The sequence below is a fragment of the Hippopotamus amphibius genome, chromosome 8 (assembly GCF_030028045.1).
Source record: "Hippopotamus amphibius kiboko isolate mHipAmp2 chromosome 8, mHipAmp2.hap2, whole genome shotgun sequence".
Taxonomy (NCBI): domain Eukaryota; kingdom Metazoa; phylum Chordata; class Mammalia; order Artiodactyla; family Hippopotamidae; genus Hippopotamus; species Hippopotamus amphibius.
Window position 1 is genome coordinate 144110556 of NC_080193.1, and position 138493 is coordinate 144249048.

Below are 138493 nucleotides of genomic sequence, written 5' to 3' on the forward strand. Positions count from 1 at the left end.
CGTTCTACGGAGGAGGAGACCGAGGCCGGGGTCTGTCCCAGACCACACCGCTGTGCAGGGGAGCTGGGCTCCGGGCCCACGCTGCCTGCTGCACGGCCGTGTCTGGGCCCCTCCACGCTGCCCGTGGGCACGGAAGGTGCTCAGGGGGAAATGAGCCCGTGGACGGTGCTCGTGCTGTCACCCGCCCGCGGCTCGGGGTCGGGGCCCTTCACCCATCTCCCATCTGGCTGAGGTGGGCCCCGACTCAGGGGCCAAGAGGCCCGTCGGGGTCGGTGGGACCAGCTGCAGGGTCAGGGTGAGCACCGGCCCCTGGAGCCTGGGCCACGTCTACGCACAGCCTGGGCGCAATCACGTGTCCCGTCTGGGCACCAGGCGCCTCCAGGGACCACCTTGAACCCCACCCCACTGGGTGCCCTCCCCCACCTCTACGCCGGGCTGAGTCCTGCCCCCTGCCCTCCCAACCGGTGAGGGGACGTTTCTGCACCCCTCAAGCCGGCAGGGGCGGCCCCCACAGGGAGCCCAGCCACCCTGACCCCCCCCACCCTCTGTCTTCCTGCCAGAGAGGTGGATGGCGCTCCCCGACTTCCCGGACTACCACAAGTGGGGCTTCTCCCTGGCCGCGCTGAACAACGACGTCTACGTGACAGGTGGGCAGGCGGGCTCCCGGCAGCTTAGTGCACGTAGCAGACCTGACCCGTGGACACAATGCCCCTGAGAACCAGCCCTCGCCCTCCACTCAGACGCTCGCAGATCTTTCCATCACGGGAAAACAAGGATATGTAAAATCCACCGGTCCACACGAGGGTGCGGGGAACCGTTCTGTGTTCTGTCCTGCAGCCGGGGCCTCCCCAGAAGGACCTGTGGGGTGGAAGGCGCCGCTGTCCGTCTGCTCTTTTATGTCTCAGACGTTGTCGGGGGCGGGGGAATCCTCTTAAGGTCTGGTTGAGAAAAAAGCTTCCACGGATGGAGGTTTGAAACCACTGATCTCGTGCCACTTGTTTTTTGGGTGCGGAGAGGCCCGTCCACGTCACGCAGCTAACCTGTGCCCCCATGGTCACCCCTCCCCCCCCCCCACCAGCCTCCCAGTGTCCAGCAGGACGGAGGCCTGGCGTGGAGAGAAGGGGGCAGGACCCTGGGTGCTCAGCCCCACCGGCCCGGAGACCCCAGGCTGGGGGGCGCCCGCGCGGACAGAGCCTCTCCCGGCAGGGGGCTCTCGGGGCACCAAGACGGACACCTGGTCCACAACGCAGGCCTGGCGCTTCCGCCTGAAGGAGGCGGCCTGGAGGCCCGTGGCGCCCATGCTGAAGGCCCGCACCAACCACGCCAGCGCCGCGCTCAACGGGGAGATCTACGCCATTGGCGGTAAGGCTCCCTCCCCACCCTCTGCCGCCTGGGGCCTCTCCACCCCACACCCGGGCCGCCTGCTCCCTGGGCGTCCAGGGTGAGGCTCAGGCACAAGCCTCGGTCGCCCGCTCCAGGGGGATTCGATGCCCTCCGGGGCCGCAAGAGCAGGACGAGGAGTCAGTCCCCGAGAGAGACCCATGAGGAGTGGGACCTCCAGCTGCCACGGGGATGACCGCTCCCGACCCGGAGCTTGGGCTCGGCCCTCAGCTCGGGGTCACCTCCCTGGTGACGTCCCTGGGGTGATGGGACCCACAGGGCCTCCTTTTGCTTCGCCTTTGACCCCTACAGGGCCCACCTGGTCCCCCTACCCCCAGAGCTGCGGCAAGGAGTCGCCCGCGGGAGCTACCGGTCAGATAAATACTGAGAGAGGGGAAAGGCGGGAGCCTGAGCCCGCGTGTCCCAAGGCCTCGGAGGGGACGAGCGGGCCCTGAGGCCACCCGAGGTGCCCCCCCTGTCCTGGCCAGCCGCCTTTCCCCCCACGGCGACCATACCCCCGACCTGAGAGCGGAGGGCACGCAACAGGGCCCAAGGCAGCTCAGGGTCCCCGGCTCCGAGGGCCCAAGGTGGGCTCCCGAGAGGGCAGGCGGCCCTCCCACCCACGGCCGGTCTGCGTCATCGCCACGTGCAGGGCGGGGGGCTGCCTAAAGCTCCCCCCGGGACTGAATTCCTCCACCGCAGGGAAGGACTCCACCCTGTGAGGGGCCTGGGGGGCGGCGGCCTCCAGGGCGCCCCTCTCCGGGCACCTCTCCAAGCGCCCTGGGCTCTGACGTGTTCAGAGAGGCTGGCCTTCTCTGTGAGGCCCCACTGCCCACTCTGGGGTCAGGCAATCCTGGGTCCAGGTGCCCGCCCCAAAGCCACTTCTTGGGCAAACTCCCTCAGCTCCCCGAGCCCCAGCTTCCCTCTCTGTAAAGCGCGAGAAGTCACCTGCCTCTAGAGGCCGTGCCCTTCTTCTCCTGCCCTTCCCCTCCTGGGGCACCCAGGGTGGTCCCTGCGGCGTCTGCAGCGCCTCAGACCCTGCATTTCCAGGAACCTTGCCTTGCCCCAGCCCCCTGCAGCCCTGACCCCCCCCCACCCCTTTCCCCTGCAGGCACCACGCTGGACGTGGTGGAGGTGGAGAGCTATGACCCGTACACAGACACCTGGACGCCTGTCAGCCCAGCCCTCAAGTACGTCAGCAACTTCTCGGCTGCCGGCTGCCGGGGCAGGCTCTACCTCGTGGGCTCCAGCGCCTGCAAGTACAACGCGCTGGCCCTGCAGTGCTACAACCCCGCCACAGGTGCAGGGCTGGGGACGGGGCGCGAGGAGGGGCGGGGCCAGGCCACCCGTCTCTCCCAGCGTGGCTGGCGGCAGTCGGGACCCGGGGGCAGGGCCCAGTGGCCACAGGCCCGTCCGCAAGGCCACGATCCCACCCCAGGGATAGGTGGGGCCGAGGTGGGCGGGAGCGGGCAGCTACAGGCCCATCAGTGGTGACGGGACCGTGGAGGAAGGCAGGGGACCAAGGCGGTCACCGGCCCAGACCACAGCCCCATCCCTGCCTAGCGGTGCAGGGGGCTGGGGGCTGGGGGCAGAGGGCCCGGGGTGGGGGACGGGGAAGCCCCGCCCCAGGGCCTGAAAGCTGTCTGGCTGCTGTATCTGTCTGGAACTGGCCTCGTGGGGAGGAACAGTGGCCCAGACCCCCAAGGCCCAGTGGGCGCCAGCTTGGGCTCTAGACTCTGTGCCAGGGTTTGGGGCCCAGCCGGGCTCTCTGGCTGGGGAGCCCCCCGGGCCCGTCTCTCACCCTCACCCTCTGGCCCAGCCTCCGGACAGTGGAGATGACAACAGGACCCATTCTGCGTGCGGGTTCTGCAGGAATCTAGACCCGGGGTCAGGTGGGGGCCCCAGGTTACTACGGGGAGATGAGCAGGACGGACGCTGAGGTCCAGGGGCGCCCAATCCGGGCCGGGCGGGCAGGGTGACAGCCAAGCCAGGGCCTCTGGGTGCCCCACGGCCCCTCCCGAGGGCCTGAGGACGAGGCTCCCGGGGAGCCCCGCCCCCCAGAGGGGAGTGAGGCTCAGGGGGGCGCCCCACCCTCTGCAGGGGCCCCCTCCCCAGGCTCAGGGACGGCCCTCCCTCGGGCGCCGCGGCCGCGGGCCGCCTGGTGCCACCGGGTGACGCGGGCTGGCGGGTGTCCCCGCAGACACGTGGAGCGTGATCGCCTCGCCCTTCCTCCCCAAGTACCTGTCCTCGCCGCGCTGCGCCGCGCTGCGTGGAGCGCTCTACCTGGTAGGGGACAACACCAAGAAGGTCTACGTGTATGACCCCGGGGCCAACCTGTGGCAGAAGGTGAGCCAGCCTTGCTCCCAGGGCCACCCCCCCCCCGGACCCCCGACCTCCGGGGAGCAGGCCTGGGGAGGCGGGGCCTGGGGGTGTCGCCACCGCTGGGGTGGGGGACAGTGAATGGAGACATGAGGGTCCAGAGCCCCCCGAGGATGGGCGAGCCGGGGACCTCGAGCTGCTGGTCCCCACGGCTGCTCTGTCCCAAGCACACGGCGGCCCGTCCTCCTCCTCAGGGGGCAAGTCTGGGCTCAGCGGGGGTGCTCGGGGACTTGTGGACTCAGAGTGCTTCCCTCCTGGTGTCGGCTAGGCCGAGAGGGAGGGAGCCTCCTGTCCCTGGGGGTGATCCACCCAGGGAGGGGATTCCTGAGCTGGGGAGGGGTTGGTGCGCAGCCAGTCCTTGGCAGCCCATTCCCCCCCGACCCTATTCCTGCTTCTCCCCCCCATCCTCTATCAGGCCCAGGGGAAGGGGTGCGGGTGGGCCCGTGGGGGCAATGGTGCCCTTTCTCTGTGTTTCTTCCCAAGAAGGAGGCGGGACAGTGCCCAGAGCCCGTGGCGGCCTCAGCACTAGCTGGGCCAGCCAGGCAACAGCGGGACCTCTGTGGTCCCGCGGACCGCAGCTGTCCCCTGGCGTCAGCGCTCAGCTGACCGGAGGCCCCCATTACAGCAGCAGAACAGGTGCAGGGCAGACCCCGCCAGGCTGGCGCTGTCTTCCTGGGCCCCACCAGCCAGGCCTGTCCTGGCCCTCCGTGCGGCTCTGGCTGGATCCCCGCCACGCGGGGCTGCGCCCGGTCCTCCCCGGGCCTGCGGTTTGCTGCCGTCACCGCCTTCACGTGGGGACCTCTCCCTCCCTACCCTCCCGACTCTTCCAGAAGGGCCCACATCTCTCTCTGGCCCTTGGAAAGCTGTCAGCCCTCACCCCGCGGCCCCCATCCAGGGCACCCCTGAGGCCATGGGCGAGGCGAGGGGGGCAGGGGCAGAGCAATGGGTCCCCTGGGGCATCAGTCAGCGCTGAGGCCACCTCTGTCTCCTCTGAGCCCAGCCCAGCCCTCACCCTGGGAGGGAGCCCCAGGCTCAGGCGTCCACGTCCTCCACCCCCTCTAATCCCCCAGATATGAGCAAATTCGGGCCTGGGAGAGCAAGAGGGGGCCAGGGACACCATCCTGGAAGAGCCGGGGTGTGGAGGGGAGCAGTGGGGTCTCCCCACTGGAGGGAGAGTCTGAGAGGTCCTGGGGGCAGTCGGGGGTGAGGCCCCAGGCAGCAGGTGCACCGGGACCCTGGGTGGGGTGGAGGGGGGGGTGCGGGCCGTCCTTGCTGCACGTCCCCCGCCCCACCCGAGGGCACCGTCGCCACCACCCTGCAGCCGCCCGCTGGACACGGACTGGGGACCGCCCACAGGTGCAGTCCCTGCACAGCCTGCATGAGAACGGAGCGCTGGTGCCCCTGGGGGACACGCTGTACGTGACAGGTGGCCGCTGGCAGGGCATGGACGGCGACTACCACGTGGAGATGGAGGCCTACGACCCCGGGCGCGACGCCTGGGTCCGCCACGGCGCCCTGCCCCGCCTCTGGCTCTACCACGGGGCCTCCACCATCTTCCTGGACATCTCCAAGTGGACCCAGCCCTTCGGGCCCGCCCAGCAGCCCTGAGCCGCCCCTCCAGGCGCACCTGGAGCAGGCCCAGCTGAGTCCCCGCCCCGGGGCACGGCCCCCTTCCACGTGGGTTTCTTTGTTGGCTCAGCGCCACCCTCCCCTGCAGGGCTCGGGCCACCAGGGACACCAGAGGACACAGCCTTGGTCTCTGCAGCCACCACAGCAAACTCTGAGCTGACCAGCAGCGAGGGCTGGGCCTCTGGACGCCTGGATGGACGGGAGACGTAGCTCTCCTGCCCACGAGGTGTCTGAGCCTCAGAGGAAGGAGCCGGGCCCGGGGCAGCGTTGCGAGAACTCTCGTGCTCTCTGCATGCTGGCTGCTCCCGGCTGAGTGTCCCGCTGGTGGCTTTCAGGGGACTGGCTCAGATGAGGGTGACACGGAGGCCCGGGAAGCTGAGGCTGTTGCAGAGGGTGGACAGCACAGAGCAAAGGGCCCTGAGGTGGGGTCAGCGCCCGGCTCTGGTGGGCCTGCTTCTGCCTGGCCACAGCTGTGTGACCACGGCCGGCAGCGGGCCCTCTCTGGGCCTCAGGCACACGGGGCTGCCTCGGGTGGGCTGTCCCTCTCCCTGCCCCCAGCCTTACGCTGGCACCTGGTTTCCAAAGACTGTTTCTGGGGACAAAGGAGGCCCAGCTCCTCCTGCATCAGCCCCCCAGGAGGGCAGCACCCACAGAGGCACTGAGGGAAGGAGGTGGGGCCTGGGTCCTTCCACCTGCTTGGGGGCTGCGGGGACAGAGGGCAGCAGGGCTTCCCCAGGAGGTGAGCAGGAAGAGCCAGGATTCCCTGTTTCTTGGGGTGTTTTGCTTCAAAACAAAGGCTCTTCATCAGAATGAAGGTTCTCAGAGTGGGACCCACAGGGGCGGGGGGCTCCTGCAGGGATTTCTGGGGCTGGCTCTTGGGTGGCTTGCCCCCAGGCGGCCTCCTGAGCGAGGAGGACCGGCACGTGGAGTGACTCAGGTGGCTTGGGCCTGCCCAGAGCCCCCCAGCTTGCACTGGGGCCCCTTGCGGGGCTGGCTGGGCCTCCCTGCTCTTCCTCACACATCCTGAACGGGAACCCAGTTTGTAGCCAAGGAGATGAGGAAGGACCCTAACTGGGTGCTCTGTGGCCTTCCCCCGTGAACACAGGATCCGTCAGGGGACACAGGGCTGCAGATGGGGTGTCCTCGGTCCAGCCTGGCTCCAGCCCTACCACCGACCAGCTGAGGCCTCGGAGACCTCCCGTCCCCTTCTGGACCTGGGTTTCCTCTCCAGGGCCAGGCCACGGGCTCCTCCGTGAATCCATCAGGGACCAGAGGGGCCCCTGACAGCCCTGGTTCTGAGGAAGGAATCCCTGGTCCCTCCAGCTTCCATGGACCCAGACCTGACCCCTTACGCCCATTTCTTAGGGGAAAATTGAGTTGTTCCCCAGGGCCCAGACAGAGCGGGGCCTGCCGAGTGCCTGCTCCTGGGGCCTGAGGACCCCTGGTCGGTGGGTGGACTGGGTGAGAACGAGGATGAAGGCTTCTGGGATCTTTCTGTAAGAAAATCTTCTGAAATGTTTTCTAGACAGTGATTGAAGGTGCTGTTTCCAAGACTCAACATGTCAAAATGGACTTATTTTGATCACAAATGGGTGGTTGAGAAGGTGGTGGTGTTCTAGGTGCTTTCTTCTCCGCCCTCCCTCACGGCAATGGCGGGCACTGCTGGGGGTAGGAGAGCACAGCCCCCTCCAGGGCCTCATCCTCAGCGCGGGGCTCCCCTTGAGTTGAATGATGGAGAGTTTAATGAGGGGCTGTTTCCGAGCGGTGGGCAGGCTGAGGGGGGCTCTGCAAGGGCTCACAGGGCTCCCAGGGCTACCAAGGGTGGGGAGCTGTGGCCACGCCTCTGCCTCCAAGGCCAAGCACAGCAGATGCAGACCCCAAAACGGGAGCTGGAGGGAGAGGGCTGCCGAGGAGCTGGGGCCTTTGCTCGAGGAACACAGCCACTGCCCCTGCCCCCGGGGAGAGGAAGTGGTGGAATAGATCCTCCAATCTCAATCATTTTCCTGCCCCCCAGGCTCTGCCGGTGCCTCCCACTGGCCAAACCCAACCAGAATCAGAGGGAAGACAGGTCACTGACACAGTCCATACTGGCCGGCCCACAGGGGCAGAGAGCAGGGGGAGAGGGCTGGACAGGACACCAGGATGAGCAAACAAAAGATCTCCAGCACACAAATCAAACACAAGAAATTCTCATGTAACATGGACACGCGTACTAATTCAATCAGGGTGGTCATGGAGAATCCAGACCTCCTCATCCCCTTTCAAAGCTTCCAGAAAACAAGGCTCATCAGAAGGTTTGGGGCTACTGCAGAATCTAGAAAGGGGAACAGGTAACCTTGGAACGTGTGGAAAAGCCCACCGCACGCTCAGGCCCGTGGCAGGTGAAGCCACCCCGCCCCACACCCCAGAGCACTCGTGTGTGCCCGGCGGGTGCACGCCCTCTTTCCCTCAGACAATGTTGGGTACACCCCCAGCGGACCCCACCTGCAGTGACCGCAGTGCTCTCAGCAGCAGACTCAGCACAGCCAACCTGGTGCAGCTCCCTTTGGTACCTGGATGAGCCAGCGTTTGGGGTGCTTCTAGCCACTTCCCTTGGACTTGGATTTTCCAGTACCTCCTAGACAAGACCCTTTTATTATTGAGCATCTTTCCTGTACCAGGCAGGGACAATGATTGCCGGAATTGGCCAGCTGTCCCAAGTAAATGGTTTGTAATTAAGTGGACTGGTCAAATAGCTCACTGCAGTCAATTTAGACCACTACACTAGTTAGCTGGTTGACCAGTTGGCCCAGTGGAAAGTATGCTTATTGACCTGGATCTTGGTAGTGACTGAAGAACAGGGTGGTCTCAGCCACATATGAGGGTACAGGATGTCCACTCCTCCAGGGCTGTGTCATTCGTCTTTGATTCCCATTGCCCGGCACAGTGCCGGACACTCAGGCTGACGTGTAGCTGCCTTTGCTGTGAGGAGGACAGCCAGGCGTGAAGCTGATTAACGGAAGAATGGAATGGACTCTGATGAGACTCTTCATGGAGGAAGTAATTCCCTGTCTGCATGAACGCTCTGTGAGGGGGAGCAACGTGACATCCTCAAAGCTAATAGACCGTCCTAGAAGTCATCTTGGTCACGGTCACATTTAAGAACGTGCTGCTTCCCAAAATGGCAGATGGAGCTATCTTGCATTAAGCTAATTTTTATTTTTATTTTTTTTAATATTTATTTATTTATTTATTTTGGCTGCACTTGGTCTTAGTTGTGGCATGCGGGATCTTTTAGTTGCGGCCTGTGAACTCGTAGCTACGGCATGAAAACGGGATCTAGTTCCCTGACGAGGGATCGAACCTGGGCCCCCTGCATTGGGAGCCTGGAGTCTTACCCAATGGACTGCCAGGGAAGTCCCGCTAAGGCCTAACTCTTAAAATTAATCTCTTGAAGACATGGAAACAATTTGCAGAAAATAACCCAAGAGACCTTCTGGGTAGAAGTGAGAAGGAACGCTCCCCCCGTTAGACCTGAGGTTGCCCACAGTCCCGTCCAGGAAGCACATGCTGGCTCCCAGCACCTGTCCCTGTGCCTGGCACGCAGCAGGAGCTGAGTCGACGTTCATTGAATCGAATTGGATCTGTGGGCTTCAGAGCTACCGACCTCCGGTTATGGGGGCCGGATCTGGACGAGGTTTCCCTTGGTGGCTCTGTGACCTCGGGCCAATCCCAAGACCTAGCCTCAGTTTCCTCCTCTGTGCAATGGGGGCAATCATGTGATTTGAGAATTAGATGATGTCATGCTGGGAAGGCTCTGACAGACAGCAAAGGTTGCCCGCCTGTACGCCAGGAGGCCACACAACAAGCTGCTCCAGGCTCTCACTGTTTTGGGGGGCAGAGGGAGCTGTGATTCCCATGACCTCATCGGCAAAGGTCCCTCCTTTGGAGGAAGAGAGAAGAGTGGGAACAGCTTGACTGCATCGGGCCTCTGGGAAGCCAGGGCTGAGGCTGTGACATGAGGGCCCAAGAATGAGGATTAGATTTCAGCCGGGCATGAAGGCCTGTGGGGGAGGCCCCTCGCGCCCCGCCTGCCCCTTCCTGCGGCCGCTCCAGCCCCTCCACCCCGGGATCCGTGAGCTCGCCCTCGGATGCCGCTCCCACCTCTGAGCCTGGGGGGATGCTGCTGCAGGGGAAGGGGCACCCGGGGCCATCGGAGCCCTGACTGTGGTGGTCCTTGACCGGTGTGATGCTTTGCTAACCTCCCCCCTCCTCCGAGTGGAGGCCGTTTTGGGAATGCAACCCCAGAAACATGCAGGGAGCCCCCTCTGAAGGCCCCAGCCCTCTGGCTCTCCTGCCCTGGGGCCAGGCTGTGTCATCACCTCCGGAGAGTGTTACGGGAGGCTGCACAGCAGCAGAACCGATTTGATTTGGGCCCTCCGGCAGGCCTATGACATCATGAGGATTGCTCACTGTTTGGGAAAGTAACTGTTTTTCACAGGGCAACGGTTCGTGTCCTTACTGCTGGCCTCGTGAGGACTGGGGCTCCCTACTGTGAGTTGGAAAAGATATCACAAGAATATCTTAAGGATCACGTGACCCAAGTCTGGTCCTTCCCTCTCCACATGTCCCCTGTGTTGCCAAAGGTGACAGAGCCTGAGCCTCACCTTCCCAGGGTGTGCCAAGTTGGGACTAACAGCATCTGGCCCTGACAGCAGCCTGCCTCACCTGCTGTGGACGGAATACGCCAGTGACCCAGAAGCGAAGTCCCAGGCAGCCGGCCTCCATGCTAGAGGTGACCATCACCGGCCACCTTACACCTCACTAACGAGGTCTGGGATCCCAGACCTGGGATCAGGGCCAACAGCGGTTATCGTGCCCATTGTACAGAGCAGCAAACTGAGGCTCCGAGGGATGAGTGCCTAAAGGCCCCGAGATGTGCCCCCTCCAAAGCCACAGAGGGCTGTGTGAGGACCAGGCTGGCTGAGCAGACCCGCGGCTGGGCTCCACCCGGGCTCTGACCACGCTCTGCCGCGGCGTCCACGGCCCAGGGCCTCTGTCTTCGGGTAGGTCTGAGGGCACCACCCCCCGCATGATGTGATGTGATGACCCTCACCGCTCAGGCAGCCTGGGAGGCAAGCAGGCCTCGCTCACGGTGCCACACAGCACCCACTGTGGACTCAGCTGGTCCTAGAGCAGGCCCTGAGCACACGGGCATTAACCCCAGCTCTCAGGCAAGGAAACTGAGACTCCAAGATGCTGCAGGACAGGCTGGCCACCCTCGGGTGGGGGGCAGAGCCCAGGTGTAGCCCCTTTCCCACCACGTCAGGCTGGGCTGCCCCCCCCATGGTATTCCACCCCCACCCCCGGAAGGGAAAGCTCTGTGATGAGCCCCCTGGTCCAAGCGTGGCAGCCGCATGCATCTCCCTGGGCTCCCGTCACAGCCAGACCCCCACAGGAAACCCCACACCTAAGGGGTTCCCGTCTCAGGGAAAAGACGGAGCTGTATTTTCAGTAAGTTTCAAGCTCATCATCAAGAACAGGAGGGACCCTGATGGGCAAAACGTGAAGATGTGAGCATCCCCCGGGGGCAAGAGGGCCCGGCCACCAGCCCAGGCTGTGAGTCCCTGGCGAGTCCCCACCTTGCTGGGCTGACCTTGCTGGAGCTGGACAAGCTTTTTCAGAAACATGAAGGTACCGTTCACACAGCTGCATCTCCTGAGGACAGAGGCCCCCTCTGCCAGCGGACTGCGGGTTTCAGCCACAAACACGCCCCACACTCGGCATCCCATGGTCCTAGATAAAGAACCTCCCAAAACGAAACTGAACACAATTTTAATACCTAACGCTGAAGTACACACCCCGCACATACACACGTCATTACACAGTTTCATCGCCTGGCTTCCTAACAGATGATCCTTGTGGGACCAGAAATGAAAAGCCACCCAAGAAATCCTGAATTGAGGGTCTTCCAGCGACACCATCTACAAATTTTGGAGTGAGTGGCCTTATTTGTCACAAAACTGCTGAATGGTTGCCGATGGAATAAGTTCATACATTTTACTGAGTGTGTATTACATAAGCCAGTATTTCTCAAATGTCTTCCCGGAGAGCTGCAATTTCTATAGGAATTTCAGTTTTTTCATTCTATTGATAATTTTTCCAAAAAAACTGTATCATGACAGAAGTCCTCTGCAGTTCTAATTTGCCTTCAAGTCTCACAGAGTAAGTCTATAGGACACACTGACCCCTGGCGGGGGGGACACATTCTCAGGGTGGTAAGGGTATTTTTTTTTCTTTAAAAATAAAACCCCAAATGACTACAATCCCCCCGCTACAGGAAAAGAGGCAGCATCACAGGGGAAAATCAACATCTAATACCAGGCTTTTTCTAAAGCATCAAGTGTTTCCTGTCCCCTGGAAACAGGGCAGGGGTGGCGGAGACCGGGGGTGGCGTGGTCAGGCCCTGACTGCGGCGGACCCGCAGCCCCTCCCCGACGGCTGCCCTGGCTGAGGCTGGTGGAGCCGCGCTCTGAAACAGCGCGGGGTGGGGGGGGGGTCTCCTCCCTTCTCGGAAGAGGTGAAAATCCTCCCTGGTGAGGGTGGGGGGCCCCTGTAAGGCGCGTTCCTCAGCTGTGCCCTTCGCCTGAACCCCCCCGAATACCCCCTGTTCACCAGCTGAGGGAGGGAGACGGGGAAGCCGGATGCCAGCCTCCTCGGCACTGGGGGGTGAGGGTGGGGGCGCAGTGGGGGTAGGTGAGAGAGGCGACGTGCGGGCCAGGGAACAAGGCCGGGGAGGGGGAGGGGCTGGCTCTTCTCGGGGCGGGGCCTGGAGGTCAGGCCGGCGGGGTCGGGCCCACCCGTGCGCTGGTTCCCGGTGGGATACCCGCGCCCCCCAACCCAGGTCGAGATAGGGTCCTCCCGGTCCGGGCCTCAAGGGTTAGGGTTAGGGACCGGTGCAGGGCGCCTGCCCCCGCGGGAGCGTTGCTCGTGCCCTGCGCCGCCCCCCACCCCGCGCCCGAGGCCCCCGCAGGGGCGCCCCGGTGGGAGGAACGGCGCACCCCCGAGCTCGGGGCGCCCCAGCCGCGCGGAGAAGGCTGCCCGGAAGGGCCGCGGGGCCGCCTGGGCACGGGGCTCCGAGGAGGGCCCCGACGGCCCTCGCGCTGGCGCGCGCTCCAGCGGACGCGCAGGGCCAGGGGGGCGGCCCGGAGGCGTCCCTAGGTCCGCGCAGGAGACGCGCGGAGTGCAGAGGCGAGCGGGGATGCCGCCGGGCCGGGAGACGGCGCGCCCGGGCTCCCGCCCAGCAGAGGCGCTGGACAGCGCGCGGGGGGCCGGAGCCGGAGCCGAACCGCGCCCGACGGGCCGGGGCGCTCCCGGAGCCCCCGCCCCGCCCCGCCCGGCCCGCGCCCCCGCCCCCGCCCCCGCCCCGCACAGCCCGCCGCGGCGGCCGCCCCTCCCGCCCCGCTCCCGGGCACCGCGGCCGCGCGCGCGGGGGCCGGCAGGGGGCGCCGCGGGGCGGGCGGGGCGGCGAGCGCGTTATAAGGCGCGGGGCCGCGGGGCGCGCCGCAGACGCCGCCCGCGGAGCGCAGAGCCGCCCGCCGCCCGCCGCCCGCCGCCCGCATGGCCCCCGCGCGCTGCCCCGCCCGAGCCCTGATGCTCGCCTACGCGGGCCTGCTGACCGCCGCCGCGGGCCTCGGCTCCCCGGAGCCCGGCGCGCCCTCGGGGAGCCGCGCGCGCGAGGAGCCGCCGCCCGGCAACGAGCTGCCCGCGGAGCCGGCCGCCCGCCCGCCGGTAAGACGCCGCCCGCCCCGCCCCGGCCCCGGCGCCCCGGGCACCCCCGGGCCTCGGCTCCCCCACCGGAGCCCGCGCCTCCGGAGCGCCCGGGCGCCCCGACGGCGGAGGGCGCCGGCCCCCGGGGCGCTGGGGACCTGGGCTGGCCTGGGGGTCCTCCCCTGTGAAGTGGACGTGAAAGCGCTCAGCTCGCGGGGGAGGCCCAGCCGGGGATGCCGCGGCCACCGCACAGCCCGGCGCCTTAAGGGCCGGCCTTGACCGTCCTTGGCTCTGGGGGCAGTTCTTTGGCATTAAAGCACAGTGCTGCTCGACCAGGGGAAATGCATCTTCTCTGGGGACTTCCACGTTAGGAAGTGAGTAAAGAGCGAAGAGTCTCATTCTCCTGAAATTCGGAGGAATGTATTTGTAAAAGTGTGAGCAGGTTACTGGCCGCCACCCCACCGCACCCCTTGTCCCAATCTATTTGGCGCAGTTCTCTCTGAAAAACAAGAACTGCCTTCCTGCCGGTTGGGGAGGGTGCGGGGGAGAAAGGGGTGGGGTGCCGGGCCCCCAGTGACGTGTGATTTCTGGCTGTGGACGATGATGTTCATCTCTGCCCTGCTCCCTCCTTCCCCTGCTACACAGGAGGGTGGTCAGGCCGGGAGAGGCTGGGGGACTGCGGCCTTCAGAGGAGCCCTTAGTGTGGGTGGGGTCTTTCAGACAGGGAGGGGAGGGCTTCGAGTTTCTGTTTTCTGGAGATGCCTGTGGGCCGTGCAAAGGGCAGGGCGTTCCTGGGGCCTCAGGCCTCCACTTGTGCTCTCAGCATCACTCTTGGAACCATGATGCCCCCACTAAAGGACACCCCCCACTACAGACAGGCGAAGGTGGCAGCCAGCCGTGCCCGCTCCCTGGGAGGGGCCTCCCCAGAGTCCTTGCTCGCATCGCCCCCAGCCACTTCCCGTGGACTGAAGGCAAACCCTACCCAGACAACCAACCACAACCCCTGGGGGACAGGGTTGCCAGATGTTGGGCTCCAGGTGGGGTTCTGGCCTTGGACCCTCCTTGGGTCAAAGCAGGCTCCTTTCTGAGGGCCCCTGGAGGCTAGAGACCTCGACTGGCCAGGGCAGTTGCCAGACACCCACCCACACTGCCGCAGGCCCATCTCCCAGGCCCCCAGACCAACGTGGTCCCACCTGTTTCTGTGCCCCAAACCAAAGCAGGGTCTGAGTCCTTCCACAGGCTACCGGTCCAGCTGGGAGGGCCAGCTCGGCACACCATTCCGCCTCGTGTTTCCACTGAGGGCAGCGTGAGGCCGTGAAATGGGGCCACAGGTCCTGGTGTCCATGGAGAGGAACCAGTGGGGCGGAGGCTCGCAGGGCCCAGCACCCAGGGACAGGTGGGGAAGCCCCAGGCACTCTGCGACCTTTCTGAGGTCTCCCCTGTCAACCCAGGTTCCCCCATCGCAGAAGCCCCACCCTCATCTCAGCACACTGGCTCCTGATAGGAGGCCCCGGACCTCTGAAGAGTGGTGGCGAGACCACTGGGTCTGTCTCTGACGGAGAGGCCTGGCGGCTCCAAGATGCCAGGGTCCTTCCATCAGCCACCGGAGCCGGTGCCCATGACCTCATCTAAGTTCTCTTGAGCCAGTTTCCTTCCCAGCTGGCAGCCTTGCCTAGAGTCCAGACTGTCCGAGGTCTGCTGCCCAGATGGCCAGAGGCCTCTCCCTGGAAGGTACCTTCTGGAACTCTCCATGTCAGGACTAGTCAGCATGCAGCATGCATGGGAATGGACATTTCTGGCGCCATCACTGTCCTTGCTTGGTCACCCTTCTCAAAAGTCCTGAGCCAGATAAGTGAGGTCACACACCGTGCAGGGGCCTGGAGTCATGACATCTCAGGCCTGGACTGCCCCTCCCCCCCCCGCCCCCAGTCCCCCTAACCACCTTGGACTGTAGGCCTTGGCAGCCCTGAGGGCCGGAGTTGGCATCCCTGGAACTTCGGACCATCAGGGTTGGTCGGGGGGTCCCTTCCTGAGCACCACAGATGCTGGTGGTCTGATCCTCCGACTCCCAGGAAGGGGCATTCACTGCAGCTCCTGTGGAGGGAGGCTGGGAGAGGCCTGGTGGCCCCACAGGGCCACATTCCCACCAGCTCTGAAGCTCTGCACCCTGTCTTCCTCCACTCATGCCCAGGTTCCTCTTCTCCTACAAGTCCAGGCTGTGGAGTGGCCGGTGCCCCAGAGGTCATCCTCCATGTGCCAGGAGGAAGGGGTTGGGGGCCGAGGCTGTGTGGTCTTGGAGGGCGCTGCTGTTGACAGTGCCCAGGGCCCGAGGGTGCTGGAGGCCAGTCCTGCACAGTGACCTCCTGCAAAGCCTTCAGTTTGCTTGGCCAGCGCCTCCGGGGAGGCGCCCCAACCTGAGGCGGCTGTGTTGCAGGAGCCCACCCTGGAGCGAGCGCACGGCATCGACCCCCGAGATGCCTGGATGCTCTTCGTCAGGCAGAGTGACAAGGGCGTGAACAGCAAGAGGGGGAGCAGAGGCAAAGCCAAGAGGCTGAAGGTGAGCACTGGGGCCCGCGTGCGCGTGTGTGTACGTGTGTCTGTCTGTCCGTCCGTCCTGGGGCGCGGGCGGGTGTGTGAGCCTCCACCCACGGGCCTTCCCCCAAACCCCCAGCCCACCACCATCACCCCACAGCCCCCGCTGGCTCCTGCTGGTCACCCTGAGCACTTCCAACAAGCACAGACCTTCACCCTCGGCCCCCAGAGCACAGACGTGTCACGCCGGGGCCCCGGTGACCCTGAGTTTGGGGCCTGTTCCAGCCATTCACCCTACACCCCTAGAATGCCAGGCAGCCTCACTGGCTCCCCGCTTTCTCCTCCCCCTGCATCCTGGCACGGGAGGCCTGGGCTGGCCTGGTGGGGCAGTCGGACACCAAGCTGGAGGGGCCTACAGGTGGGCTGCAGTGACACAGGCTGGGTCCTGGTGGCCGGGGGACACGGGCCCCTGGCAGCTGCTGGTCCCCACTCTCCTTCAGCCTGGCCAGGGCCTGGCAGCTGGTCCTGAAGGGCTGACTCTTGCCTTGAGCCCCAAAGAGGGCTGCATCCCCTGCAGTGGGGAGCTCTGCTCAGGGCTGTGCTGGCGTCCCCTGCCCCAGATCTGACCCAACGACCGAGTGCCAGGCTCTGAGCCTGAGGCAGCTAGGCTGCAGGGCTGTCACCAGACCTGACCCGTCACCCCCAAGCTGAGCTGGGGGCTCCCTCAGGCTCCTCCCTGCAGGGGGCTTCCTTGGATTGGGTCGCAGCCCAGCCCAGTGAGAGCTCCTTGAGTACCCCAGGTCCCAGTGCCGCTCCAGGCATGAGGGGAACTTGCCGACGGTGCAGTAACACACCTTGAGACTCGAAAGCAGCCTGGCGTGTCCCTCCCTCCCCTTTCCCTCTGTCAGGAAGCCCAGCCCCAGGGATGGGCTGTGGCCCCCTGCCTCCCCGTTTGTGCCTTTTCCTGCCCTCAGGGACCCCACCAGCCCTGTGCCTGAAGCTTTCACTGCCTCCTCAGGGGAACTGGAGGCCCCGGAGGCTGACCTCCACCTCAGGGGCCAAAGCAGCCTTGGTGGCGAAAGCTTGCAGAGGGGGTGTCCACGGTCCCCAGCCGGCCTGTTCAGATGTCCTCACGGTCAGGCTTCTCTTTCAGCTCGGCCTGCCAGGGCCCCCGGGACCCCCTGGCCCCCAGGGCCCCCCCGGCCCCATCACCCCACCTGAGGTCCTGCTGAAGGAGTTCCAGGTGCTGCTGAAAAGTAGGAAGTGGGCACCCACCCCACCAAGCGGGGCCAGGGGGGCATCCCCGAAGAGTCGAGGTGGGCTAGACCTTGGTCTGTCGACCAGTATCCAAGGAGGCCCTTGCTCTGGTGCTGGCCTGGGTCAGGGCTGTGGGGGTGGGGGAGGAGTGTGGTGAGGAGGCAGCTTCACAGAGGAAGGTGGACTTGGCCACTCGGTGTTCAGTAGGTGCCTGGGGACCAGCATCCACGGCCTCCCCCCCGCCCCAGCCCGGGGAGTCAGGTGAGTCTAGCAAAGGCTGAGAAATCTAAGCCTGTGTCCCCCAAGTGGGGACCATCAGGGAGGGGTCAGAGCTCCTTAAGCTTGCAGAGTGCTCCTCTGATCCCTGCAGTGACACCTGGGAGATTGGAGGCTCACCCCGGTAACACAGGCCCCCTCCTTCCCCTCCGCCCCCCGCCTCTTCCCCTGACAGATCTCTGCTGCTGGCCACAGAGCCCCACGGGAGGGCGCGAGGAGGCCGCCCTCACGGGGCAGGGAGGATGGTGTCGGGGCAGCGCCAGGAGGAGCAGGCTGGGGCAGCTGAGCCGGAGGCTGCAGAGGGAGCGAGCAGAGCGGGGTGCAGCTCCAGCACCCGGGGCGACGTCCCTGCCCTGTGGCCTGCTGCTGAGCCGGGGCTCGCGTTATGTACTAGTTAGTTCTATCGTGAAGCGCTGTTGAGAGGGGCTTTCCCCCTTCAGCTTAATGTCCTGTTCATTTAAATAGATCAGCTTCAGCGGCTGAAGAACCTCCACGTTATGTGCCGCACAGCTGCAATAAATATTTACTTATACCCAGCTCCTTTCCAAAATGACCAGGCTGGCTTAAACTGTTGCATTCCCTGATACAATAAAAATGTAAGCAGAGAAGAAACAGCAGCGGGAAGAGGGGAGAAGCGGTAGGATACACAGGTGAGGCAGGAGAACAGGGGTCCTGGGGGAATCAGCCCTGAGCTTCCTGGTAGCCAAAGCGTGAAAGGAAACAGGAGCAGCTGCAGGATCAGGAGGCAGTTTCCGAAGACCCTGCGGGCCAGAGCGGGTCTCCCGCGGATTCCCGAGCGCGCGCGGCTCCGGGGTGATCGGTAACGGCCCCCCGCGCTCTCAGCAGCGCCCGGGTTCGGGGAGCGGGTCCCGGCGGGACGCGGAAGCGCGGGCGCGGGCGCGGTGATCCCGGCGCGGCCACCGCTCGCTCTGTGGCAGGCGCGGTGCGCACGCGGGAGTGCGCGGAGACCGAGCCCCGCCCGCGCGGCCCCGCCGCGGAGCCGGCCGCGCCCCCGGAGGAGGAGGAGGAGGAGGAGGAGGAGGCGGCGGCGGGGCGCGTGCTGGCGCTGCTGGCTGCGCCCCTGGCCCCAGGGCCGTGGGCGCCGCGCGTCGAGGCCGCCTTCCACTGCCGCCTGCGCCGGGACGCGCCTGTGGGGCGGCGCGCGCTGCACGAGCTCGGCCCCTGCTACGTGGTGAGTCCGCGCCGGGCGGCCGGGGCGGCGGGGCCGGGGGGGGGGGGGGGGGCCGGGGCGGGCCCCAGGTGACCGTCCGCGCGCCCGCAGCCCGACGCCCAGGGCGCCTTCCGCCGCGGCCCGGGCCTGAACCTGACCAGCGGCCAGTACACGGCGCCCGTGGCCGGCCTCTACGCGCTCGCCGCCACGCTGCACGTGGGTGAGGCCCGGCCCGGGGGCGGGGGCGGGGGCGCCCCGCCGCGCTGGGTCCCCGCCGCCCGTGACCGCCCCGCGCCTCCCCCGCAGCGCTGAGCGCACAGCCGGCGCGGGGCCCGCCGCGCCCCCGGGACCGTCTGCGCCTGCTCATCTGCATCCAGTCCCGCTGCCAGCACCACGTGTGAGTGAGCCCGCCTCCGGGCTCCCCGCCCCGCCCCTCCCCAGGACGTGGGGGTCCGAACCGCCCAGACCCCGCTCTGCCCGCCGCGTCGCGTCCCCAGAGGCCTTTCCCGAGCAGTCCGTGCGGGCCCTCCCCAGGCACTCTGCCGCCCCACCCGTGAAGGTGTCCATCTTCCCCTTGCCTGTTGGTCTGGGAGCGCAGGGCTGCTCCTTCTGCGCCCCCAGCACCCGGAACAGCGCGGGCGGAGCAGGTGCTGGGCAGTGGCTGCAGAGGCGTGCGTGAGGGAAGCTCTCCAATTCTCACTCTGGTGTGGAAAGCCCTCCATCGATGGGCCCGAACCCGGCCTCGCCGCTGCCAGCCCCGCACCTCCAGCTGCACCAACCCGTGTCTTGTTTCCCATCAGAGCCCGGCCTTCAGGGCGCACCTTCAGCCCTGTAGAGGCTGTCCTTACTCCTCTTGGGGACCCAGTTCAGATACCACCTCTGCCAGAAGCCCGGGCCACGACAGCCATTCCTGTGGCACTTTGCTGGGTGTCGGCTGCTGGGGTGATTGTGAGCACGTTGTGGGTGAAGTTGGTGGGTTTGGGGCAGGGGTCTCAGGCCCATCCTCTTTCTGTTTTGGCCACAGCTCCCTGGAGGCTGTTACAGGGCTGGAGAGCAGCGGTGAACTGTTCACCATCTCGGTCAGTGGCGTGCTGTATCTGCAGGTGTGTGGGGCAAGGCTCAGCTGTGGGGGACCGCCGCCGGCTAGGGAGGGGTGCTGATGGGTGCTCAGGAGCTCTGGGTGCAGCGCCCTCAGCCTCCAGGCCCGGGCGAGGGTCAGGGCGGCACAGAGCACTCGCTCTATCCCAGGCAGAGCCACACCATGACCAGGTCTCCTTTCCCAGACCTGGCCCTGCCCCACAGACACCTGTCCTCGGCAGCTGCCCTGCTCCCCAGTCTCCTGTTTTCTGACCTCCCAGGCGTCCCATGTTGGGGACTGGTGCCCCTGGCCGTAATGGGCCCTGCAGAGGGACCCAGTGGGCAGGGGAGGGGTGGGGGGGTCAGCCACAGAGGTCAGCTCTTTGCCTGGGATGACATCGCGACCTCTGGCCCATTGAGACTGTGGGAAACAGATGCAGTTATTTCCCACACAAAACCCCAAATGACAGTCTTTCTAGGCATGTGGGGATTTGGGCAAATGCTCGAAGTTGATAAAATGGGATTTGCTAAAAAGAAAAAAAAAAGTTAGGTGCAGATGTGTGAAATAAAGCTCACATGTAAGTAGCACTAATTAGGCCAGGCCCATTCTGAGCACGTCACATAAATTACCCATTACAGCCCTCAGAGGTAGAAACTGTTATTGTTCCCTTGTTTACAAATAAGGGAACTGAGACACAGAAGGGTTAAGTAATTTGTCCAAGCTCACACAGCAAAGCCAGGATTGGAGGCCAGGCTGTGGCTACAGGTGGCAGTGGGGGCCGAAAGGCGTTTAGAGGTCTGGTCCCGGGCACTGCTGTGTGAACTTAAATGCACACAGCACGCCTGGGGTCTTAGATGTGAATCCCTGGGTTCTGCATTTCGGGGAGTTCCCAGTTCACATCTGGGGGTGCAGGCCTGCTGGTGCCTGGAACACATTTGGAGTAGCCAGGCCAGTCCCACGATGGCTCTACCAAATGGGTCAGTGGCCAGGCCTGTGGGGGAAGAGGCACCCTCACACCCGGGTTTAGAACCCTTTCAGGCTGCGAGTGTAGCAAAGAAAGCTGTGTGGCTCTTGAACCCCACTCTGGCCCTGAGCAGAGGCTCACTCCCATGCACATGAACTACAGGGAGCCCACTGGCACAGGGGGCTGATGGAGCTGGCGAGAAAGCACCAGAATAGGGGTCAGAGGTGCTGGTTTCAGGACAAGGCCTGCCAGCCCTCGCTGCCGTCCTCGGGCGGGCCAGGTGGGCATGGGGTGTGGTGGGCGCCCTGCAGGCCGGCAGCATCCAGGCTGACTCTGACTTCACCGCAGGCAGGGCAGTACACCTCCGTCTTCCTGGACAACGCCAGCGGCTCCTCCCTCACGGTGCGCAGCGGCTCCCACTTCAGCGCCGTCCTCCTTGGCGTGTGACTGCCACCCCAGCCCTTCCTCTTGTCAGGCAAGTGTAGCAGGACTGCGAACCATCTGGAGGCAGTGTTGGAGTGGCGGAGCCACGTGAGGAGAGAGTCGGCTGAACTGCCCGCACTGGCCACCGCGGTTCAGCCCAGAGATGCCCCTACAGGCAGCCCGGGGAGGTGACACGCAAGCCGGCAATCCCAGAACTGGGAGTGACTTCAGGGTGCCATCTTTTAAAGGGGAGGCGTTTCGGGTGCCCGGGAGCACGTGCTTTGTCCATCCCCGGCTGCAGGCCCTGGGCCCCTCCTGGCCCCACTGGCAGCTTGCCCAGGCAGCCTCAGCTCCGTGGCTGTGTCCCAGCCCCACCAGAACTTTCCACCTTTCTTCGTGTTCTCATGGGCTGCCTGCTGGGAGTGCCAGCGCAGAGGGGAGAGGCATGCCAGGCGCCTTGGGTGGAGGAGGGGCAGCATGTGCAGGGCTGAGGGGCCTGGCCTGCTGGGGCAGCAGCCTTCCCACGGCTCCTTGACTCCTCCTGGGGCTCCCCTGTCCCCACCTGCCCCTCTCCCAGCTACGCCTTTAGCCTGCCAAGGACCTCAGGGCACTGCTTGGCCTGCAGGGACCACAGGATGCAAGCCTCTCCTTGTGGTCCCTGGTCACAGCAGCCTCAGGCACCAGAGAGACACTGGTTTGGGGCTGTTGGGGGGACAGTGACAGTCCGGAGCTGTTTTCACTTGTTCTGCGTGCACGTTCACTCACAAGCTCACCCCGGCTTCCCACACAGGAGCTGTCCCTCCGCCTCCGTCGCAAACCCTCTCCTGGACCAGGTCCCCTTGCCCATCCCCTTGAGGCCCTGCTGGCTGCGAGGGTCCACCCACCCGCTCAGAGAGCTAGAACATCCTTGCGGAAGAGGGGCGGCCAGGCCCTGCCTGCCCCGCCCAGTGGATGAAGCAGAGGCTTCCCCCCAGCCAACAGCTCTCAGTGCCCGACCAAGGCCCAGCCTAGCTGGGTCTGTCCAGCTCTGGGGTTCTCCAAAGCATCTTCCCCATGTGGGCAGAAGCGTGGCTCTAAGCTCAGATGGGTGTCTTGGGAAGGCTGGGTCCCAAGTCCTCCGTGCTGCTGCGGCAGCGATGGGACGGGGGTGGGGGTGGGGGTCTGGTCCTGTGAAGAGACGAGGGTGTCTGGGAGTTTCTGCAGTTTCTTTCAAGATGTAGGGCCCCACTGCCTGCTGAGGAGGTTACACCAAGCCCTGTCCCTCCACACGAAACAGGCTACAGGAATGTGGTGCCGCAGGCTGTCCTGGGTGCCGAGCTGGTCTGGCAAGGGTGCCTTCAGGCTTGGGCGAGACGGGGCATGGCCGCAGTCACCTCTCACCGTAACCTCTTAGCTGGCCTTGGGATGTGCAGGCGGCTGCGGCCAGGCTGACTGACCCCCAGGAACCCTGAGCTTCCAGTCCCACAGTCAGACTCCAACATCTCCCTCCCAGCCAAGGGACCCCAGACGCGATGTGCACGGACCCACCACTCTGCGCCCTTGGGCAGGCCTGGCACAGTTCTCAGTAGGACGCGCACCCGCCCTACCAGGAAGTGCCAGCTGGCCGGTGTCCTGCCTGCCCACGCTCTCTGATAAGGGGTGGTGTGGCCACACCCTTTTCTGGATTTCACTTTGTATCCAGTGGGCACAGATATTTTAGAGAAGCTATCTTTTACCCTTGAAAAACCCAAAGATGTCTTTCATTTTCTCAATGTAAGTGTGTTTGTTACACAGCAATTTATTGAAGTATTTATTGTATAATATTGTCAGGTGGAATATATTTATATATATAAAAAACTGACCTTATGAGGATTATTTTATGTGATTATACAAAATTGCAGAAACAAAGGGCAGGCCTTAAAGCAGAGCATCTTAGTCATTTAGGCCAGGCTCGCCGAGGACAGGAGTGGGCTCTGGGAGGGGAGGTGGAAGGGCAGTTCCAACCTGTGGGGGCCCTCAGACCCCATGGAGAAGGTGGTGGGGGAGGGCCCAGCCAGGGAAGCCCAGCGCCCAGCCTCTCCCAGCTCTAGGACAGTAGCGCTCTAGGAATTAGGGACACGTGTTCACAGACTGGTGCCTTGTTTGCTGTAAGAAAATGTTTATTGAATAAATTGTTTTACTTCCCACTTCTGAGCTGCCGGGGTTCTTTCCTTCCATGACGCCACACTGCAGCATCCCGGTCCTCAGCAGGAAAGGAACCTGCTCCCGACGCTCTGGGAAAGGGTGTGCTGGAGGCGTTCCCGAGGCACTTGCAGCGGGGAGGCCAGACCCGCTGACAGCTGACGAGGTGATAAGGCCATGTGTGCAAGCCAGGCGGGGCCAGCAAACATGACAAAACAGCTTCAAAAGCAAATTTTCAGAATCTTACATCATCCTGAGGCAAGCATTTAAAGAGAAAGACCTAAGAGCTGCTTTACCGAGAATTTCAGCAGTACCAATGGCCTGCTTTCTATATAAATAAGGGCTTGAAAAGAATTTTAAAGTTTTTTTTCTAAGTAGGCTCATTATGCATTTTTAAAAATTTATTTATATTTTATTGGCTGTGTTCGGTCTTTTTTTTGCTGAGCGCGGGCTTTTAGTTGCAGTGAGTGGGGGCTATTCTTCATTGTGGTGCGTGGGCTCCTCATTGCTGTGTCTTCTCTTGTTGCGGAGAACGGGCTCTAGGCGCGAGGGCTTCAGTAGTTGCAGCACGTGGGCTCAATAGTTGTGGCTCACGGGCTCTAAAGCACAGGCTCAATAGTTGTGGCGCACGGGCTTAGCTGCTCCGCGGCATGTGGGATCTTCCTGGAGCAGGGATTGAACCCGTGTCCCCTGCATTGGCAGGCGGATTCTTAACCACTGCGCCACCTAGGAAGCCCTCATCATGCATTTTTAACATCTCTAACACGAGTGTTATTATGAAGATCAACTTCAGCCCAGCACAGAACCAACTGAACGCACATCCCTAAGATGGGAGGCTGGACTTGGCCACAGGGAAGAGCAGCTTGACTGCTCAAACCTAGAAAAGTAGGCATTTTACACCCAGGGGACCCAGATGTGAGACTCAGTAAATCCAGCCCTTCACAGAGTCCCTCAGCCAGACTGCACCTGTCATCAACAGAACCGGAAATAAGCTGAATCCCGCGGTGTTTTCGGAGGGCCTGTCGGGCACAGTGCTCTACAGAGGAACGGCCTCATTCTGTTCCCCAGGCTCAGCCTAGGATCATGCTGCATAACGTTTTGTAACCTTATCTTTATAGAAAGCTGAAAGCAGCCAGAGCGCTCCGGTAGCACTGGGTTCTGATCCTGGCCTGCCTAAGCCAGTCATCACCTCGAACTCCTCACTATAAAATGCCACTTCCCCAACCAGTGATCACAAGGGTGACACAGCACAGTTAAGATGCCCGTAAACTACAACGCACCGCACAGTGAGCAGCTTCCGGGCCATTATTACTGGCCAATCCAAGATGCCTGTAATGGTTTTAACAAGGAAAGTCCCAAAGCATATTCAAAAGCAAACACAACCTCTGAAAAGTCAAGAGCTGCTCAAAGTCTAGAAAAAAAAAAGAAACCTTTATTTACAGCCATGGGAATCCCACAGGAGTACACAGAACACATAATGTGCACAACACACAAAACGAAGCTGGGAAGCCGACAGCGCGCGGCGCCCGGCCCGCGGCGCCTCAGCGCCCTATCCGCACCACCATCACGGTGACGTTGTCCGCCGAGCCCCGCTGCACGGCCTTGTTGGCCAGCCTGTTGCAGGCAGCTTCGTAGCGGGCGTCCATGGCAGACTTCCCTTCCCGGCTCTGGATCTTCTCATCCTACCGGACAGGAAAGGGGCGCCGGTGAGCGGGGATCCTGCAGCCCGCCACCCTCCTGAGACACCACTGCCACGAGGAACAGCTGCTCCCCGGTCCTCACTGGGCCGGGTGGGACACACTGACCAGTGAGCCCCCTGGGTGGAGTTCCCACTCCCAACAATGAGGACACGGGAGGAGGGGCCTCGGGACTCGTCCTAAAGCCCAAGTGCGCTGGGACAGCTGGCACCCACTCCCTGATGAGACTTCTTACCTCAAGGCAGGACAAGATGAAGTTCACGGCTTCTTCTGGGGTAAAGACCTTGAAGAGGCCATCACAGGCCAGCAAAATAAACCTACAACGCCGAAAAAAAACATAAATGGGTTTTAGCAGCAAACTTTATAAAATGGCCTGGCAATGGAGGTAAAAAGTATTTGTCCAACTACTCAAAGGCTAAGCATTTTTAAAAACCAATTTAACTTCTACAGAACAAAGGTTAAAACTACTTAAAAACACCTGGAGGTGAATTGTTATACATCAACATTGGGGCTACACTGTGTTCACCAACGATTATGGGTTAACCCAAACCCACTTCCTAGACAAACTCTAGGAACATCACCAAATAAAACCCACCCGGTGTTATGGTAAAGACATGCTAAATTTCTACCACCACATGCCTCGAGCTATTTCCCAAACATAAAACTGACCTTTGGACTTAAGGACTGTTCTTACGCACTTACGTGAAGGGAGGACACCCACCCACATTCACCATTTGAGAACAGGACTACCTCCCTTTCCAAGCCCCCTCTAGACGTCCCAAGGAAAGTCCTTCTGAACCATGGTGGGTGCGGTGTGACGGTTCTGGTTCTCCTAGTGCAGTTTCCCCTCAGCTCTAACACCCAGGTCCTGGTTTTCCTCTTTCAAGTGGGCATTCATTCAACAAGTATTTACCAGGCACATGGTTCATGCCTGGGACCTAGTGGCGGCACAGGTCCAAGCAGGTGCCGGCCCCTTCCAGTGAGGTGACAGCCCTGAGTGACGGGACAGACACAACCGTGACCCACAGAAGAGGGGACGCGCACAGCACACACTACAGGAGGCAGACGAGCCTCTGCGGAGGCACCATCGAGAAAACAGGAGGCGCTGGCGGAAACGTGGCCCGAGACGCTGAGGCAGGTGGGGGCGGGGACGCCCCGCAGGCAGGGCCGCGGCGAGGCTCTCCTCCGCAGCACTGGCCTCCCGTCTCCCGTCCGCGGCGCTGAGCCCACCCCCACCCACCTCCTAACAGGGCCAGGGCCAGTGCGCCGCTCCTAACAGCCTCTGGGCTCCGTCCCACTCCAACCTCCAAGCTTGCCTGCTGAGGGCTCCCGTCACCAGGCATGGTGCCTCATCCTCAAGCAGCTGAGAATTAGGGGCTGGACCATGAAACAAGCGGGGGCCCTTCTCAACCTAGCTCGGCTCCGCTTAAAAACCTCCCACGATTCTCCACCAGTGACGAGCTACACTTCAAACTCCTCGGCCGAGAGTCCAGGGCCAAGCACCCTGCCATCACTATGAGGACTCCCCACTGTGGCATGTGCCTGGACACATTTCATCCCGTCCCACTTCAGTGCCCTCGTGCGGGTGTCCCCTCTGCCAGAAACCCCTGCTCCTGCCTCCAACAGGGGCGTCCCTTCCCCCACAGCCAGCGTCCCCCAGAGGGCCCCACAGCCCTGGGACACGCTGGACCAGGATGCCCGTTCACGCGTGCTCCCCACCCAGACTGTGCACCCCGCAGGAGCAGCGATGGTATTTATCTATCCCTGCACCTCCCGGGCCTGGCGCAGGGCCCGAGGCGTGGCCGTCCACTCACCACTCAGGTTCACCACGCACGCTGGAAGAAATCAGAAGAGAGGCAAGACCGTGTGTGTGCACACCCGTGCCTCTGGGAGCTTTTACCTGTCGTTGGGGGTCAGCTGGCAGCGTCTGATATCTGGCACAGAAGTAACCCCACAGCGCTTATACTGCCCATCCCCGATGGAGCGGGACACCTCCAGCACGCCCAAGACACGCCCGTCCCTAAAAGGAGGGGAGAACATACTCAGACTCCACGTGACAGACGATGGGTCACAATACTCAGAGTCTGATCTTAAAAGCAGAAAAAAGGGATGGCGTGAAAGACGTTAACCTGTGGAATCCACATCTCTCAGCCTCCCATAATACACAGCAGCATCTAACTACTTTTGTGCTCAGTCTTCATGGTTCTGGGTCACCAACACCCCTGCTGCCCCGGCACCTCAGCCCAGCGGCACACCGGTGGGAGCAGCACCCCCTCCAGCTGGCACGTGGCCGCACTGGGCCTAATCCATTGATCTGCCCACAGCCCAGAGTCACACTGGACTGGGTGGGCACCAGGCTTTGTTGTTCTGTTTTGTTTTTATCTTAAAGCTTCTCGCGTGATTCAGCCATACCACCAGGGTTACAAATAGCTGGAACAGAGGGATATTTTGCATTTCACTCTAATCAGATTTGGAAAATACCTGAGAGTGACTATTTCCAGATTTGAAAGCAAGTTTTCTTTACCTCGGGGTGAATATGATTTGATGTGACTTAAATGCAGGCGGTGGTGTCTGCACAGCACCACACTCCCCCATTCTACTCGAGGTGAGGACAGCAGATGAGAAGGTGGCCCGGGAAGACTCCACGTCGTGAGACAGAGTTTTGGCAGCAGGGTGACCGTCCCTAGCCCGACGCGACAGTTCTGGTGGTGTCCTTGCTCTGTGACCTCCGGCAGCTGCAACCTCCCTAGCACCAGACCCTCATGGGTAAAACCAGGAGAGAACCCACCCTTGACAAGGTGAGTCTGAGAGCTCAGCAAACAGCAAAGCTGTGGGTGGAGGTGCAGTGTCACCATGGGGCTCCCGAACAATGGAACAAGCTCTGGAGATGCTATGTGATGGACACATGCGGCCGGCAGTTGCTCGTGGGTCTGGGTCTGGCCTGCTGTCTCGGAGTCAGAATTCAGCCTGACTCCTGGTCCTTCGCTGTGCCCACAAAGTCACCCTCCCAGTGGTCACAGCTGAATCACCAGCAACGAAGACCTGCTGGTATCTGTGAAGAGCTGAGCAGTCTTCTCAAGCACAAACAGTAAAATGTACAGCAAGAGGGACTGAAGTGCAAGAAGCAGAGCTGAAGTGTGACACGGGTGGCGTGTGTGTGGGTTCCTCCAGCCTTAAGAGCGCCACTGAGGAAACAACTCAAAGCATGAGCACCATGAGAAGCCAACAAAGTGCTTCCTCAGGCCCAAGGGCCCAGGCGCCTGGTGTGCATCCACCCCCACCCCGTCCTACACACAGCTCGTCTCAACAAGGCTACGCACAATGGCAGGTCCTGAAGACCCCGTTACTACCAGCACAACTCGGCACAGAAAACGTGGACCAACTCCTGAGTCCGATGAAGAAAAACGTGTGCACCGTGACACAGAAGCTGCCATGTGCATCCTTGTTTACTGAGCGCAGTTCTACACAGAGTGGAAATCTTACACGCACTCAACTACTGGAGCGACGGGAGAAAGCAGCAACAGACAGAATCACAGACCCAGGAAAAGCCACACACACTTCTGAACCACACAGCAAGCTGGCTGTCACTCTGCCTGCATCTCGTGTGACAGGTGATGTAAGACGTGCATGTGCAAACGCCAGTCAGCTCCAGAGGCCAGTGCCAACTCGAAGGCTGTGTCACAGAAGCACGAAGCCATGCCACCTACCTGCATGGTCAGTGACAACTGAACAGGACCACACCGGACCAGGCCCGTCCGGAACCACCACGTGGGTGCGCAGGCTCACACTTCCCCGCCCGCCCCAACCCTCAAGAGAGCGCCTCCACACGCACCCGACACGCAGCCAGCTTCCTGAACGCGCACGACAGGAAGCCGCGTGCTCTGCGGCGGGTGCTCCCCAACAAACTGCTGAAACTCCACTCTCTTCCCGCTGCCCTCAAACTTCTCCCCCAAGACCACCATGCTGAGGAGGGAGGGAGTTTTCAAGTCCCCACCCACCAGCCATCTGCCTTCCCTCCTAGCCGTCCACAGGCCTGGCCTCCCGCCCTCGAGCACTTGCAGCTTTTGCTCCACGCGGCTTTGTGCCTCATCTCCCTCCCACCTGCCCAGCAATCGGAGCTGTGCCGTCCTGTTGGTGGCAAAGTTGTCCCACAGAGTCCCCTGACCGTAGCTCTTTCTGCTGCTATTTTCTGTCCCGCTTCTTCCCTCAATCAGAGAGGGAGGCACTGAGATGGCCCACCTGGCTGCGAGGACAAGCCAGACCCTGCTCTGATTTCAGCTCCTTTAGCAGGCGAGCAAAAGCAGGGACACTGTAGTCTCTACAGGCTCGCAAACCTAAGGCTGGGATGTGGAAGCTCCATCTTCTCCTGACCATCCCAAGACTGCAGACGCCAAGATGTGCAACGTATTAACACGATGGGTGCTGCAGAGGAGACTGCAGGTGTGATTCCGGAATGAAGAGTTCCTTCTGTCATCAGAGACCTGTACCAGCACACAGGCACTGCATATCTGACACTAAATGCTACATGTGCAAGCTTCCCTTCAGATGTTCAGTTGCCTTCCTTATAAAATAAACATACAACTGTCTTCACCTTCTCTGAAGAATTCACCTGAAGGAGTGTAACGCGCTGCTGCATACAGTATACTACCGTCAGTGTAAGAAAGTAGGAAAATAAAAATATATACATGGGTATGCTTATTTTTGTAAGAGGAATCACGAAAGAATCAGGAAAGAAGGCTGAAGGGAACAGACGAAAACATGCCTCTTTACGTATGCCTTTTATTTAATTTACATAATTAACCATGTAAAGGTGGGGTCTTTTTCATTTTTAAAATCATGGTAAAATATATATAACAGAAAATTTACCATCGTAACTACTTTTAAATGTAAAGTTGAGTGGCGTTAAGCACATTCACTCCCAAACTGAACTGTGCGACCATTAAACACCACCTCCCCAGCCCGCCCCCCGCCTCCTGCCCCCAACAACCCCCATCCTACTTTCTGTCCCGATGATCCTGACCACTCAGGGACCTCATTTGTAAGTGAAATCACACAGCATTCGCTCGTCTGTGACTGGCTTATTCCACTTAGCAAAATGTCTTCAAGGTTCACTCATGTGACAGGGCTTCCTGCCTTGTTAAGGCTGAATGGTCTTTCCACTGCATGGAGAGACCATGTTTTGTTCCTCACGTCATCTACAGATGAACACGGGGGCTGCTTCCACCTTTTGGTTACTGTGAAAAACGCTGCTAGGAACATGGGTGCACACATATCTGTTCAAACCCACTGCTTGAATTTTTTGGGTGTATACTCTGGAGTGGAATGGCTGGATCATATGGTAGATCTATTTACTTGTTATTGAAGCACAGCTGACTTGCAATGTGGTGATGGTAGGTCTATGTCTAATCTGTAAGGAAGCGCCATGCTGTTGTCCACAGAGGCGGCACCATTTTACATTCCTACCCACGGTGCACAAGGGCCCCAATCTCACCATGTAAATGCTTTATAACACAGGGAAGAAAGCCCTGAAGTTGAAAGCAAAATGAAACTAATGATCATAATTAACCAGAGTGTAACAAAACCTCAGTGAAAATACTTATTCCATGTTTACACACAATACTCTGTGTATCCTCAGGGAGGCACACACTATGGATAAGAGAACCACAAGGAACTCACAGTCATTCAGTGATACTTCTGATGCTGATTTTCAAGCTATTTTGGCAAATAAACATACGAATGTTATTAGGAACCAAGATTTTCAGTATAAAAGACACTACAACTACTGAGTCAAAGAAGTTAAGAGAAAGCCCTGTAAGTGCTCAATTTGAATGAGAAATAGCAATCTAAGCTCACAGTCTAAAGTGTGTGTGTTTCCTGCCTCTGTCCTAGAAGAGACGCAGAACTGATGACACTGCAGTTGAAACATAAGTCCGCAGCACATGGAGCTCAGTTTTAAGACAGAGGCATATGTGTCTGCCGCAAGCCCCAGGAGCTCCCTCCCACCGGCCACATGTGAGCAGCAAGAGTGCCCTGCCTCTGCGGCTTGCATCAGCACCCCAAGGCCATAAACCCACCCACAGTGGAGCAAGAAAAAGGGGATAGGGAGAGGCAGGCAAGGGGGAAAAAAACACTAGTTTCCACAACTGTGGGCGGCTCTCACTCTGCAACACTTACCCTGCTTTCAGGGAGAAACGACGGTTCATCCCCTACTGATGAAGGAAAACCTTTCTGTAGGATGTCTGCTAATATGTGTAGCAGGAACCCCTGTGAAATAACTGGCTCCTGCAAGGATCACTAAGGGATGCTAAAACCATCAGCCTAAAGGCTGGTGGGAAACAATGTTCACAAGGTGCCAGAGTGCATCCCGGGGAGCACTGGCTGATCACACGTGGAAACGTGCCTTTCCCACTGGAGCCATCTGCTGTCACCACGTGGCAGCCAGCATGGACTCAGTATCAGCACCAGTGACCTTACACAGGCCTGAAGCGAAGGACTACCAAAAGTACACAGCCCCCCCCATCAAATGCTTTTGCTGAAAATGTTTGATCTGAATTTAAAGAAGCTTCTAGACCTAACTTCTAGTCTACAAGAAATACATGCAAGCAACTTAAAGGATACCACGAAAAAACAGTGCTGGTGACCCTCTACAAGTGCCAACTAGTGATACGATCCAAGCCTAGTAAAAGTGGAGACCATTCTACACTGAAAGATCTGTGTCCAAGGTAGATGCAAAAGCAGACCAGACCCTGGTTTCAAACACAGACACTCTGGAGACAACTGGGGAAACATGAGTACAGACAGGATAGTAGGTAACCTAACACAACCCAAGGAATTATTATTTGCTTAGGTGTTATGTCTGTAACTAACTTTTAAATAGCTCAGCCAAACTACACACATAAACAGACAAAGCAAATATGGCAAAATGTTAACTAGTGCATCTACGTGGTAGATATTGAAATGTTTACTATATTTTCTGCATGTTTCAAAATTTCAATAATAAAAGTGGGAACGGGTGGAGGAAAAGAAAAAGCTTGCCAACCCCGGCCTCAGGCAGGAGATGGGCCACAGCCTGGCCCTGCTGCTCAGGAACAAAGCCCCTGCTGTCTCTGAGCTTCCCACCCCTCTTCTCTAAATTGAGGGGCTCACCCTAAGCCCACACTGTTCTCAGTAAGCAGGGACTGGGAAACAGCAAGTAAATGCAATGCAGCTGACCTTACTTTCAGCTACAGGACTGCCAACGTCAAAATCTTTTTCCAAGGAGTTCAGGCAAAAGCAGAATTTTAAAGTCATAAGAAAGGGCAGAAAAGGTGATGCTGGCGCTAATGTGGGGGCAGCGCTCTCAGGCGTTAAAGTCCCCAGCGGTCACGGGGGAGGGGCAGGCGTGGCACCGCCAAGGTCTGCACCAGCCTACAGTTCCACCGATGCTCATGTCAACAGCCACACCAAGACCAAAATCACCTTCTACTAACCCAGGAGCTTTTAAACCAACCCTAAGAATTCTGACTCCTCTCCAGAGAGCTCCCTGCACCAATGGCTAGAATCAGCCTGGAGCAGTAACAAAGACTGCCCCAAATAAACAGAAGAGAACTACACTTCCAAGGACAAATAACCGCAGTCTACACTGGTATATTACTTCTCCCTTACCTCCAATAGGAAATAAAATGCTAATGGAATCAAACTGTAAGATGAACTAGAAAACCCCTCTGGTCAAATCCATTGCAGTGTCCTTGAAGTGTAATTCTCCTACCATGCAGAAAAGTCTTAACCCTCCTTTAACTGCCTGAGATGGCAGGTGATAAACTAGAGCCGGCACACAGTCTTCACAGGTGTAAAGAGAGATGAAACAGAATTGCTGGGGACACGGCCAGGGAAGCGCAGTCTCTGGGCTAGACTAGTTTTTCCCCAGGAAGCCCAGAGGTGATCAGCACGCACTACTGTCCTACGTTTACTGTCTTAACTACTTTAGATTTTCTCTCTGGAGAATCTGCCTAAAACTGTAGCATAACCAGCTGTGACAAATGACAGTTTTATGAAAGTTCCTAGGACCAGAGAAAATGGTGCAAACAGTGACCTTGAATTTGAGGCAGGTCTCCTCCTTTGCAAATGTAGGCAGGCATGTTTCTTGCACACATTTTTTGCTCCCACCTGGACACATGTGAAATCCTACAACTCTCGTTCACCTACTTCACCTTCACCAGACTGGACCTCAGACAGTCTCATCACGCTGAAGACCGCATGACACAGAATGCTCCACCCCGGAGGTCTCCCGGTGAACCCTCCTTCCCGGAGCTCCCGGCACTCCCTGATTACCTGACATTCCCTCCAGCCTTCTGTATTCTCATTCGTTCCTCATACTGGGTTGGATTATGCTCCTTGCTGAGGCTTAAGGCTGCATGTTTTTGACTCTCCTCGTTATAACGACACAGGATTGCCTGGGGAGATGGAGAGTATGACACTTGTGAAAGTCCACGAGCGCAGCGCCTGATGTTGCCAGGTAAAGAGAAAGGTTAACAACAGGGTTTCAGAGTCAGCCTCCTGTTGACAAACTTGTGTTCAGAGAATCAAGCATCTAAAGTATCAGGCAGCAAAGTGGTGCCACAGAAAATTCAGGGAGCAAAGCCCTGGGCTTGGGTCTCACCTCTGGTGGAATGACCACTGCCCACCCTCACCAGGCCGTTACCTTCTCATCTGTGACGTGAAAGGGAGGCACCTAACAAGCACCAAGGCCCCTTTAGGAGTTACCATTCAAGAGTCTACACAGGCAAAGACGAGGACAGTTTGGTGGGCTGACCAAGTACACCTCCACGTGTTCCCGCCACTGTGTGTACTGTGTGGTAACTTATGGACAAACCTCTTACTCTACAGAAGAGGAAGCCTGAGGCCCCGTGGATAAGCATCGTGCCTAGAATCACAGAGCATGGCCCCGGACTCAAACTTGGGTCTGACTCCAATCTCTTTTTTGGCCAATCTTACTCATGCTGTTTTTTTTTAAGTCCTTTGATCTAAACACCTATGTACTAGAGACAGTCCACTAGATAGATCCACTAGAGGATCACCAGAATAAACTCACTAGGGCAGGGCTACCACCTGCGATGCTCAGGACTGTACTCCTAGTGCCCCATATTTATAAATCACCCTAAAAGCAAAAGGGTTGGGGAGCAGCTACTTCCAGGTCTGAAGATGCTATTAAGAGCAGGAAGGTCACTTTGTCCAGTGACTGCTGAACAAGCATGGAGGCTGGCTGAAAAGCAAGCAGGAATGGAGGTGAACACCCGCTTCTGGCAGGGGAGGGGGGAGGGCCTGCAGAGGCCCTACGGAGCACCACCCTCCAGCTCTAAGTCATTCCCCACAACTGGGACTGGGACACAGGATGTCATCAGTGGGAAATAACTGGGTTTTCTCCCTCAGCCATGTGTACTGGACTCAACGGATATATGTTGCATCACTTAGCACTTTTCTAGTTACAGCTTTTGAGCTATTCTAAATCACGTGATTTGGAGAGGCAGGGGTTAATACGTTTCATTCATTACTGTCTGAGATCAGAGAAATGAAGATGAATATTTAAGCTACTTGCAGACCAATCAAATTCCAACTCACAGCTCCGTATCTGTCTGACAGCCAAGGTATAAGTCTTCCCAGAGAACAAACCGCCTCAAGCTTAGCTGCTGTTTCCTGACCCAGAACCTAAACTCTGCAACAGAACCCCTTGCAGCAACCCCACAAGAAGAAAGATTTCAACCCAGCCATCACCACTGCAATCTCATTCAGCAAGTGCTTGCCACAGTTCCTCCCCCAAGTGACATGCTGTTCCATACCCGACTATCTCCGAGGTTGGCGATATAAAGAATGTTGTCTACAGCCAGAACACACGTGGCAGTGGACCCATCTTTCCAGGCAGGCTTCCTGGGGGGAAACACATCGAAATACAGTCACCACCAACATGCTAGCACTTTGAGACTAATTTCCAGAGTTGACTGGCAAGTGTCTTATACTTTTAAAATGGATGGTTTCTTTGATATGTGCTTTTTTCTGTTTCAGATTTCCTTAAGTTATAAGAGCTTACGTGGTGCTAGGAACTTTTCAGACAGTGGGCATTAGCATTAAACTGTATCAGAAGGCCTGAAATGTGTTTAGGAAAACAACATACACACAACTCCTCTCACAAGTCTTCATGTGGTTACACTTACTGGCTTGAAGCCTGCTTAAGGAACTCTTCATCAGTATGCTTAAAAGTGTCCAAAAGGCATCTTTTCACGGTTTTCTCTACACTGATTACATCTCCTATTACAGAAGGAACAAAAGAAAACAAACTCTTAAGGAGGGAAGGTTATCCTCCCACCGCTGTCATTCTGTTTCTGTATTATGACCAAGAACAACCTGTACTTCCTCACCTATAAGTGCATCTGCATTTGGTTTTAGTGGTCTCCCAAGTACAAAGGCAAGACACTCACTCACACCCAAAGACATTCCACGAGAGGTGCCCATCACTCAGAGACATGAGAAGTTCCACACTAGGCACACCTGCACGGCCACTGCACCTGCTCTCCTAGAGCTGCCACCTCTCAGCCCTGCTCTTTTAGAGTCACCAGGGACTCTCTGCTAACGCCAGTGATATCTCACTGGTCAGCGCAAACAGCCAACACCAAGATGAACCTGGGCCGATTCAGGTTTCAGCCTCACCTTTAGGAAATTTCCTGATTAAGTTCTGATGCAAATTCTGTGCAGCGAATTTTGAGGCTCGAATTCCTCCATGTCCATCAAAAACAGCAAAATATGAAACCCGGGTACTGCAACAATGAACTGAGAGTCAGCGAGATTCTCATGGCAAAGATTACTCCTCTCCATTAAAGCTTTCAACTCTTACACAGCAAACATTAACATTACCTGAGACAAATATGTAAGTAACTTTCATGACATTTTAAAATCAAGCATTAAAAACACTTGTTTCAAAAATCATGATCTATTAACTGATTTTTCACTAAACTAAACTTCAGAACTTTTTTCTATTTAAAGCAGATTTAGTTTTAAACACTAACATACAGATAAAGTTACTGATCCAAGACAGTCAAAACTGTACGAGAGTAAGCAGTTTCAGAACTCTTGCTCAAACGCTGACTGATATCGAACTCTTAAAGCCTATGTTACCAGTCTTACTCCTATGCCCCTTTGAAGTTTTGCCAGAAAACTCACATACATAGAATAAATGGTATTAAAAAAATGTTTCAAGAAGGAAAGAACAAAAATGCCTATGAGAAATGACATTTTTTCTGCAGAGCTGCTCTTTTTTTGAATATTTTTGGAATTCCTTTTCAATCTGGGACATCGCGAGCCATGAAAAAGTAAACTTCCTGTGGCTGATAACTCAGAACCCCAGAGCGCAGCACTTGCTGGCTGCGGCCTAGGGCTCCCAAGCCAAATTCCCCGCCCCCGGGCCCCCAGAAGCCCCTCTGGCTTCAAGAGCAACTCCAAAGCACACTCCTGCTCTTGGCAAGCCATGGCTTCTCCTCCAGGCCTTTCCCTTCATTTCAGTTTGTGTGGCTGCAGGAAACTTTTCACTGTCTGTTGTCTTCTGGTGCCATTTCTGCCTTTCTGTTCTCTTTCTGGGCCCTCACGATCTGCACTAGCTCACGCTGATTGCCATTCAGTGCTGTTATTAGCAGCTTCTACCACGATCTCCTGGGTCACAGAATAAGAATACTACCTGCCAGAAGCTTTTCAGACACTGGTGGAAAGCAACACACCTCAAAGATAACTCCCCCAAAATAGGGAGAGTCATTTCCCAGTTAGCAGGGTTTCTCAAGTTCAACAGGACTCACACCTGGGGCTGGACAATCACAGGGCTAATCCGTGCACTGTAGGATAACATCCTGGCCTCTGCCCACCAGATGCCAGTAGTACATCCCCCTGTTGTGACAACCAAAAATGTCCCTGGGGGGCAAAACCAACCCCAGCTGAGAACTACTGATGTTGAATCAAGCAGCTCAAGTAATATGTCTTTCTAATAAATACAAACTGGATACAGTCCAGGTTCCCATCAGAACAGAGACTTTTACTGCATCGGGGCTGCTGGAGCGAGGACACTCACATGAGGGAGGAGGGGGGCCTACACTCCTCGGTGATGTCGTTGAGGATGACGTGGGCATCCTGCATCTCCTCCCGCTCGCCCTTCCGCTCAGCCACGTAGCCTTTCAAACTGAAGATCACCGAGGAGGCTAAGGAGAAGAGAACAAAAAGCCAATACAAAACTGTGCCCATCTCTCCAGAAGCCCTAGTCCCAGAGCAAATGAGAGGGAACTATGGCTGTCCTACTCAGCAGTGCCCCAATGCTGCAAACAAATAAGCTATACCCCTCAAGGCATCTTCCAGGCGGCAAGGCTGTTACAAAAATCAGACCACTGTTGGTCGGGTCCAGTCTCTGCAAGGCTGAGCAGTGGAGAGGAAACAGCAGACAACGGCAAGTTAGTACAGAATGGCTCCTCTTAAGAGGGCATTAAGTCAAAGCACCAGAGCAAAGAATGTGCTGTCTTCCCACAGAAGTGGGATTTGAACTGGAGCAAGGAATTCTGTGCAAATCTAGTCTGTCAATAAGTTAATGAGGGCAGAAAAATTCCTAGCTCAGAGAAACGCAAGTAAGTAGAGTTTATCCCAAATGCCCTGTTGGATACACTGGAAATATATTTCCATGCTTGAGGCTGGAAGAATTTGAACAAATGGTAAGATCAGTTGCTTTTACTTTGACGAAGGAAACGAAAAAGGAGTTCACTGGAAGTGCAGAAATTTCTCTCTAACGGCTCGTTTAAGCTTCTTTTCTGACACCCAGAGCCACGTAAGTGACAGAGGAAGCGCTTTTTGAAGAGCGGCTGCCAGCAGGCAGAGTGCTCTCCAGGCTCCAGGAAGCGACAAGCTGAGCCGAAGCCCATGTCTTCACAGCAGCGCTGGAGCAGGTCCTCTCACACCTCCACGTGCAGCCTTGCAGCCTCCACCCGCCTGAGAACATGTATGGCACAAGACAAAGTGGTCGGTGCAGTAAGTGAAAACCCACAGCTTTTTCACTTTAGCTGAAACTTTTAATTTCTTCCCCACTCACTGTGACATGTTACAAAGCTGACTACAAATTTCAATTGCTTTTTCCAGCCACAGGCTCTCTCTTGGGACGCTGCCTCCCAAGCCATTCACAGAATTCCAAGTGCTAACCAACAGGTTGGGGACAAGGACAGGTGGCCAATAAGCTAACCAACCACTCACTGCAGAAGGCTAAGCAAAAACTACCTGTGGTTTTTAACCCTTGAAGGACAAATGCAGGTTTCCTGTCTGACCAAAGGTGAGTAAGAGATGTACATGGAGAACAAAGCCAGCAGGGAAGCAAAAGCAAGCTTGGAAATCCATTTGCAAAAAGGGAACCCTATCTACTTCTTAAACACAGACATAAAAAGGAAGCAATGGGTTGGCCAGAAAGGTCATTTAGTTAATGAATACACTGTTCAATAAAGTTCTTGGTGAAAATAAAAAAGTCTTTCATGTTTACGTTAAACCAAACAAACTTTTTGGCCAACCCAGTATTATCGTTGGAAAGCTGAGCTTGTTTTTGCTCTGGGTTGTTTTACAATATGAAGTCTAATACATTTGTTTTCAAACTGTCTGAAAACCTTTACAAACTTTCTTTTCCACAAGCTCTTCACTGCCATTCTTCTCCTCTTCAGAGGTTTTTCTCTTTGCTCCTTTCCCTTCATTCTTTACCACCTGGGATATCGAAGTGTCAAGAGAACCTGGAAATATAAAGTAAAAGCCAGACAGAAACACAGCTGTAGACTGTTCGCGTCCCTAGCAGACCAGGCTCCCTGCCCCCCGCCCCTGGAGACAAAATTACATTCAAGCAAGACCTGGCAGAGAGGGAGGCACCGCAGTCACGGCTATGACTCTGAGGGATGGGGCAGTGGCTCAGACACCTACAGTGGGAGACCACAAATTAAGATCCAGGCCCTGCTCAGACTGACCATGAGAGGACATGCACAAGAGGCTTCCGGCTGGTAAAAACACACATTCATATCTTGGGGCTACGGCACAAACATGATGTTTTACATCCACAAGCCCTCATTCATAAATAAGTTTCCAAAATCTGCAAAGTGAAATATCCTAAACCAGTTCTAAAAAGTAACACATGCCCCAAAAAGGCTTAAAATGAGATAAATATCAGGTTTTAAGAACTGCAGGTATCCTGAAAAGCAAAACAGGACTGCTGAAGCCATTCCCACTTGCAAAGGGACAAACGTGTATTCAAAACCAGAGCTAAGAGCACCTGCAGTGTGTATGCATTTTGGAACAACAAAAGTCTAGTTTCAATTCTCAGTTCTGCACTTACAAGGGGGTGCCCTTAAGGCAAGTTACTTAACCTTCCAGCCTCAGTTTCTTCATCTGTAACAGGGAGAATACTGTCCTCTCAGAGGGCTGTTCTGAAAACTGATGCAGAGAAGGTATGTAAAGCATTCATCACACTGCCTGGTCCATCAAGTATCCAATAAATGGCCCTAAATATTCTCTGCATTTAGGTATAAAAGCATGCAACATTTATTATTCATTCAACTACTCGTTGCCAGACATTTCTGAGCAATGAGGAAATAAAGGAAGGAAACGTCCCTGCCCTCAAGAAGGGTCAATTACTTGCAAAGGACAGATTTCTGCAACTGTGTAACACGCACATCCCAACGCCACACAGTAAGGCAAATTAACTGGGACAATGTCACGCTCTCCTGATGGTCTCTTCATCAGCCTCCTGTCACTTACTGTTTGTGTTCCAGTTTTCCCAATGTGTATGTAAAAGAATCTTCCTTTCTTTTAAAGTGCAAAACAGAGAAATTTTTTAAACTGTTATTGACTTCTAAGTGAATCATGTGGTAATTAGAGAATGTGGTCTATATATGAAACTGATTCTTTACTGTGACTTGCTTTTTGGCCTAGAATGTAGTCAATTTTTGTAAATGGCTCTTGCCTGCTTGAGAAGAAAAATATGTCTTCTCAAGAAATCCTAAATATCGGATACAAGATTGGATTCTATATTAAAAAAAAATCAAGCTTGTTAATAATGGTGTTGAAGTCTTCTAAGTTGCTACTAGTTTACTGCCTTTTGCCCTGTGGATAATTAAGATGTAACTATGAATCTTCCTTTCTTTAATTAAATCTGTTAAGAGCCCTAGTTGCACACAACTTTCACTATAACTAAGAATACTGTCTTTATCAGGATGGTTTCAGGGTAAACTGTATGAGAATGCTGTAATTTTTGGTATGGATACATAGCCTGAAAACCTGAGAATTCTTATGTAAGACTGTGATACTTTTTCTAAATATACGAATGATACTAATTTAATCCATACTTTCTAGACTAATTCCAATGATTTTATGGTAATGAATTAATGATACAAAAATATACTTGAAAAGCAGCAAGTGTTCTATTTGACAACGTAAGGAAGGTTTTTTACACTAGAGGAAAACTGCACTTGAGAAAGGACAGCCTGCATCCCCGCTGTCCCGCACCACTGCCCTACCTGCCCCCTCCCTTTGGGGGAATTCCATGTGAGAATTCTCAGTTAGATGGAATAACAGATTCGTCATATATGACAACCTACAGGAATTGGCTCTATTTTCCCCTTCTGTGTAACTGGGGCATAAAAGGAAAAGTTAAACATTTACAGGAACAGGTAGAGCCAATGTTAATAGGCTTGACAGAAATCAAATCAAATCAACAAGAATCTTGAGAACATAAAAGGATTGACTGGAAAATAATTAAGTAAGGTCTTGAATTTCAAGAATTCAAATTCCTGCACATGGTCTGTACCAGTCCGTAGTGTCATTCCGACTTCATTTTCTTAAAATCAAAATTCTTTCTAATGTAAGTGGCATAAAACAGATGACTTATTTATCAGGAATACTGAAAATATTTTAACTGTACTTCATATATTCAGACATTTCTGCTGGATACATGGGGATCTGTCAAGAATATAACAAGGCAGACCCAGAATGACAGACTGAGGTTTTCTTTTAAACATTGATAACAAAGATCAAAGTAAATTACTGGACTCTCACTTCTTAAAGTCAGTTACAAGAGGTTCAACCCCAAGAAGTAAAAAAAATAATCACCAAAAAGTGATGCAATATTTAAGTATCTTTTTGCTCCCACCTGATGGTTATCTATTTAGGGTTTTTTTTGTTGGTTTTTTTTTTGTTTTTGCGGGAACTTAGTTCCATCACCAGGGATCAAACCCAGCCCCAGCAGTGAAAACGCTGAGTCCTAACCACTGGACTGCCAGGAAATTCCTGGTATCTGTCTAGTTTTAATAAACTTTACGTTGTATTATGATTTAATGTCACCCTAAGGCTTGTTACAAGCTATAAATAAACAGATTTTACATAAGAGTAACATACTACGTATTATTTCCATCAGCACATAGGACTTCTTTCCCTACCACTTACCTGAATCACCACTGCTGGCTGGTGGGAGATCATCAAAAAGCAAAGGTCCCCCTGACCCTGAAACACAGCAGAACACCGAGTGAACCCACAGATCCAGGACGAGGCTTCAGTGTCAGAATCCATCCCACCAGGACACCTACACAGGTCCTTGAAACAAACTCAAAACTCTGCGTCAATCCAGTGGCAACATACACTGTGCTACATACTGTCTGGAGCCTATTTTAAGTCCTATCATTTCAAAGGAAACAAAATCTGCCTTAAAGAGTTAAATCTTATTCCAGCTAGTAAAATAAACACTCAAATGAACCAGAGAAAACTGCTCAACATTTTTATGCAGTTTCTCGGGGCTAGCGACTAGTGGATTTTTCTGCCTTACCTGACGCCATGGATTCAAAACTTAAGACAGTCCAACACCTAAAACATCTGTGTGTTGAAAATGGGGGAAAGGGAAAAAGATTGAGACAACTACAATCCCAGGATGACACGTTGACACACACCTGGGAGAGCCTGAAGACTGTACCTGAGTCAGTACTGCTGGCCGGAGGGAGATCATCAAAGAGCAGAGATCCCTTCTGAGCTTCTTTCCCTAGAACACAGAACACCCGCTTAGAGAGCATTCGGTCACTGGCCAGATGCGATTCAAAGGGGGAGATCTTTTGAGATAAGTTTGCTATTAAATTCAAATCTTCTCCCCTCTACTGGACAAAGTTTATTTTTTAAAAATATTGTCTTGACAGTCATTTAATATGGACCTTTGTTTCCAACAGTTACAATCAGCATATTGTACTAGCAATCAAAGATGACCCAACAGGCATTTTATGGGCTATTGGGTGTTTTGAGGGAAACAAGTATTTTTTTTGATAATTTCATTATTGAAAGGAAGAAATATTTTTAAGCCTTTCTTTAAAAGTGAATCCTGGGAAGAAAAAACTAACTCTAGAGCAAAATAATAATTCTATCTTGGTACCTCAAGATAGAACTTCAGAGATAAAAGGACTCTTCAAAGATCTACAGGTCTTAAAAAATCTTATTTCAATACCATTCTGAATTAACCACCAAGTAGAATCTTTGACACACAAGAACAGAGATGCTGAGAGGCCTGACGAAAGCCAATCTGTCTTAACCTGGCATCCCCAGAACAGTGCCCAATTTAATAAATATCTATGAAGAAAATGAGGAATTTCAGATACTCCAAGATAAACTCAGGTGAAAGCCAGGAATTTTTCTATCTAAAAACCTAAAGATTTACCTGCCAAAAGTACTTGTCTTAAATGTTTTATACTCAATTATCCCTTTCCAGATAAAATTTAACCATTATTCCTCTTCCATTATTCCCCAAAATTTCTATTGAAGCCATGAAGTATATGAACTGGCCCACAGGAAAGTGGGGGAAACAAAGGGCTACAGATGAAGGTGTGGACATTCATGTCCTATGAAGTTCAACACACTGATCTTGTTCCTCAGAGTTCAAGTAGAGAAATGTATTCATTTAAAAACCAATTCAGTGTGTATGCTGCAAAAGTATCATCCATATTGTCTTTCTGTCTAGAAATGAGCTGGGTATCAATTCTACTTTTTAAAAAAAATAAAAATTTTACTAAAATGTATAAACTCCAAGGAAGGAAATTTCTTTAGGAGTCTTTAGGTCAGAAGTACATTAAATACCTGATAAATTCCTAATTTAACAAAAAGGAACTCTTCTGCTTTATATCCCTAATGCAAATGGGAAATGTCTACTCCATAAATTACATTTTTATCTCTTAGGACTGCCTTAAAGACATTAAGTAATTACAAGTACTTTCATTTTTCTCACACGTGACATAAAGACTCGACGGGAAGTATTCAAAAAACAGCATTAGGAGGACATGAAAAGGCATTTAGGATCATCATTTACTCACTGTAAAATCCTCCTGCAAGAACTGCTAATATTCTAGCAAGCCACTTCCAAGGAAAACTCAAACTGTACTGATCTAAGCATCAACACGCCCATGCTAACAGACTCAGAACTGAACAGGATGACCCAGGACAATCACACTGCATTCAGTGGGGCCAGGGCACCAAGGCATCTTGGGAGAGGGGGACGTTACAGTGAGGAGGCCAACCTGAAGAATAACCAACCCTTCCACTTATACAGGGTCAGATTCTAATTTTTGAATTAAACTACCCATCTAAATCAGGTCTTTCCAAATCCAATGTCCAATGGGGGAAGTCCTTTTTTACCCAAGCAATACATTTTCAGTCCTGGCAATCATTCCTCACAATAGTTTCCAACTTAGCACTAGCCTGGCCTCTCTCCTTTGGTGACAGCTCAGTCTAAGATAGTTCCCCAAACCTACCACCAGGCCCAGAGAATGCTGTGTCTTCCCATGCTGAATAGAATGAGCATCTCCTCTCCTCTGACACTCTGGAATACTGTGTGTGGTATTTCAATTAAACACAATGAGATCATCTCATATTTCTGTTGGCCACAACTGAGAATGGCTTATACAAATGATAATTAACATTCGCTGCCTGCCAGGAACTATTCTAGTGCTCTACAAATTTTAATGGATTTAATCCTTACAATAATCTTATGAGGTGGGTACTATTATTGTTGCTTACTGATGAGGAAACTGAGGCACTTAGGTTAAATAACTGTCAAGAGAGAGCAGGTGAGGAGTGGAGAACCAAACCCAGGCAGCCTCCTTTCCCAGCCCATGCTCTTGGCGAGGTGCTACACTGCCCCCACACTGTTCTAGAAACTTCACAAGGATCATCTCATTTAACCCTTATACAATCCCACAAAGAGAACCCCGAGGAGGCTCTATAAGATCTCTGGCATACCTTTTTGCATCATCAAAAAGATCAAAGTTAGAACAGCTTGCATCTAGATTCTTTAAAAACAATCTACAGGTCATAAATGCTATAAAGGGAACTTCTGGTTAGCCAGAACCTTACATTCTGTTTTGGATAAATAGTATTTCAAAGTATTTGGGGCTGCAGTCATTGGACCAAGTGTGACCTGACCCTAAACTTTGGAAGAGGCCCCTGACCTCAAGAACTCTCATAAAGAAAGAAATAAGACAGAAAACAAGTTTTTCATTACAGTTAATCTCATCTAGGTTTTTTTTTTTTAAGTTATCTGCATTCTGAAGCTAAGTCTACTGAAAGTTACACACTACGCTGAGAACAATACCCTTGGGCTGATCATGTTCATATTGCTAAAAGCTGCTACGTGCAATAAAGCAACAAAAAGCTTTCAAATATTTTGCCTAAATTGCTTCTTATACCTGAATTTTCTTTTCAACTATAAATGGGATACAGTCGACCTCCTCATCCCAGGACGTGGAACCTGTGGATACAGAGGGCCACTGTACTGCGCCGTTTTATTGATACATGAGGGACTTGAGCACCCTCTGATTTTGGCATCCAACGGGGATTCTGGAACCTACCCCCCCAAAGATACTGAGGGACGACTGTACATGTTTTCCAAATACCATGGAGGTATTAGAAAAAGGTCCCGCCTCCCCACCACTCTCCCCACCAGAGTAACAGTTTATTGTACTTTCCACTTCCCTTTATGCTCATGAACTTGTATATGCGCATTTTAACTTTTAACAGGTAGAAATATACTATATACAATACTCTAAACATACCATTCTTCATGTAAGCCATCAGGGCGTGCTCCAGACCGGCACACTGGGTCTAATGATTCTCTTCAACAGCCGCAGGCTACTCTACTGGGGAAGCACTGCCACTCACTTGTCTGGTTCCCTTACTCACGGGCAGGCAGGACGATTCTAGTTTTCTACATGACAAATAACACCACAATAAACAACCCTAGGCTTATGTCCTCATTTTATCTGCCAACTGCTTGTCAAAGAGTAAATAAATAAGTTGACAAATGCCAAAATTTGTTCCCCCAAAAGTTGTGGTAACTTTCACTCCCAACACACTTTATGAGAATGTCCTCTACACCCTCATTACCATCTTGCCAATTTTTAAATCCGATGGGTGAAAAATACGGCACATCAGAGATTTGCTAGGCCTTTCCCGTGACTGAGGAAGCTGCACATCAGTTCTGGCTGATGGGTCACTTGCACTTCTTCCTCTACCAACTGTCAGGACACATCCTTTGACCGTTTTTCTAATAGTTATCTCTTTTTCTTAATAATTTATCGGAGCCTTTCCCTTCCTAGGGATAATAACCTTTAGTAACAACTGTAACTACTTTCTCTCAGTTTATCTTTTACCTTGTGCTATTTTGCCTGTGGAAACTTATTTTTACATAGTTAAGTTCATTTTAATTTTTTATGACTTGAGTTTTTTCTTATTAACCCTGAAGTTTTACAATTAGTCCAATTTTTTCTAATATCTTAGCCTTTATTTTATATTTAGATGTCCAATTTTCTAAAAAGAAATATTTTGAAGATGGCCTGCCAAGCAAATATTTATTTAGTCCTTGACAGCTGACCATGAGTTTTAACGTATACTGGTGTAGTGAGAGAACCACCAGGACACCTTTAACTTGTTTGGATTGCCAAATATAAGCTGTCAATCTTTAAAAACATCAAGTAACACTTTTATGAGTATGATGTACCAGAGAAATTCCATTTCTATCTGATATTAACAAACATACTTCCTCTTTTAGGTAAGCTAGGTATACTGTATGTAAAAAACTTGATTTCACTCAGCAATCAAAACATGTTAGGGGTTGGGATGAAAACTCCGAATTTAGCAGAAATTTTGCAAACATTTAATGTGTTCTTTCCATATTTTTCTCCAGACCATAAAAATTAAGAGGCTTGGCATAGAAACATTAGATGTGTAAAACAAAAATCAAAGAACTAAATAAAATACACCTGATGTGACCTGAGCAGTGTGATATTTCCTCCCTGTGGACAGTTAGTGTTTTCATAAAATCCATTTAAGAGTGCATTTTTTCCCCTTATGAACAGCTGTGAAAGTTAACTCATAGAGTAACATCTACAAAGCAGCAGCATCTGCTAAGCACAGACCACGGGCCCTTTCTGTGCTAAGTCCTGCACACACAGCAATCTCTGTAATCTATGGGTTTACAGTAGGAGGCAACACTCATGTTTCACAGAAGCAGGAAAAGCCACAGAAGACAGTAAGAGCAGAGCTGCGATGGGAAACCCAACAGTCTGATATGTCCCAAACAATTCTTTTTGGGGACTGTGAAATGGCTGTCTTTTATTGTTCGCTGGAATAGCTCAGAAATGTGTGGCACCTACACATTCTTTGTGAGGGTCACGATGGTGCGACTTAGCCCCATTTCTCCATCCACTTCATGAAACCAACTTTACTTTCTTTTCATTCACTCTACATTCAATTTTATCAATCAACATGATCCACTTCTCGGTGAGAAAAAGTATGACATTTGAATTAAGTTTTCAAAAATCAAAGTATTTCCACAAAATTGTGAAATCAGATTCTGTTCTTGTTCAAATTTTTTTTTTTAATCTGTTATGATTCATCTCGTTGGTTTGAACTAAATGCCTGTCAAGATACCTTTGGGTCCTGATTTTGTCACTCACTTTAGTACTTCTCCCTCTCAGCTTTCTGCCATCTACAAATTCAGAAAGCATGCCTTCTTTGTTTTTAAAGCTATTTAAAAAAATACACTCAGGCTTCCTAAGTGGCGCAGTGCTTAAGAATCCGCCTGCCAATGCAGGGGACACGGGTTCGATCCCTGCTCCAGGAAGATCCCACATGCCTCGGAACAACTAAGCCCGTGTGCCAAAAAAAAAAAAAAAAAAACACTCAGCCAAGCAGGACCTGTGACAGTGTCAGTGCCCTACCCACAGGCAGGGAGTCGTTCACTAACCTACTCTTCAGGGAAGGGGAGTTTAAACGTCATACAGCACCTGTGCCACCCTGTCATCTCGACGAGGGTTGAACACGCCCTCCCAAGCACCAACTTATAAGAGTTATTAGGTTTTGTATCATTTCAAGGCTCCCTTTGCAATTAAGGAAAATGACAGGCTTATAGGCACATCTGCAAATTCAAACTCTGCCCCAAACATATTCAGATAGAAGTTATACTCCATCAACAGAGTAAGAAAGATGGCATACACAAGCCAGAGTTTTTACCCACAGCTAGAACAATCTAGAAAACAAATCTAAAAATCTACAAAATGAATGTTCGGTAGGGAAAAGTAACTGGCACCATTACTGTGAATACTGTGACTGTGAAGACTAGCCGGCCTGGCGGTCCACAGGTGACAAGCCAGCATCCAGGCACAGCGGCGGGCAGAACAACCCCTTCTTTGCGGACCTTTTTTAGGGTCCCATGTCACAGTACCCCTCCACGCTGGTATGGTCAAGCAAACTGGAGAACTAAACGTTCCCCAAAGAGCACACTGTTCCCTCTGCCTAGAATCAGAATCTCTGCAAATCACAAGTCTACCCATCTTCAGAGGCCCGAGTCCAGCACCTCCTCCTTCCCCACTCCGCGTCCATGAACTACAAACATCGCGTCTCTGGACACTCGGCATTTCCCACAGGCATGAACTTTAGCCATTTTCAATTTCAACCCCTTGCATTCGGAATTAGGCTCTTTTGAGTCACCTTCGTATTCCTTACGAACCAGGCTCTCCAAACCCCTGCTGGGCTGTCCAAAACCCGCCGCGGATTTCGGGACACAGATGCAGGGCCCCGCCCCCAGGCTTTCAGACTGAGGGGGGAGGAGGCGAGCCTGGAATCTGAATTGGTTTTTAGAGTTTTCCAAGTCCTCCGCCACCGAGTTCGGCCTGTAAATAAAGCCCTAGAGCACAGCATCCAGCTGAACATCGTGCACACGAAAACGGGAACGGGTCTCGCCAAACGCTGCCTGGCGCGGCTGTGACCCGCTGGACACCCGCGACCAGCCGCCCGGTCCTCGCGCCGCTGCGCCGCGCAGCTCCGAGCCCAGCCTCCGGGAGCCCGCGCCGCGGCCGGGGGCCGGCAGGGAGGCGGGCCCGGGCCACCGCGCTCCACGTCGGGGAGGGGGGGCTTCCCGGCGCCCCGGGAACAACCGAACACTGCTCGGAGGCGGCAGCTACGGCCAGAGGAGCAGAGACAGGGATCCCGTCTTCCGGGCCTCGCAACCTCAGGCACCGACTCGGCGACCACCTCACCTCCGGCGCGAGCACGGAACACCAAGCCGAACAGGACGCGGCCCGGGGCGCGCGCCCGGAACCACGCGTCCACAGGGTCGGGCGCTTCGCACGCAGGCGGACCCGGCGCGCGGCTCCCGTGAGGGGAGGGCGGCGGCCACCCGTGCGGGCCGCACACAAAGGGCCCCGCGCCGCGGCCCCTGCTCCCGCGCAGCGAACATGGCGGAGGCCGCGCGCCGCCCGCGCCGGTGCAGGCCGCGCTCGCCCTCAGGCGCCGCGGCCTCCAGGCCGCCGCCAGCTGCCCGCCCGCGCGCCCCGCGCCGGCCGCGCGGCCACCCGCTTACCGGCAGCCGGGCGCGGCGAGCGCTCGGGCTCCGGCAGGTCCCCGAACAGGTCCATGGCGGAGGCTGGGCGGAGGCTGGAAGGCGGCGGCGGCGGCAGACGCGCAGCCCGCGAGCGGCGGAGGGCTCCACACCCTGCAGCGGCGGAGGCGGCGGCGGGGCGGCGGCGGCCCGGGAGCCGTCAATCACCCGAAGGCGGGCCCGCAACGCCACCAATCGGCGAGCGGCGTGGCCCGGCCGCCCCAGAGGCCTGCGCGCGGGCGGAGCGGGGCGGGGCGCTGAGGGGGCGGGGCGGCGGCGCGCACGCGCAGAGATCTCTCCGCCGGCCCCCGGAAGCTGGTACCGTGGCCTCAGTGGCTGACGCGCTGCGGACGGCGCCATGCTCCCCCCGGGCGTCCGGCTCGGGCTCCCCCAGTTTGCTCCGGGCACGGGCGTCAGATGCCGAGAAGGCCCTTCCAGAGAGACCTGTCTGCGCTCCAGGGCAGCTTGCCGTGAGCCCTGGCGGCCCGGAAGGCGTCATGGGGTTTTGACGCGGGCTCTGTGCCTTCGCCCTCGCACCGCCGCGGCTGGCGCCCGTCCCTGGCGCGCTGGGGGCGGAGGCGCCGAGGGCCGGTGGAGCGGCCCCTTAGGATGCGGGGCGGAGGGGAGGCGCCTCTCGACTCGTCCGCCCGCAGCGGGCACGCGGCGCGGGAAGGGCGCGTCGGTGTCGGGCTCCCGAGGAGCGGGCCTGGCGCCCCGCCGGCCTCGGCGCTGGGCTGGACGTGCGCACGCTCGTGAGACAGCGAAGGGAGGCGCTCATTAGATGAAGGCACAGACGGGGCCCCGCTGCTCGGGTCTGAACACAGACAGCAGGTGCACGTGGTCCAAGCCCCCAGGGTGACCAGAGGTCCCTATGTCTTGGCCAGTAAGAGTGGCTGCTGCTGCTCCACCGATGACAAGTGTAGCCTTTCTCTCGTCCTCCTGCCGCTGAGATTCGATCTATCAACACACCCGGCCAAGGAATTGCCTTCTTTTCCTGACACTGCGCAACCCAGAGCAAGGTCCCGCTTCTCTAAACGTTTCCCGTGCCAACCGGCACACACCCAGGTGCTGTCAGCCCCTGCGCGGCCCTCTCCGGAGCCTCCTGTGGCGACGGTCCCCCCGGCCGCGCCGCTGCCCGCTGCTGGTGGGTTGGCGGTGACCCTGGCTGAGCTCGCTGCTGCTGGGCCTGGCCAGCCTTCGTGCGGCTCGCCCGCCGCCCTCACTCACCGCGCCGCCGTGTGCAGCCCTCCCTGCCCTCCCCTCTCCCTTTAACAGGTGCCCTGCCTCCTCCTGCAGAAGTGCTCCGAAGGAACAGTCCCGTCCCCTCTCCTCACCCCCCATCCACCTCTCAGCCCACCCCACCCTAGCTGCACCCCATCGCCTCTCCAGAACAGCTGCTGAGCTCACCGGCGACGTCCCCCTGTGAGGTGCTGGTCCTGGCCGTCATCGCAGCAGAATCCCAGCAGCACCGACAGGGTCAGCGTCTCTTTCCCTTTGTCTATGGGACACATCACTCTCCTGGTTTGACTCCTCTTCGTCTGCTGCGCAGGCCCACTTCCTCTGCGCGGCTGTGAATTGACCGACTTCCTGAACACTCGCTCCAGGGTCCTCCTCATCCCACGCTCCCTCCTTCAGCAAGTCTCATCCACCCTTGGCTTGAATGACCACGGCTCTAAACGTGATTCTTTAATTTAGGTTTTCTCCCAGCTCGGATCCACGTGTTCAGATATCACTTGAGTGATATCTCCTGGATGCCTCAAGAGGACCTCAAACTCAGCGTGTTCCAACCAAAATCATTTTCTCGACTCCACACCACATGCCCTTTGATGAGCTCTCCTTCCAGAGCTCATCCTACCCCAGAGTCCATCTAGCCTCCCGGGTGGCTCCACGATTCCCGTCTCCTAGTATTCAGCTCTTGTGTGGTCACCTTCTTTTGAATGTGGCCAGTGTGACTTGCTCTGGTCGACAGTGGACAGCGAAAGTATCAGGATGTATGTGATTACGTGGATATAATTCCTTCACACAGGATTGTGACACCCATTCTGCTAGTGGAACCGAGCAAGACCCTACGAGGCCTTCCCACAATAGACCCCCACCCATGGCCTCTGTGGTGTGCTCTGAGGACCCAAGAACAAGATAGACTCAAAGGGCCAATACTGCTGGAACAAAGAGCTACAGGACTGCTATCACTCTGTACTATGCAACAATTGCAATGTCCCAAAATTTTCCCCAGCGGTATGCCATGTCCCTTGACCATCCCATATAAGGAAAGGTATTTGCCCCATTTTTCTCCCGCTCAGCACACTAAAAGTATACGTACTCTGCCCAGTCAGCAGAGGACTGCAGGTTCCCTGGCTATAAAAACAGGCAAGCAACCCATGCTCAGGGTTGACGTTCCCTGGCTACCAGGAAGTCGTCCTGCTGTTCTTGCAGCGACCCTTCTCTCTAATAAACTCAGTCTTCCTTGCATTCTGCCTTGTGTCTGGAAATTCTTTTCCAACCTGTGCTTGGACCACAGCATCCTCTCCCTGCCTTTTGTTTGTACAAAAACTTCATTCAAAGAATAAATTTAACCAGAGCAGTGAGAACATGCAGAAAGAAAGAAAGACAGTCAAACAAGACAATAATATTTTAGCCATTAAACAAAGTCAAGGACCTTCAGTTCTTCCCCAAGGAGTGTAGATAATGTTCTGAGCCACGTCCTCCGAGCCGTTGTGCAGATACTAAACCCTCACCAGGTGGAAGAAGCTGTCTGTGTGCTGCCCACGAGCACGCAGACCCCAGACAGTCTGGAACCAGGTTGACGATGCTGCCTCCCAAGTACCCGCCACCAACCCATCAGAAGCACGTCCGTGAGCTGACCACGCCCTGGTCCTTGAACACTGTGAGACTCCTCTCCACCCCTCCAGGCCAGGACACACTGTCTCCAGGGCATCAGCCTGCTGTGGCCCCTTTGCCTGGCAAAGCAATTTCTTTCTGCTTCACCCAGAACTCTGTCTCCGAGATTTAATCCAGCGGCAGCGAACAGAGGCCAAATTTTGGCAATGTCAGGAGACTCTTGCTGCCTTTGAAGACGCAAGACGCCGTGTTGTGAGCTGCAGTAAGGAGAGGGCCGTGGCGAGGAACGGAGGGAGGCTTCCAGCTGAAGGAACAGGCCTGCAGTCCAGGAGTGCAGAAGGAAATGAGTGCTGCAACAGCATGTGAGCTTGGAAGCAGGTTCTTCCTAGTCAAGCCTCAGATGACTCCAGTCCAGGCCCACAGCTGGCTGCAGCCTTGCAGAGGGCTCTGCTGTGCTGGACTCCTGACCCATGGAAACTGCGGTAACGGATGCGGTTTTAAGCTGCTGAAGTGGTGGTAATTTGTTATGCGGCAGTAGATTGCAGATACACCCTCCAACGCCAAGTCCTATCAGTTTTATCCCCTGCCTGCCTTTTGAATCCACCCCCTGACCCTCTCACCCACTGAGTCTCTGTCACCAAATCACAGCCTCCTTTCAGGCTTCTCCTCAAGGACTTTTCTCAATCCTCATAACTTGCCTTTCTCGCTCTGGTCCCAGATATTTTCTCATGTGGGTCCCTTGGCTCAGAATGCTCTTTTAGGCCCTCTGCTCCAGGGAGATTCCATTTATTCCTCCAATTTCAGTCATCAGTTCCTCAAGAAAACCTTTCTTGAGTGTCCTAAGTACAATTCCCCTTTACGCCTCTCCATTATGGTTTTGTCATAGTTGCAGTTTTACAGTTATTTATGGATTATGTCATTAGCAACAGGATCTCCTATCAGAGTGTGAGCTGTAGGAGGTCAGGAGCTATGTTTGGTTTTGCTCCTTACTGCATTTGGCACACAGCAGATGCTCACATACATTGGCTAGATGGATGGACAAATGGAAAAGTGAACGAGTGGATGAATATGTCCATTTTTGATGCTCAAATGTGGCAGACGGTATTTTCCAAAGTTTGCTGCAACAATGTCTCCCATCCCCTGTGCTCTTCTGAGTGGTCCTTGCCACTCCTCCCATCAACAGGTAGGTTCTGAGCCTCTTCCCCTTCAGCCTGGGTGAGCTGGAAGACGTGCCGTAATAAGATTTCCAAGGCTAGGCCTGCGTCTCTGGAGATGCTTCCTCTCAGGGAAATCAGTCACCAAGTAAGAAGTCCAACTACTCTGAGGCTGCTGTGTTGGAAAAGGCACACAGAGGCACTGTATTCAACAAACCCTGCTGAGCTGCCCGCCAACAGCCAGCAGTGACTGCCAGCCAAGCTGAATGAGTCATCTTGGACACCCATTCTGGGGGAACCCTCAGGCCAGGGTTCTGAGCCCCAGCCAGCATCTGACTACCACCTCATGAGAGACCCCAAGCAAGAACTGCCCAGCTAAGCCCTTTATGAATTCTGACCCACAAAACCATGAGCAAAATAAAATAAGGTTTCTTTTTTTTTACATGGAAGTATAGTTGATTGACAATATTGTGTTAGTTTCAGGTGTACAGCAGTGATTCAATTATATATATATTTTTTCAGATTATTTTCCCTTATAGGTTATTACAAGATATTGAATATAGTTTGCTGTGTTACACAGTAAACCCTTGTTGCGTGTCTAGCTTATGTATAGTAGTGTGTATCTGTTCATCCCATACTCCTAATTTATCTCTCCCCTCCCTTTCCCCTGTGATAACCACAAGTTTGTTTTCTATGTCTGGGAGTCTGTTTCTGTTTTGTATATAGAGTCACTTGTATTATTTTTTAGGTTCCACATCTAAGTGCTATCATATAATATTTGTCTTTGTCTGACTTCACTAATTATAACATTCTCTAGGTCCATCCGTGTTGCTGCAAATGGCAGTATTTCATTCTTTTTGATTGCCGAGTAATATTCCATTGTGTGTATATATCACATCTTCTTAAGCCAACCATCTGTTGATGGGCACTTGGGTTGTTTCCATGTCTTGGCTATTATAAATAGTGCTGCTGTGAACATCGGGGTACAAGTATCTTTTTGAATTAGAGGTTTCATCTTTTCCAGATATATGCCCAGAAGTGGGATTGCTGGGTCACATGGTAGCTTTATTTTTAGTTTTTTAAGGAATCTCCATACTGGTTTCCATAGTGGCTGCACCCATTTACATTCCCATCAACAGTGGAGGAGGGTTCCCTTTCTCCACACCTTCTCCAGAAAAATAAGTTTCTCTTAGCTGCTAAGTTTGGGGGTGATTTGTTACACAACAGTAGTAATAGGAAGAGAAATTTGGCGCCCAGAGTGGGGTACTGATACACCAAAACCTCCAAATGTACAGCACCATCCTTGTGACTGGGCAGCAGGCCAGCAGAGGGGCCTTGAGAAGACTCCTGGTGGAAACCTGATGGGCCCTGTGGATGAGGGCTTAAAGAAAAGTGAGGAAAAGGCGTTGCAAGATGGAGAAAAGAACATCGTTACTTACTGATGGAAAGTTTAGCAAAACTATTGCCTGCAGCAATGTGGGAAAGAGAAAATGTGCCCAGTGAACTGATAAATCTAAGAAGATTTCCAGGAAAAATATTGGAAGTTCCAAGTGCAACTGAGTGAAAGGTCTGAAGCAAGAAGCACCAGGCCAAGCACAAATGAAGGGGTTGTCATAAACTGCCAAGTTTTGGGGTCCGTAGAATGCAGCAATAAAAATTGAACAACCTGTTATTCAGGCATGTTTTGTGCATGGTGCAGAAGAACAGAAAAAAGAAGAAAATGACAAATAACTGTTCCGTTTTCCGTGGCAACGGGGAAAGGAATTTTATAGCAACTCTGCTTTGGGGACGTTTAAGTAAATGTAAGAAAATCTCTCTCACGGTGCAAAATTAATTGGCGGTGGTATTTTTATTGTGAAACATGTCTTTTAAGAAAGGGACAGAGAGCTGAGACTACTGCATGCCTCTTTGGGACCAGGCACTAGTCTCTCAACCTGTGAGGAAAGTAATATTGCCTTTTGATAGGCTGCAGAGGGTGGGAATCTATTAGCACTTGCAGGAGAAGTCTCCCTAAGGCGGAGGAAAGAACAACCAGGAAGGGACAGGGACAGTAATTCTTGCAGTTCACACAAGGCCAGGAGTAGTTCCCATATCCACTACCCAGAGTGGAAAATCATCCTTGAAAGTTGGGTGTGATGGTAAGATACCAAAGTAAGAGATTCAATGTGGGCAGAGGACAGAGCCAGAAGGCATGGGTGTGGGGCTGCCAGGCCTCCATGAGGGGTGGATAGAGAGCACTTGGGTTGGCAGGTGGGACAGTTAACTCGTGGCCACGTCCCAAGGAGCCTAAATGCCCAGAGGGTGAGTGACGCTCAGTGGGGGAGCCGTGGACATTTTTACAATTAGAAAAATCCCAGTGTTCCCAAGAGGTGACAGGTGGGTGCACCCGCTCCTACCTCTACCTTCTGTCTGCAATCTAGCCATTTCACAGAATTATAGACTCAGGGCAGAAGGAGCCCCGGGAGATCTTTTAACCCCACCCGCTTCCCATTAGAGGGGAAATGTGGCCCACTCTTAGCCCCTTTATACAGATTCAGTTTGTTGGCTTCTCTTCGTCTAAATGCTGGTGTGCCCCAGGGAATGGTCTTGAGTTTCTTCTTTTGTCTTCAGTTTACTCTCCTCTAAAGTCACCTTTATTCGTTCTTTGGCTTTAAAGACGCCCGTATTCTCATGACACCTCCATGCACGACTCTTGCCCTGACCTTTTCTCGGAACTCTGCATACATGCATCTCCACCTGTCTGCTCACGTCCCCACTTGGATGGTTCATAGGCATCTCAGATTAAACATATGCCAAATACAACTCCTGTCGTCTCCCCCAAAAGCTGTTTTCCCCAATCTTTCTCAACTCACCGTCCATCCAGTGGCTCCCGCCAAAACCTTGGCGTCATCCTTGATTCCTACCTTCCTTCACCCTGACGTCCAACTCAGGTGGTGGGTCTTTCCTGTCCTGCTTCCAAAGCTCTTCAACATCCCATTTCTGCCACCGTGATCACACACCAAGCCCTAGTATTTCTTTCCTAGACAAAGATTGCCCTCGCTCTGTTAGACTCCTTGCCCTCCTGATTTTCCAGCAAAGGAGAGAGATCTTTGAAGATATAACTCAGCCATTGCCCTCCTGGCTTTAAGTCTTCCAATTGGAAGACCCCACCTCAGGCATGTAGGTGAGCAGTACAATTTTTTTTTTTTTAATTTTTTGGCTGTGTTGGGTCTTCATTGCTGTGTGTGGGATTTCTCTAGTTGTGGTGAGCAGGGGCTACTCTTCGTTGCGGTGCGCGGGCTTCCCATTGTGGTGGCCTCTCTTGTTGCGGAGCACAGGCTCTAGGCGCGTGGGCTCAGTAGTTGTGGCACATGGGCTCAGTAGTCGTGGCTCTCACTAGGGCTTAGTTGCTCCGCGGCATGTGGGATCTTCCTGGAGCAGGGATCGAACCCGTGTCCCCTACATTGGCAGGTGGATTCTTAACCACTGCGCCACTAGGGAAGTCCACAAATTTTATTTATGAATATAATTTGACTCCCCATAAGTGAGACTTGATCAAACATTTTCTCAAAAGAGAGTTATTAACCAGAAAAATAAATTTACCAGGAAACTTTCATACTCTATTCACTTAAGACTGTGAGAAATAGTTCATCATTATTTACTTTTTATATAAAAAAGTTCTTTAGTACTTTATCTCCACTGGGTACATAATTTTCTGCTATTTGTAATAACTGATTTCTGTGGGGTTTTTTTCTTTTTTTTAAGAACTTTTATTGAGATACAATTGACATACAATAAACTGCATATATTTAAAGTGTAAAATTTGATATTTTTTCTTATTAGTAATGTATATATGGCAATCCCAATCTCCCAATTCATCCCCCCCAACCTCCCCCCCACCCCCCACTTTCCCTACTTGGTGTCCATATGTTTGTTCTCTACATCTTCTGTGGGTTTTTTTTTAAGTAAACTTTTTTTTATTGAAATAAAACCATACTTAAAGTACACAAATCATAAGCGTACAGCTTGATGAATTCTTTTTTTATTTATTTATTTTTATGTGTTGGCTGTGTTGGGTCTTTGTTGCTGAGCGTGGGCTTTTTCTAGTTGTGGAGATCAGGAAGTACTCTTCGCTGTGGTATGCAAGCTTCTCATTGCAGTGGTGTCTCTTGTTGCAGAGCCTGAGCTCTAGGCACGTAGGCTTCCGTAGTTGCAGAGCATGGGCTCAGTAGTTGTGGCTCGAGGCTCTAGAGCGCAGGCTCCGTAGTTGTGGTGCACGGGCTGAGCTGCTCCACGGCATGTGGGATCTTCCTGGAGCATGGATCGAACCCGTGTCCCCTGCATTGGCAGGCGGATTCTCAACCACTGTGCTACCTGGGAAGCCCTTGATGAATTTTCACAAAGTAAATACTCCCATTAACTGGGGCCCAGATCAAAACCCAGAACGTTCCAGGCACTCTAGAAGCCACTTGCAGTCATGACCCCCCAGGATTAGGCTCTGCCGCAGGTTTGTCTCACCTGGGCTTGGACTTTAGCGTGTAAGCAGCATCGTACTGGCTGTGCTCCTCCGCCTCTGACTTCTCTTGCTCGGCTTTGTGCTGGCGAGACCCATCTGCGCTGTTCCCAGTCCTGGTTCGGCGCTGCTCATCACCGTATAGCCCTCCTTTGTCCGGCTGCCCCACCACGTGCCTGTGCCGCCTCACGCTGGTGAAGAGCTGGGCCGTATCCAGTCTAGGGCTATTGCAAATAGTGCTGCTGTGAGCATCCCTGTTCACGCCTTTTGGTGAACATGGTACTCGTTTCCTTTGGGATACGCCCGGAGGTGGAATTGCTGGGTCATAGGGTACGTTTATGTTCAGCTTCGTTGATCCACTCTTATTTTCTTATTGTAGTAAAATATACATAACAGAAAATTTACCATTTGCGCCATTTTTAAGTGTACAATTCACTGGCATATAGTACATTCACAGTGTTGTGCAACCATCTTTATTATCTATTTCCAGAACTTTTTTGCTATCCCAAACAGAAACCCTGCACCCGTTAAATGACATCTCCTTAACCCTCCCTTCTCCCGACCCCTGGTAACCCCAGTTCTACTCTGTTTCTATGAATTTGCCTAGTCTAGGTACCTCGTATAAGTGGAAGCATACATTATTTGTCCTTTTGTGTTTGGCTTATTTCACCTAGCAGTTGTCGTCAGGATTCAGCCATGTTGTAGCATATGTTAGAACTCCATGCCTTTTTTTTTTTTTTTTTTGCCTAAATAATACTCTATTGTAGAAATAGGCCACATTTTGTTCAAACATTCATCTGCTGAAGGACACTTGAGTTGTTTCCACTCTTCGCTATGGTGACTAGTACTGCTGTGAACACTGATGTGCAACTATGGGTTTGAATCCTTGTTTTTAATTCTTTTGGGTTTTTGCCTAGGAGTGGAGGTGCCAGGTCATAAAGTCGTTCTATGAGTAACTTTTTGAAAAACCATCCACTTTTCCACAGTGACTATACAATTTTACATTCAAAACAGCAATTGATTTCTGTTTTTGACACAAAATTTTATGCATACCTACTTGTTGAATATTATAATTCATCTTAAGTTAATATAATTTAAATATATTTGCTATAATTCATTAATAAATATATTTTAAATGTATACTAAATTGTTTTAGACAAATATGGTATCTACAAAGCCAAGTGGTGCAATATTCAGGAAAATAAGAACAATATATGCAGAAATGGATCAAAATTGTAGGGAACAATTACAAGTTTGACTAGAAGAACAGTATTCCACGTACTACAAATGAGGGTCCCTTAACACTGACATTTCTAGAACAGAGTTATGATCAAATTCAGAGTTAAAGATTCTTATTCAGAAAATAAAGAGAAATATTAGAAATTCCAGCAACTAGTGACTATGAGTGGGAGCAAAAGTAAGAAGATGCCATTTGAAATACATTTTAATAGTTCTCCTTTGCTGCTGCTACCTTGTGATAAAATAAAAATGATTTTAATAGAACACAGACCCAGCAAGGGTTTAGATTTTGTGTGTGAACTTTTAAAAATGGATGAGCAGATGGGATATTCTTATGTCTGTTCTAAAACCTACATTAAAAACACATCCAGATACCCCCTGAGGAACAAGATTAAATGCAATCAAGGAACTTCACACACAAAGGCATTTATAAATATTGAAACATATATATATATATCTCGAATGAAAAGTACTGACACGTTATGCTGACATCAAAAGCACCTTGGCGTAAATAGTTGCATAATTGTATGCAGTCTGTGTGGGATGATATTCTAGACCAAGTGGAAGAGTTAATAAGGCCGCACAATAAAAAGGTTGCGTGCCTAACAGAAGGCCTGCCCCTTTGCTTACAACAAATAACAGCAACTTTGAAAGAATGTTTGATGAATGTAAAATTTTAGCGAAAGATATGGGTATACTGCTTGAATTTTATGGGAGGCAGTTACGCTCACCACTATACCACCAACGCTGCACTTGAACTTTAAAAGTATAGAAATTGGAAATGAACCACTGGATGTGTCCATTATTATAAGAAAACTGTATATCGAATGGAAATTAAGGAGATTATAGATGCCTTAATTTCACATTTGACATGAAGATATGAAATATTAAAGTGTCTTTACACTTAGAATTGTTAACTGGAGAACAGTTATTTTCTATGGATACATCTGATTTACACAGCCACTTATCTGACTCAAATATTCTGATTTAAGTCCTATAGGAATTTCATCTGATACAGTTTTAAGCAGCATGCAATATCAGTGATTTATAATATAAAATTAACACTGTGTTTGGATCTTCTAAGACTGATTCACAAATTTGCTTAGTGTAACCCTTTCCAATTTGGACCTGGCCTTGAGAAGGTTAGCACACCCAGTCACCACGGCATCCTGTAAGACATTTCAGTAAGCTGCAGTTAATGAAAAATTAAGATCACTTGGTCAAAGGAAATTAGCATGGCAATTCTCTCCATTAAAAACAAGGCAAGTAGGGACCTCCCTGGCAGCCAGTGGTTAAGACTCTGCACTTCCAGTGCTGGAGGCATGGGTTTGATCCCTGGTCGGGGAACTAGGATCCCGCATGCTATGCAGCGTGGCCAAAAATTTTTTTAAAAAAGATAAGCAGATGACTTTGGAAATATTGATGAGTTTGTTCCCACTAAAACCAGGAAAGCAAAATTATCAGTTGGTTTTTGTATAAATAAAATATTTAAACTTAAAATATTTTGAGTTTTAATATATCTACTTTTATTTTTCAATGCGTTTTCACCTACTTCAGTGTTCTGGAAAAAAAATATATTAGTCATTAAAAATCTTTTTTTTCCTTTTACTTTAGGCTCCAGTACCACTACGCAGAGTGCTGAGTGCTTGCCTCTGAGCGGGACGGGGGTCGACCAGGAGGAGCATGAGGAAACTGTCTGGGGTGATAGGAATGCTCGGTATCTTGCTCAGGGTCTGAGTTACAAAAATGTGTACATTTGTCAAAACTCTGCAAATTTTCACTTCCAAGCACATTTCATTGTAAACCTTACATTAAAAGAAAAAGACTGTCAGTAACCACTTGTTAATGAGGTACACGCTGAACTTAAGGGTAAAGTTGACTCTGAGTACATCAAAAGTAAAATGGATTAAAGGATGGAGGGTTGCCTAGATGTGATAGTCTAGTAAAATGTGAGTGGGACCATTGGTGATGGGTATACAGGTGTGTAGTGTAAAATTCCTTCAACCCTGCTATGTGTTTGCAAATTTCCATAGTAAGGTGTCGGGGAAAAGAGAAGGTAACTGGAGTCCTCTACACTTTGCTCCCATGCTAGTCGACCTGAGAGCTGCCCAGTCCAGGAGTGTCTCCAGGTGGCATGGCTGGGGAGGATCTGGGCACAGTTTTCTGAGGGTGAGGTGGTCAAGCCCCAAGAGGCTGGATCGAGCCCAGGAGGAGAGCAGGGCCAGATAGCATCATCCGGCCTGGGGAGAGGGGAGATGTGGAGACGGGGCAGGGCCTGAGATGGGGCAGGGCCTGGGCCCAGAACCCTTCTTCCTGCCTCCCCTCATTTCCCTTCCATTCTGTCAAGCACAGGCGGCCAAGGCTGACAGATTTGCCGGGAAAGAAAGAGCAAGTCCTTTTTAGATTCTGTTTAATTACACAGACCACACAAGAGCAGCCAAAGGTGCCAGCTCCCCAGGGCCCCTGCGCAGGGTCACCAGACAGTGACCGGATGGCTGCAACGTCAGTGGCAGCTGCAACCCTGCCTCCTGCTCGGCCTCCAAGTGGGGTGAGGGGGCCATGGCCTTGCGGCAGCTCCTCCCAGTCTCTCCCACTCCGGCGGGACCATGGAGCGCTCGGCCAGGACTGAGATTCAGCTGTGGTTCAAGCCTTGACTGTGTGGCCTGTGTGGGTCCCTGCGCGGGCGTCGGGTCCTGCACTTCCTTCTCAGATTTTCCCTGAGGTTCCTCCACTCCCAGGGGATTGGGGGCCCAACTTGGCTCCGAGGAAAATCCAGCTAACTTGTAGGCTTCAGAAAAGATGCTCTGTCACTTGGGAAGCGGGAATTACAAGTAATCAGAGGCCTTGGGAAGGCTCGCTTTACACAGGGAGGGATGCGGACAGAACATCCACATGAGCGGACCCCTTGCACTGCCTGTAACCCTCCGGGAACATCTATCTCATCATGTACCAGGCTGCAGTTTCTAAAATAACAGTAAAACACGGAACTGTTTTACTGTTTGGTAATACTGTACTGGACACAGTATTACCATCTCTGGAGAGACCCCCGCCTGCAGGCCTGGGCAGTGTGGCCCTCAGTGGTCCCCACTCTCCTGGTACGTGCACCCTGCATGCCCCCTCCCCCAGAGTGTGGGCCCAACCTAAGAAACAGGACACAGTCCTGGAATGGGGTTACAGAACTCTGCTCCCCCCTTGGCCATCCTCTAGGACGCTCCATCAGCCGCAGCCCCCGCCCTGTTGGGAGCTCCCTCCGAAGAAGCCCATGTGGCAGAGAACAGAGTGAGGCCTCCAGCCAAAAAGCAGAAAAGAACAAGGCTCCATCTAGTAGCTCGGGAGGAACCGAATCCTGCCCACAACCCGGGAGCCAGCCTGGAGGGTCCCGCCGACATCCTGACTGCAGCCTCGTAAGACCCCCCGAGGCAGAAACACCCACCGGTGGGGACTGGATGCCTGACCCACAGAAACTGTGAGCTAATAAGGGTCTGTGTCCCGCTGCTACGTGGTGGGTGGTTTGTCACTTTCCCATGATCTACTTTTGTGAGTGTCCCGCTCCAAGGTCTGAAGTCCAGAGGGCTCCGCTCCTGCCGGCCCTGGCTCTGCACACCCCTGAGGGCCCCGGGGGGGACGGGGCGCCAGACTAGCCCCTCTGCTCCGGCTCTACCCCCAGAGCCCAGTGAGGGCCAGGACGCGGCTGGACCTCGTGGAGTCTGATAAGCCTTCCAGATCCAACGGCCAGGAAGATGCTCCCCGAAGCTGCTGAAGAAGGAGAGAGGATGCAGGGCAGGCTCCGCACCCCACGGAGAGGAGGGAGGGAGGCAGGAGAGGAAGCCCCAGAGGCAGCACCTCCCCAGGCCCACCCCCGCCCCCAGGGGAGGGCCTCTTGTGCTTTACTCCCCACCCCTCCGCCTCCGCCCCTCACCCCTGCTGGTTCTCCTGCCCAGGCGTGGGGACCAGCCATTCCCACAGGAAAGTCCTCCTCCTCTGCTCAACCTCCTACCCACACCTGTCAAGGGCATCCCCGTCCTGCAGGCCTCCTCCTCCAGGAAGCCTTCCTTCAGGATCCTGCCTGTGGGAGGTCACCTCACCTTTTCTCAACCCCCCAGACCTACTTATTGTTCTCCTCTCATGGCCCTTGTTCCGTAAACATGAATGATCAGGAAATGTCTGCCTCCTGTAAAATCACCCGTTCTTTAAGGTAGAGGCCCTGCTCCCCTCTGAGGTGGTGGGATTCTCTGCGGGAACTCCTCCTGGTTATAGGGTGCAAGGCTGCCCCCGGAGGTTAGTTCTCAGCTTCCCTGAGGCACGGTGTGCATCCTCCCCGCTGCTCCCACCCTGCCCGGCCTCAGAGCTCACGCAGGGCCCAGTGGAGGTGTCCCCCGCCGGGGCTGAGCTTCCAGAGCCCGCAGGGACAGCCAAGCCTCTGGAGAGGTCCAGGGGGGCAGGGCCTCGGTATAGACTGGGTCCAAGGCAAAGCCTGAAGAGAAAAACCAAGAGCTCGGACCTGCAGGGGCTTCTGGGCTCAAGGCCTGCCCTGTAGCTGTGACACTCCTATACACGCCCCGTGCGCCAGTTCACACGAGAAGTGTGCTTCTCCCTCCTGCTTCCGTGTGGCATCCCATCCTTTACTAAGGGCCCTCACTCTGCTGCACTGCTCCTCCGCTGTGCCGACTGCATCGCCCCTTTTTAGCTATCAGAGTCAGGACCAGCAGGGCTGCCAGCGGGCAGTGGAAGAAGAAGCAGATGGGGGGCGTCGTGCCTCCTGCTCCCTGCCCGCCTCTCCACCCGCCCCCCAGGACTCACCTGGGCACAGCTGGGCACACTCGGTTGGTGCCCCCACAGCCCTCTCGGCAGGGTGACTGTGGCAGCCAGGGCGCGGTCCCGGGAGGTGAGGCGCTCAGAGCCTGCAGTGGAGGGACGGGGAGGACAGTCACCGGCCGCCGCAGCTGCGCCGTCTCCACCCACACCCACTGCGGGGAGACGGGCAGGAGGAGCCCAGCCTGAGCTGGGGGGCGGGGGCAGAAGGAGGCTGGAGAAAGACGGAGGAGAGGCAGGAGCAGAGGTAGAGGCGGGGAAGCCCAAAGAAGAGGGGCAGGTGAGAGGGAAGGGGGAGAGAGAAGAGGCAGGAGAAGACAGAATGAAGGAGGCAGAGAGAGAAGAGCAAGGGAGGCAGCGAGGGAGGCAGAGACTGAGGAGCAAGTGGGGACACGAGGGGACTGGAAAGGGCTCTGCTTCCACTGTTCCACTTCACGCTCTAAACAAGGCTGGCGCTGTTGCCAGATGGAGACACAGGTGTGCGAGGTAAAGAAGCAGGCAGAGAGGGGAAATGGAGACAAAGCAGGAGAGGCAGGAACAGAGAAGGGATAGAAAGCGTCTAGTCAAGGATCAAGAGACCAAAAACCAAGCCCACCCACCCCCGTGTGGCCTGCAAAGACACAACCAGACAGCAGCGCCAGGCCCCGTGGCTTCAAGGCTTTCAGAACTCGAGGACCACACTGTCCCCAGCGCCACTCCAGCTGCCCTGGAGCACGGAGGAGTAGAGGCAGGGCTCCCGAGCTTCTCACAAGGGCAGCGGAGGTGGACACCCCAGCCAGGCAGCACACGAAAGAAAACGATACAACTACATCCCTTAGGAATGTTGTTGCAAAAATCCTACACAACATTCTGGAAAAGGCAAAAATATGGAGACACGAAAAAGGTCAGTGATTGTCAGGGGTTGGGGGAGGGAGGGGTGAATGGGGGAGCACAGAGGACTCTGAAGGCAGTGAAACGGCGCTGCGTGGACGCCAGCGGTGGGTGCCTGCGGTGCCTTTGTTCAGATCCACAGAATGCACCACCAACACTGGGAGCGGTTGCTCATGCAAGGTACAAACTTTGGGCGCCAATGACGTGTGGGTGCAAGTTCACAGCGTCTGGCGGGGGAGGCTGATGACAGGGAGGGCGTGCATCTGGGGACAGGGGTGCGTGGAGACGCCTGTGCCTTCCGCTCCATTCAGATACAAACCTAAAACTGCTTCAACAGATAAAATCCAGTCTAAAAAATCCTACACAAAATTACACACAGACCAAGTTCAGCAGGACCTTGACCCCACCATGGCCACTGGGGCTCACAGCAAGAATACAAGCATGGCCCATACTGGTGAATCCCAGTCACAGAATACCACCTGTGGACAGGCCAGAGGACGCACACGAGAAAACGTGTGATTATCTCCAAAGGCGCCGAGAGGCGCCCCCAAGTTTCACCGCCTTCCCTTAAAACAAGTTTTAACAGCAGTAAATCAGGGAGCTAGGAATGCCCGCCATGAGTGAGTGTGGAAAAGCGCCACCCTCATCTGCTGAAGGTGGGAGTGTACAGCGAGACAGTTTTTCAGGGCAGCAAGCTGACACATGTACACGTCTTTCAATGACTTACCATTTTCCTGGCCATTTTGACTCTAGAAATGTACACAGCATGTTACAGAGTACACAGCCTGTTTGCTGAGTATTGATCTTAGCAAAACCTTGGAAGCCCTTTCTACAAGTCTTCCATGTCCAGGGAAGAGGAGGACACCCTGCAGGGTTAAGATGCACGATGAGGGTCTGCCTGCAGGGCGTGGTGGGCCAGGCTGCTCCGTGAGGGAGGGGCTTTCTCCTCCTCCCCACCGTCCCTGGGGCCTAGGACAGTGCTTGGCACACAGCAGGTGCACAGTCTACACTGCTGAATAAATGATTCTATTGTTGGGTTAAAGGTATGCACAAATGGTCCTGTCTGCATAAGAAGAGAAAGACATTTATCCTATCCCACTTATATGCTTCTAGATGCACGAAAGCATCATAAAGGACACCCAGGAAATTGTTAACCATGGAGACTCCCGGGGAGAGGGACAAAGGTGCAGACTGAGAGGGAAGACCTTGGACCTTCCACTGCAGGCCTCTGCTGGTGCCCGACTTTTCCTGGGAGTGCGTATTCCTCTTAAAACAAAAATCTGGTTTCAGAAAGGGTTATTTGAACTATCTGAGCCTCAGTTTCTGCATTTGTGAAATTAACAATAGTAACACTTGCCTTAGAGGGTTGCTGTGACATTTAAGGAAAGGATAAAGTCACGTGAATAGAGCACTTTACATACAGCCCCTTGGTACCTGGTGTGTGTCAATAAATACAGAAAACACGAGTATTTTTTAAGAGACTCCAGGGACCTGGCTGCACAGTCCCTCAAACAAGGCCCCACGTCATCCTGCCTCCAGGCCTTTGCACTCATTTCCTCTGCCTGGACCCCTCCTTCCCAGGACAGCGGCTTGCTGTTCCCCACACCATCCATTCGCCGCTCAGACAAAGCCTACACACCAGCCATCTCAGTCGTCAACTCACCGAGACCTGCACCCTGCCCCACGCCATCACTCCCTGTCCCCTTGACCTGACTTATTTTTCTTCTTCGTGTGCAAACACCGTCTGCCACAGCACGTATTTCTTGTCCGTTTCCCTCATTACAGCATACGCTTGAGAAGAAACTATCCGCAGCCACTAGAAGAACACCTGACAAAAGGAGGCATGCAAGAAACACTGTGCGGTGAATACACACACGTCGTCTGAAATGTACCGTCACGGAAACGCAAGAGAGAAACCTTGCAAGCTGCATAAAACCAAGGGGACCAGGAAATGCTTCCCGCAGGTGACATGGGATCAACCTTGAAGGCAGGCCCTGACCCAGCAGGGCAGCAAGACAAACACTAGGCAGGGGGTGCGGCAGGAGCCGGGCGCAGAGGCGGGGCCATGAAGTTCCGGGCTCCTGAAGGACTTACGTTCAGGAGGTTATACTAGACGGAGAGAGTTTTCTTAAAGACCACTCTCATTCTCCAGGTGAGCGATGAGGACCTGAACTGAGAAGGGAGCAGCAGGAGCAGAGGGAAAGGGATAAGGTGTAAGATGCCAACTCACGCATTCATTCCTTCACTCCACCCACTGAGACATAGAATTGACCCTTCCTGGGCGCTGCTCACAGGGTGGGACTGAAGCTTCCTGCCCTGAGCGGCTGACGACGGCCACGCTGCTCTCAGGGGTCCAGAACACGAAAGAAGCGCAGGCTTTGCAGGAAAGCCGAGTTCAGGTTCAAGCTGGCTGAGCCGGAAGAACCTGTGGGATGTCTGAGAGGCGACAACCCGGGGCATTTGGGTCAACTGGACCAGAGCTCCCGGGAGCAATGGGCTGGAGGTCCTTTCTGGAGTCAGCGACACAGCAGGCGAAGCCACGGAGATCGTACAGGTTATAGTCTAGAGGAAACAGGTCCGAGGAAGACGCGGGACACAGCGATATTTACAGGGCCGGCTGAGGAGGAGAGCCCTGCCTGGAACTTGAGGAGGAATGGTTGGAGATGAAGCAAGAAAATGAGAGGGAGGACAGGGTCTTAAGAAGCACCAGGTCATCGACGGTGTCGGATGCTGCAGCACTTAGGTAAGATGGAGGCAAGGGGTCTACCTGGCAGGTAGCTCTTTGCCAGAGACTGCCAGAAGTTTTCAGTGGAATGGTGGGAAGTGGAAAACGATGACATTGTGTGATGAGCAAGCAGGTGAGGAAATGAAGAAAGTAAGAGTGGAGACTATTCTCAAGAAACGTGACTGTGAAGGAAACGGTAGGACAGTAACTAGGAGATCCCAATGAGGTCTAAACAAGTTTCCTGGGACGGAGCGGACAGAAGCCAGGAGCTTTGGGTTTTGCAGCTAGGTCAACTGGAAGAGGTTAAGCCCAAGCCAGGGTTATTGACTGAGACGTCTCAGGCACAAGTTCCCCAGGTTAAGGTGGGGCAGGACCTGGAGGGGAGAGGAAGATGGTATCCCAAGTGTCATCCAGTGACGGTGGGTGGACAGCATGCCAGCAACGCGGGTCAGAACAGCTATGGCCAGAGTGCACCATCTTCAGGGGGGGACAGGGTTTTGTGTGAGGGCGGAAGAGCAAAAAGCCTGGGTGCTCCCAGGAGGAGCTAGAAGGGCCTGGGTTACGGGTTTCAACCCTTCTCCCTCCATTTAAACCCAAGGGCCATCGTTAATAACCTGACGAGCTGCGGGCTTCTCTGGCTACTCTGCCAAGCAACGCCCTTGTCTACCTCGGGGCGGACGGGGCGGCTCCCTGCGGGCTCTTGCTCATCTCAAGAGAAGGCCAGCTCCGCGACAGCAGAGCTCTGGACACGCTCGTCGCGGCGATCCCTGCACGCAGCAGGCGCTCAGCGCACCTGCAGAATGAGTGCTGGGCAGGGCCGAGGCGGGCCTCCCCGACGGTCAGGGAGGGTCGCGTGCCCTCCCTGAGAACCCTGCTCCCAGGCACAGCCTGCAAGGACGCCCTCCTTCCTCGACACCAGCCGCCGTGGGCTCTGGCTGCGCTTTCCAACCGTCTGGGGCGCTTGCAGTGTTGCCGACGTCCAGGCCTCCGGGTGACCCGCGGCGGTCAGCGGCCCTGCGCTGGGGCCGCAGGCGGAGGGCCCGAGCGGCGGGGCACCGGCGCCTCCACCGCTTCCTCTCCCGGTCCCGTCCCAGGGATGTCGGAGGGAGCGCGGCCCAGGCTCCGCCGGCCGCCAAGCCGCTTAACCGACGGCGCGAGGCCCCCGGCGGCCGTTGGGCTCCGTTGGGCTCCTTTGGGCCGGGGGCTCGCAGCTCGAGGCGGCGGGGGGCGGGGCCTCGGGGCGGGGCGGGGCCTGCAGGGAGGGTCCTCCGGTTCGGCCCGCAGGGACCTCGGGGAGAGGACGAGCAGAGGACGAGGACTACACTTCCCAGAACTCACCGCGGCTCTCCGTGGGCGTGAGGAAGAGCAGGACAGGGTGGGGTGGGGTGGGGCGGGGCGGGGCGGGGCGGGGCGGGGCCAAGGCCTCAGAGGGGCACACTCCCCGAGCGCCTCCGAGCGCCTCCGAGAGCGCCTCCGAGCGCCTCCGAGCGCCTCGCGTGCTTTCAGACCTCCTTGAGCGTCTCCAGCGCCCGCGCGCAGGGCGCCTGCGAACGCCTTTCCCTTCGGGTGAGGATCAGCTGTGTTTGGGCTGTGGTGTGCGCTGCGCATCTCACGTCTCCATGGAGACCCGAGGAGACGGAAGATACAGGGAGGTCAGCAAGGATGGAGACGGACTTTAGCTCGAGGGCACGTGGAGGTAACACACCAGACGGACCAGATGGGCTTACGGGGCGGGGTGACGCTGCGCGCCGGGCCGTGGGCGCGCGGGCCCGCGTTCCGGACTTGGCAGGAGGGGGCGATGGCCGGCGAGGGAGGGCAGCCCGGAGAGTGGGTGCTCCTCAGGCCGAGGGAGGGGAGCCCTTCAGGAGGGGGAGAGCGGTAACCCCAGAGCAGTGCTTCCCCGGAAGGTCGAGCCGATTGAGACTTAGAGAGACAACCACCGGATTCGGAAACGCGGACGCCCCCGGAGCTCCCGACAGGGGCTGGGGTGGCGGGGGCAGTAGCCTGACTGCGGAGGACGGAGAGCAGTGAAAGGTGCCAAGTGGTGCCACTAAGTGTCGACGACGCTTGCAAGCAATTCTGCTTTAAAGCAGAGAAAGGAGGCGGAGGTTCATAGGGCACGTCGGGTCTGGGGAGGTTTTCTCTCTTCTTTGCCTTTTTATTTTATGTACTTTTTAGCTGTGCCGCGTGGCATATGGGATCTTAGTTCCCTGACCAGGGATGGAGCCCGCACCCCCTGCATTGGAAGAGCGGAGTCTTGCCCACTGGACCACCAGGGAAGTTCCTCTCCTTTTCCCAGATGAACCTATTACAGCTTGTTTGCAGTTGGATGAGGATGACCCAGAAGGAAGGCGAGATTAATGCTGCAGTGGAGAGAGCAGGGGCGAGGGTACAGGACCCACAGCCCATGCGGAAGGCTGTATCACGTTGGAAGGCAGGAAGCCTGGGCAGAGGCGCAGGTGGGTGTGCTTGGCAGAACGATGGCTCCCCAACGACGTCCACATCCTGCAACTGTGTTACCTGACTTGGCAAAAGAGGCTTTGCAAACCTGATTAAAGGTTAAAGACCTTGAGATAGGGAGATCATCCTGGATTATCCAGGTGGCCTCAAGGTAATCACAAGTAGAAAGAAGGAGGCAGTAGAGGAGGGTCAGAAAGCAGTGTGACTATGGAAGGAAGGCCACATAGATGCACCGTGGCTTGCTTTGGAGGTGGAGGAAGGGGGCCACCAGCCAGGGAATGTGGGCGACGGCCTCTGTAGCGGGAAAAGGAAGGGACATGGATTCACCCTCAAGCCTCTAGATAGGAACGCAGCCCTGCCTTGACCTTAGCCTAGGGAATCCTGTCAGACTCCTTCCTAACTTACAGAACTGCAAGGTAATGAATGTGTCTTTTGAGCCACCACGTTTGTGGCGCTGTGTGGCATTCACAGAAGACTAAGACAGTGGGCCAGGGACTGAAGTGGGAAGGAGGCGGTTCTCAGGGAATGGGGAAGCAAGCCGATCAAGTGCCTACAGCAAGGCTTGCGGGGGCTTGTTGGGTGTTTCAGAGAGAGGAGGTGGTGTGGAAGTTGTCTGGCAGAATGGGAAGGAATGCAGGCAGGCAACTGGAGGTCCCAGGCTGCATCACAAGCAAAAGCTGCTCTCACCCCCCAGAGGGTGACAGTGATCTCTGCTCTGGGGGCCACTTACATCTGTGAGAAAGAAGAGACTGCTCTTGAGGGGGTCCAGAGAAGCTCACAGGTGGGAGGGGGCCCAGGGCCAGAGTTCCGGGTTAGTGGCTTCTGACCTTAGGAGGGCCTTGGTCTCAGTGACATCTTTCCCCCCAGGTCAGCCTCCTGCACCTCGAATCCCGTGTCCTGGGGTCCCCTGGGCCCTCTTGCAGGGCCTCTGGGAGGATGGGACGGGTGTGGCTATGAGAGGAAACGGTGGCTCCTTCCAAACAGTCCCTGGCTGATGCCCCTGGAATGGCCTCAGAGCCAGTCACCGTGGCCTTTGGGCGCTGCTGAGAGCTGCACAGGACAGAGGTCTTACAGGCGGACCTGCTCTCGCCTCCCTGCAGACACATCCTGCATCAGTCTCACTGAGGCAATTAAAATAATCCCAGGAAAAAGGTCTCCATCTCTCTTGAGCTCTCTTTTATGGACCTGCCTCCCCACCCCAACGCCTCAATAACTCATCCCCAGTGGCTACAATTAGCCTGCATCTGGTTATAGCCTGGTGGCCGGGGTCTAAGACTCAATCACCGGCGCGCCGTGGTGAAAACCCCTGGTGGCCAGGACCTGCTGGCGGGCTTCTGTAAAAGGGTTCTTGGAAGAGACGTTTTTAAAGCAAAGGCACACACTGGAGAGGAGACCCAGGTGTTAATCCTAAATGGTCACACCTTGACCCGGCCTGGGCACTGCCAACCCAAAGGGAGAACAAGAACAAGCTGCTCTAGGGTCCTGGAGCAGGAGACGCGGGGGCTGGGCTACCTGTGGCCGTGACTGCTGGCAGCCCACCGTATGCTACCGTCAGACCCAGCCCAAGAGCGCGGTCCCCCTACCTCCCGGCTGCACATCTCTTCCAACGTTTCTGACCTCCTGGGCCCAATTTAGCCTCAAGTCCAAACTGCCTGGGCCATGAACTGGGTGGGTCTCCGTGTCCCTGAGGTCACTGGCAGTGGCGAAGCTCCCTCTTCAGTCAAGAAAAGTGATCATCTAAGCAGACCGACGTCCGCATCACACTCATGGACCCTAAAACAGACTCTTGAAAGAAACTTCCAAACCACATGGCTAGCAATCAGGCATTCGTTTTATTCCCGGAAGGTCACAAAGAAGACAATGGTCCAGGGACAGGCTGTTTCCCTACTGCTTAGTTACTCTGGAGACAAACTCCATGCAATGGTTTCCATCGCCAGGGTGCACACAGTTCCCAGGGAGAGCAGGCCAGGCCCCAGGACCTGGAGGGGAAACCCGCCTAGAACGGCCTGGCAGTAGGGAAGCAGGAGCACTATCCGCCGCGAGAGCTGCCCCGGGGTGTCCCATCTTCATAGCCTTCACTCGAACTTTGCTGACAAAGGGTCAGAAGTTTTAAAACCACTCACGGGATTAGAAACAGGAAAAAAAAATGTGCTTGGTTTAGTCTTTATGCATTTGACACCTTCATGACACCACAGCCTTCAGCAATACTTCAGAAGGGTAACTAACTCTCCAACATCCTTTATTTAACAGAATTGGAACAACTGATGGCAACCTAATACACAAAGTCAAGAGTGCTAAACGCAAGACACACAGAGAGCCCACTTCTCTCTGGCAGCTCTGGGCAATGCTGCAGATGCCGGCCCTCGTCCTGGCTGAATGGCCAGGGCCTGAGGTCTCCTTCTGCCAGGACACTAGCGCCCAGCACCCAGGAGAGCCTCGGCTCCACTCTGTCCCCAGACCCACACAGTGCCGGAGAAGCCTGGGACAGGTGAGAGCCCTGGTAGCCCTGCAAGATTCTTCCCCCCGCCTGTAGCTCCCTTCCGCCACCCACCAGAGCGCTGGGGGCTGGAGGTGGTCCATTAGTGTTACTGCCTTCAGAAACAGGGGTCTGGCTGGGCTGGTTATCCCACACGGCCCTGCAAGCCGTTCACTGGAGGAGGGTGGCAGAATTGGGAGACATCCAGGACTCTGCCCCTGTCTGGATATCTGGACCTCAGGGAGGAGGGAACAGAGCATGGGAAGGCAGGGCCCACCCCGCAGGCCCCAGGCTGCCATTGGTCACCAAGGTCTCCAGACACTCTGGGCTATGCGGGCAGCGGTCAGGCTGCCCAGGGCTGCGGGCACCAAGTCCGGCCCCTCAGCAGGCGCCCGGCTCAGTTCAGCCTCGGGGACCTCCTCCAGGTCGGAGGACTGGTCGTCCCCGGAGCCCCGGGGGCTGGGCAGGGGCGACCCCAGGGCGCCTCCTACTGGCCAGCTGCTCCGTCCATGGGCTCCCGGCGGCCCGGACAGGGCGTCCCCCAGCAGATCCCGGAAGCTGCTGCCCTCGCGCAGCGGCATGGACTCCAGCAGGTGGTTCAGGAGCTCGGCGGCGACGGTGGCGTCGATTGCCTGGCACGTGGACACGAACGTGTGCACCTCGTGCATGCACTGGATGTAGCCGGCGGCGAAGCGCTCGCTGGCTTCCGCTTGCAGCTGCTCGCGCTCTGCGCCCGGGGGTGGGAGGGGAGAGGGCCGCGCGCGGCTCGGTGAGCAGCGACCGCTGTGGCCCGGCCCGCCCGGCCCGCGGGGACGAGGCTCACCCAGGAGACGGGGTTGGGGAGGGGGGAGCGCCCTGCCACGGGAGGGGCCGCCCTGGGCGGCGCCGGGCAGCGGCGGGCCAGACCAGCCGCCCCGCGCCCCCGGCTCGCGCGCCCCGCCGCCACTCACCGCGCGCCCGGCCCCGCAGCGCGCCCTGCACGCGCCGCACCGTGAGCTCCAGCACCTCGGCGTTCTCCAGCTTGGCCTGCACCTGCGCCGGCGGCAGCGCCCGGCGGGGCGGGGCGGCGCGGTGAGGCGAGGCCGGACCGCGCCCCCAGCCCGCCCGCCGGCCGTCCCCGGGCGCCCGCCCGCTCACCTCGGCGCCCGCCAGCAGCAGCCGCAGCTCCTGCAGGCTCTCGTTGATCCGCGCGCGCCGCTTCTTCTCCACGAGGGGCTTCCGGGCCTGCGGGAAGCGAGCGACTGAGCCCCGGCGCTGCGCCGGCCCCCGCCCGCCCGCCCGCCCGCCCGCGGCCGCAGCCGGCACCTTGCGGTCCCCCCGCGCCTCACAGCCGCCCTCGTCCTCCCGGCCCGCACGGCCCCGGCCGCGCGCCAGGAGCGGAGCCATGACCCGCCCCGCCCCTCGCAGCGCAGCGGCCCGCAGCCGCCCGGCCCGCGCCCTGGCGTGGGATGCGCCGGCCGGCCGCGCCGCGCGCCCCTTTATAGCGCCTTATTTGCATCTCGGCGCGCCGGCGGCCCGCGCGGGCCAATGGCAGAGGCGCGCTTTGTCTGGCCCCGCCGCCGGCGTCGGCGGGCAGCTGGCGGGGCGCGGCTCGCGGGCCCCGCGCCACCCCCGCGCTGGGGGGCCCCGGAGGGGGCGGTGGCCCGGAGAGCGGTGGCCGCGGGCGCGCTCGCTTCCCCTTCCTACCTCGAGCGGGGCGCCCGGGCGCGCGGGGCGGGCGAGCGGCAGCGCGTCCGGCCACTCCCTCTTGCACTGGTTCACGCGCGCTTGACCTGGTTCACCCGGGGAGCCGCGGAGAGGACGCTCCTGCGCCAGTGCCGGCGTCCCGGGGGCCAGAGCCACAGCGAAGGCCGCGGGCTCCCGACCTGCAGGGAGCTACAGGTCGGGCTGGGGTGGCTGCAGAGTCGCGGGGAGGTGAGGGCCCACAGGGCGGCGGGGGTGGGAGCGGGCCCTTGGCCCCCTTCGGTCCTTGCGGACGTGTGGGTCCTGACACCCGAACCTCGACGCCGCCTTCAGCCGGCCCAGGGGTCCTAGCGGGGCGGGGTCCGCAGGCGCGCCCGCACCGCTCCGTCTCTAGGCGCCCCTTCCCGGGCATCCCCCGCCCCCACAGGCCGTCTGTTCCCTCCTGGTGACCATCGCCCTCACCCCTGGAGTCCCGCTGTCCCCTTCTAGTCCCCCTCGCTCCCCGACGCCCCTTCACTCCCTTCCCCCCTCAGCACCCACCGCTATGCGCCCTTTCCCCACCCCACCCCCGGCTGTCACCCCCGCACGCCCTTGCCTGATCCAGCACCCCGTTCGTTCGCCCCGGCCCGCCTCCCGCCTCCTGTCGCCCTCGTCCTCCTCCCCGGCCCCCTCTGCTCCCTTCCCCCCCCCCGCTCCCCCGCCCGGCTGGCGGAGGCCGCCGTCTGGTCCCCGTAACTTGATGCCCGTGACAGTTGGCAGCTGCAGGCGCTTCGGGCGGAGAAAAGCAGCAGCCCGGCCAAGAGCGACAGGTGTTGGCCGCGCCTTTGTCTCCGCCGCTTTGTCCCTCGGGCGGGCGCGGGCGGTGGGTGCGCCTGTGTCCGCCAGACGACCGCCACCCCCACGGCCGGCCGTCCATCTGCCGGCCCAGCCTCCCTGCGGGTGGGGTGCATGGGCGGTCGGGCCGAGCCCTGGAGACGGCAGCCTGGCCCCAGTTCTGCTGGCTTAGGTCCACACCGTCTCCTGGCAGAACCAGAATACCAGTTTGCCTTCAGGCCGCCGGGCCTTTGCACACACAGAGCCTTACACCTGGAACACGCTGGGATCTCCCTTCCGTGGCTATCTCCTCACTGTTCAGGTCTCAGCTTCCCTGTCCATCTACCCAGTGGGAGCCAACCTGCTCTAGAGTAGCACTGCACCCTTACCCAATCCTCTGCTTCCTTTCCCGGGACTGGGATCGTCAGGGTCTGGTCTGTGCCCCTCCAGGTTATAAGCATCCCTGACCAGGCACAGTCTGACTGAGGACCCCTTACATACCCCCAGCACAGAGCCTGGCCTAGCAGAAGCACTGGGCGGGTAGGAAAGAGGCGTGTCCCAAGCCTGGCTGAAAAGCAGCAGGGGCAAGAAAAATCCAGGGACTGCCGTGTGGTGGGGTGGTAGAACCAGGCCACAGACACCCACCCGTGCCCCCAGCCACCTGAAGGTGGATGTGGCAGCCCCTCAGGTGGCTGTCTCACTCCATGCTCCCCACCAGGGGACCTCCACAGGTAGGGCAGGTGAGAGGCTTGGTGGTTCCCAAAGTCACCGCGCTGACTTCTAAACTACCTGGGAACTCCTTCTGCTGATTCTCACCTGGCTGTCTCCTTGCTTTTCTGTGAGCAGGGCCCTGGGACTGCCCCAGACCTGCACTGCTCACCCAGATATGAACCTGCTCTTTTCCTTCAATCACCCCGTGTTGTCTTCAGTCTCCCCCACGAGCCAGAAAGTTTAGCTCTCTTCCTCCTATCTTGCCCTGCAGTCAGGTCTCTTCCCCAGTCAGAGACCCGACTGCCCTTCCCCCTCTACTCCTAGTGGAGGACTGACGGAGTGGGGGAGGGGCTTTAGTAGTGGACCCCAAGAGAGTCAATAGCTGGTCTATAACTCTACTTTTCTTCACCATTTAGACATCACCCCAGGAAAGGAGATCCCACCCCCACCTCAAGGAACTACAGTTGTTTCCACTACTTTGAGGAACTCAGATGTGGAAAAATAAATTCAGTGATATTTCTTGCACTCTGATTCACACCCTTCCCATTACTGATTATATTGTTTGAATACAACCAAACAAGTATTTTAGAATGCTCTCCAGGAAAGGCAGTTTATATTGGAACAGGATGATCAGGGCTCTGGGGAAGGCCTCTGGGAAAAAACTATTCATCCTTTCCTGATTGGATGGGGAGCTGAACGTGGGAGGTGCAGGAGGAATGATAAAGGCACATGGTGCAAGCAAAAAGTGAAAGGCAACTAGGAACTCTGGGAAAAACAAAAAGCTGCCCAACAAGAGAAATGTAATCTTAGCACTTACTTACCCCAGCAGCCAATTCTTTCACAGTCACAGCAGTGTAACACTGTTCATAGGGTTTCAACATTTAGAGTCAGTTTATAGAAAAGGCAAGGAAACAAAAGGACAGGTGACAGTTCTCAGGAGAAGGAAGGAGGCTGAAACAAGGGCTAGGGACCTCAAAAGCCTTGCCTTACATGGGGTGGGGTGGGAGGGTGTTGAGGAATGTTGTCTAGAGTTGAAAGGAGGAGAAATTAAGTACTGGGATATGCCTTAGTCTGACCAAGTACCCTTGGGGGAAAAAGTATAGGGATAGAGCAGGATGTGTGAGTCAGCAAAAGCCTTGGTTAGACTGGAAGTTGCCCAAGGTCGCATCTTTGCAGTCAGCCTCAGTTTCCTTTAGAGGGCCCATTGGCTGGCTGGCTTGGCCTTTTCCTCCCAGAAGCCTGGCTGCTGCATCTCAGGACCACCACGCCCTTTTTCCCTTCTTTGCATGGCTTCCCCTAGCAGACCCACTTCCTGCCATTTGTCCCTTGGACTGATTCCACCTTCAAAGGTTGCCTGAGCACAGACTTCCTGAGCATTTGGGCTCTTTGATCCCCTCATATCCCAAAACAGAGGCCGACAGAGGCTAGGCAGCGCTGCAGTGGCTACAGGGGGACCAGTTAGCGGCAGGGGTGGCAAGCCATAAATCCCCAGGGAACAAAGGCAGTGGCCAGCCTATGAATGTCCAGGCCCTTGTGGGCAATCAGCCCAGAGGCTTGGAGAAACTCCTTTTGGTTTGGAAATAAAGAAGAGGGGGTGCCCTTGGGATTATATGGTCGACAAAAATGTAGTTAAGAGCCCCCGAAGGCACTCAGACGTTCAGTGAAATCTGGCTACTTAGGGGGTTTGCAGAGGCCTCCGTGCTCACCAGGAGGACTTTGCCTCCCCACGCTCTGGTCACCGCATGGATTTAGGCAGCTAAGACAGGAGGCAGAGTTGAGCCCTCCCTCCTGCTCGGGGTGCTTCTGGGAGGCTGGGCACCAGGTCCAGGATCCATTCATCTCCCTGCTCCGACATCACGACATGGTCCTGGGGTGAAAAGTAGGAGGAAGAGGGGGCAGGGAGCAGGCCTCCACTGTTTTAACCAGGCCTTGCCTGGCTTCATCACTGTGGAAGGAAGGACAGGGTGCTGCCTGTATCACCTCTGATGAGGACATAGGCCTTTCTGGCTCCAGATGCTTCAGACTGCCTTCAGCCCTGTGGCCAGCATGCAGCCAGCCAGCCCTGGTGGGACAGACTACCCCAGAGCGGTGGGAAGAGAATGCAGCAGGTGCCTGAGGCCACCGCAGAGTAGATGGGGGACCAGGGGCTGAGCTGAGTGGCCCTACTCCTCATCTGTGGGTGAAAAACCGTGGGCGGACGGGACTCCAGGATTAGATCTGTATCACTGGGAGTTCACTGGGGTGGGGCTGCATGTCAGAGACACAGATGATCTTAGACCTCAAGTTCCTAGTCCTCTGTGCTACATTAAAAATACACACAAAAATAAAAATATACTTGCTTTATTTACCAATTTTCTAAAAGGCAAAAAAGTCATAAAAAGACACAAGCAGTCCAACAAACATATTGCACTGGGTGAAGAAAGTCTGGTTTGCACATAAACAAACCACTTGTCCGGCAAGGCTTAACACGTTGTTACACAGACTCTGAGAGCTTATTTACATATCTTTCTAGGAATATATTAAAAAGAAGGCTCAGTTTAAAATCGAGAAGTTCTTTATAACACCCGGGTAAGCACACATACTAAAGAAAACGTAAGACCCGATGCGTGGCACCGTGTAAACAATTTCACAAAATGCTCCTACTGTCAACTTAGCCCACATTGAAGCTACACAGCAGTTAACAATCAATGAATATACATTAATAGTAAGATAATGCTGATGGTAAACATCTCTAACAGTAGAGAATGTGCTGGCAGTCTTGGGTTTAGGTAAAGTCAATGCGACCTGGACTCTCGTCTAATCCCTTAATGCTCTGACTTTAGAGGCAGGAAGCAGTTTGTAGCATCTAATCTCCACACAAACGCACAGACCACACCTCGTCTTGGGTATCTGCGGGTGATGCTGCTTTGTAAATTAAAAAAAATTTTTTTTCTGTGTTTCAGTTTATGAAAAATAGGACTGATATTCAGGCATAAAATGGTTCTACTATGAAAACCAACTGGATGACAAGGAGACCTATTCTAGTAGCTGCTTCTCCATCCAAGGACAGGGGAAAAGCTGCTTCCTGTTAAGTTTCTACAGATTCGATGCCATTGTAAGTCAACTGCTTCATCACTGGCAACTTCTCATTCACTACAGGGACCAATATAACATTTTTCCAAACAATCTTTGGGATATATGATGCAATATGAGGTTTTGCAAAAAGTTGGGCAGTCTGGTCTCCCTCTTCCCCAAGTGTCCCATTCACCTGAAAGTGCCAGCAACACTGGTGGACATCACCGCAGAGACTGGAACTGCACCAAAGAGGTCAGGCTCATGAAAAGAAGGAGGGACCGTATCCCAGCCCAGGTGCGGTGGGAGCGGTGAGCTCACAGCACCCTGGAAAACACAGAGGCCACTGCCAGCTCGCTCGGGAGGAAGCGCTGGCTTGGCTGGGCCAGCGCTGAGGTCTGGGAAGTGCCAATCAAAGCATCCATGCGCGTGGGTCCCCAGTGTGGCGATCAAAGCCTGGTCTGCAGAGGGAAGTCACGGCAAGGGGATGACCGACGACGTGTTTTGATGGACATCCTGGCTCTCCCGGGCTGAGGAGGATCTGAGAACGACGCTGGAATTCACAGAAGGCTCTGCCTATTGCTGAGGATGTGTATTTCTATGGTGGGGCCACACAAACCACTAGGCTTCTTTAGTCCAAAGCGCGCATCTCAACTTTGTTCACCCCAAACGTAAGCTCCGTCAGATGAGATGTCTGCCACTACCGCACCTGAAGCTGAAGCTGCTGGTCTGCCAAACTATGCTTCACACCATTTAATGCAAAACATTTGGAAAGAAAATTAGCAGAGGCTGTGATCTCCACTTGGTATGTTTCAAAAACATCTAGCCTGACTAAATAATTTAGATAAAAAGCAGCCCCCCAGAGAGGACAGAATTTGATCTGATCCACACACCCCCTGGGGAAGCTCTGGAAAGCCGGGCCCTCGGTGCGGAGTCAGCTGTGGCATCCTAGCTGTGGGTCACAGCCCGGCGTGGTGCCTCGGGACAGCCCACAGGGAGCCGGTGGACACGGGTGCCCTGGACAGAGGCCTCATCGCCATCCCAGGACACTTCCCCGACACGTACAAAGAGGGAGGCAGTCTTTCTCAAGTTAAACAACGATGAAAATCTCTTCCTCCGTCCCTGAAAACTCCATACTTATATTTTAAATATAAGAAACTAAATAAATATAAGAAACTATTTCTTCCCAAACTTTTCCTACCCGCCACGGTTTTAAATTACCCCTTCAGAAAACTATGGGTTTTTTCTAAAACAAAAAAGCCATGTAAGTATATCCGTCTATTTCATTAGAAACACATGTGAAGACCCTGCCTCTCCTCAGAGCGCCATCTAATGTCCATCCCTGGCCACCGCGCTGGGCAGGGGGTTATGTCTGCCCCTCGGTTCTGCGACTCAGGGAGGGTCCGTTTTCCTCTTCTTTGGTGTCAGCTGTTTCACTGAGTCCTAGAGTAGCGGTATCTTCCTCATACAGCACACAAATGTCTTTCCCCTTGTTTTCACAGTAAACACATTCCTTAAAAGAAAAAATGGAAATCAGTAATAAAAATGAGATCTTTGGTATAAAAAAGTAGTTCAAGACGAGTGAGGTCCAGGCGATCAGATGTCAGCTGTGAGGCTGCTGAAGGGTGAGGAGGTGTCACTGGCCTGCGGGACCCCTGCCTGCTCTCAAAGGAGCCAGAGCTCCTCCTGAGGGGTCCCTGCTCCCAGCTCCCCGGGCCCCTCCCTCATCTGAGAGGCGACTTTGCATAGCAAGGAGACAGCATCAGCCAGAGGCTCTAGTCCCAGCTGCTCCTCTTTCTGCCTGTGGAACCTAGAGTTGCTACCTACCTTCTCTAGCCTCAGTTTTCTAATCTGTAAAATGGGATGGCAACAATGTACTGTCTCATTTGTTCATTCCCCAACTATCTGTTAAGCACCTGTCGTGTTCCAGGCAGGTTCTAAGCAATGGGATGCAGCAGTGAACAAAGAGGAAAATCCATGTCCCAGTGGGGGTGATCTAGTAGCTGAATGAGAAGTGCTCCACGGTGTATTTAAAGATGGGACGTGCCAGGCGGACATGGAATGAGGCATGTGAGGACATCTGTAATTTTATACTGGATGTTCAGAAAAGGCCACTGAGAGGGTGACTGGGGTGGTTTTGAAAGATGCCCACAAATTCTTTCACATCGCTTCCTCAGAAGGTGCCGGCCTGGACTCAATGACCTGCCTCTAACAAAAAGGAGGTGACGGAGGTGACGTGGGTTGTTACAGGCACTGCAGCCCCCCCACCCCCCAGAGCTCTCTGGGGAGGCCAGGATCATTTCATGAGGACATCCAAGAAGCCCCGTGCACAGAGCCACGTGGCAAGGAGCAAAGGCCTCCTGCCGACAGCCAGCACAACGTGCAGGTGGGCAAGGGAACCTCCTTGGAAGCGGATCCTCCAGCCCCAATCCTGCCTTCAGATGGCTCGAGCCCCAGCCGATATCTCACCTTCAACCTCAGGAGAGAGCCTGAGTCAGAACCACCCAGCAAAGCTGCTGTTAAGCTCCCAACCCAAAGAAACAGTGGGAGATAATAAATGATTATTACTTTAAGCTACTGAGTTTTGGGGTTATTTGCTATGCAGCATTAGATAAATGACACAGCAGCAGGTGAGAAAAGACTTGAGGGAAGCCAGAGTAAGCCATGTGTCTGCCCAAGGAAAGAGGATGCCAAGCAGAGGGAAGGGCTGGTGCAAAGGGCCTGAGGCAGAAGCCTGCCCGATGATTTCAGGGAACACTGGAGAGGAGGGAGTGAGGGGAGATGGGATCTGTGTGTGTGTGTGGGGGGGGTCGTATTTTTATGGCTTTGCAGCAATTTATTCTGATTGAGGTGGGGCACTGCTGGAAGGGCTCAGAGCTGAGGGATGACGTGATCTCACCGTAGGAGACACAGCGGAACAGAGTGCAGCTGGGAGGCTACTGCGACAATCAGGTGAAGCAGCACCGTGCTGTGGACCGGGGTGCTGATGCTGCAGGTGATGGGAAGGAGCTGGTTTCCATCCACCTTGAAAGTCAAGCTAGTGGGACTTGCTGTCCCCACTGATACGTCATGGTCTACGTAGATGTTGAGGGTTTATGATAGAAGTGTGTGTGTGCGTTTTAATTGGAAAAAAAATTCAATTTCCACATGTGATTGAGATTAGATATTTAGGAGACCTTTTTGGAAACAGTGTTGAAAAGCCATTGGAAGAAAGTTCTTTGAAGGAAACCTAACAGGGTCATGGTATTTTTTCTGTGTAATGAACTTTTAATCTAGAAGTTTTACATGTACAGAATAGCTGCAAAGACCACCGAGCATTCTCATCACAGCGCCTTTTAACGCGCCGTCAGAAAACCCGTCCCAGAGCTCACCGCCACGTCGAGGGCCGCGGGCAGGCCGCCCGACCGCATCCACGGGTGCACGTCACGCAGCTCCTGCTTCTGCCCAGCCGTGAACCTGGGCTGGACCCTCTGCAGCAGCTTCAGCTTCTCCCTGTCCTCCTGCAGGACTCTTTCTACATTTCTTCATGAAATATTTAGAAACAGGAGAGCTTTAGAATGTCTCAAAGGTTTATGTTTTTTTTTTAAAGAACATACTCATTTTCTACTAACACTTCCAGTATTAATCATGTTATTTTAGGTGATTTTGTTTAAGGTCAATTTCCTTTCCATTTAAAATAAATTACCCTATCACTTAATATCCCTAGTTAAAAATCTGTAGTTTTTCTAGGAAAGTGATGTACCAAGTTCTGATTTTAATTTTACTTTAGATTAGCCATGGAGGCCGGATACCTGGAGACACTTGGCTCTGCACCCGGGAGGTTCTCACCAGCGAGGCAGTGGGTGAACAAGCCCTCCCCTGCCACCTGACAATGCTGGCCCGCCTCACAGGAGCCCTGGAGATGGAGCCCTGGGCTCCCCAGGCCCAGAGGCCTGGCTCTTCTGAGACTCAGGGTTAATCAGTCCCTCCATCCTTCCTCCCCCATCCCCCAGCTCCCCTCACTGAGGAGGCACTGCGCAAGGGCAGGCACCCTGACAGGTTCCAGGTTCCTTGGAGCAGTCAGAGCTGAGGCACAGACCCAGGTCCCTACAGAGCAGCCGGCAGCCTGGGCTGGTCACCCACCTCGACTCTTGTTTTCTGCATCTCTAAGACAGACAGACAGACAGACAGACAGACACACACACACACACACACACACACACGCCACTGACCACAGAGAAAAAGGCATTGGTACAAATGCTTTGTCAACATCGTGTGACACCGGGGGTCCCCAGAGCCTGCCGTCCTGGAGGCCTGCCGCAGGTCACTCTGCGGGGCTCCGTCCACAGGAGCCCCGCTTCTACCGGTGCACTCAGCTCCACGTGAGACAAGGCTACCGCGGAGGCCCCCGGCCCTGCTGTGCGGGGAACCCCGAGCCCACCCTTCACCGGCCCCAGGTGGCGGCGCACATTACCGCGGAGGCAGCTGATAGGTCATCATGACGCGGTCGTCTGGGTCAGCCATGAGCAGCCAGACGGGGTCCTGGCGGACGCGCGTGAGGAGGCGCGCGCTCTCCCGCACGCCCGCCTTCACGTCCGCTCTGTGGTTGGTCTCTGACGCGTCGACGCTTCCAAAATACTTGCTGGTGCGACTTGTGTCGCTGCTGCCTTTAGAAACACAGAGTGTGGCGAGAGCGGCAGGTCGCAGCCCTGACGGGCACGCTGCCCGTGCACGCTGCGCTCCTGTAAACCTACGGTGACCTGGGGCAGCTGCGCAGCTTTCCTTGCTAACTAGTGCCTGGGTGGGTGGCGTCTCCCTTCTCTTTCCAATTCTCAAACTGTATGGATAATTTAAAAACGGGATATCAGCGGGTACCACGGAGGTGATTCTCTCCTGGGGAGGCCCCGAGCAGTCCAGGGGGGGCCACATCTTAGAAGCTGTGCTCTTCTCTCCCAGGCTCACCACCTCCTGACTAAGCCAGACCACAGAGAAGCCTCCTTGGTGAGTGGCAGGCCGTTGGCCTGGAGCCCTTCCTGGTGGGCCTCCTGCCGGGCGAGGGGTCCCTCACTTCAGGGAGGCAGGGGTCTCACAGTTTGGGGAGAGTGTGTGCTGCTCCTGTGGGGGGATTCCAGATCACACCTGAATGACCCTGGTGGGTAAAGCACGAGTCCTCACACTAGGTTCTCACCAGGGAGCTCACTCAGGAAGGTGAACCACTGCCACCCTCCTGCACAGCCGGGAGCCCCAGGGACAGGCCAGCCAGGGCCGCTGACCTCCAGAGTGACTGGCAGCAGAGGGAACGGGGACTGGCCAGGGCCGCTGTCTGCATGGGCGGGAGCCCAGCTGCCTATCTGAGCTGCCGCGTGCTCCGGGGAGCCGCTCGGGGTGCAGCTGGATGCCTGGATGTCAGGAGCCAGGCTGCATCCGACGCTGGGCCCTGCACACGCCAGCCTGTGGGCTTTGGGGCAACTGGCTCCCTGGGGTGCGGAGAGTCAAGGACACCCAGGTGTATCACGTGAAAATCTTCCAAATGCCTAAAACATGCCTCCAACCCGCCCCCCAACCCCGACGTGCTCCCAGCGCCACCACCCACATACCTGTCCCACTTCTGGACACATCGCAGCCCAGCAAGCCGGAACCCAGGGAACAGGAGGTGGCAGAGGCCCCGCTCCCAGAAAGGGCAGAGCCCGTGGCCGAGCAGAGGTCCTCATGCAGCAGGAGCTGGAGCAGACCGCTGGATGAGGACAGGGCGTCGCTGTTCTGGGCATCCACGGGCTCGCCGCACTTCGGGAACAGGGAGGAGACACCAAGTCAGGGGTCTCGTCTGCACCAGACTCCCAGGGACAGAGCAGGCATGTTCCCTCCTCGGGCCGCTGGCCCTGACGTCACGTGCCACACGCAGAGGCCCTGTGGTTCCTGAGACCACAGTGAGACGCTCAGTGGTGGGATGGACACCATGTTAGTACATTTTGGGAGAGTCCCACTAAAGATGGCAGCTCTTGGATCTCTGGGGAAAAAGTCTTATGCTTGTTCCACCGCCGAAGTGGACACAGAAACAGGAAAGCGCCTTTAGGGCATCCAAAGGTTGCTTGTCACAGCGGCAGGGCTCCAGCTTCCTGCACCCCCAGAGCGGGGACGGGCATGGGCATGAGGGGGCCTGGCCTGGGAGCGCCCCCATCCTCCAATCCTTGGAGCCCAGACTGTAGGCCCAGGAGTCAGCAGAGGTGCTGAGAGAGCCACCCTGCTCCCACTGCCTCTCCCGGGAGCACGGGCAGGGGACCCCACGCCGCTCCCTCCTCGGAGGGCCCGTGGATCGCAGGGCCTCAGCGGGTGCTACCACACACCTAACCCCTCAGAACACAGAAGCATTCGTTGGAAATCAAACTACAATTTGCTCAGCCGAGAAAGGTGCAGGCCAGCGTCCCTCAAGACTCAGGAGGACGGGCACCCCTGGCATTGGTGTCCCGTTCCCTCCGGCCCTGCTCCTTCACTGGGGGCCCCTGCTGCCAGCTGCCCTCCGAGGCCTCCATTCTGGCCTTCAACCTGACTGTGCTCTATCCTCCAAGTATGCATTTAAAACTAGGAGGCCCAGGACAACGAGTCCAGTCGTGGAGTCCCCTCGCCTATTTGGACCCTGCATCCACCATCAGACAGTCTCTTTCTCCCTTCAGATTCCAAGACAATAAAAACTCACGGGTCCGATAGGGTCTTTTACCTGGAAAACGTTCACTTCTGGCACGTGTATTTATGTCAGAATTGAAATGGTTTGGTAGTAACCTCACGTGGGGACTGCCCACGTCTGAGGTGAGGACACACGTGTTTGCGCCTGCCTTAGACAAAGGGCACCGGGAGATGCTTACGGTCGGGGGTGCCTTGGGCTGCCGGTCCCAGGACAAGCCAGGCTTGCAGTCGGGCCCCGATCCTGCGGTCCCCACAGTTGCCAAGGTCCCCGCGGCCACAGAGCTGCCCTCGGGGGCCTCCTCCAGCTGCAGCAGGTTGAGCTGCAGGGGTGAGCTCCCCCGGGACTGGAAGAGCGGCGGTGAGGTCCTGCCCGCCGGCCCCGTGGCTGAGGGTGGGGTGGCCGGGGTGGCCACGCACGACGCAGGCAGCCCACTCTCTGCCCGGGGACGCACGTATGGCTGCCTGGGGGGTGAGGTCCGCCCGGGGAACTCCGGCTGTGAGGCAGGAATCCCCTCGGACGGAAGGTGCGGCTGGCCAGGGAAGAAGGCAGGGGGCAGGCTCGGGGTCACCGGGGAGAAGGAGTAGCTGGGGAAGACCAAGGCCATGACCGGCGCCAAGGGGCTGGTGAACGGCGGCGGCTGGGCCGCAAACTCGTGCTGGGCGTCCACGGGCACCGGGAAGCCGGCGTGGGCAGCCCCGGGCGCTGCTGCCACGGTCCCCAGCGCCGGCACCACTCCTGGGGCTGGAAACACGGGCAGGGAGTAAGCGGGCGCTGGAGCAGGCAAGGGCATCGCGGGGCAGCTGGACTGGGACGTGTCCGACGGAGACCAGGCTGTGGCGTTCAGGCCCACCAGTGGCGGCCGCTGGGGCACGGGCCCTCCAGACCCAGTGCTCCCCGAGGAGTCTCGAGGCTTGACCCGTTTGGACTTCAGTTTTCTGTTCTTCCCAGCTTTTTTCCAAGATGACTCTATTCCAGAGGTATTTCTTAGTCCAGGAGCAGCTAAAATAATAGGAAAACAACAAGAATTAAAATGCAAAAATTATGTTTTCTCAATTGTCAGAGATCTGTAGAACCTCAGAAACTTGAAGGCACCTCCCAATTCAACAGTCCCGCCCTCCCAAACGCCGGCCTCGGGCTCGTGGGGCCGCCATCCGGGCTTCCCGGACCCTCAGTGACGTGAGGAAAAGGGCAAAATGTTAGGTTTTCGTAAAACTAGATTCAATCAATTTAAAGGACCGCCCTCTGTTGCAGGATCACATTCCTTCCTCTCTTCTCATATTAAAATGCCCTTTCTTTCATAAGGTGATATTCATAAGTGATATTAAGGTTTTATTTGTCCAAAACAGTAAGGAAGCTGGCAAGTTGAGGCTGTTCCCCAGCAGCGGTCTGTGAAATCTTAAGGCAGAACCCCTGATCTCATCTAACCTTATCTGTCAATTTCACGAGTGTTATCACTGCCGTTTCTTACGAAGAGCTGCTCCCTGCGTCCCCTGCCAAGTTGGTCTGGGACTCCACCCCAGGGGAGCCGAAGGGCGGAAGCAACACCCGCCCCGGAAACCAAGGTCTTCCTCTCTGATGACAACTGTTGCCGAGAGGGCCTTCCTCACGAGGCTGGAAGGACTCGACAGGGACACACGGGACACTGGGCAGGTCGCCCCAACTCCCTGGGCATGGCCGGCGCTGGGAGTACTGTGGGGCTGGGGGTCGCGCCAAGCTTGGTGGGGGGAAAGACAATGGGACGGGTCCCAGGAACCTCAGCTTTACCCCTCACGGCACAGAGGGTAACTCGGGGCTCCTGCAGCCGCAGTGCGGGGACGTCCCCTCGTGGCTGTGCCACATGCTAAAGGCAAAGGGGCCCAAGGCAAACTGCTCAGCGGGTGGAGGTCTGGCCATTCAGCCTCTCTGCCTCGTGTTCTTCCTACAGGGAACCTGTCCCCTGCTGGGACCAGGCGCTACAGCACTGGGCTCCTGGGATGCCACACCAGGTCTGGGCAGGGCTGCTGTGGACAGCTGTGTAGTCTGTGCACTGCACAAACTGCGGGCCCCAGGGGGCAAGGAGGGGGCTGGAATTCTGCACCAAGCCAGGACTACGGTGGTGAGGGGTGGCACTGTTTCCTGATTTCCACAGAGGTTCCCTATGCACTAGCAGTAACCCTGGGTCTGGGGAGGAAGGAGGAAGGGAGAAGAAAAGATAAAATCCTCGAGGAGAGGGTCAGCCTCTTGCTCTGGGACGTTTGTTTCAGTGTGTCTGCCCAGACCAGGGGGCGCTGGGTCCTCGTGGTGTGTGGCTCCCGGCTCACTAGCACCAGCTATGATCCCTGTGCCAGGACCTGGGAGCCCAGGGAAGAGATGGCATCTCCAATTAGCTTGGCCCTGTCCATGGGACCTGGGAAGGTGGCTGGGGGTTGGGAGCCAGGCTCTTGGACCAGAAATGGGGCAGGGAAGCTGACCTGTTCCACTTCATCCCTTGCCCTGTGACCTCCTGGTGGCTCTTGGCCTAAAGGGTGACTTCATGCACCCCCGGACTCTGTCTGGCCTGGGAGTCTGCAGCCCAGCACCGAGGCCAACCCGCCTGGGGAGAAGGGCACCATTCCCTCCTGGGGTGTCATCCAGCGCTCCCTCCTTCCTCAGGAGCCTGACACCAAGTGCTCCTTCTCTGTGTGGTGAATGAGTCCCCCTGGTTCTCTGGGGATCTTGTCTGGGTGGGAAGGCGGGGTAGGGTCTCTGGTTCCTCGAAGTTGCCCAGGCAAGAAATGACTGACACGGCAGCACTGCAACCGCCCCACCTTGCGTTCCACAGGGGGCTGGCCTGGGACCGTCACTGCTATTTATAGCATCGTTCCCTTGGGAGCACAGGTGACATCCTTGAGAGCATCGCTGGTCAAGTTCCAACAGCTTCTTACAAACCCACGTGTCCCAGGCTGGAGACATTTCCCCTCCTGAAAGCAGCACTGGGCTCAGCAGCATAAGGAATAAAGTTAAAAAGAATCCACTTTTAGTTCGGGTACTACCACTCACCTCTTTCACTCGACTGCCCCTTGGATCTTTCTTGTAAGTAATAATGGCAGCGAGACTGGAAAACATTGAGTTTTCTTATTTCTTTCAACTTTAGCAGGAAGCTCTGCTCCTCCTTCTGGGTGTGGGCGGCCAGCACTTCCTTGGTGAGGCCCAGCTTCCTAAAGGGCTCCTTCTCCTGGCCGAGGCCGCAGGGCAGCGCAGGGCCCGCCAGGCATTCCAGAGACTCGGGCACGCTGGCAGCATCTTCTGCCATCTCTGTAACAGAAGACGCACAGCTCTGGTCTGCAAGGGCCCTTCTATTTTAAAACAACTGAAAACATGCATACTGCACCTACGAAGACTAGAAATCATTCACATGTGAGATCCCTTCACGAGGCCCACCGCACGGGGACAAAATCCTTGATGTACTTGTTTAGCTTTCTGAGAGAGTGAAGAACAAAGGGCAAAGAGCAGGGGCAGGAGGCCCCGTGCCCCAGGGGGCTCCGGGGTCAGTGCTCTGAGCTGGGGGCACCTCGGTGTCCTTCAGCCTCTGATGCAGAAGACGCGCCAGGCTGTCTCGTGCTTTCGGAGCACGAGAGACTAAGGCTGCTGCACGGCCCCGTGCCGGCTCAGGACCACGGGCTTGACAGTGTGGTCAGTGGAACTGTGGGCGCAGACAGGATGGGGCAGGTGGGACCACGAACCCTCCCGAAAGGGGCTGGACGCAGACCCCCTGACGTGAACGCCTCCCCTCATCACGCCCCTCTTCCAAGCAAAGAATGAATTCAGGATTTGTTTTACTCATGATGTCTGAAGGAGGGCCCAGCACGACACCCTTGGTGTCCAGCTGTTATGACCCGTACTGGCTCCTGTCCTCAGGCAGGGGAGGGCAAGGCTCGCCATCCCGTCCGCAGAGGCGGGGAGGTTGGGGGGTGCTCGCCCCCAGGGTTGTCTTGGCTCCAAAGAAGGGAGAGTCCTGGGCCTCCTGCTCAGTCCTGGGGGCCCCTCCGTGTGGACACCTGAGCAGACACCCGTTGCAGGTGGAGCCAGAGCGCAGCGGGGGCCAGGACCGGTGTGCCCCCTCCCCCCGGCCCTGCACTGGATTTCCTGGACCCCCCTCCCACCCCCCTTATTGGGCTAGGAAGGTCCTTCTGCACTTGGATACACCTGAAGAGAATCTGAGGACGGCAGTCAGAGCGTCCCATCTCTGCTGCGAAAGCCAGGCGGCTCCTGACGGCGCGCAGGGAGCGGCGAGCCTACCGAGCTCGGGCTGCGGCTTCTTGTCGCCCACGTGCACGAGGGTGCTGCTGTAGCTGCACTGGCTGCTGAGCGACGCCACGCTCTCCGCCTTGCCGGGCAGCGCCAGCGGGGCCGCGCGCGTGCCGCCGTCCGCGGGGCTGTTCACCACGGAGGGCGATGCCGTCTCTTCATGAGAGAAAACAGAGGCAGACAATGTGATAAAAACGAACTGCCGGGATAAGACGCGTGGAGGCCGCGTGGCACTCCAGTCCGGGGGGGGGGGGGGGTGGCTGCAGGTCTGCACACGTCCTGGCAGGTGACCCGGGGTCCTCAGGTGTCTACTCACGGGGACGACGGAGCAGAGGAGATTCTGAAATGGGAACAAGGACACCCGGACCTCTGGGTCCTCTGGGAGGAGGCGGGTGGCAGGGGCTGCGGCGCCCCGAGTCAGGGCCCCTGCTGTGGGCCCGTCTGCCGAGGCGGGCAGGCAGATGGCACTCCGCCCCCGCGGGCGGGGCCAGACCCCACCAGGGCACACCTGTCCGGTCGCCCGGGCGCCTACCAACAACGGGAGACCCACTTCTGCTCCTGGAGATGACCCCTGGCAATGCCCACACGTGTGCGGGGCCTGAGGTCTCATCGGACGCTCTGAGGCCAGTGCTCCTCTGAGACGCCGTGGACGTGGGCCTGCCCACGAATGACACCCTGAGAGGCCCGGGCCTCCCGCAGCCCCAGGGGGTCCTGTCCTCAAAGTCCAGAACCACCTTTACCGCCAGCTCGTGAGAAAGTTTTGAGCCACTTTGGTCATTTAAAACATGGCCGGAACCCCCATCCTGTACCCCTGAAGCCGCTCAGAATCGCGCAGGAGGAAGAAGGGGCTCTGGGAACCTGAAACGGTGCCTAATCCCACCAGAGAGGGTCTAAGTTATCCCGCAGTTAACAGCTCAAACAAACCAGCTACCTGCGGCCTGCGGCCCGCCAGTGGCCTTGCGCTTGTCACTGGCCTTCGGTGCGGGGAGGTGTGCCGGGAACTTCCTCTTCAGGGTGGCGGCCTCACTGCAGCTCTCTAGGTACCTGCGGGCGGGTCCGAAAGGGCTTCATGTCACAGAGAACCCGCCAGCGTGAGCAGCTGGGCGGTCAGGGAGGCCAGGAGGGCCGCACCTGATGACACTGTCCAGGCAGCTGATCTGCTGGTAGGAGCCGGCGGGCGGGTTCTTGCAGGCCAGCTCCTCGGGCAGGCCGGCCTCGGGCAGGCTGGCCCCGGAGCTGTCCTTTCCTGCAGCCGGGACAGCTTTCACCTGAGCCGGGGAACTGCTTTGCATTTCTGGAGGAGAAAACATTGTTCTTTCAGTTGAACCTTGTTTCCCCCAGAGCACACTCTGTGTTTGTAAAGCATTTTAATTCTACCTAAAGATAAGACTGGCGGCTCAGAATATGCTTCACAGACGTGTATGACAGCCTGGTATTCATGCAGCCCTGCTGGGCCAGTGCTGCTGGGCTGTCCGCAGGGGCACCCTGGAGGGTCCTCTCTCTGCGGCACGCAGTCCTGCCTGTCCCCAGGGTCAGGGACTCCGCAGTGGGAAAGGTCAGTTCTTACTTAAACTCCGGAAACTTTCAGAGCCAATAAGATTTCAGGCGCTTTACGGTCATTCAACACTCGCTGCCTCGGGGAGGCAGTAACAATTATAACAGTAGCTGCGTGAGCACTCCTGCTGTCTCCCCACTCGCCACGCCCAAGTGCAGGCCTGCTGTCTCCCCACTCGCCACGCCCAAGTCTCGCGAAGGAAGCGCTGGATCATGTCTTACCTGCAGCAGACCTGCTCTTTGGTTCTCCGGATTCACCAGGGTAATGACTTTTGCTTTTGACCTTGTTACCATTTTTACAAATCTCCTTGAAGAAAAACAAATGAACATATTATGCGCCCGGGGAGACCCTGCAGCCCCAGCCCCAGCTAGGAAGAGAAACTGAATTAAGCCCAGCAACAGAAAAGCAAGTTCTGAATGAGATCTGAAATGCAGAACTGGGTAAAGTAGATTTTATGATTCTGAAGAATAATAAGAAACAAAGTGAAGGGCAGGTTACACTTTCTTCTTTCTAACCCTAACCCTACAGCTAAATCTTCACTTTTGCTTGCTTCATCGTTTTAAACAATTTTCACCCAAACCTTCAGCCACGGTTTGCAGCTGCTCTCACCCTTTCAAGGGTACAGAGTGAGTCCCAGCTGAGCTGAGTTTCAAGCAGCTAGAAGCTGCTGAGGTCGGAAAGGCTGGGTCCCGGCAAGGGCTGTTTTTAAAGTTCTCTGTAACTGCAGTCACAGAGGACGCACACGGAGGGACAGAGGGGGACAGCGGGGCACGTACGGCTCTCCTCCGGCGGGAGTCCTCCTGGCCGGTGCTGTCGCTGGAGGAGGTCTGGCTCCTGAGGCGCTCGTGGGACCCGTTGCTGCCCAGGCTCCCGTAGCCGCTGGAGCCGCTGTGGGGGACGGGCTGGGGAGACAGCGACAGGAGGACTCGGGACAGGCCGGGGGCAGGCTCCCCCACTGTCTCCCAGAGAGGCCGTGACCTTCCCCGGGCGCCCTGGGCGAGGACCAGGCGGGGCTGGGTTTGGACCCAGGGTCAGGCTGCAGTGGGCTCCCCGCCTCCACCCACGGGGCGGCTCCCGGACCCCGGTCCCCAGGGGACTCCACGACCAGGGACTCCACGGCCTCAGGGCTCAGAAACAACACAGGCGCCTGACAGTCGCCCGACAGTCGCCCAGCCCCTGGGAGCCAGGCAGCGGGAAGGCAGTCCTCGCGGGGCCCTGGGCTGGCAGGGGTTCTCCTCGCGTGCGGTTCAGACACAGACACCCGCATGTGCGAGGCTGCAGAGGCCCCCGAGCGGGCAAGGCCCCCAAGCCCCGCCTGGCCCGGACGTCACCCACACCGACCCTCCCGTGGGGTGCAAAGACCACCCGCACGGGCACCAGGGCGCAGGGCGGAGGCGGGCCTGAGGAGGAGGGGAGGCGCTCCCGGGCTCAGGACAGCTCCGGCCGCCTGCGGGGGGAGGGGCTCGCGGGCGGTGCCCACCTGCAGCAGCAGCCGGTGGATCTGCTCCGTGAGCTCCTGCACGCGGGGCCGCAGGGCCTCCTCCTCCTCCTCCACGCACGGCCGGGCCCAGAACACGTCCTCGTTCAAAGGCCCCCTGCGTGGTTTCCATTTGTCTCTGTGAGTCGGGCCCGCCTCCTCCCGGCAGACCGCCCTGGCTGCCACCTGCCCACGCGCCACCTCCCTGCGCCCACTCGCGGCTCTGCCTGAGCGCGGCCCCGCCCGCAGGTGGGCAGAGGGCAGGTCAGCAGGGATACCCGGGGGGAGGTGACGGCCCGTCCCCCCGGAGCACTCACACTCTGACCCTGTGTCTCCCAATGATGAAGGACACCCTCCTGCTCCACGGGTTGACAAAGCTGGACCAGCTGGTGTCCAGCGTGATGTACTCCCCGTTCCGGGCACGGAAGCGGATGGGGGAGTAGTCAAAAGGCTGCCCACCGGACTGCACGACTAGGAGAGGGAAACAGAGTTCAGGGGCGAGGAGATACCACCGGTGCTCAGGGTACAAGGAAAGACACGTGGAGACGCACTTGATTTTGGAATCACTTGAAAACTGAGGAGATGCTACCACCTCTTCAAAGCCACCACCTCCAATCCCCGTCTTGCTTTAAATCGTGACAAGGGGCTGCTTGTGGCAGTGTCCTTGCACCTTTTAGGACACACATCCCTGCGAACCTCATAGGTCTTCTCCCAGCAGGTTGCTCAGTGTCACCTGTGTCTGTGAGGCCTGGGCTTGGTAAGGACGTGTGTTGTCCACTCCCCTGGCCTGGACAGACCCCCCCACCCCCACCCCGCCAGCTGACCCTGTCGCTCCTCCTCCCGCCTGCTGGCGAAGCCAACGTCAAAAAAGGAGAGGTCAAGGCTCAGGCCAAGGGCTCCTCTCAGCCGACTGTCAGCACTGGGACTCAGGCAGGAGGCGGGACACCCCTCACCTGCTGCCCACGTGACCCGTCCCGGGGGGTGCTGACTTTGGCAAGACACCCCAGAGTGCGCTAGGTGTGTCCCGCCCCGGGACGGGCCACGAGCGGGGGACCTACTCTTCTTGTGGATGGCGAGCATCAGGGGCCTGTCGCTGGGGTGCAGCTGCACGAGCACGGGGGTCTCGATCAGGTCCTGCGGCAGGTGGCCCAGGAGGGGGACCGCCCTGCAAGGCAAGCGCACACAAGGTCACGGCCGCGCTTCAGCACACGAGCCAGAACGCAGCCCCGCACGGGGCAGCCAACAGTCTCCAGGAACGCGTCTGACTCCAAGTACCCCGAAGATCAGAATTTGGGTATCCTGCTAACAAAGAAACAGTCTTTCAATTAATTAGCAAACAAAAGATGGCAGGACCGCCAAGGGGCTGGGATAGGAAACAAGGCCCTACAAGGCCCTGCCCATTACAGGCTCAGTGCTTTAACGTTGCGTCTGATTTTCTGCAAGAATCCATCATGACAATGTTTTTGTTTTCTCCAAGACCTTTTTCTTTTTTGTGTCATTCAAGTTTGGCTAGATGTGGCCTGACGTGGACCATTTTTTAACAAGTTTGCCAGGACCAGGAAAACCCTGTCTGTGTGCATCTTTTCCAGCTCAAGGTGTTCTCCTCCTGCTCTAAGTGTGGTCACGGTGTCTGGTCCCGTTTACGGAGGCTCCCCTAGGAGTCACCATCGCTGGCTGGGGACCTTCGCTCTGTGCCCATCAGGTTTTCCCTGGGGACTGTTGCTGCGCTTTCTGGGCAGTGTTTTGCCCTAGACGTCTGTGGTGCCCCTCCTCTCTGGCGTGTCCTGCCCCCTCTGTGTGTCTGTGTCCAGCACCCTCTGCGGGCTCCACTGCTGTTCCCTCTTCTGAGCTGCGGCTCGGCCCTCCCCTCCTCAGGCCAGTCTTCTCTCATCCCAACAGCCGTTTCCTCGACCTCTTCCGCTCACGTGGAGGAGCGCCTGCTCAGAGTCGCTAGAGTGAAGCCTCCCTGTCCTCGGGGGCCCAGCGCCACTCCTGGAGTTCCTCCTCCTTGTCTGAGGCATGTCCCCTGGGCCTTGTGGTTTCCTTTGCACAGGATGCACAGAAGGTCCCTGCTCAAAGCCTGGCTGGAGGAGGAGGAAGAGAGGGAGGAGCCCCGGCTGGCCCGGGCTCCACGGGCTGTGCTGCCCACCGGGCTTTGCTGAGGAAGGCTCTGCAGCCTTTTGGCCCACAGTGACCTGCTCACCAGCCCTCCTGCACACACGAGCAGACACCTGGGGTGGCTGCAGACAGGAGTTCTTAGGCTTTTGGGGGAATAAAAGTGATCCTGGGGTTGCTTCACAAACGCAGCTCGCAGCCCCCCACCTCTAAGATCTTGCTGGGCAGGGCTGGGTGGGACCCGGGCACCTGCACTTCGAAGCTGTCCCTCCGGAGAGCCTGCCGCAGGTGGCCGGCAGCACACACCTGAGCAGCCCAGGGCCAGCGCAGGCTGACGGGCCCTTGCTGCCCGAGAGCAGAACCTGTCCGGGGGGGGGGGGGGGGGTCCTGGTGCCCCAGGCCAGGTGCAGGCGGTGGGGAGGCCCTGACCCTCCACAGGGGCCGCTGCCTAAAGCCCAGCGCACTTCCCGCGTGCCTTCCGGGGAGGCGGCTCCCCAGGCACCACCGCAGCTGCCGCCACCGCACTCCCCACGTCGTCCTGCATCTCGGGAGCCAGCAACCCCCGAGCCCCGCCTCCAGCACGACCACGGGCAGCGGCTGCAGCACCCAGGGTGGGAGACACTGGAGGGGTCTGAGCGGGCTCCGGGCAGCGGCACAGAGCTGGCCCCCCTGCAGCAGCCATGGTACGCAGGCTGGCGGACACACTTCTGCTGCTCCTGCTGCGAGCCTGCCAAGGGCATCTTCAGCTTCAGTGCTGACACCGTCCCGGGCACGGGGTCCCTGGTTGTACCAGCCTTTACTCCTGTGCCCCATGTTTGAAACGAGTTTAAACAACGTAATGAAGACAGGCTCACTTTGAACGATGACCTGCTCCCCAGAATGTCCCATCTACGCAGCGTTCACACCCTAGGGGGATTCTAGTGTAATTCCATGATCATTTCATTGTCTATGTATAACTAAATGTTTCTGTTGATTATTACACATAACACGCAGCCTTAGTTTTAGCTAAGCAGCTTCAACTTCAAAGACATGAAAATTCATTGAGCTCTACGTAGCCATTAAGTAACTACCAAGATGGTGAAACACAAAACATCTGGGGTCGGGGGTGGGGGCGGGATCTGCTGATATGAAGGATGCACGACTGACTCCGAGACCAGAGGGCTATGGAGAGGCGAGCACGGTGGGGTGGGGGTGGGGGAGGGGCGGGAGTGGGGGGAGGGGAGCACCGGCGGGGGGCGGGGTGCAGAGCACTGCATTGCTTACCTCTCGTCCACGTCCTGGAACAAACAATTTGGCGAATGTGTGGTCGTAAAAATTCTCTTCTCAGGAGGGATTCTAGGCGCTGAAAGAAAAGAAGTTTGTGCCGATTTCTAACTCTAAGACATACGTACTTAATATTGTTCTATCACGACTACTGGGAAACACCACGTATTGATAGGTTCAGGGTGATGGGGAGACAGAGAAAAAACTGAAAGTGGACTCTGAACAACAGAGCCCACCACGACGGGCGTAGAGCAGACCCTCCGCTTGATGACCACCAGCCAGATTTCTCAACTTCGCTGTGGACCAGTTTTAGTCTAGAAAGCTCGCAACTGCCATGTCAGCAGAACCACGTGGTGAGGCGTAGGCTTCTCTCAGCAAAACCATGCTGGAAGGCCATCTTCCTGACGTTTAAGACCCAGCCAGCATGAGCCAAACACATTGCTTTTAAAAATGAGTAAAGTATTTGAATTCAAAACTCTCAGCAAACGGCCCTGTATTGGGACTTTCCAGTTTCTAAGATGGGCAAAGGTGATGGAGTAATTTTCATAAAGGAAGTCATATATCTGGAATTTTCCTCGACTACCAAAATTCATGGAGAAAACATTCAAAATCCCAACATTTTTCATTCTCGAAGGAGACCGATCACCTGGGGAATAACTTGCTGAGAGCTGAGCCTCCAAATCTTTATCAAATTTTTGGAAGAGAAGATTCTATACGTGGGAACCCACCAAACACCGGAAAGAAAGTCACATACCTAAAACACTTCTATCACTTTTAAGAAATGCCTTTTTAAAAAAGACATCATTAACCACCAAAGGTCAGTTACAAATACAATGAAACATGGCCTAAACTAGATCCCTGTGGTTCAGGAGTTACAGATGGCCCTGCTTTCAGAGAATTTTGAAATCACATGACTTGCCGAGTCGCCACGGTGAGGACCTAAGTTCCTGGCCAGGTCCTGTGCCGGCGGGAGGCTGTGTCACAAGGAAGTCTATGAGGGGAGGCTGCTGCTAGGACACAAACAGCGTGGCAAAGTGCCTTGGGTCCTTGGGGACGGGGTGGCCTGAGGAGCCAGCAGGCGCAGAAGAGGACGCCTGGTGAGGTAAGCCTGCTGTGATGATGGGATTTCTGCAGGCGGAGCTGGAGGGGACGAGCCCCAGGAAGGAACCAGCAGGGGCAGTGAGTGGGCTCAGGGAAACGTGGCTCCACCAGCTGGTCTGCAGAGGCCAGGAGGGCGGGGGGGGGGCGGGACACCCAGCAGGGGGTGGGGTGGGCCAGGGTGGCGGGGAGCGGGGAGGAATGCCCGGCACTTACTTCTTGGGGGGTGGGGTGGTTTGGGGTTCTGCACCTCAGAGGCCTGGGGGTGTGAGGACAGGAGGCACGTGGGCCCTGGACCATCAAGGCTGTTCTCACTACGTGGACAGGAGGCCGTGGCCGGGAAAAGGGGAAGGCGCCCACGGTCCAGCGATGGCCTGGACACAGGTGAGAGGGGCCGGGGCGCAGAGCCTTCAGCTGACAGGGAGGTGGTGTGGATGGGCCACAGGGAGGGCCAGGTGACCAAGGTGGAGACGGAGACGGTGCCTGCGGCTGGAGGACAGACGTATGTCTGAGCCTCGAGAGGAGGTGAGGGGCAGCCTGGGCCCAGCTGTTACCTTCGTAGCCCGAGTGCACCCTCTCCGCCAGCAGCACGCAGCACAGCTGGCTCTCGGCACCCTGCTGGTCGCGCACCTGGGCCAGGTAGGGTGTCATGCGGAACGGGTGGTAGCGGATCTCGCTCTCGTGGCTTTTGCTGACACTGCGGGGGAGGGCGGATGAGAGGCGTGGGTTCACGACAGAAGGAGTAGCCCCTTATTGCCGGTTAGCCCTTCCCCAGGAGCAGCTGCTACGTCTCAGCAATCCTTTTACCGACTGCACGTTCGTCCACCGAGCAGAGCCAGGCCCCTCACTTGGCGCCCCAAGCCCAGCTGGACACGCTTCCTGGTCTGTGTCTCTTCCCCGCCCAAGCGTCTGGGACCCACCGCCCTGCTCCTCTGTCCTCGGCCTCAGCTGTGATGGCGAGGCATCAATCAGAGAGTCAGGCCTGAGCGCCGGGAGCTCCCCGGGGCCCCTCTCTGGAGCGGTGTGCATTTTAATGGAGGAGGGGGCACTGCTCCAAGGGTGGGGTCCCAGCCCTGCTTCCGAGGGCGCCGGTGTCTGGCCAGGGTCACTCCTGACACTGCAGCTGGACGCCCAACCTGTCACTCGATCTGGGGCCCAAAACCTGTTGGGAAAGCTATGGGGCTCTCCCTGAAAAAAAGTGCTTCCAAACCAAAGGCTGCACATGCTTCCAGGGTCCTCACAGACCCTGGGCTTCACGCCTTCCCGGCAGGGGCCTGCTGGCCAGTCTCCCGGGTGCTGGGCGGCAAGTCCAGGCTCCCCAGGCTGACGTTCCCCACGAGGAGCGGCTCAGTCGCGCCATCGCTGGCCCGGCTGTCCTGACTCCTTGTGCACATTTAAAGTGCGGCCAGGGACTCCCTGGCGGTCCAGCGGTCGGGAAACGAAGTCCCACAAGCCGAGTGGCGCAGCCAGAGAAACACCACCACCACCACCACCACAACCACCTGGCTTCTGGAAGTGTCTCCACGAGAAGGTCTCAGGGACACGGGTGCCACGTGTACCGCAAAGGCTCCTGCGGCACCTGGGCTCCGGGGCACGGGGCCTGGGCAGGCTCGCGGCCCGGCCCGCAGCACGCACCCCGGCGCCGCCCCCCTTCCCCACGGGACCTCGGGTGACAGGCCTGGGCCGTGAGACCCAGGAACACCAGCAGCCCGGCTTACCTGACGCGGCAGAAGAAAGACTTCTCCTCCACGCGATCCTGAGTAAGAGAATCTAGAAGACAAAGCCCCAGCCACTCATGCAGTTACGCCCCTGACCACGGCAGCACCTGTACTGCCCACGCACGAGGCAGCAGCAGGGGCGCCCAGAGTGAACGCCCGACGCAGGTTTACCGGCGCCGCGCGGAGCCCGCCCCTCAGAGACCCTGCACCGCGGTCCCCACCAAGGGCACGTCTTTTCATGAGCAAGCACTCCCCAAACTAGGCCGTGCTGCCAGCGCTGCCACACACACACCAACTAACGCCCGCTTTAACTCTGGAAGACGTGCTGACTGATGTGCCGAATTTTTGCATATAAAGCCCTGAACATTTCAACCTACATGTTCTGGGGGATATTCAGTTCTAATAGAAGCAACTCAGGACATTTCACAGCTTACATCAATCCTTTTCCTAAACATTAACTTCCTTTAAAATTTAAGAAGTCCAGTAAAAACATGAGTTTAACTAGTTGACCTCATTAGAGATGATGGAATTGTGTTTCCATAATAAACGCATTTTAGAAAAAGAAATCTCAGACTTTGTCTTTCACGTAAAGCTTCCTCTACGCAAAAGAAACGAGGAAAAGTACATGATTATTGGTTGAGGAAAATGATACAAAATTACCCGCCTGGAAAAGCCCTTCAAGAAGTCAACTGGTCGTGTGTGTGTGTGTGTGTGTGTGTGTGTGTGTGTGTGTGTGTGTGTGTGTGTGTGTGTGTGTGTGTGTGTGTGTGTGTGTGTGTGTGTGTGTGTGTGTGTGTGTGTGTGTGTCTGCACTGGGCCTTCACTGCTGTGCTTTCTCTAGTTGCGGAGAGTGGGGGCTACTCCTCATTGCAGAGCACGGGCTCTAGGTGTGCAGGTTTCAGTAGTTGTGACACATGGGCTTCGTTGCTCCACGACACACGGGGTCTTCCCAGACCAGGGATCAAACGCATGTCCCCTGCATTGGCAGGCGGACTCTTAACCACTGCACCACCAGGGAAGTCCCTGGTCCTTCTTTTCTATTCAGACAACAGTTCAGCTGCAACCACCCGGGGGAGCCGGGGCCAGCCTGTTCACGCTGTGACTCCCCCACAGGGCTCCCTCCCCGCCCGCGTGACCCCGCACGGCCTGGGCCTCGTAGCCTGTGCCGCAAACTTTAGTCACCTGCCTGCACAGTCCCCGGGCTGGGGCTCTGGGAGAACGCCGACGGCTCTAGCTCTGAAACAGGAGCCAGTGGCTCCTCTTTTCTCAACCCCAAAGAAACTGTGCTTCCTGCCCCGGGCTGTCTGCTGTTGGGAGGAACGGCTGCTGAACGGTGGGGGTGAAAGTGATGCCCTGCTGCCAGCAGCGTGGGGGGGGGGGGTGCCCCGGCATGGAGGGACCCAAGATCAGGAGGCGGCGGGAGTGGGCTGACCCAGGAGCCAAGGACAACACGGGAGCCGGTTCTGGGGGACGCGGCAGGGCTGGCTCTTGGTCAAGATCATGACTGAGGTCCGGCGTGTCCGGGGGGACCCCCGGCCCCCTGCATTTCCTGCTCATCTCTCAGTGCTTCTCCCCTTCGGGTCCATCTCAGCTCTGAGCAATCAGAGCCCCACGAGGGGCTGAGGACCGTCGAGGTGCGGGGGGACAGACGCTACAGGACTCACACAGTCAGCCGCTTGGTCACTGGAAGGCCTGAGCTGGTGGGGACCCTCCCCTCTCCAGCACCTTCTGCCAGGACCCGTGCTGTTCTTCTGCTGAGACTTGTCTGCTCAACCAGTCCCCTCCTGCACTCACTCATGTGAAGGCCCCTGCTGGTCACGAGAGAGCTGCCACGCCTAGACTCCAAGTCTCCCCCACCACATTGCAGGAGGACAAGGACACAGGACACTTGACTGCGAGAGCCCTGCAGCCAGGAACAGGGGGGCAGGCGGGGGTCTCGCGGCACAAGGAAGCAGCCGCCGGGGCACAGACTGCAGCCCGATGTGCCTGGAAGCCCTGGTTTGCGCCTAGGAGGATGGCACGGCCTCCACCAGGTGAAGAGGCTCCCCTTCAAGCGGATGTTGTTACACCACCCGCAGGAAGCCTTCCAGAGGCACCTCCTTCCCTCCCCCCACCCTGCAGCCTCACATCCAGACTCCAGCTTCAACTGACTTCCTTTCTAAATGTCTGGCACTTCTTAAAGTCTTCTGAAGCCGTTTTCCCTCTCTGAAATGTATGGAAAGACTTTTTTCTCTCTCCGTTTATTCAGAGCAAACCACCTCTACCCTTGCCCCTGGGACAGACAGGGCAGCCGCGGGCCCTTCGGGGGGGGGCCAGGAGGCGCACACCGCGGGCCTCCAGAGGAGGGGGAGGGGGCTGGGCGGCAGCCCTACGTCGGGGGTGGCCCCACCCGGCCCCGCCCTGGAGAGCAGACGCTCCCCTCCGCTGCAACCTGCGGAGACGGGGGAGGCGGCTGGCCGCGGGGCCCTCACCTGCCCGGCCGCGGGCGCTCCAGGGCGGCAGCCTGCATGGTGCGGTGGAGCTGTGGAACACGCTCACGTCGTGAGGCGCCAAGAACTCCACGAACTTGGTGTCGTGGAAGGAGTCCCGCTTGCCGTGGAAGATGGAGGCCACTTGGTCTGAGATGTACAGGATCTTCCCGGTCACCAGGGACACAGCCGCAGCAAACATATCCTGGAACCGAGAGCGCGGCACTGGTGAGGCCGGGCAGGAGGGGATGGGACAGGGCGCCCTCCCCGAGGGGCACAGCAGCAGGGCCGATGGGCGGGAAGGGAGCGGGACACGTGAAGGGTTGGCGAGGCCTCTGCGCCCCTCTCCTCAGCCCTGACCAGGGTAACTCTGCTTCCGCTCGTGCATACATTGGGGTCCCGATGGGATATTATTTGAGAAACACCTGGGGGTTCCACGGCCCAAAGGAGCCCCAGCTGTGCGGATTCCCTGCAGCTGTCACCCGCTCGGTCTTCTGGGCACGGAGCCCCCGGGCGTCCAGCCTGGGTGACTCAGGAGGTGGAAGGAGGCCTCTCCCTCTCTCTACCGGGACTCAGGGCGGCCTGGGGGCTGGAGGCCTCGGGCCGCCTGGCCCACCACGGGCTCTCCTCGCGCAGGCTGGCCCTCCGAGCTCAGGGCCGGGACTCCCTGGACGTTGAGCTGCGGGGGGCGGGGGAGGGGGACTGGAGGAAGGAGATGGGAAGTGGGGAGCCCCATTCTCCAGGCAGCACTGCTGTGATTCTGGCCCTTCTAGGTCCCCACCTGCCCTCATGTCTGCTCTCACTGATTGAGAACTGGGGGCAACTCCCTCCCCTTCCCAGACCTCCAAGGAGGCCCCACCTTAACGGGTTACTTAAAAATGCATGCGCTTGTGGGGTCTCACTCAGCCCCCCTCCCCCAAGTGAGCTGAGAGCCACCCGGCGTGTCCCTTCCCCGGCACGGGCCCCACGCTTGGTCAGGGGAGGGCTCGCTCTCACACACGGGGGTGTCGGGTGGAGCTGGCCGCAAGAGGACAGCCTCAGGGAGTCACCGCCACGCCTGAATCACGGACCTGCATGCCTTCCTTCTTAAGGAGGGAACTCACTTCCCTGCTGCTGGGAAGCGCAGCTCAGCCAGTCCCCGCAGGGGAGCACCTCGGCCGGAGACGAGCCCCCGGGGAGATGAGCCTCCGGGGTGAGGGCGCGGCTCGGGTTCCACACTCACCGCGTTCTTCCCGATGACCTCGGAGGTGGCGCGCGCGACTTCCTCCACGGTGTAGGCGGGCACGTGGGCGCTGCAGGGGTGGTTCTCGCTGGGCATCAGCAGCTGATAGTACTCCTCGCTGGCTGCAGGAGAGACCGAGGGAGCGCTCAGGGTGGCGCCCAGCTCGTGGCTGGGGGCTCCGCCCTTCTCATGAGAAAGTGGGTAGAGAACACAGAGAAATGCGACGGCCAAACAAACAGAAATCCGGGATTTTTTCCTGAAAAATCAGAAGGCCTCTGATTACAGAAAATTTTAAATGATAAAGACACATTATGTTCAGTCACATGGCCACCCGGTGCCACCTAAGCCTCACTTTCCCCGGAGGCCTGCAACCGTGACGCAGCATCGACGCTGCCACGGCTGTGGCGGCCCTGCACCTGCCCCCGCGGTGGCCAGACGCTCCTGTCCAGACAGAATCGATCCTCAGAAACACCTGGCATGAGAAACAACCCTAGGAACACACTGTTCAGAACGGAACTGAAAACGAGGGCCAATCGTCCCGGGACACCCCATACAGCGCGACAAAGCCACCTCCACCCGGAGGGGCCCCTCAGACAAGTGGAGCTGGCCGACTTCGACCGCTACACTGTCCCGAGGGGACCCCAGGCGCGGGGGTCCTGGGCCCGGTCTCCTGGGGAGGGGCCGTCGGCAGAACAGTGCACTAGAAATGCCGGCGCCTCCTCCACGGCTGTGCGTTCCTTACCTGTGCCGGAGACAGAGGCACCGGTGGTCCCCCGAGACCCAGGGAAGGGGAACCAGCTCCGTGGAAGGTCCAGCCACGTGAGCGACTGAAGGAAGACTAAACGCTATTGGAAGTTATTTAAGGAACCTGGAATTTATTGCAATGTAAAGCATCTGAGCTTGATAATACAAGTACTTTGGAATCTGCAGTGTTTGCTGGTAGATTCCTGCACCGCATCTGTGACGAGTTCTGCACACGTATCTCAGGTAAAAGCCTCCGTTGATTCCACTGACCGGCTCTGAAAGCCCTTCTTTGTTCTCTTCCATCTAATAATAAAATCCGCACACACCCACAGAGGGAAGCAGGACCTGGATTAGGCAGGTCCTGCTACTGTGTGCCTGTGATGGACAGGGGGCGCCCAGCCCTGCCTCCCGCCTCCCTGGTGGAAAGACCACCAGGATGGAAAGTCACAGATTTTAAGCAAAAAACGAGAAATGAACTACTGCCCAAGGTCCTGAATCTGCAGCAGCTCGAAAACATTGTCCTTTAAGGATAAGATCACGCAATACCCTCCTCATAGCTACTCCTTTTTTTGTTTTCTTCTTCCCCCCTCACATTATTTTTTAAAGGAGGGGCAAGCCGTCAGCTAAATGCTGGGGGCTATTCATGTCACCAGCGCCCACACGTGTCACGACTCTCTGGCCAGAGCCTGGAAGATGCTGGACACTCCTGAATGTGACCTGACTCCAGCCCAGGGCACAAAAGCTTCATGCTGTAAATAGGTTTCTTTTGTCAGATAGTTTTCCATCTGCTTTTTTTCCCCCCTAAACGTCAAGTACAATAGAAAACTGCTGATGAATTGAGGTTTCCAACCAACTGAGATTTCATCAGACTTCTATAATTTCCTTCCACTATTTCAGGGCTGAATTTTAGAAAATCAACACAATCTAAGCTCTAATTTGGGGAGACCTGAAACTGACTTCCAGAGGTTGGAACAAACACATGAGGTGGACGTACCTTTCACCTGCTTCACACTCCTCAGGGCGTACTTGAGGGTTGCCAAGGTGCTGGCCTTCCCCTTGGCCTTCTTGTCCGCGGGGAGGTGGACCTTCAGCTCCTTCAGCGTTTTGATGAGCTCTTGGTGAGCATCTGCTTTGGTGGACTGCTCACTGCTGGGGAGGTAAAGAAAGACGTCCGTGCCCTAAGTGCCCTTTTTGGAAGAAACGTTCCTCTGATCCAGTTTCTCCACCAGGCTCGAGGACACTGTGACCCGCGTCTTCTTGGGGGGCGTGCAGGACGCAGCGGTCCCCCGCCAGTGGTGACAACCAAAAGTGTCTGCATACCTCCCCTTATGTCTCCCTCGGGGAGAGGAACTGCCCCAGGAGAGGCAGCGCTCTAACGCAGGCGGCTCCTGTCCAGCAGCAGGCCCTGCTGGCCCACGTCGGTCCAGCCAGCACACCCCACTGCTGAGCTCTGCCACCCCGCCCCTCCCTGTCTCAGACAGAGAAGGAGCGAGTGGTGGAGACCCCAGAGGACAGCACAGTGGCGTCCTGGGGCAGGGACACGAAGTGATGTGCGAGGACCCCGGAGAGGAGAGGAGGGTTACGAGGAGGACCTGCAGACTCCAGGACGGGAGGGAGGAGGGCAGTGGGCACCTGCTAAGGGAGACGGGCCTGTTTAGACAAAGGGTACCAGGAGAGTGTTGGGGGCCGGGCCTCTGGGGTGACGGCCAAGGCCCCCCATGCCCGGGACTGAGATTTGGATTTTGCTCCACAGTGATGTGAAAGCGTCTGTCAATAAGAAATTAAGGACACATTTGTTACAAACACCTAAAAGGAGGCGAGGAATGTTCCAGATACACGTCTAAGACGCAGATGAGGTCTACTCAGCGAGAGCTGGAGAAGCTCCAGGCCTGGGGCAACATCAGGGGCTCCCAGTGGCCCGTGGGGACAGGCGTCGGGCACGGCCAGGCTCACGGGCGGGGCAGCTGCTCAGTCAAGCGGGTTCTAGCACAAGCCTGAAAACAGTCGCATCCCCCTGAAACCTCATCTCGTGACAATTCTTCCGGTCTCGCGAAAGGCTGTAAATGGAGCGAGTTCTCACTGGCCTTACCTGCAGCCACTTGTGGACGGTTGGTGTTCAGACTTCGCCATCATCAGGCTAAAGGCACCTGGACTAAAAGACCAAAAAATAAAGGCAAACTCAGGAGCGTGTATCCACCCACTTCCTCCCCCATCCGCGCAGTGATGACAGGCTGGATCACACAGCAGGAAGCCAACTAGGAAAACATACAACATTAAGGGAGAACGAACACAAAACCTTCAGAACCAGAAGAGCTAAGTACGGGGCGGTACAAGCCCAGGACTACAGGAGCAAGTTCGTTTTCCATAAACCACTGGGCATGGGTGCAGCCGCTGCTCGCGGGGCTCCCTGACTCTTCTGCCTCCCAAGTTCTGGTCCCCTCGCTACGTATCTATCGGCAATCCGACACCCAAGATCACTGTCGTAAGGAAGGAGAGACCCTAGCAAATTTTAGTTATCCTGAGTTAGTAAGATTTTCAGAAGTCTTGAAAAACTTGGTCATCGTGATTTAAAGGCTGCAAGAGCAATCACATCACCACGGAATGCGACACTGCGAAAGCACACGCCCGGCCTTGCCCAGGGCCTCGGCCGCACCCACCCCTGGCAGGCGCCGGGCAGCTCCCCCAGCATCCCCAGCTCGTGGCCGCTGTCCTCGCAGTCACTGCCCTGCGAGTCTCGCCCCGACGAGCCGTTCTCGTTGGTTTCATTCCCGCTTGAGCTGCCGCTCACGTCCATGTCCTCCTGGAGGGGCATCTGGCTGGGCCGGGGCTCCACGGGCTCCTTGGAGGGGTCCCTGGGGCTGAGGGCACCGTCGGCGCACTGGTCCATGCTGGCTCCCGAGTGAGGCTGGCAAACAAGAGAACGCTGTCAGGCTCGGGGGCGGGCGGCCGTGGGATCTTTCTCCACGTCTCCCCGTCTCCCCGGAGGAGCCGCAGGAGGCGGGTCTGTCGTGGGTCTTCTGGGCTCGCACGCGCTGGGCTCCTACCTGCCGTGAACTGTGAAGCCGGGTGAATCAGGTGGCCACAGCCCCAGACACCACGCTGCTGACGGCCTTCCCAGGCGGCGTGGGGAGGGCAGTGGGGCTCAGAGATCTTGGCCATCACAAGTTATAGGAGACCCCCACCCCAGGCTGCAGGCTGGGGGAGAGTCTGAGACCGGGCTGCGGGCAAGGGAGACTTCAGGGAGAAATGAGGTTGCAGAGAGCAGGCGTTCCTGCGTGAGGAGGGCGGAACGGCCGCAGGGGCCCTCACGGCAGCAGGGGGTCCGGGAACGGTGGACCCAGTGCTTGGCTGGCTAAGGCACGGACTGAGGGGCCTGTGAGGGGGTGTGGAGGCAGAGGGACCAGGTCAAAGCCAGGGTGCAGTTTATACTTTGTCCGGGATGGATGAGGGGCTGCGGAAGGCTGGAAGCAGCAGACTCCCGTAACTTTGCGTTTGGGCGGAAAGTTTAGCTTCAGTGCTTTGGGGTGGGTGGAGGGGGCGGACGTGAGAGACTGGCAGACCCTAGGCTGGGACCAGTAAAGACAGTGAGCACCCGGGCAGGGGGGTTGACTGGAAGCCTGAGGACAGGAGACACAGAGGCCACAGGGCGAAAGCAGGCCTCGGAACAGGGGCCCCCTCAAGCTCCCACCAGGAGGCAGACACCCACTGAAACCAGCAGAGAGGTCAGGGAAGACCCCGCGTAAGAGGTGTGGTCAGGACTAAGGAAACTACAGACGATGCACAGCCCTGGGACGGCCAGGTGGGGGAAGGAGCTGCCGCCTCCCCCGGGCCCGGAGCGGCAGGAAGACGACGGCTACTGCAACTGGAAGCGCCCAGACAAGCTGCGGCCCGGGCTCGGAGGCCAGGAAGCCAGAAGGCGAGGTCCCCGAAGGCCAGCCTGGGGCACTCAGCAGTGGGGATGATCTGAAGGGCCCAGGCAGCGGTGCCTTCACCGAGGGGGTCCCCAGAAGACAGAATGTGCCCCTGCAGCTTTCCTGTGCTCAGGGGCCTGCACCAGAGGCCGCAGGGAGAGGGCTCTGTGGGTGCTGTGTTAAGGGCGTGACACGCGCTGGTTCACGTAACCCTCATCCCTGTCCGCGGCGCATCAGGATTCCGTTCCAGGGATGGGAAAACAGGCCAGTGACTTGCCCAAGGCCACACACAGCAGGAGACAGCACTCGATTCAGGCCCCATTCCCCCCGTTCCTCCCCACTGGGAGATGGGGACCGTGCAGAATCCAACCACAGCACTCTGTGGAAAACAGCAGGTTTGATCAGACCCTGCCTTGTTCATGAACCAATAAACAGAAAAGAGCCAACATGCAGCTTTCGAAAAGAAGTGCAGTGAAGACAAGAGGAACACAACCTCCATGGCACAAGGAAACAGCAAACAGGACAGCACCTATTCTGCGCCATAAATAAAAATCAAGAAACGACAGATTCAATGAAACATAATGATGAGCTAAAGCTGCAGACGGAGGTGAACACGTCACATTAGGACAGAGAATTAGAGAGAAAAGGTTCAGACTCAGCGACGGGGAGGATGAGAGTGAGAAACGTTTCCAACACTCCCAGGGAAGGGGTCCTGTACTGCAGACGAGCTCTTTCTGAAAGACACTGTGGCAATGAAACAGACACAACAGTGAAAGACACACGCGCAGGAAACCATCCTGAAGGCAGGTCTGCGTCTGCCCCACCCCCGAGCAGTGGGCAGCAGTGTGTGAGCAGCGCTGAAGCCCGGCTACGTCCTGATGGAAATGAGGCTTCCGAGAAAAAAGAAAATTCTACCTGCATCCAAGCAGGAGAAACAAACAGGTTACCTGCAAAGGATGTTAAGTCATGCTAGTCTCGGACGTCTCTGCTGTAACATTAAATTTTCAGAAGATAAAGTCTGCACACTCTGAGAGGAGACGGTCACGGCCACAGGGAGGTGGTCTCAGTTAGAGGATCGGTCCCAAATCACGGAGAACCTCAAATGCCAGCTCTCTGCAGTGAAAGTCAGGAACAAAACAGGCAAGTCTACTGCTCAGTCTTCAATATTTCAGGGAAGTTCTAGCTAATTCGATGAAAGAATGAAAGGCGCAAACGTGTCGGAAGAGCGAGACCGAAGACTAGGAACAGGCCGTTCCCACAAAGACAAATACCAGGTAAGAGCTGTAAACCTAGAAAGATACTCAACCTCGTTAAATATGAGGCAAACGCAAAGCATGAGGTTTCCAACATCTATCAGGACCGAGAGCATCCTGGGTTGGCCAGGAGGAGGACTCCCACGCACTGTGTTGGACTAACAAAGTCTTCCTGGGGGGGGACTCTGGGCGTGTCCAGCAATGCTTACACCCCAGCCCCTCCCCACTCCTAGGAAGCTGCTCCGTGGGAATGCTCATCCATGCACGGAGATGTGTGAGTGTGGGGCATGGAGGAGGAAAAACCCGGAAGGACCCACCAGCAAGGAGGCTACTGGCATCCTGTCTGGGCATCCTGTCCACCACGCCCCACTGCCTGACCCGGCCCCGCTGCGGTCCACACGGGGCAAGTGCACTCCTCTCTGCCCTGGGCACAGAGCTCAGCGCTGCTCTGCACGGGGGTCAACAGCCGGGCGAGGCCTCCGGCTGCCTCCTGGGATCTCCCAGGAGAGAGCAGGGGACCAGCTGTCCTGGCCCAGGCGCTGTGCTCCAAGCTCGGGGACCCTGCCTTTGCTGCTCCCTGGTGCCAGAAGATGGCCTGACCGTCCCACAGGAACAGCACCGCCTCCTCCCCCGCCCTGGGCCCTGCCAGCTCTGCGTCCCCTGTTCGGCTCTCTCCCGCGGCACCCACACTGCCCGCCAGCACGCTGACGTGTGGAGCTTTGAGTAGCTCCCCGCTGTACCCCAGGGCCTGGCACACGGTGTGAAGGCACCGCCCCTGGGACATCTGCGCTGAGGAAGACTATGCACCCCATTAAAAAGACGGAGCCCAGACACACCGAGGTGGGAAGCCTGTGGGGCAGAAACGGACAGGACACGGAACAGCAAGGAACAGCAGTAGCAATGGCAGGCAGCGCCTGGCAGGGCTCCGTGTGTGCCGCGCCGCGCCAGGCCTGTTTCCGCCGATGAACTGGCTGGGACTGTGCGCAGCACTGAGGCTGCTGTGCTGGCAGAGAGCGGACAGACACCTTTCCTGCCCTCACGGAGCTCACGTCCTAGTGGGGAACACAGACCATCAAGGAGGGAATGCAGGTGGGGCAGCTGACAGTAAGTGCTAAGAGAAGGACGGGAGCCGGGGTGCAGGGGGCGTGCGGGAGCGGCCAGGGTGCCTTGGCAGGGGCGGCCCGGGGTGGGGGGGGGTGGGGCGGTGATGTCTGACCTTGTGCGCGGGCCCCACGTGGTGCCGATCCAGAGCCCCCGGCTCGCTCGCCCTGCCTGCCGCTCCTCGCGCCTCCCCTCCGCGGCTGGGCACACCCACGCGGCCCTCCTGGTCCGCACCCACGGCCGGCGGCAGGCTCCGCCGGACACGGACACGGGTGACCGTGGACGAAGCCCCGCACCACGGGGCGGGCCCTGGCTTCCCCCTGCTGCCCAAGGGCCGGGAGGCAGGGGGCCCTGAGGGAGAGAGCACTCCCCGGTGAGCTCCGACCACGGCACCGGAGGGAGGATGGTCCCCGCCCCGCCCATGTCCCCACCCCCGCCCCGGAATAGACTGTCCTGGAGCTTTTGTGTCCTTCCTTCCTTTTTTTGATAGTTTTTTGCATGGGGCTCCAAGGGGCTGCGTAGCCAGCTGGGTGTCTGTGAAGCAGGGTGTCATCGTGTGTGCGGTGTGTGGTGTGTGTGTGCGCGCGTGGGGGGTGTGCGCATGTGCAGCGGGTGTGTGTGTGTGGTGCGTAGTGTGTGCGTGCGTGGTGTATGTGTGTGTGGGGTGGGGTGTGTGCGTGTGTGGTGTGGTGTGTGGTGCGTGGTGTGTGTGGGGTGTGTGCGGCGTGTGGGGTGTATGTGTGTGTATGTGGCATGTGGGGGGGTGTGTGTGTGTGGGGTGTATGTGGCATGTGGGTGTGTGTGTGTGGGGTGTGTGTGGGGTGTGTGTGGTGTGTGTGTGGTGTGGGGGGTGTGTGTGTGTATGTGGCATGTGGGGGTGTGTGTGTGTGGGGGGTGTATGTGGCATGTGGGTGTGTGTGTGTGGGGTGTGTGTGGGGTGTGTGTGGTGTGGGGGGGGTGTGTGTGTATGTGGCATGTGGGGGTGTGTGTGTGGGGGGGGTGTATGTGGCATGTGGGTGTGTGTGTGTGGGGTGTGTGTGGGGTGTGTGTGGTGTGTGTGTGGTGTGGGGGGTGTGTGTGTGTATGTGGCATGTGGGGGTGTGTGTGTGTGTGGGGTGTGTGTGTGTGTGGGGTGTGTGGGGTGTGTGGTGTGGGGTATGGTGTGTGCGTGTGGGGTGTGTGTGTGTCACAGACCTCTCTTCCGCACTTTCCTCCCCCTCACTCCAGCTGCCCTGGGACTGCACCTCCCAAGATAGCTGTAGCATTTAAGCCTTGGCCAGCACTCTGCTTGCAAGAGAACCCAAGCTAAGACAGACTGAAGAGAGTGAGAGAATGAGCCAGGAGGATGCTGGAGGGAGAATATTCTAGGCCGGGGGACAGCACGTGCAAAGGTCCTGAGGAAGGCAGGTTTGAGGGACATGGACGAGTCTGGAGCGGAGAGGGCAAGCTGAAGGTAGGGGGGGTGACGTGAGGTCAGAGCCAGGTCATGGGATGCCTCTCAGGGCAGAGCCAGGACCATGGCTTTTTTCTGAGACGGGACCTGCTGCAGAGTTCTGTGCGACAAGATCCGACTCATGCCTTCACAGGGTTACGGGGTAGAGGCAAGGTGGAAGCCAGGACACCTCTTAGGGGCGCCTCTATGGTTTGCTACAGGTGCCAAGGGGCCACCCAGGGCGCCGAGGACATTCTCTCACTCTGTCCCCCCAACTCCCTGGACACCACCCGTTTCATCCCACAGACAAGCAGTGGGGCCGGTCCTTTCTGCTGAGTGAGTTATGAAGGTGACAGGGCAGCAGCAGAGGGCTAAGTGAGCAGACCCTGGACGGCGGGGCTTCGGCGGGTTCCTCCACTTCCTGATCGTGACCTTGGGCAAGTTCCTGCACATCCCGGTGCCTTGCTTCCGCATCTGTGAGATGGGGCTACAGCAGCACCTGCCTCCTACTGGTTGCTCAGAGGGTTAAAGGACAGTGCCGAGTCTGGGCGGCAGTAAGTGTCCAGCAAAGGCTGGCTCTTACCATCACTGCCAATCACTAGAGGAAAAGAGACGGGGTAACAAAAAGCAAATTTTTTTTTTAAAGTTGATATTTCATTGTCATGAGCGCTGTCTCTGGCCCAGGCAGTAAAGACGTCCTGTGGGGGAGGCGTCACACACTCTGCCTCCACGCGTGCCCAGGGCTTGTTGCTCGGCTCCTGGGAGGAGCTCCTGGTTTTCACCGGTCCCAGCCCCGGGGCAGGGGTCACAAGATGACCTTAGGTGGAAGAGACGTCTTTTTGCTAAAAGGGCAGGGCAAGCATGGCAGACATGGGAAACAGCAACGCCAACCATCTGAGCCTCATTATTCCAGAAAAGGCGCCACTCAGCACCCACAGCTCTCACTCACCCACCTCATTCTGCCCAGTTGGCAAAACCAACATGCCTGTCAAAGCAGACTTTGCCTCTTGCCTCCCACAAACATTCACTGAGTGCCCGCTCGCACCAGCACTGCCAGGGGCCCTCGGAAGCCCCAGGAAACCTGTGTTTCCACCAGGGCGGTGGGGGCCTTGTGAGCCCAGGGGCCCCGGGAAGGAGAGGACAGCCCCACTGCAAAGGGGCTGCAGGTGTGCCTTTGGGCATGAGCTCATGTGCCTGCTGCTAGAGGCCCCAGCGCGGCCACTTCTCAGACATCTGCACGTGGGCTCTGCCCCAGGAAATGGTCAGACTGGAGGAAAGGAGCTGAGCTCACACCCCTGACTGCGGGCGCCTGACCACACCTTCGGCAGTGAGGGCCGCCCCGACTGGACCGAGGAACACTTAGAAAGTGCCGTCCACGATGAGATCATCGTCTGGGATAGCTTCGCAGTCATTCGGGACGGGGAGGAGGTGCACGGGGATGTGGAAGGAGGGGCGCCAAGAGCAGAAACCAGCCAGCGGCTGGCTGATGTGTTCATCACCCTGTCCTTGCTCCTGCACGCTACTCACAGGTTCCACAATAAATAGTAAAAAAAAAAAATGGGGGACAAAAACACAGCCTTGGCCCCAATGCCACCCTCCACTGCCATGGCCAGGACTGGTAAAGGCTTCCTGCACGCAGTACCCCTCAGTCTAAGGGGGCGTGCATTTCTCTGTGGAGAGCAGAAATCGGTGTCGGTGCCAACACTTAAGACGATCAACGATTTGAAACGGAAGATGAGATACTTGCAGATGGTAAGGCCTTGCTGTACGTCCACAAACAGCCCCCCAGCCCTGCAGGCAGAATGCTGCCAGCCACCCCTACCCCCGCCCCCGCGCCTCCCACCCCCAAGGCCCCGTGAGCCCGAGTTTTCACAGGCTGGTTCATTCTGCCTGTTTCCGAACTTTACGTAACAGGGATCTCACAGCCTGTGCTTTGTTTCTGCAAGCCCTCGGTATTTTACAACCCCAAATATTATAACGTGGTTGCTACTTCCTGGTAGCAGCCAATTCCCTGAGGCCAGCCTGCTGTAATCCAGAGAAAATGTTTGTCCTGCTGCATAAACACCCGCACTCTCCATGGAAACGGTTGGGAACCGAGGAAAATGTGACTGCAGCCGTCCAAATATGGAAGGGAAGGTGGCTGGGGAGAGGCGTGTCTCCGCCTCCCCAAGACCCCTTCAAACACTCTCAGGTCGGCCTTTAAAACCTCACAAATGGAGACGTGGAGAAGCGCAAGATTTAAAACAACAATAATGCAAAAGGCGTCTGGGTGCCTGGGAATAGCCCAGCTGTTCTGATTCTTCTGTCACCTCAGGGAGAGCGCTAGGACTCTCAAGGCCTTCGGGTGAGCTGGGGGGTCCAGCACTCAGGCTGCAGCCCCCCCACCTTCAGAACTGCCAGCCTCGGATAACACAGTGGCCTCGGCCCCGCCCGTGACCTGCTCACTCACTGCTTCTGACTTGCTCTAGACTTGGAAATCCAGTAACAAACTTGTTACAGAGGTGCCTGCAGAGGGCACAGAGCTGAAAGGAGGGTTTTGCAGAAAAGCTCAGGGGCAGCCCCATCAGAGGCCCTGCCGGGACTTTCTGGTTCTCTGTGGGTTGGCGGGTGGGCCAGCTTTCTGCAGGGCAGGGGTGCAGAGCGTCTGCAGAGCTGCTGGGTTACATGTTTCTAGCTATTTTGCCAAATACGGTAGCTTTCAGCGTCCCTCTCTCTTTGGACTGAATGCTGGGACTCAGTGACCTGCCAGAGCCTGTGATTTGCTGAGGCCCTGTGAGGTGACGTCATCATTTAAAAACAGAGGCGTGCCCACCAGTATTTTTCTGAAAGTTAAGTGTGCATGAGAAAAACTACAAATGAGAGGAACTTTTCCTATTTCCTTCTAAGTCTCACAGGGTAACGTTATGTGCCCCAAAGTCAGAAACTAGTGTCTCCTGTGAAGGTGCCTGAGGAAATCACCTGCAGAGTAACACAAATCCAAAAAGCTGGGGATGGAAACAGACCTCAAAGACAACCTACCCTGAGCCCCACTGCAGAGACCATCCCCGGGGCGCTGGTGGGGGGGGGAGCTGAGTCACCCAGCAGCAGCCCGCTGGCTGGTGACAGGCCTCCCCTCCTCGCCAGCGCCCCAGCCCCCACAGAAAGCCAGGGCTGTGTTAGTTCTGTACCAGTGAATCACACCAAGATGACAGTGACAGATAACTGCGAACACCCACGGTAGCATCCCTGTTGGCAAATCACGTAGCTTCCACTTAAGACAAAGGAGTCCCCTTCCTCACTTTACTCAGACACATTACAAAAACTGATTAGCCTTGTATTTAAAAACTCAATTTCCAGTGAAAGCCTTCAGGTAGAGTCCTGCTCCCTCCTCAGCCAAACCAGCCCAGGACCAGAAACCCTGGCTGGGGACAGGGGACGGCATCTCCCCTCTGCAGGTAGAGAGAAGGCCAGTGGCCCTGCTGCACTGGACATGAGAGGGGAGAGGAATTCATCGAGGGGCTTCTGTCATGGTGCTGGGGTTCTTCATGTTTGGGGGACCTGAGGCCCCTCCCCTCAAATTCCAGCTCACTCAAGATGCAGCAGCACCCAATCTCAGGCCTTCAAAGAACTTCTGAAGCTCATCCTGACCCAGATCAAGACGTTTAGGATGATGGAAAGACCCTGCAGGCACCCTGAGCCTGGCCCTGGCCCTGCCATGATGGGTGCCCAGCAGGCATCTGGGCCTCGGTTTCCTCATCTGTCAAGCTAAGGGGTTACCCCGGATGATTTCCAGGGTACCTCCTGGCTCCATTTTTTCTGTGAGTATGAATCAGGTTTCCAAACTGGTTTCTCCTGTGTATGTTACAGAAACCCTGGCAACCGAGTTGTCTTCCCTTACCCTGGCCTTCCTGGAGGGGTAAGCAGGCCACCAACCACCCCCTGGTTCCCGTCTAGGACTTGGCAGCCAAAGAACCCCCAGGAAGGATAATATGATTGCTGCATCACAAAGGAGGAAACTCCCCCTTCTTCTACCCACCCTGGGGGAGGAGAATAAATACAGAGAGGTCCAGGGTGGGCAAGGGCACGGACACCAGGTGCTCAGGCCCGTCCTGGCCCAGGACTGTCTTGTCTCTCTGCTCACCCACTCCAGGGGACCCACGAGCTGTCCAGCTAGGACTTCTAGACCAGTGCCCAGCAGCGGCCCTTCCCCAGCTGGGGACTTGGCTCAGTGGCCTCAGAGCAGGAAGCTGGCTCCCCACGGGGCCCTCCACGTTCCCAGAGACTGTCGCACTGACCCTCCGTTGCCCTGGCCTTTCTAAGCCTTCTTCCATGGGGGTTGGGGGAAAGGGAGGGAGAAGAGGAGGGGTTCATAAAGCAAATCGTCTAGAGGACAGTCCGACGTACAGCCACGCAGTAGCTCTGTGACCTCAGACATGGGCCTAACCACTCTGGACCTCAGTCTCTTGATCTGCACAATGGGAATAACAGTGCCCACCTCCCCGGGCCGGTTTCCAGACGAGGAGGAAAATGGCCCAGGAAACCCTCCGATCGCGCCTCCGTGGGCTGGAGGACCCTCTGCCGCCGCCCGGAGCCCGCCTGCCGAGACCCCGGACCGCCCGCCCGAGGCCGGGGGCCGGGGCCGGCGGCGGTTACGTAACCAGCGAGCCGGGCGCCCGGACGCCGCTCGGCGCCCAGGCTGGCGCGCCCCGCCCGCCGCGCACTCACCGGAGCCGCGTCCTCGCCCGTCCGCCCGACCGTCCGCGCGTCGCCCGCTGACCCCGCCGCAGCCAAGAGCAGCGCGTAGCGCGCAGGGCCGCCCGCCTCCGCCGCCGCCGGGGACTTGCCGCTGTCACATAGTGGAAAACGTGACCACTCACCGCGCCCGCCCCCCGTGCCCACCATTGGCCGCGGCGCCACCTCATCTGCATGCCAAGGGGGCCGGGCCTGCAAGCGCCGCGCGTCCATTGGCTGCGGCGCCCGTCGCTCTCTTTACATAAGACGCACATGGAACTCCATGTTCACCGATTCGGTTCCTCAATGAAGACGCGGCGCGCTCGTGCCCCCCTCCTTGTCCTCCTCAGTGGTCCCTTCCACTTCCGGCCTTGGCGCCTTCCATTCAAGACAGCTCGCGTCCGCCGGCTCGGGGCGCGCGGAGTGGCGCGTACCACCGCGGGGCGGGGGAGTTGGGCGCGGGACGGGGAGGGGCTCCTGTGCACCCCCGCCGGCTCGCTGGGCTGCGGAACCCCCGCTGAAGCCCAGGCCGCGAGAGGCAGTCACCTTGAGCAGCCGGCCAGAGGCGCTCCCCCCGCAGGCATCTTTCATTCCCTCATTCACGTTCGTTCATTCACTCACTCTCATTCATCGCTAGGCGCCGAAGCTACCCAGGGACCAGGCTGGGCGGCTCTGCAGGAGCTCCTGGTGCACGCCCACGCAGGCCACTGAGGTTGACACTTGTCCCAGATCTGCCAGGACACTTAGCTTCCAGGTGGTCTTTCTTTTTTTTTCAGACCATGTGTCGCAAGTTTGGGTTCAGCAAATAGAGTCCTTGTTACTAGGAGGACGTACAAAAGAAATAAATGATGTCGTCCCTGCCCCCAACCACAGCCATGAGGGAGAAAGGACCATCTCATGAAAAGGGAACTTAATCAAATACTAAATTGGGCGGTGTGGATCAGAAATTCACCGGGGCTAGCGTTCTGTCCAGAGGCTCCGTGGAGGAGGCAGCGCTTGAGTGGGAAAGGCGTTTGGAAAAGGAGGGTTTCCTAAGGCAGAAGCCACAGAGACACAGGAGCAGGTTGGGGCTCTGGGAGAGAGCACTGTACTCGGAGCACCTTGGCTGTGGCCATTTGTTCTTCAGTGAGCATCGTTTGCGGACGGACGCTCCCAGCCTTCTACCTAAAGTGTCAGGAGAGAGTAGAACTTCCTCTCAGAACTGGTGGAGGGCCAAGGCTTTTCCGCAGGACACGAAACAGTAGGCAGGCTCTGAGTCAGCTCGGCTGCAGCCGCCTCTGAAACTGCGGGGTCCAATGGGGGAGATGAGATTGGTTGGGCTCCGAAGGGCGGAGGGGGCCTGTAGAATTGCCATCCGCTTGTCCAATCTTCTTCCAGGGCTCTTCTGGGGACCAGGGATGGGAGGGAAGGAAGAGCTATGATCTGGTGGCCTGCAGCAAACTAAGCTGCTAGTTCCCAAAGCCAAATATCCTGCGTTCGAGTAACTTCTTTCCCTCTCCTGGGCAAGGTGTGTGTGCAACTTCATCGGACACAGATGCAAAGCGGAGCAATGCCAAGTTCATCGGGACAATCCTTCTCACATAAGTCCTGGCAGGTCTGCTGCGTGCTGCACACTCCTTGTTGAGAGCAGCCCCTCCTTCAATTTCTCTGACATTGACACCTCTAGGACATACTCCCCGCCCCCCTCCCTAAATACACATACACAAACGCCAAGCAAATCCAGGCCCAGCTGCACCCTGCACACACCGGAAGGCCTTTTGTTTCTTCACGTTCATTGACGTCAATGGTGAGCTCCATTGTTCTGGAAGCGAGAGAAAACAGACAGCTCCTTCACATCACACAGAGCTTCTCCTCCCGCTCAGCTTTTCTTCCGTCTTGTTCTGTATTCAGCCTTCAGCCTAATGTCACCTTTCCTCCTTAAATTTAGCCTTTTCTATTTCCACCTATAAATCTGGTAAAAAGTGAAATCAATTACTTTAGAAATTATCAAATATTATGGACCTCTAGAACTCTTTGGAATTGAATTGATTTTCAATGTCTCACAGCTGGTTTCTTTATTCCCGTTACTGGAAATTTTCATTCACTTCACAAATATTTGCTGACACCTGAATGTTGGGGGGGTGTGCAAAAATGCAACTCATTGGATCCTTCGCTTACAAAGAGTTTGCAATGTAAAAGGGGTGATGAGGCAGGTCCGGATGCAATTTCATCTCAGATGGGTTGTTAGTCCCAGAAGAACATGATAGACCTGGGCAGGAGCCTCCATCCCAGCTCCAAGAGGGCGCCGACCCCTAGCACCAGGCCAGGTTCATGATGACATTTTCGCTGAACCAAGATGGTGGGTGAGCTCGCGCACTTGCAAATGCACGCGTGTGCGCTCCGGTGCACCTATGAGTGCTTTCGGGTTGGAGCAGGAGTGGGGAATATATTCTTGCCTGTCAGTCTGTTCTGACTTGGAAATGTGTTCGGATTAACCTCTAGCACAGAACTCTTGGCACTGGGGAAGGCAGGCTGGCAAGAAGGAAGCTGGAAGGGCATGGGGAGCTGTGGGGGTGGGGAGGTGAGGCAGGGTCCCCCGCTGCCTGGGGAGTGCTGTCTGTGCAAGGAGCTGGCCTCTGGGCTCAGCCTTCACCCCGCCTCCCAGCCAAGGCAGCTCTGCCCCGGCCCCCAGTCCATCCCCAGCAGCCCGATCCCTCCAGTGGGCCTGGCGCAGGTCCGCCCTGCCCACTCCTGCTGGGTCCTGCCCGGAGGGCCCCTCCGCACCTGGGCCTCCGTGTCCGTGCCAGCTGTTTATGGAGCAACTACTGTGCGACAAGCACGGTGCTGGCACCACATCCTCTCATCCTGGATCACGTGGTTTGTGAGTCGGCAAGTGGGGGCGCGAGCCGGGAAGGCAAAGGACAGGGAGCCGTAAATGGGGAGGGGGCTATCGTGTCCTCTCTGAGATGGAGGGGACGCTGTCGCTCTTTCTGGCTCCGCAGAGCCCCTTCCTGGGTCTAAGGACAATGGAGATGAGAACGCCGGACCCTGACCCTCCCTCTCCAGCCTCCCTCATGCTGGGCACTGGGCTGGAGGCAGCTCCTGTCAGGGACACCCTCAGCCAGCTCCCAGAGGTGGGTCCAAGGGCATGGGCAGCTGTATCCAGGGTCTGAAGACACGGGTGAGACGAGGCCCACCTGCCCCTCGTAGTTGGGAACGTTCCTGAACCAGGCAGTGACCAGAGGGCTGGTGCTTCTCTCCGGCTGTGAGATGGTCTGGGGACCTGTGTAAAGAAAGTGGCTTTATGGTGCTAGCCACCTGCTGAGACAGGGTTTTGTTTTTCAAACTAGATATAGATGCAGGGAAGGCCGTCCTTTGTTTTGGGGAGAGGTGTGTTTGTGTTGTGTGTCCACGAGCCACACGTGTGTACATGTGTGTGTTCATAGTCCTCCCCCAGGAAGCCCCCAGCAACAGGGTGTGCACAGCCTCCATCTTTCTTGCCTCACCCCGGAGGAGGGCTTCTGGAAAGAACTGAGCGCGTCCGCACAGCGCTGCTTGGTCTGGAGTGCTGGCCCCCGTGTCCCCACGGCCCCTTTGCACACGACACCCCCAGCACCACAGCCCTGCCAGCACAGGTGAGGCAACACGTAGAACAGAAGAGGTAACAGTGGACATCTGTGCCCAGTTCCCAACTGGAGAAAAAGTGCTCAGTAGTTCTCTGTGAGGCATGATGTGAGCCTTAGGTGTTTAGTTTTTTATACATGTCCTTTGTCATCTAGAGAAAGTGTCCTTCTATTACATTATTATCAATATAATTATTACCTACTATATTAATGATGTAAATATTATCCTCTGTTATAGTTTGCTGAGATTTTTTTCTTTCTCTCTCTCTCTTTTTTTTTTTTTGGCACTGCACACAGCTTGCGGGATCTTTGTTCCCTGACCAGGGATGGAACCCTGGCCCCTGGCAGTGGAAGCACAGGGTTCTAACCACTGGACAGCTAGGGGATTCCCTTTCAGAGTTTCTAAAAAATCAGACATTGGTGCAATGACTTCTACTCCATGGCAATTATTATTCTTTAAAAATATCTCCCCCAGGTAAATCTACTCTATTTTTGCAGATATGCAAGTAATTTGTCACCATAACATTGTCTCTACTATACAACACTCTGTATAGACTTGCTTACTTCATTATAGTATCTTAAAACAAAAAATATCAATGAATAAAAACATTAGTGCCCAAGACTCTGCCTTTTTCATGTTGTCAGTTTTTTCTCTTTGCTAAGGAACCCCGTGGTTCAACGTGTACCCAACTGAATTCTCTTATTATCACTTTTGCAAATAAAAGTCATGGTTGCAACGGAAGCCAAAACACTGTTTGCTATGGTGTCACTTGAGAGAGGATTGAAACTTCAAACTTCCTGGTCACGAGGCCGAGGCCATTAAAAGCTAACCCTCGGGTTTCACTGAGATGAAAGCTGTGCCCTTTGGTGAGAGGGAGGGAGGTGGAGGTGGGTAGGTTGAGTTTGCCGGTGAGATTTTTGCCTGGAGACTTTGAGGGCTGATTTATGGGTCTCAGGTTTTCTGGTCTCTGGAAGCTTCAGCCCCCTTCCCAGAGTTTCTGGGCCACTAATGCCCCTCACTTTCCTGGAAAGGACCGAAGAAAGACAGCATGCCACAAGACCCCCACATCCATGGTGACCCCCACGTCCAAGCTGACCCCCATGTCCAAGGTGATCCCTGTGTCTGAGATGACCACCACGTCTGAGGTGACCCCCATGTCCGAGGTGACCCCCATGTCCAAGGTGACCCCCGCATCCAAGGTGACCCCTGTGTCTGAGGTGCCCCTTTCTTCAGAGGGCAGAGGCTCTCTCACTGGTTAGCATGCTGTCCAGCTGGTCTTCGGGGCCATGGACTGGACCCGGCAGGCCCCTGGGACAGAGTCTCTCGCCCTGTCACACTCTGCCTGGTGTGTCCCTGAGGCTGGTTCCGCCAGCATTGCTGGGGTGGGTGCTGAAGGGTAGCCCAGCTGGCACTCCCCCGCAAACATGGATATCCTGGGACAGTGTCTGGAATTGGAGCCCTGCGTGTTTTCGGGGGCCGGGAAGGGCCCTCCCTGTCCGGGTGTGTGCATGGATGGACCTGGACCTCAGGCCAGCTCTCACCCTGCGGCCGAGCTGTGACTGAGCACGTGCTCACTGCGGGCAGCACTTTACTGTGTTCCCTTCTTTCCCCCTCGCAGCTCTGCCAGGCGTGTATCCAGATCCCCGCGGTCGGTTTGCAAAAGACACCCTGGACGCGTGAAGGAATCGTGCAGTGCCGTGTCTCGTGTCATCGAGAAGAGGCGGCCTCTGTCTGCAGAACGATCTCGTGGCCGTGCGCACTGCCTGCTCCTGCAGAGCTTCAGGATGGGAAGCCCAGAGTCCAAACTCTAATGTCCCTCTTGCGCCCAGAGCATTGTCCCTGCCCCAAATCTCCCTCTGTGATGTGACTGCCCGGGTCCCGGCACCCTCCTAGCCCCCCTTTAGATACACAGAGGCTGACAGTGGCAGGGGAGTGGGGGCTGGGGGTGGCAGGGGGGCGGGTCCCCCTCATGGACCACCACCCACCATTGGTCCACACAGCCGTGCCACCCGCAGCGCCTCTCCCGCCGGGCAGCGCCCCTGCCTTCCGCCTGAGCCTCTGCCTGTAAGTTTTCCCTCCAATGAGCGGGCGCCTGTGTCTCACCTGCGTTACCTGCCACGTCGGGCCTTGCTCTCCTGCTTCTCCTTGCTGCCCAGCATGGAAGACACACCACTCGTGCCCGGACCAAACCTTTTTGGAAGCAACAGAAGGGTTTGACTAGACCACTGTCAGGATGGGCAGTCCCCTCTGGGCGTGGTGACGGGTCACCTGGCTGAGTTGCTAAGGCAGGAGCCCAGGTGACGTAGCTGTGGGCCACCCGCAGCGGCCGTGGGGCCCGCGGTGGTCCCATTGTGAAAGAGACCCTGGGGGAGAGAAGACGGCTCCATGCCCATCCCCCCACTCCTCCTCAAGAGATCAAGTCCTTCGAGGGAGGAGGAAGGGGAAATAGGAGTCCCCGCCCCCGTGGCACTACTGAAGCTTCTGGGGCCCCGTGATGCAGGGAGAAGACCACGTGTTGGTAGGATATATGTGGGGGCTCATTAAAGAGATGGGCTCCCCTTGGCGTTGCAGCCACCAGCACCCCAGACTCTCAGGAAGCCTGGAGGTTCGTCTGCATGAGAAGAAGCATCAGTGGTGAAGCGAAGGCGGGGGAGCGGCCAACCCAGGAGCCCTGCCTCGGAGTCTGTGGTCTGGACAGGCGGGCACTCCGGCTTGTGTCTTGGGTCAGGCGCTCAAAGGAATCTGGCATACCTCCTCCACCGCCCCCCGGGAGAGCTCCAGAGACCTTGGGATGAACTAGGACACCCCACGGAGGCCACGGGCTCCCTGAGGGAACTTGTGAGAGTCCAGAAAGAGCCCTGACCACACATCTGGAGTCAGAAAATGCTGGGGCCTCCGAGGGGCGATGTCCTTGGCTTTGCTCCTCCAGACCCGAGGAACCGCCAGGGATGGAACTGTCCTCCTAGATGTCTGCCTGAGATAGGAAAGGGGAGAAAAGAGAGGGAGGACTGGCCCCCCTCCCGAAGGGTGTGGCTCTGGCTTGGGAACAAACGGTGCTGAGTAGGGTCATGGCAGCCCGCCAAGCCCTGCATTACAGAAGGCTGGTGGGTCAGGAAGAAGGACAAAGGGGCCCATGGCAAGAGGAGGAAAGGGACCATCGGAAAGGAAGTTTGTCCACACAGGGGTGGGGGAGATGGTGATGGAAGAGTAACATGAAAACTAGGAGGGGAGGGCAAGAGGAACACTGGGGCCAGGGGACCCTAGGAGAGAAGAGCCTGTCACCCTCACCCCGTGGTCCATGCTGCGAAGCTCCTTCCCCTCTGAGGGACTGGGCAGTGAAGCTGGAGAGCTGCCGTGCCACTCTGATAACATCAGAACACGGGCATATTCTGATAATATTGAAACGCATTCCTGAAGGGAACGCCTGTGGCGGGAGGGTTCACCCTGCCAGACTAGTCCTGGTCCGGGCTCCCTACTCCCTGAGTCCTTCAAACCAGAAGAAGATGAGGACTGAGGCCCTGGCCCTCTGTTTCCTTTGGGGGTGGGGGTGGGGATTGCAGATCTGCATCATATACGCTGGGAAGGGGAGGAATCCTAGGCCTGGGGGCCCAGATGGTGCCCAAGAAAGGTAACCGTGGTCACTGCTGTCCTGGTCCTTCCCACGTCCCTGGTGGGACTCCCAGCCTTGTACTTCTCCGGTGGGAGGTGGGAGGCTGGAGGCAGGAGAGGGCCAGCTCATCAGTTCCTCACCCTTTGCCCTCTGGTGGGCAAAGATCCCAGCCAGTCCACAGAAGTTCGTGGGCTGAGCACGTGAACCTGCTGACTGATGTGTCTCACGTGGTTCATTGGAAAGCAGAGGTCGCCATGGAAATGCTGCATCTTGCATTTTCCTCCCTATTCCTTCACGCTCACTGCCCTGGGATGGTGGCTCCTGATAAAGTGTTAGTTCTTAAGCCTTTCCACAGGCTCTGCTTTCCAGGGAATCTAAGCTAAGACACTGGAGACTGAAAATGGTTCTAGAAAGCAGACCCTCAGGGTTTCATTCTGACATTAAACTACCCACCTGTCTTAGAGCCACAGAGGCCCTGCTCCTAGGGGTAAATGGGATGTAACAACCAAGGTCTGGCCATGGCTTGTTTTGTATGGCGCTTGACCTAAGACTGTTTGTTTTTTTTTTTTAATATTTATTTATTTATTTGGCTACACTGGGTCTCAGTTGTGGCACGTGGGATCTTTGTTGCAGCGTGCAGGAGGTACTTCCCTGGCCAGGGATTGAATGTGGGCTCCCTCCCTTACCCACTGGACCACCAGGGAAGTTCCAAGAATGGTTTTTATTTTTTAAAGGGAAAAAGGAGGGGGGAAAAAAAAGTAAAAGAATACGCTATAGAGATCACACGAGGCCCACAAAGCCTGGATAATTTACTACCTGGCCATTTACAGAAAAAGTTTGCTGACCGCTAGTAAAAACCTTCCCCACAGTAGCCCTGCAATTCCTTAGGCTTTCCCCTGTGGTCAGTTATGATGGGGTGCAGGCAGAGGGCAAGGCCGCGGGAGGTCAAGCAGAGGCGGTGCTTCCTCCACGGGGGCGATGGTACGGATATCCATTATGGAGAAGGTGGCTCTTTGTGTTGATGTTGGAGAGCCTGGAAAAAGAAAATGGTAGGCTCAGCACAGCTCGGTGGCAACTTGGCACACTCTGTGAGTCCGAGGGCCCCTTTGCAGCCCAACAGACTCACATCTCCCCCAGCCACCGGGTAGACTGGTGGGCATCAGGCCTAGACTCTGCTTGTGAGGTTCGCAGAGCCACAAAAGAGATCAAGCCACAGCCTTGACCGGTCCCCTATGTCAAGGTCAGGAGTCGGCTAGAGAGTGGTCCTGGGTCATGGATGAGCTGAGAATTTCAGAGTCCCAAGTGCTCAGCGTCTCCTCATTGGCAGAAGCAATCACCTCCCCCTTCCAGAGAACAGACCGTCCTTGCCAGACGCCTCACCTGGAGCAGGGGCCCGCAAAGTGATGCTCGTTCTCCTCAAGACCTCCTCTCCGTGCCTCTTTGATTCCAGGCCTATGAGGAAGATCAGGTATGAGCACAGCGGGAGCAGGGAGCGTAAGCCCTGACCTGTAAGAACCAGCCTACACGACAAAGGAATTGCAGGCCTGGCTGTCGTGCACCCGCAGAACCTGAAGGACACGTGGGATGGTGGGTCCTCAGAGCGTGGCAGGGGGAGGACCACAAGGCTAGGTTGGTGGCTAGAGGAGAAGTCAGCTGCATGGGGCCACTCTTCTGTGATTTAGAACTTAACGTGTTGGCAAGAACACCAAGAACCGGCTCTAATCGTTTCTTGAGATGAGTCCAGTGGTGTGCTGGTAAAAGTTTAACAACCAGGTCTCTGGAGGGGAAGAAAGTTTGTCGTGGTGTAAATGTCCCCACTGTGGCCAATTTCAAGCTACCAATGTGACTCTTGTGAAAGTGGCAAAGACCAGCAAGACCAAACCGTGACGAGAAAAGGTGCACCCTGAATTCACTGCAGTACGGTGTTTCTTCAGAAAACAGAGTGAGTTGGGTCAGTTACGAGGAGAAATGGGTCTTCCAAAGTTCAACACCTAAAAGACTGTTTTTCAGAACTATTTGTTTGGAAGATTTAAAAAGAGGCAATTGTTGCCACATCGTCTCCAGTAAGTGTTCATTGTAAAAATATTGCTCGGGGTTCTCGTGGGGGAGTCCTGGGGTGGGTGGGGGCTCACCCCGCCCCTGCCCACTGCCTGCTCACAGCTGGACCCGGGGCTTCAGCGCACCCCTGGGTCCGCCTGCAGCCGCTCCTCCTCGGGTTGGAACATGGGCTGTGGCTTGTGCTCTTCCATCGCGAAGACTGGGCGTGGCCCAGGTGGCCTCTGGGTGAGGACATCAAGCCTGGAAACAACAGCATCACTTAGTGCTGGGTGCCGGCTGATTCGCATCCTGGAAGTCGCCTCGTGCAGAAAGTCCCCACCTGTTCCCAGCTCTCACCTTCCGCTGGCTCTGACGCAGGGACTCTGCGTGCCCACACCTGCCACCTGCCCCGACTTCCACTCCAGCCCTCCTCTCCGTCCTCACCTTCCGGACGCCAGAGTTCTTCTACCGCTCAGCGGTCCCTGCCCAGCTGCCCCTTTTGGGAAACACTTGATGGCATCCCCAGCCGGCATCACGGAGGCTTTTTATTCTGAGGGACTATGTTCTCGCCACCTTGGGCTCTAGGTTTGAGTCTTCTTCTCCAAATCCGTTTGGAACTCACTCGCCTTTTTTCCAAGGACAAGGTTCAGCTCATCTTATCCAAAGGTTTTTGCTTGGTTTTTGTTTAACTCTTTTGTCCCCGCCCCGCCCCAACGTTCTCCTCCCTCGCCCTGTTATTCGGGTCACCGAGATTTCAGGCCACATCTGCGCCGCTGCAGAGATGAACTCTCCTCTAAGACATCCTTTGCTGGCTAATTAAGGAGCTCCCTGCAGGTTTGTACGTGGAGCTCCTCCTATGGAGAATTGTCCCTCCAGGTCCTTGGAGGGTGCGCAGGCCAAGGCTGCGTGATACCTGGGAGAGCCGTGTCTGTCCCTGGGGGCTCTGGGGGCTCCAGCTGCATGGCCCGTGAGATGTGCGCGTGCGCGCAAATGCCTATCATCGGGGACTAACATCTTTCACTGGCATCAAAAGACTGACCCATTTTCCGCAGCCACCTCCTTGCAGCCGATGAAGCCTTTGTTGTGTTTGTATAGGAGACCTGAAACGCGTCTCCAGTTGGGCCGGGTTGTTTCTAAGAGAAGTGATGGGGGCTTAGCAGGGGGGAAGAAAGCCCGGCCGTGGCTCTCCTGTGAAATCTCACCTCCTGTCTTTCTGGAAAGTTTACAAGATTCTGGTTTCCTTTTTCTTAGTCATCATGTAAGCCTCTCTTTAGACTTAAAGTCAACAGGGCACAGTGGCAATACCCTGGAGACATCACCTCATGCTGCCACCTGGAAGTCAAGCCTGTGAAAGCCCCCGTCCCGGCGGTGGCGGGTGCCTGGCAGGCAGCAGGCTCAGCTCCTGCACACAGCCGAGCCCTGCATTTGCAGAGACCTTCAAGGAAAGACAAGCCGAGTGCGTGTGGTGTTTGCTGAGAGCCTGCGAAGTCCCAGAAAGTGGACGTGGTTTTGGTTGTTTGTGAAATTTCATTGCACTTAAAATAAAACCAACTGCTTTAATTCTTAAAATATTCTATGCTCCTCCTGCACGTGGACCCCCCCCCCCAGGAGTCTCGGGGTGGGCCTGGTCTCACTTAACGGCTCCATTCCATGATGCAGCCCTGCTTTCTTCTAGAAGCTGGCATTATGCCTGCTGTGACCCGTCCTGCATTTGTAACAATTGTTGGGCACATATAAAATTCATCTGTTCGGATTGAACACAGTGAATGCACAAAACTAACATTTAAATCATTAGCCCAATACCGCCTTTCTGAAGAAACGCCTCACGGCTGGACCTCTGCCTCAGCTTTCTGTTTGCTGTGCCGTGAACATTGTGCGAATGGATATAGATGTTATTTTCCTGTTTCTCTGGCTTGTGTTATTTTTATTTTTACAGTGTTGATTTGATCTGAAGGCGAGTGCATCAGAGGGAAATGAATATCAAGCCTTGTTCAGAAGGTGGTAAACAGGCTTGTTTGGGGCGGGGTGTGGGGGTGGGGATCAGAGACCAACCCAACAGACGAAGGAAAGGAAAAGGAGTGCGGTTGGTGGGGAGGGGACAGTGCAGGCCGGGACTGCAGGCTCTTGGGACGTGGCAGGGGAGGGTCGAAGGACATCTGGGGTCTGACCACCAAAATGATCCCCAAGACGTGACCTGAGAAAGGGGTTGGGTGGATGGGCTCTGGGGACCAGCTGAGGTGGGAGTTGACAGCCTCAGGAGATGCAACCCTGGGTATCCTTTGGTTTGTCTTTATTTTTTACCTTATCCCAAAGAATGTGTGGTGTGTATTCTGTGCACAACAGTGGCTTGCATGTCATAATTCATGTCGCCAAATTTACAGCTAATTTGAAAGATTATTTTAAAATTCACTCACATGTCCTAAAGTTCCCATTTGTTTGTGTTTGTGGAGGTCAGACATCACACTGGAACCCTGCCTTCTGGTGGCGATTCCTTTTCTCATCTGCTGGCCTCTGGGCACAAAGAGCCTGAAGTGACTGGTGACAGCCATGACTTACGGTTCAGTGGCACTCTTCCTGGTGGAAGTGGTCTCCCTCTGGAGGAGAAGCACAGATTCTCCCAGTGAAGGAAGGGCGCTACTTCTACCTTTACTCCTTGGTTCCCAGACCTATGCATTTTATCAATGGGAGACAGCAATTCATAATGGTCATTGATTTAGTGTATATTCTGTGTCCTTAAGGATGGAGTCCCATCCCTATAGGGTATTTCCTCCCACCTGGGACCTCAGCTGAGCCTTCAAGAAGGCTGTTCCATCTCTCACCCGGATGGGCAGCTTCTGGATGGAGTGGTAAACAGTAGACCCTGTGGACCCCACACTCATGGGCCCAATGCCACACCCCCTTTGCTGCCAAGTGGGTCCTTCGATCTAGAGCAATATTATGTGCTATTCTATATCTGATGATCAAAGGTTCCTAAAAGCCCCAGAGAGTGACCATAAAGGCAGGAAGAACAAATCCACGCTTGGATTTGTGTTGCTTCAGCCAAGATGAATCATTGCCCCTTTGAGGGTGGAAAAGTCCAAAGGGATCGACTTTCCACCAAGTGGCCTGTGGGACTCCTCAGGGGATGATGCTAGGCTGGGGGTAGCTCTGGCTCCTGGGGCTGTTGGGTGGCACTTCAGCAGATGCCATAACTGGTTCAGCCCGGGTGGGTCTGTGGTGGGCTGCACCATCCTGTGATCCCGCCCCCTCGGCCGGTGGCTGAACGGCCAATGGCAGAGGCGTGCTGATACCACCCGGCAAACCATTTGTCTACTTCACTGGTTATCGATCGCCTCTTCCACGGCTGGTGTTGTCTGGTGGGTGTCAGCGTAGGAGACGAGGATTCTCACATCACGCCCACTCCCACAGGTCGATCTGCATACCTGCCCCTCCACAAAACTCCTTGTCCTCAATCTTTGAATCCTTCCAGACTCAGGCTAGCAGCAGCCAAGCCTTTTGTCACTGTCTGTGGGTTTGAATACAGTCAGGTCACCTTCCTTTCTACATAAAATGGATTGCCAAGGGTGCTGCCCAAGGGTGGTCGGCAGAATAACGGCCCCCAAAGATGTTCATGTTCTAATCCCTGGAACCTACAAATGTGTAACGGTACGTGGCCAAAGGGACTTTGCAGATGTCATTAAGTTGAGGATTTTGAGATGAGAAGGTGATGTTGGATTACCTGGGGAGGCTCAGTTTAACCATAAGTGTCCTTAAAAGTGAAAAAGGGAGGCAGGAGGGTGAGAGTCAGAGAAGGAGATGTGACGATAGAAGCAGATGTGAAAGTGATGGGATGGCTGGAAAGGAGCCACAAGCCAACCAGCCCGGGTGGAAAAGTCAAGAAAATGGATTCTTCCAAGAGCCTCCAGAAAGAACACAGTCGTGCCATCACTTTCGTTTTAGCACATTGAGGCCCATTTTCAATTTCTGACCTCCAGGACTGTACAATATTCAATCTACATTGTTTTAAACTCCTAAGTTTGCGGAAATATATTGTAGCACTGAACTAACACCCCAAGTTTCTCCTCCCTGGGAGCCTGGGAAGATTTCCTTTCACCTCTGCCTTTCAGAGACACCTGAGTGAGGCTGTGGTGTAGCAGCTGCTATTTTTAGGCACCTTTTGCGCACCACACAGGGCCAACCCATCCACCTGGGAAGCTCAGCTCACTTCCTCTGCGGCTGGTCATGCGTGCCGATAGGTGGAGGTAAGGGACGGCGATCGGGGCAGCAGCAGGAGGTGAGACGAGGCTCTGGGCTTATGCTTTTGTCTCTGGCCCTGCTCATGCCTGGTCCCCACGTACCACTCTCTTCTTCCGGTGGGTTGCTGTTGGCTGTGCCTGACCTTGCGACCTGGGGGGTCTGGTAGGACCTGGTTCTGGTGGAACAGTGATCCTGTGGTGTCTCATGGCCAGGCCCTCTGTCTCTTCTAGGGCACAGAGGCGTGCCAGCAGCTGTTGGTCTCTGCTGCAGGTAGCGTGTGGCTTTGCTCCAGAAACCTAGGGGTGTGAATCTCCTCCTGGGGCTTGCCATAAAAGCACCACAGTCTTAGTGGCTTAAGGCAATATGGCCTCGTTTCCCAGCATAGGTCCCTCTAGCACCATAGAGTCTTCCAGATTACATGGCCTAGGTGGCCAGGATGCCTGCACCACAGCCTGCACCTGCCAGACTTCTTTCCGGTTCTGAGACCAACTCAGAACTCTTCTGGGACCTTTCCCGCAGCCACTTGACAAATATATCCGGGCATTATTCTCAGGGGGGGGCCCGTGCTGCCTCCAGCACCCAAAGAAGCTACGATGCATTGTGGGTCCCTCTTAGTGGTGGAAGGTGCAAAATGCAGTATTTGTCCTTTCCTTTGGGGCAGGTGTCTGTTATGCTCCAAATCACTGGACTCTAAATGTTGGTGCTGCCGGCCTCTAAGTTTTCATAGGATTTCTTTCCCACCCTCTGCAGCATGTGTCTCTTACCAAAGTCTCTGATGTGTTTTCCTCTTGTTCATTCAGTTTAATTAATGTGATATCACCAATATGCTGGACCAGTGTGGTGTCATGCAGAGCGCCCAGGCAGTCCAGACTGTGTTAGGACAGAGGGAAAAGAGTTAACATAACCCTGGGGCAAGAGCGTCAATGTGTCCTGTTGTCCATCCTAAGTGAATGTAAACTGCCTCTTGTCCTCCTTTTCAGCAGGGATGGAAAAGAATGTGTTGGCGGCCTACCATGGACTTGAGAATGTGTTGACCTGCCCTGGAAGAGATACCATAATAGGGGCTACTACTTGTTTGGGTTTGCAGTAATCCACTGTCATTTTCCAGGGTCCATCGGTGTTTTACAGGAGTTAGACTCATAAATTAAATGGCTATATGATGGGGAAAACTATCCCTTTAAGAGTGGGGTAGATCCCATTCTCATAACTGCTGTCGTTCTCACCAGTGTACAGTATCGTTTTGGCTTACTCTCTTGGTCGAGGTTGGGAAGGGGCTCCCACACAACCTCCCCCTCTTCTATGGCTCTTATTCCACAGTCCAAGGACCTGGCCAACGTGGAAGGTACCCCACCTGCCAACATGTCCATCTCAACTCTGCTTTTAAGGGCTTGGGAAATGACCACCAGGTGGGTCCCCAGACTCAGCGGACCTAACAAAATCTTAACAAACCTAAACGTAACTGAAGCAAACCTTGGTCCAGACTCTATTTATCACCCGACCCTGAATGCCCTCCCTCAAACAGGGGCCGTGGTGATGCTTCAGGTCCCCAGGACGCTGTGTCCAATACTCCCTGAAATGGTTGTGTATCCCCCTCTCCCAGTGTAGGGTTACCTGGATGAGCGAACTTAGGTCCCTTTGGAGAAAAACTGGGTGGGATTATGACTCTGATGGCACAGTGGCAGTGATGTTGGGGTCTGGGCTTTCCTTCAGTCCGTGGGGTCCAGGTCTGAAAAGTGAGTAAGGGATTGAGGCATTTTATGCGGGGCAGATCCTCTAAACCTCTGGATTATCTTTGCTTTTTTTTTTGGTTGCTTAAACCTCACTGACCGCCCGTCCACCTGGCGCCCAGGAGCCCTGTATCCTATTAACCATTTTCACGGCTGCCTGTAAGTCAGCTCCCTCTGGCTACTGCCCCAGCCTTCCCACTCCTTACTGTAACTGTATCCATCCTGTTTCTGATCCTTAAGCACCGCTACTTGGCCTCTGTTATTCTGAGATCCTGTCATCCCCATGGTCATCAGGGAGCCCAGACTTACAACAGCATCTCCTACCACGAGCCCTGGCCTGCGGAGCATAGCCACGGCCGAGTGCACCTCTCACCAGTCATTGCTTTGCTAAAAGAAGTGGTCCTCCAGGACCTCCCGGGGAAGCAAGCCGGCTGGCGGGTTTGTTGGCCTTATATACTGTATCTACTCTAGCAGGCCTACTTCTCTGAGCCCTTTGACCCTTTTCTCCACCATCTCCCGTGGCAGGAATGGCAGTTTTCCTTCACTCAGTGAAGGCCACAGCTTTTTGCAGACTTTCAAGAACCATACTAACAACTCGCAGTATTAGTCCCGTCTCCCTGGGCCCTTGCCAGGGTCATAAATCCTATGCTGTATTGCAAAAGTCATCTGTATTGACTAACTCTCCCTTATCCAACTTTTCATTCTATCCCCTGCTGATCCAGTACTTTGAGATGCAGTCCCATATACGGTCTCCAGGCTCTGCTGGGTCCTGCAGCTCCTGTGGGGTCTAGTTCCTTCCTCCCTTAGCAGGCCCTGCAGGCCCAGACAGGTTATGTTGTGACTTGAACCTAGTGACGGGTCTGGGGCCAGGAGGGGGCTGATGGGGAAGAAGCTGAGAAAGGTGTAAATGTGTGTCTTGCATGCAATGGCCTCTATATTGTCTTCGAGAAAATGGGGAATGCTAGCCCTTTACAGGGAGGAGTGCACCACGCCTGCAGGCCCGGAAGATTCAGGGGGGTCTGGGGAGTCTAGATTTTGCGCTTATCAATCCAGACGTCCTGTTCAAAATCTCAGTCCCCCTCCTTCCCGATCAGATGTCTCATCTTGGCACAGCAGACTTCCCGGAGTTGAGAAATAAACCTCCTCTGGAGCTCCACTGCCCTTAAAGTTAATTTTGGACCGGATCCTCAGCTCTTTCTGATCTTTGGCTGTAAGAGACAAGAGTATCTTTGTGACCTGCTGACCTTTGTGACTCTCACCCTCGGCCTTCATGGTCTCTATCCACTGCCCTGGCAGCCCCACAACCACCAACAGATTCCACGGTCCTTCACATGCTGGAGATAGTGCCCCCTGCCGGAATCCCATCCCTCCAGCGCCGGGGAGACTTCACAGTTGCGGCACTACCGCACCAGGCGCTCAGCTCTGTTCTCCTCTCTCTTACGTTGATCATGGAGATTTCAGTTCAACTAGCCTGTGGCTGATTCAGCTTCAAGGTCTCAGGTTAGGGGCTGCTTCCTCAGACCACTCCTGATAGCGACTATTGGGTTGGCTAAACATCTTTTCCATAAGATGTTTAGTGTGAGCTAAGCCCCCTTGGTGAAGTCTCCCCAGAGAGGAACTTAGCTGAGAGCAAGCCAGGACCAGTAGTGCTTGTGGCGTGGGCTTTGGTCCGAGAAGCATCTGGGTGGCCGTCCACAGCACCCTCCACCGTGGTTTCAGACTTTGGCTCATCCAGCCGAGACTCACCGTGCGTACCGAGGAGACAGCAGAGCAGGCTCCTGTCTTCCTGGAGCTTGCGTTCTAGTGGGGAGGAGACATTGTACATCCTGTTACATAATTCTCATTCAAGTGCAGCCCAGAGGAAGCTGACAGGTGGCCACGGGCCACCTGGCGAGGCACCCTGAGGTGCAGGGCAGGGGAGGCACCCCGAGGAGGGTCCCACAAGCCAGTGGGTGACTACAGGGCTTGCAGGAGTGGTAGGCTGGCATAGTTGGGGTGGAAAATTCAGTTTTTACGTAATTCAGACAGAAGCTGTGCTCTTAAACTCCTCTCTGAGGCGTGGATGGTGTGACTCAAGCTGGTAAGTGCTCCGGAGGGGCTGGGCACAGAGGGGAGGAGGGGGCCGTGCGGGCAGGCCTTGGCACCTGCCCTCCTGTGACACCTCCTCTGGTAGAAAGCTCCAAGTCTACATGTGCCTTGTCCTCATGCTTTGGGGCAAATAGTGACTAACTTTAGACACTAGTTAACCAGGCTTGTCTGGAAAGGGCTTGCTCGGGACTCTGACAGCACACGATTCTTGCCCTTTGTTTGAGAACCAGTCCCCTGTTCACATAAGAGGAAAGCCATGGAGCCCCTACTCCAGGAAGGTGCCCTAAACAATTATTCTGTCTGTGTTTTCATGGATTTAAGGGCCCTCTATCAGATCCCTAGGCCCTGGGAGACCCTGGTTTGAGAAAATGCTAGCGGCATCTGGCTAGGCCTGGATTCTTCCGCGGGCTTGTCATTAGGGATAATTATTGAAAGAGGTGTTTGAGTTTATTTAGTTCAAATCCCTCACTTTCCTGGTGCAATAGATAAGGACTAAAAAGGCCAGAATTGACCAAAGTCACACACTTGGTTACAGGTAAAGTGACAGCTGGTCACTGCTAATTCGGGGAGCTTGCCACAGTACCAGATAAACTTCAGTCTCATAAATGACCCTGTTAGAGGCAGTTATATATGAATGGTGTATAAATAGGCACCCAGAACATTTACCAACAAGGCATCAATACTGTGGTTTTCCCTAAGTGGGGGCTTCCTCTGACAACTTTTAACTTTTGTTTTTGATTGAAAAGGTATTATCTATTGAGAAATAAATCTAAATTACAATGAGGTATAAAGAAGCAGAGACATGTCCCATTATCCCAACTCCAAGATCATCTCTGAAAACTTGAAACTGCTGGACTGATTCACACACTCAAACACACTCACACAAGGAGACACTTAACATTACTGAGATCATATTGTTCACATAGCATCATAGTTTGGTTTTCTTCATTTAAACTTGTGGTATATATAAACCATGTTATTAAGAGTCCTTAGGAAAGAGCCATTTTCCTACAAGCAGAATCTACGCTGCGTTTGGCAAATAGGTATTGAGTATCATATGTGTCTGACGGTGTTGAAGGTATAGGGGATTCACGGGTGAGCGAATCAACCTTTACTCACGGAACTCACTTTCTGGGGGTGATTGGGGTGAGAGAGGAGACAAAACAAAAAGGCAGAAGTGAATTTAAAAATTACTTCCAGAGAGTGATAAGAACTTTGAAGAAAATAAAGATAGACTGGAGAGTTCAGATGTGGTTTACTTTTGACATCTCTGAGGATATCACATGTGAGCTAGACCCAAATCATGGCAAGGATGCAGCCATAGGAACATCTGGGGGACCAGTGTTATTCAGCTGAAAGGACCAGCAGGTGCAAAGGTCCTGGGGCAGAAATGATCTTAGTAAGTTTAGGAACAGATAGAAGGCTTTGTCTTCTAGGCTCACTTGGAGAGGAGGGGACAAGGCCTTTTAGGCAGGCCCCTCGTGTTTCACAGAATGATGTCAGTTACCTTGTGGCTTAAATGATGGAGTAAAGAGCAAGGCGCTTGATACCTGCCCTTCTGAGCCTGTTGGGGATCCAGGGCTGGCGAGCCTGTCCTCCGGCTCTGGCCACTTCTCCTTCCCCTGGTAACTGCCTCCCAGCCCCTCCCTCTGGCTGACCTACATTCTGGGCTCTTCCCAGATGTGGAGCTCGGGCTTGTGCCTCCTAGCCTCTGTGGGCCTTTGTCTCTAGGAATGTTCGCCTCTCAGGCAAGGGGAGGCAGGGCCTGGAAGCCACCTTGCTTTGCAGACTCTCTCTCCTGGGATGAGTCATGGCCACGGTCATCTCATTCATTCGTTTAGAAACTGCTGATTTCGAAAGCATCTCCTGCCAGGCTTTTATGTTTCAGACACTTTCTTTGTTGTGATTTTTCTCTAGTTATTTAATCAGTTATCTTTTTTTTTATGAATGACACTTTTTTTTTTTTATGTTCTCTGCCTTTTTCTCTAATCCTTTCATGACTCTGAGGCGCTTAGGGGGAATTCAGGTTACAGAGTCCGCTGCCCTCTGTAGGCAGCCCCCAGAACGGGAGGCTCCAGGCTGGCCTCCCCCACCCCCTCTTCCCACTCCCACCCCTGAGGCCTGGTTCTAGGTCTCTTTCTTGGAGTCAGGAATCCTTAGCTGCACCCGCTAGCCCTGCCTTCTGGGGGTGGGGGTGTGGACTCACCTAGGGGCCGTGGGAAGGACGGGACCTGCAGGGACTCATGTCCACTTAACAGCCACCTCCCCCAAGACAGGCCCTCAGTGGGGTATATGGGGACTCCGCTCTCATGTCCCAGATCTTTTCGTATCTCACACCCTCTCTCATGGCCCCGCAGAGAGCAGCAAGGGCTGTGCCCTCGGGCCTCCGCAGGGCCTCCTCAGCCTAGAAGGCCTGTGGAAGAAGCTGGAACCAGGATTCCCCCTCGTGTGGCACTGGCTGGGGTCCCTGGTGGACCCTCAGGGCCAGAGGGCTCTCCATACCCAAGCCGCTCCCCCCCACCCCCGCCCTCCGACCCGCCGGTCACGGACCACAGTGGCTCTGGCCCCTCCAGACCCAGAGGCGGATTCTGCCTGGCATGAATTTTCTGGGCAGGAGGCTGGGGGGTGTCTGTCGAGATGGCGGGGTACTTGGGGTCCGAGGCCAGGGTCAGTGACCTCCCCGAGTTCCTCCTCCGCCCCCGGCTCAGGCCAACGCCAGCTGTGTTCAAAGTTCAGAGGTGGGTGCTCCTGACGGGAGTCTCTGGGCTCTTGGCTTGGCCACGATGAGTAGATGGGGGAAGAGGTCTGGGTGGGACACCCCCGCTCTCGGACTCCACAGCCTTCTCTGCACCTGCTGCTGTCCCTGAGGGGCTCTCCCTGGCCCCTCCTGTGCCAGTGAGGCGCACTTCCCGCCCTCCCTACCACGCAGAGGGCAGGAAACGGCTGTATCCTTGTCTAGGGGCTGAATCACTTCAGAGCTTCGGGCCAACCTTCATGAACTAAGGGCCCAGCCATGAAGAAGTACACAGTCTCACCATGGCCCCCTTTTTTTTTTTTAATGTTTTGGGGGTACACCAGGTTCAGTCATCTGTTTTTATACACATATCCCCATATTCCCTCCCTTCCTTGACTCCCCCCCGCCTCGAGTCCCCGCCACCCTCCCTGCCCCAGTCCTCTAAGGCATCTTCCATCCTCGAGTTGGACTCCCTTTGTTATTCAATAACTTCCCACTGACTATTTTACAGATGGTAGTATATATACGTCTGTGCTACTCTCTCACTTCGTCTCAGTTTCCCCTTCACCCCCCGCCCCCTCCCATACCTCGAGTTCTCCAGTCCATTCTCTGTATCTGTGTCCTTGTTCTTGTCACTGAGTTCATCAGTACCATTTTTAGATTCCGTATATGTGAGTTAGCATACAATATTTGTCCTTCTCTTTCTGACTTACTTCACTTTGTATGACAGATTGTAGTTCTATCCACCTCATGACATATAGCTCCATCTCATCCCTTTTTATAGCTGAGTAATATCCCATTGTATATATATGCCACATCTTCTGTATCCATTCATTTGTTGATGGACATTTAGATTGCTTCCATGTCCTGGCTATTGTAAATAGTGCTGCAATAAACATGATGGTACACATTTCTTTTGGGATTATGGTTTTCTTTGGGTATATGCCCAGGAGTGGGATCACTGGATCATATGGTAGTTCTATTTGTAGTTTTTTAAGGAACCTCCAAATTGTTTTCCATAGTGGCTGTACCAACTTACATTGCCACCAACAGTGCAGGAGAGTTCCCTTTTCTCCACACCCTCTCCAACATTTGTTGTTTCCAGATTTTGTGATGATGGCCATTCTGACTGGTGTGAGGTGATACCTCATTGTGGCTTTGACTTGCATTTCTCTGATGATGAGTGATGTTGAGCATCTTTTCATGTGTGTGTGGCCCCCCTTTTAATAGACTTCCAGGGGGCCTGAGGTGGGGTTGGGTGCTGGGCGGGGACGGGGAAGCAAGGGAGTGAACATTCTTCTCCACTGGGACGTGACATAGCATCAGTGTGGGTGAGGATGCTCCAAACGCTGAGGCAGTTGGGAAACTATTTTATTCTTCTTTACGCATTCGATGGACTGTTTAAGAATGAATGTTTGTTCTTGGGAAGCAGAATATGTGTGCAATAAAGGTACGTGTGTGGACAATCAGGAGAATAATTGGAACCTGGGAGCCCTGGAAGGAGCCTGGTTCCACCATCACTCAAGGGACCAACGTGCCAAATGCCACAGGGGGCTGTCCAGCCAAGTCCTTGGGTTGTGAGTCTGGACTGGAGATCCCAGAGTCTGGAAAGAGAGTTGGGATAAAGGCGATGGATGGGAAGAAAGGGGATGGATGGGAAGACAAAAGCTCCTATGTAGAGACTGGGTTTTTCAGAAAGTCAGGAAGATTTGATGAGGCAGGGCTCAGAGGATGGAGGTGCTCCGGCCAAGGGGTGGACCTGGAAGCTGGGAAGCAGGGTTAATCACTGAGATTACTTCCCCAGGAGGGAGTTTCACTGAGAGGGCGATTCTCGGGGGGCTTTCTTCCCCATGGGCCATGGAATAGTTCCACACAGTGAGTGTTATCAACTCCTTCCCTCATGGACTGTCAACCCCTAGGCTTCTCTCAACCTCTCAGTAAAGTCTCTTACAGCCAGCTCCCCTGCATGGTGAAGTGTGGAAAGAAGTGAGGTTGACACTGCTGGAAGGAGATGAGCCCTGGCTGTTCATCTTGCATCTGACTAGGTAACCAAGGCACACATGGTCCCAGGAGCAGTGAACAGCTGTGGATGCTGTGGAATGCCGAGACCAGCTCGGCGACTCGAGGTGAGCGACGGGTGCCGCAAGCTTGAAGAAGACACAGACACAGACTGAAGAGAAAAGTGGGACCGGGGGGGCTCAAGACCTCTCGGATCAAGAGCCCTGCTGACGCATCCCAGGTTGCTTTTATTGAGTTCGTGGGCTAACATTCTCAGGTTACACTCATAAACAATCAAAGGCCTCACATGACTGAGGCAATGATCTTTGTTTGCTTCCTGGGTCTGAGTTGAGCAGGTGTGGAGTTGAGCTGGGGGTGGAGAGCAAAACAGCCCTGGGGGCAGGAGACCTCTCTCAAAAGGATTAAGGGTCTGTGCCCCACCCGTGTTGGCCCCTCTGCGACTGTGCCTGTCTTAGGTTGTTCCTCCCTTGAGGAATCTTACCCGTCTCTGGCTAACCAGCCATCCCTCAGGACCAAACAGGGTGATATTAGTCTCCACGCCCCGCACCCTCAGCTCCTCCACTGCTCAAGCAGGACATTCTGAATCCCATCGCTCGGCCCACATACTTCAACATTTTCAATGTTTCAAAAAGGTTCCAGAATGTCTTCCCACAGTGGAAGTTGCTTACTAGAAGGTACGTAGTTCTGCATGAAATCTCCAGCATCCAGACAGTACTCAGCAGCCATGCAATAAATGCCTGAATGATACTTGATGGGCTATCTTCACCAAATATGTATGAATGTCCGATAAGTACACGAAAAGTGCTCAAAATCAGTAAGCACCAGATACATGCAAATTAAAACCATAATAAGATACCATTACACACCTACTAGAATCACTAGAATAAAAAAGATGGACATATCAGGTGTTGTCAGGGATATGAACCAACTGGAAATCCCATACATGGCTGGTGGGAATGAAAACCGGGGCACCACTTTAAAAACAGTATGGTAGTGTCTTGTAAGGTTAAGCATGTTCCTACCATATAATCCAACAATCCTATTCCTAGATATTTATCCAAGAGAAATGAAAACATGTTCATACAAACCCTTGTATGTGAATGGTCTTAGTAGCGGTACCCATAAATAATAAAAAACTAAAAGGAACTCAAATGTCCATCAACTGGTGAACAGATAACCAAATTGTACTACAGAATACGACTCAGCTGCAAAAAGGAATGACATGTGGATGAATCTCAAAACATTATAAGAGAAAGAATTAAGCACAAAAGACTGTGTACTGTATGATTCCATTCATAATGGAATGGTTATAATGACAGGTCTGGTTGCCTGGGGCTGGGGTAGGGAAGGAGATGAACTGCAAATGAGCAGGAGAAAATGTTTTAGGGTGCAAGAGCTGTCTTGCACCTTGATTGTGGTGGTGGTAGCATAATTTTATATAACTACCAACATGCATCGGGCTGTACACTTAAAATGGGTGCATTTTATTGGATGTCAAATAAC

General features: G+C 55.7%; 5 protein-coding genes across 13 annotated transcripts in view; 2 read left to right on the forward strand and 3 right to left on the reverse strand.

The window, feature by feature from the left end:
- KLHL30 (kelch like family member 30) overlaps positions 1-5367 on the forward strand; it is a 10795-nt gene extending 5428 nt beyond the window's left edge. Inside the window, exons 4-8 of the mRNA XM_057746976.1 lie at positions 561-647; positions 1207-1362; positions 2492-2680; positions 3581-3726; positions 5116-5367. Coding sequence (XP_057602959.1) covers positions 561-647; positions 1207-1362; positions 2492-2680; positions 3581-3726; positions 5116-5367 — 830 coding nt within the window. The remainder of the gene's footprint in view (positions 1-560; positions 648-1206; positions 1363-2491; positions 2681-3580; positions 3727-5115) is intronic.
- A 7620-nt stretch (positions 5368-12987) lies between these two features.
- Positions 12988-20862, forward strand: ERFE (erythroferrone). Its single transcript, XM_057746855.1, has 8 exons — positions 12988-13158; positions 15572-15694; positions 16823-16925; positions 18141-18394; positions 18485-18593; positions 18680-18770; positions 19398-19476; positions 20764-20862. The coding sequence occupies exons 1-8, from the start codon at positions 12988-12990 to the stop codon at positions 20860-20862; spliced, it is 1029 nt and encodes a 342-aa protein (XP_057602838.1).
- Positions 20863-24415: 3553 nt separating this feature from the next.
- Positions 24416-48780, reverse strand: ILKAP (ILK associated serine/threonine phosphatase). Of its 5 annotated transcripts, XM_057744991.1 has the most exons (15): positions 48601-48730; positions 44795-44946; positions 44429-44490; positions 41680-41745; positions 41536-41582; positions 41160-41216; positions 38342-38461; positions 36781-36907; positions 35376-35482; positions 34883-34976; positions 34511-34598; positions 33006-33127; positions 26596-26715; positions 24931-25012; positions 24416-24680 (listed from the first exon to the last, which is right to left on the reverse strand). In XM_057744991.1, exons 5-15 carry the CDS (start codon positions 41543-41545, stop codon positions 24540-24542), a joined length of 1068 nt encoding a protein of 355 aa, XP_057600974.1. In that variant the 5' UTR covers positions 41546-41582; positions 41680-41745; positions 44429-44490; positions 44795-44946; positions 48601-48730; the 3' UTR covers positions 24416-24539. The 5 variants fall into 5 exon arrangements, with proteins under 5 accessions (XP_057600974.1, XP_057600973.1, XP_057600971.1 ...); XM_057744990.1 differs by lacking the exons at positions 41536-41582; positions 44429-44490; XM_057744988.1 differs by lacking the exon at positions 44429-44490 and having other exon boundaries at positions 41536-41745.
- A 22990-nt stretch (positions 48781-71770) lies between these two features.
- Positions 71771-73070, reverse strand: HES6 (hes family bHLH transcription factor 6). Of its 3 annotated transcripts, none has more exons than XM_057746846.1 (4): positions 72990-73070; positions 72822-72908; positions 72635-72710; positions 71771-72411 (listed from the first exon to the last, which is right to left on the reverse strand). In XM_057746846.1, exons 1-4 carry the CDS (start codon positions 73068-73070, stop codon positions 71987-71989), a joined length of 669 nt encoding a protein of 222 aa, XP_057602829.1. In that variant the 3' UTR covers positions 71771-71986. The 3 variants fall into 3 exon arrangements, with proteins under 3 accessions (XP_057602829.1, XP_057602828.1, XP_057602830.1); XM_057746845.1 differs by having other exon boundaries at positions 72635-72716; XM_057746847.1 differs by having other exon boundaries at positions 72238-72411; positions 72675-72716.
- Positions 73071-77223: 4153 nt separating this feature from the next.
- On the reverse strand, positions 77224-115052 carry PER2 (period circadian regulator 2). Of its 3 annotated transcripts, XM_057746042.1 has the most exons (23): positions 114931-115052; positions 105187-105434; positions 104619-104681; positions 103524-103678; positions 101786-101907; positions 100567-100768; positions 98096-98147; positions 96932-97074; positions 95280-95358; positions 92960-93066; positions 92219-92372; positions 91905-92019; positions 91201-91326; positions 90646-90730; positions 90001-90163; positions 89801-89913; positions 88861-89025; positions 87622-87876; positions 84782-85602; positions 83519-83705; positions 82396-82588; positions 81314-81464; positions 77224-79455 (listed from the first exon to the last, which is right to left on the reverse strand). In XM_057746042.1, exons 2-23 carry the CDS (start codon positions 105414-105416, stop codon positions 79309-79311), a joined length of 3828 nt encoding a protein of 1275 aa, XP_057602025.1. In that variant the 5' UTR covers positions 105417-105434; positions 114931-115052; the 3' UTR covers positions 77224-79308. The 3 variants fall into 3 exon arrangements, 2 of the variants coding, with proteins under 2 accessions (XP_057602025.1, XP_057602026.1); XR_009055142.1 differs by lacking the exon at positions 77224-79455 and having other exon boundaries at positions 81325-81464; positions 82396-82584; XM_057746043.1 differs by lacking the exons at positions 101786-101907; positions 103524-103678; positions 104619-104681; positions 105187-105434; positions 114931-115052 and adding an exon at positions 100989-101154.
- Between the last annotated feature and the right edge of the window lie 23441 nt (positions 115053-138493).

Coding starts and splice junctions, on each gene's coding strand:
- ERFE (XM_057746855.1), top strand. CDS start 12,988: ATGGCCCCCGCGCGCTGCCCCGCCCGAGCCCTGATGCTCGCCTACGCG. Junction 13,159..15,571: donor AGCCGGCCGCCCGCCCGCCG/GTAAGACGCCGC, acceptor GCTGTGTTGCAG/GAGCCCACCCTGGAGCGAGC. Junction 18,771..19,397: donor TCCCGCTGCCAGCACCACGT/GTGAGTGAGCCC, acceptor TTTTGGCCACAG/CTCCCTGGAGGCTGTTACAG.
- ILKAP (XM_057744987.1), bottom strand. CDS start 48,655: ATGGACCTGTTCGGGGACCTGCCGGAGCCCGAGCGCTCGCCGCGCCCG. Junction 41,217..41,535: donor TTTTGAATCCATGGCGTCAG/GTAAGGCAGAAA, acceptor GCTGTGTTTCAG/GGTCAGGGGGACCTTTGCTT. Junction 26,716..33,005: donor AAGGCTGGAGGGAATGTCAG/GTAATCAGGGAG, acceptor CCCTCCTTTTAG/GGACGGGCGTGTCTTGGGCG.
- HES6 (XM_057746845.1), bottom strand. CDS start 73,070: ATGGCTCCGCTCCTGGCGCGCGGCCGGGGCCGTGCGGGCCGGGAGGAC. Junction 72,717..72,821: donor TGCTGCTGGCGGGCGCCGAG/GTGAGCGGGCGG, acceptor CCGCCGGCGCAG/GTGCAGGCCAAGCTGGAGAA. Junction 72,412..72,634: donor GCTGCGGGGCCGGGCGCGCG/GTGAGTGGCGGC, acceptor CCCCGGGCGCAG/AGCGCGAGCAGCTGCAAGCG.
- PER2 (XM_057746042.1), bottom strand. CDS start 105,416: ATGGACCAGTGCGCCGACGGTGCCCTCAGCCCCAGGGACCCCTCCAAG. Junction 89,914..90,000: donor TGCCTGGACAGTGTCATCAG/GTGCGGCCCTCC, acceptor ACCCGCCCGCAG/GTACCTAGAGAGCTGCAGTG. Junction 85,603..87,621: donor GGGGCAGTCGAGTGAAAGAG/GTGAGTGGTAGT, acceptor CTATTATTTTAG/CTGCTCCTGGACTAAGAAAT.